Source organism: Ceratotherium simum, unplaced genomic scaffold, assembly GCF_057802395.1.
Source record: "Ceratotherium simum simum isolate JZ-2026a unplaced genomic scaffold, ASM5780239v1 HiC_scaffold_59, whole genome shotgun sequence".
Taxonomy (NCBI): domain Eukaryota; kingdom Metazoa; phylum Chordata; class Mammalia; order Perissodactyla; family Rhinocerotidae; genus Ceratotherium; species Ceratotherium simum.
The window spans coordinates 1-125,000 of NW_028261275.1; the positions used below are offsets into that span (position 1 = coordinate 1).

General features: G+C 45.4%; 4 protein-coding genes across 4 annotated transcripts; 3 read left to right on the forward strand and 1 right to left on the reverse strand.

Annotated features, from left to right (window-relative positions):
* Nucleotides 1-4,286: 4,286 nt before the first annotated feature.
* Nucleotides 4,287-49,921, forward strand: LOC101405656 (insulin receptor-like). Its single transcript, XM_087428498.1, is given in 18 exon segments — nt 4,287-4,432; nt 5,495-5,639; nt 8,398-8,612; nt 9,560-9,686; nt 10,554-10,804; nt 12,095-12,262; nt 15,944-16,145; nt 23,022-23,296; nt 24,261-24,400; nt 30,301-30,460; nt 34,240-34,339; nt 35,545-35,612; nt 38,208-38,452; nt 39,442-39,552; nt 39,641-39,800; nt 41,333-41,462; nt 41,779-41,913; nt 44,897-49,921. Coding segments are annotated over 18 exon segments (3,132 nt in total). The 5' UTR covers nt 4,287; the 3' UTR covers nt 45,252-49,921.
* Nucleotides 49,922-66,314: 16,393 nt separating this feature from the next.
* LOC147911143 (uncharacterized) lies at nt 66,315-75,722 on the reverse strand. The gene is given in 3 exon segments (XM_087428499.1): nt 66,315-66,703; nt 66,706-67,090; nt 75,300-75,722. Coding segments are annotated over 3 exon segments (1,197 nt in total).
* Nucleotides 75,723-101,894: 26,172 nt separating this feature from the next.
* On the forward strand, nt 101,895-106,098 carry LOC147911144 (ral guanine nucleotide dissociation stimulator-like). The gene is made up of 6 exons (XM_087428501.1): nt 101,895-102,021; nt 103,546-103,614; nt 104,038-104,112; nt 105,087-105,208; nt 105,410-105,510; nt 105,817-106,098. The coding sequence occupies exons 1-6, from the start codon at nt 102,016-102,018 to the stop codon at nt 105,939-105,941; spliced, it is 498 nt and encodes a 165-aa protein (XP_087284627.1). The 5' UTR covers nt 101,895-102,015; the 3' UTR covers nt 105,942-106,098.
* An 11,851-nt stretch (nt 106,099-117,949) lies between these two features.
* LOC147911145 (uncharacterized) lies at nt 117,950-123,671 on the forward strand. Its single transcript, XM_087428500.1, has 6 exons — nt 117,950-118,490; nt 120,996-121,031; nt 121,402-121,623; nt 122,556-122,696; nt 122,994-123,256; nt 123,595-123,671. Exons 1-6 carry the CDS (start codon nt 118,471-118,473, stop codon nt 123,669-123,671), a joined length of 759 nt encoding a protein of 252 aa, XP_087284626.1. The 5' UTR covers nt 117,950-118,470.
* Nucleotides 123,672-125,000: the final 1,329 nt, after the last annotated feature.

The following is a 125,000-nucleotide window of genomic DNA, read 5'->3' on the forward strand; positions in this document are numbered from 1 at the left end:
TTTGATGTTCTCTCTGATGGTGCAGTGGCCCCTAGAACTGAAACCCCAGGAAATTGACAGCAGGTCCTTGGATGCCTGGGACCTTTACTGAGTGGAAGAGGGCAATGTGAGGGATGCTAATTCCAACTTGTCATGGCAGTCTTTTACTTTGGAGGTTTAAAAGAAAAATTAATAGTTTTCCTTCTGAAGCTTTTATTTTATTTTATGGAAGACTCTAGTACTCTCACATTTTCGAATAGGACCAGATATGCTTTCTTCCATTCTTGTGGCTTATCTGGGAAATCATTCTTGATGTTTTCAGAGCAGAGGTCTGGAAATGCACGTGGATTCGTTCAAAGACCTCACCCTGTTTGGTCACTCTGAGGTACCTGGTGGGAGCAGTGGGGTACTCTTTACTGAGATGAGGAGGACTAGATATTTGGGGTGAATGTTAAGTGTGTGGGGCATCCCTATGCCCTCCCCCTAGAATGCTCTGCCCCTTGATCTTCTTCTTGTCATCCAGGTCACAGCTTACAAGTCACTTCCTCTGAGAATCTTTCCCTGTCTGACCACCCGTCCAGCTTTGCCTTGGCACATTATTCAGTTTTAGTTCTTTTCATGGCATTTACCACTAGCTCATATTTTAATCGTCAGTTTATTAATTTACCCCAACTAGACCATATACTTCACAAGCGTATCAGTTAGCTCTTGCTGCGTAACAAACCACCCCAGCTCTTAGCGGCTTAACATAGCACTCATTTATGATTTCTAAATGATTTTGTGCATTGACTGGTGGCTTGTCTGGCCTGGGTTGGGTCAGCTATGGCTGGATGGTATAGGATAGCCTCTCACATCTTAGATGGGCAGCTGGGGCCTCTTTCCATGTGATTGCCCATCCCAGTAGCCAGGAAGGGTATGCCCCAATGTGCAAGTCCTTTGCAGGCCTCTGTGCATCACATCTGCTGATGTCCCACTGGCCAAAGCAAGTTACATCCTAGCCCAGATTCAATGGATGAGGAGCCCATTTCCACTTCTTGGTGAAAAGCATTGGTGGCCATTTGTAACCCCCCATGGGGAAAGTAGATTGTCTGTTTTGTTCACTCCTGTGTGTGCCTGCAGCTTAGAACAGGCATTGGCAAGGGGCCAGATAGTAAATATTTTCAGCTCCGAGGGCCATATGGTCTCTGTTTCAGCTACTCAACTCTGCCCTTATAGTGTGAGCGCAGCCATAGATGATACCCGAGCCAAAGGGCGTGGTTGTGTGCTGATAAAACATTATTTACAAAAACAGATGGTCGGCTGGATTTGTTTGGACCTTAGGCTGTAGATTGCCGACTCCTGGCTTACATTCTCACCTGCTGCATCATAAGTGCTCGGTGGATACGTGTAGATCCAACAAAAGAACCCAGCCGTTTGGTCTCCATTCTGTCTCCGCCCCAGCTGTTCTGAACCAGCTGGGTGTCCAGCAGCACGATTTGACACTGGTCCCCCCGGGGTTAGCCTCAGACCCCATCATCTACAAGACTGCCCTCACTTCAGATGCCAGCCACACTTCAGGGGGCCTCAGGCCACCCACACTTCTGACCGACTCGCTGTACATTCGGGGGTTCCCACAAACCCTTTGGGTTCAATAATTTACTAGAATGACTCACAGAACTAAAAAAAAGCTATACTGTTTTGTTGTCTGAGCCTACTGATGGTAGCGCCCTCGGTTAGGAATGTCCACACCGCTGGCCCGGGCACACATCACTTATGTTGCGCTCTGTGGACATTTCTCCTGCCGAGGCCCCTATTTGTGGCTGGGCCAGCTCTCGTGGGTCTTATTACAATCACAGGACACTTCAGCAAGAAACCATCAGGGAACTTAAAGGAACAAGATTTATTACTCAGAGATCCTGGAAGGGACACCCGGGGCCACACAGTGAGGTGATAGGTAGAGAGAGAGGGATGGAGCATTGACCTGGGTCTATGTCTTTATTAGGGTCCGGGGGTGGAGTATCTAGGGTTTAAGTATAAGAGTGGAAATTAGGGTGCAGGAAGGGAGCAGTGGGGTCACTCAAGTGGTCAGTTATCTAGGTCACCCAGGGCTTTCAGAAAGGGGGGGCCTTCATGGGTGGGGGCTGCCTCATTCCTCATCTGGTTGTTTTGCTGATAGCTGTGTCTCACAGGCAAGATATTTATTCAAGATGGATGTCTTGGGCTGGTCCAGTGCATAATGTTTAAGTTCCCGAGCTCAGCTTCAGCAGCCTGGGGTTCACGGGTTTGGATTCCGGACGTGGACCTACACACCACTCATCAGCCATGCTGTGTCAGCGACCCACATACAAAATAGAGGAAGATGGGCACAGATGTTAGGTCAGGGCTGATCTTCCTCACCAAAAAAAAAAAAAATATGGATGTCTTTTGAAATGGATGCCTCAGCAGTCAAAATCTTAATGTCAGGCACTTACACTACGTACGCTTACATTTACAGCTTTATTATGAAGGATACAGGTAGGGCGAGGTCTGAGAGAGTCCCAGACACAGAGCTTCCATGTCCTCCTGGACTCAGGAATGTCACCCTCCCAGCACATCCACGTGTTTGCCAGCCAGGAAACTCCACTGAGTTGGTGTCCAGAATTTTTATTGGGGATTCGTTATGCAGTCGAGATCTATTGAATCATTAGCCACGTGATCTAACTTCATCTCCAGCCTCCCTCCCCTCTCTGGAGGTCAGGCGGCTGAAAGACCCAACCCTCTCATCACACATGTGTTCTTTCTGGTGACTAGCCCCCCATCCTGAAGCTATGTCAGACCACCACCGATCACCTCATTAGCATAACAAAGATGCTCCTATCACTCAGGAAATTCCAAGGGCTTTTGAAGCTCACCAGGAATGGGGACACAGACCAGATATGTTCTTTATTATACCACCATCAACAAGATCATTCTGAGCAAGTGCATACACAGAGGTGTGGAAATGACAGTAGCCACAAGGATACCACTAATGAAACGTGATCATCATAGTGATGACTAACAATTTTTCTTTTCTGTACGCTAAGTGCTTTAGGTGGTCTATATCATTTGGTCTTCATGCTGACTGTGGGAGTAGGTACTGTTATTATTTCCATTTCACAGATGAGGAAGCGGAGACTTGGAGAATGTAATAGTTGGGAATCTTGAGGTTTTGTGCAACAGAAACCCAATTCAAACTGGCGTAGCAAGATTGGAGTTTGTTGGTGCCTGTCACCAAGAAGTTCAAGGAATTGCTTTAGGTACAGCTGTATCCAGGAGCTCAAGTGATGTACACCATCAGTTTCTTTCCATCCTTGGCTTTCTTTCTCTTTCCATTGGTTTTGTTCTTTTACCTGCTCCCTTGCCCCATGCTAGCAATATAGCAATACCCTCTTAGATACTCTGGAAGGAAGACAATTTCTCCTCCCAGAAAGTTCTGGCAAAACCCTCACTGGATGAACTTGGATATGTGGCCACCTCTGAACCCCCAGGGGGATGGAAGATGGTGCCCAGACTGGCCTGGCTCCTGTGTCCTGCCTGGACCTGGAGGGCTGTGCCAGCCAAGAACTGACCTCAGAGACCCCATATTGGGGAGGGCTGATTCCCAAAGGACTCCTGGGGCCTGTAAATTTGAGGATATCAGGCTGCAGCCAGGTAAAGCCAAAGTCTGTGCTTAGTCATCCTTTATCCAACTTGAGGTCGTGTCATAGCTGTGGTGACATCAAACCCCACACAGAACAGCAAACATCCTGTCTCCTTGGAGTAGCCACGTGGGGGTGACAGCATCAGTTCTGCCACTTTGGCATCAGGGCAAAGTGAGTCCCACATCAGGCCCATCCTCTTGGTGTGATTCCCATCACCATGGCAACGCCATGAGTCCCATCACTTTGGTATAATGAGGTGGGTCCTGTCTCCATGGGATAGATGTGATCCTGTCTCCATGGGGTTCAGTGTGAATCTTATCGCTCTGGGGTATGGCAGGAGCCCTCTCATTTTGGAGTGAGAGCATGAGCCCGCTGATTTCACGGTAATGCTGTAGGATCCCCCCATCACAGAATAACGGCACAAGCCTATCACTTTGGGCAGTGGTTCTTTTGTGGGGGCGATTTGCCCTCTTCCCCCTAGGGGTGGGTGGAGCCACCCACAATGGAGAATTCTCCAGCCCCAAGTGTCAACAGGGCTGCGGTTGAAGCACCCTGCCTGATGGTCTTGGGGGAAGTCTCGTCACGAGGGACCCTGTCCAGCGTGCTGCCTGCCGTGTATGTGGCGTCCTGTGTGTCCTGACCCCTCTCTCTCTGCTCTTGCCTCAGCTTGATGTGTACTCCATGCCTGGGCCCCTGTCCCAAGGTCTGCCACCTCCTGGAAGGTGAGAAGACCATTGACTCGGTGACATCTGCCCAGGAGCTCCGAGGCTGCACGGTCATCAACGGGAGCCTGATCATCAACATTCGAGGGGGCAGTGAGTGCTGGGGGGAGGAGGGGGCAGCCTGCTGGGATCCACCTTCCCTGTGAGCGCAGAAGGAAAACAGCCCCAACACCCATCAGTGGAGTCACTCAAGTTTGCTGCCAAACCCCAAATTCACAGCTCGGTCCTGGCCCCGCTCCAGCGAGATTCTGACTTTCCAAGTTGGGAGTCAGGAATTTACATTTTTAACAAGCAGGCAACATGCCCCATTGCAGGTCTGGGACTGTGTTTCCAGAAATACCATTCCAGGCGAAAAGCAGCCTTTGTTTATTTATTCAGCAAACATTTGTTTGAATACTCACAGGGAAAAAGGCAAAGTCCATGCATGATGGATCTTACAAATAAACAAATCAACGTATCATGTAAACTTAGGCGGTGGTCCACGCTGTGAAGGGAAGCAAAGCAGAGTAACGCAGGGAGCAAGGGTCGGCAAACTTTTCCTATAAAGGGCCGTGTAATAAATCTCCTCAGCTGGGCAGACAGAGGGTCTTTGCCAGAACTACTCAGCTCTGCCAGTGTAGAGTGAAAGCAGCCCTAGAGAAAGTGTGAACTAATGGGTGTGGCTCTGTGCCGATAAAATGTTATTTACAAAGCCGGCTGGATTTGGCCAATGGGCTGTAGTGTGCCAATCTATGAAATAGAGAATAAAGGGAGTTGCTATTTTAGAAGAGTTTCCAATTTGAGAAAAGATGCTCTGAATTGGTCATGGAGCAAACCAAGCAGATAGATGGAAGAATAATATTCTGGGCAAAGGAGGCAGCCAGTGCAAATGTCCTGAGGCAGTTAGTATGTCTGGTCTGTTTAAGGGACTATGACGAGGCCCATGTGTCTGAAGTAGGGCGACCAAGGAAAAGATGAGAAAAAAGCAGTGGTCACTTATTTAGGGACTTGCAGACCCTGTGGTAGGGACATTGGATTGTGTCCTCTCTATGATGCATTTTGAGCAGGGTATGTCAAAGTCGTTTTCAACCTGTAGGTTAACTCCTCCTCATGGGACATTATGGGAAGATTAAAATATTTCTGTAGGAACTCACTGGATATTCTCCCTTCCCTTAGACAACCTGGCAGCTGAGCTAGAGGCCAACCTTGGACTCATTGAAGAAATTTCAGGATATCTGAAAATCCGCCGATCCTATGCTCTTGTGTCACTTTCCTTCTTCCGGAAGTTACGTCTGATTCGGGGAGAGACCTTGGAAATTGGGTAGGTGGGCCTGATTCTGTGTCTGTGGCCTGAATGCTCACTAGGAAGTCTGTGCATTAGAAAAACTCAGGGGTTTTTGCCAAGACATGGAAACAACCTAAGTGTCCATTGATGATTAATGGATAAAGAAAGTATGGTATATATACACAATGGAATATTATACAGCCATAAAAAAGGAGAAGGTCCTACTATTTGGGACAACATGGATGGACCTTGAGGGCATTATGCTAAGTAAAACAAGTCAGACAGTGAAAGACTAATACTGTACGATCTCACTTATATGTGGAATCTAAAAAACCCCAAACTTATAGACACAGAGAACAGATTGGTGGTTTCCAGAGGTGGGGAATAGGGGGTGGGGGAAATGGGTGAAGGGGGTCAAAAGGTACAAACTTCCAGTTATAAGATAAATAAGTTCTGAGGATGTAAATACAGCATGGTGGCTATAGTTAAGAATATTATATATTTGAAAGTTGCTAAGAGAGTAGATCTTAAAAGTTCTCATCACAAGAAAAAAAAAATTTAACCATATGAGGTGATGGACGTTAACTAAACTCAGTGTGGTAATTGTTTTGCAATATATACATATATCAAATCATGATGTAATACCCGTTAAACTCATACAATGTTATATGCCAATTATATGTCAATTAAACTTGGGGGAGGGAAGGAAAACGTAGGGATTTTTCAAGCCAAAAAAATCCGTTTGGAGAAAATGCCTGGAGAAACCTTGACAGGAGGAAGGAACTCATGTTAGAATGTGTCCAAAGTCCAGCCAAGGAAAATGGTACCCGTTTTATAGTTACTCTTGGAAATCTCAGGGGATACAGACCAAACTTTGTGTCCTCCAAAGGCGCTGGCTGGAATGGAATAGGGCGTCTGGCTATCTGTTCTTCATTGTGAGTTGGAGTGCAGGCCTGACCAGGACTCCGTAATTGCTGCATCTGGCACCTTCTCACTTCTTGGTCCTCTAGAAATTGACTGTATCTGAGATTCTCATGTCCTCTGGTCCATAGGATTCTAGCTCTTCAACATATTCTCCCAGCTGCCCTGGATTTCTTTCCTGCTTCCTCCACGTGCCTTTGAGAGTTGGCATCCTGGGCTACCAGCCTCTGCCTTCCCTCTAGTGATCTCCTCCTACCTGTGCTAAGACCTCCAGCCCTGGCTTCTCTCCTTACCCTTGAGCCTGTCTCCAGCCGGGTGACCCCTAGGAACCTCAAATGCAACATGTACAAAATGGAACTCACCTCCCTGCCTCAGTTTTCCATCCTCATTTCTTGGATCTCCTCCCCTTGAGATCCTGCCTACCCTATTTCAGTTAGTAAAGCAACAGATATCCAGGTACCACTTTCCTTGGCTGGACTGTGTATTTCACACAGATAGAGACGGAGTCATAGGAAGGAAGTCTGAAGAAGTCCATCCAGTAGTGCCATCAAAGATCAAAGTTCTTTCTATCTTTGTGCTCCTCGTGGCCACAAGACGGCTGCCTCATACCCAAACTCACATCTGTAGAACTGACAGGAAAAAGGGACAAAGGTACATGCCAATTGAGACTGTCTCTTTAAAAAAACTTGCCTGGAACCTCCCACACTCTCACCATCAATGTTGATTTCTGCTTATATCTCCTTGGTCAGAACTGGGTCACGTGGCTGCCTCTAGCTGCACGGGAGGCTGGGAGTGTGATTATTTACCTTTTCCAGTCTATACAGTAGAGGAAGGCAAGGGAAAAGGGAGGCTGTGAATGGCTTTTGAGAAGCCAAAACACAGAATTGTCTAGACTACCTTCTTGAATCCCTCACCAGCTCATGTTGATTTTTCTGCCATGAAACTGCCTTTTGCTGAAGCTCAGACCTTTCGTTCAAATTGTTGCAGTGATCTCCTAGCTAACTGTCCTGGAACTAGACCAGCACCGTCCAACAGAAATATAATACAAATCACATATGTGACTTGAAATGTTCTAGTAGCCACATTTTTAAAAAACTTTAAGAGAAATAGGTGAAATGAATTTTAATAATGCATTTTACTTAACCCATTACATCTAAAATGTTATTTCAGCATGGTATCAATATAAAAAACTATAAAGAAGATCTTTTGCATCCTTTTTTTGTGTGCTAAGTCTTCGAAATCTGTGCTGTTTGCTTCCAATACAGTCCAGAACGGCCACATTTCAGGTGCTCAATAGCCAGAGGTGGCTAGTGGTTTCTCTATTGGACAACACAGATCTAGATGCTTCTTCTCCCATCTGTCATGTGCCAGTGGTCCACTAATAGTTCTAAGGCACAGATCCAATCAAGTTACTGAGCTGTTATAAAACCTTTAGTGGCTCCCCTCTGCCTTTCAAGGAAAGTCGCATGTTCTTGGTCTTGGTCTGGCATGCAATATACTAGAGGATTTGTCCCATTGCAGCTCTCCAGTCTTGTTCCTTGTCAACTGGTGGCCAGAGCAGGCTGCTTTGCTCTTCCCTGGGCTCAGCTCAGTGCCTCGGTGTCTTCAGTCTTTTCCCTCTCTGAAACCCGTATCTCAATCCATCACGGTCTTCCCTTCCTCACAAGACTGAGCTCAGACACCTTCCTGGCCAGGAAGACTTCCTCAACTTCCCCTGTCCCTCCCACCTTCCATTCAACACTTATTGAGTATGTGCCAAGCAAGTGGTTAGGATGGGGGATGTAGTGCTGAACAAGAGGAACTCCAGCCCCGCCATCTTGGAGTTGGAGACACAAACCGTTGAATGACTAGGTGTGTATGTGTGTTTCCCTAGAAACTACTCTTTCTATGCCTTGGACAACCAGAACCTAAGGCAGCTATGGGACTGGAGCAAACACAACCTCACCATCACTCAGGGGAAGCTCTTCTTCCACTATAATCCCAAACTCTGCTTGTCTGAAATTCACAAGATGGAGGAGGTTTCGGGAACCAAGGGGCTCCAGGAGAGGAACGACATCGCCCTGAAGACCAATGGGGACCAGGCGTCCTGTAAGTGGTAGTGCCCTGGTCCTTCCAGCCCATGGACCAGATAACATGGCTGCCCTCCCCCTAGCCCCACCACACTGGCCCCCAGGGAGTCGTCTCTGCTCCCCAGTGAGCTAAACAACTAAGTGTGTGATGGGTTTTCTGAAATACTGAGGATAGGTGTTGTACTTATCATCTCTGTGCTTACTGCACCAAATACAGTGCCTGATACTGGAAGATGCCACATAAGCATTGAATGAATGAATGAATAACACCTCCTTATATATGGCTTTGCCTCAAATGCTATAGCACATCCTGCACTTGCTATAGCTGTGGACTGTCAGCTGACTGCATTCCTCTGACAGATTCTCTCTTGAAGGGATATCCGAGCATTGAGGTGCCAGAGCTTCCATAATACCCTCATGGGGAGTTGGTTTCTTATGGTGGAATGTGGTTCAAGCTGTGGCAATTCAAGGTCGGGGGGTAGCTTAAGGGCCAGCTTGCATTCCAGGCAGAGGGAATTGCTCTCTCCAAGGTGTTGTCTCTCCAAGGTATAATGATCTGCAAGCCCTCCAAACTCACTTGGCATGTGTTCATTTCCACTGGAGTTACGTCTTCTGACGTGTCAGGCTTGAAAGTCCATATGCAAGGCAAAATTGTGTCAGGACAAAGATTACTCTTGAAAGTCTCTTTTCCCAATAACTGCTGGCCAGTCATCCTTCTCGTGTGGGCACCAACTGCGATTATTCACTTGAGCATCTGGCCACGTAATTGACCTGCAGTAGGGGCCCGTTTGCATGACCAGTTCTTGCCTTCCAACAGCGGGAGAGGCACGTGGGTACAAGACCTGTCAAGGGAACAGCAGATTGACATCTCCCTTCTCATGGACGCTCTTGGAAATGTCGGATCACCTGCTTTGGGCTGACACAAATTATTTAATACTGATACTGATTTTTTTTTAACTTTCCTAGGTGAAAATGAATTACTTACATTTTCTCACATTCGGACATCTTCTGATAAGATCTTGCTGAAATGGGAGCCGTATTGGCCCCCTGACTTCCGAGACCTCTTGGGGTTCATGCTCTTCTATAAAGAGGCGTAAGTAGAAAGGTAGAGAAATGGTGCTGCAAGCTTCATGCTTGTGGTGTGAGTGCTCAGATCTTCCCCGCTGGGGTAATTCTCCCTGTCCCTCCTACTCGTGGAATAAATGTAGGCTCCTTTTACGATCTCACCAGTTGATGGGGTATGAAGTCAATTTCCTATAGCAGTATCCCATTTTGTTGCTTCTGTGTGTATCTCACCAGACATCCTCAAGAAAAAGCCATTCACTCTACCTAGTAGATTTTGTAAAATTTATTTTTTTCTATTTTGTATTTTTTCCGACATTGGAAAAATGGTGGTAAAACATACATAACATAAAACTGACTGTTTTAATTAGGCGTAGGTGTCCAGTTCAGTGGTATTAAGTACCTTCACGATGTTGTGCAACCATCACCATCATCTATCTCCAGAACTTTTTCTTCATCCCAAACTGAAACTCTATCCCCATTAAACAACACTTAGTCATTTTGAGTATACGGCTCTCCTGAAATTTGCAAGGAAGATAATGGAAGGGGTGATAGTATTAATGTCAGTAATAGTTCCATCTCTCGAGATTTATTATGTTCAGACTGTGTGCCAAGAAGTTGCATTCATTCCACCACGTAATCTTATCAATAACTCTTGAGGTAGTTGCTGTCATCATCATTCTCATCATCATCACTATTGTTATTACTGGGCAATTGAGATGTAAGGGAAGCAGTCTCTTTCTCTCTGGCTGTTCTGTGTCATTTTTCCTTGTGGCGTAAGATGGTTGGCGAAAAGGATACAACCCCATAAGATGTGACTTCCCCTGGCCGCGTCTCTGCCATCTTCAGAGCGATAGTCACAAAATGGTAACCACCTTCTCCTATTTCCTCTTGAAAGCCCTTATCAGAACGTGACAGAGTTTGATGGGCAGGACGCGTGTGGCTCCAACAGCTGGACGGTGGTGGACATTGACCCGTCTCTGAGGTCCAACGACCCCAAGTCACAGAACCACCCCGGGTGGCTGATGCGGGGTCTCAAGCCCTGGACCCAGTACGCCATCTTTGTCAAGACCTTGGTCACCTTTTCTGATGAACACCGGACATACGGGGCAAAGAGCGACATCATCTATGTCCAGACAAATGCCACGAGTAAGCGTTTCTTGTGGATATGTGTTTGTGCATGAATGGGATGTCCTGCCTTTAACAGGCTGACGTGGTGATGTTGTGTGAAATGCTCTTTTGCATAATCATTGGCTTCTCAAAGAGCCGAGTGTTGAGGTTTATAATCTCAGAAGATGAGGCAGTAACGAAAAGACACCTGAGGGGACTAGATATTTCCTCTTCCCATTATGGAAAATTTTCAAATATTCACAGAAGTCAAAAGAAAAAATGAGTCCCGTGAACCATTTCCCAGCTTCAACGCTGATCAATATTTTGCCATTTTTGTTTCACCTCTGTGTCCCTTCTCTCCTTCCCCGTTTTTTTTTGGCACGGGGAGCTGGAGTATTTCATAGCAATTGAATTATATTTTTATGAAGTCTAAGTCCTTCTCCTATAGCAATAGTTCTCAACTGGGGGTGATGCTGCTCCCAGGCGACATTTGAAGATGTCTGGAGACGTTTTGGTTGACTGAGGAGGTGGGGCTCCTGGCATCTGGAGGGTGGAGGCCAGGGTCCTACAAGCCCCAGGACGGCCCCCATGACAGAGAATTATCCGGCCCCAAGTGTCAGTAGTGCCGAGGGTGAGATACTCTGTCCTAGAGGATAGGGTCCAAACTTGATGAGCCAGCCTAGCTTTTTTGGCTAGTGCCCTCTCGTTTTGTATCCTCCAACAATACCAAAGGACTTATAGTTTCCAGAAACTTCCAGCATCTGGGCTTTTGTACACACTGTGTCCTCTGCCTTGAGGCCCCCAACCTCACGCCTCACCAACTCCCTCAGCCACCTCCATTCTTGAGGGGAAGGTTTTGTGGAGCCCAAAGTTGATGTGTTCTGGGGGGTTTTAGATGAGCTGCCATCTCAGTGATATGATTGAGTGGCATCCAATTTTTGAAATGTGCCCAGTGACTGGGCTCAATTTGGGGCAAATGTTAACTGGAAAACATGAGTTTATTTGTCTCTTCCACCATCCTTCCTTTCCCCAGTGTCTTTCCAGGGCCCAGGACAGAGAGAGCTTGACACATAGTTGGAGCTCCATAAATGATTGTTGCATAAATGGATGAATGAATGGCTGCATAATCTGTGGTAGGAATGGACTGTAATTTTGTAACTCATGCCCTTCCTGGGTGAGCGTTTCATGTGTCTCCAGTTTTCTCCGAGGTAAAATAACACTGCAGCGAACATCCTCATGATTTCTCTAACTGGTGTGTCCCCTCTCATGCCCACCCAACAGCTTGCACCATCCTCCTCACAGTGGACCTGTTTCCTTTCTCCTTTGCAGACCCTTCTGTCCCCCTGGATCCCATCTCCGTTTCTAACTCCTCATCCCAGATTGTTCTGAAGTGGAAGCCTCCCTCTGATCCCAATGGCAACATCACCCACTACCTGATTTTCTGGGAGAGGCAGGAGGAAGACAGTGAGCTGTACGAGTTGGATTATTGCCTCAAAGGTGAGTGCAGACAGATGTGTGGGAGCCGCCGGTTTTACGAGCACATCTGATCCACTTTGTTCCACTCCCAAGAAACATCTCTCCCCTCCCATTTCCCAGTGTGTGTACGCACGCACGCACACACACTCCGTTCCATCTCATATGAAAACACACACGTTTCTAAGCATCACATGAGTTCAGGTCTGAAGACACGTGTCAAAACCAAATACTTCTCATATCTTGGCACCATTTTCCTCTGGAATTTTCTCCTCCTCCTCCTCTCCCCTCCCCCTGGTGGGGATGAGCTGTATTAATCCATTGAAGGCTTCTGTGCTCGACTAGAAACACAAACGAGCCTGTTCAGAGGTTTGACAAAGTCAGAGAAGAATTTTAGCCCCTAAATTTAGACCCTTAAATTTTAAGGATCGGAGACAGCAAGGAGCGATAATCTATTCCCTCCTGTGCTTCTCATTAAAAATTTATACTAATGACCATGTTTTTCTTCAGTCTTTAGTCTTGTTTGTTTTATGGGCTTCCATCCATCTGCAGGAAAATGGAAAAATATTTGAAGCCTCGAACTAGTTTGTGTAAATTAGTTTAAAATTATTTAAAAACTGGGTTTTAAAAAACCCTATCAAACCAGAGAAACAGAAGTCATTTTTTTCTTTAGTTGTTTTCTTTGTTTGTCTGTATTTGTTTTTCTTTAGATTTTTTGAGTTAGTGATAACCTCAGCCTCTGGTCTTGGGGTTGCTGGCAAGGCGTCCATGAGGCCAGAAGCCCGAGGCCCCCTCTTGGCTGGACCTCTGACCTGCTGTAGGGCTTTGGGCAAGTCACCGGGGTTGTCCTCAGCCGCCTCCTTCTCGGGAGAAGGGGCGGGAGGCGAGATGATCTCTGGGAGCTGTCCCAGCTCTAGGATCATGTGCTATATGTATGCTGTGACCTCATCCCCTGCCTGAGCCGAGGGTTGCAAACGTGATTTATCTCCTCGGATGCTTTATATAACTCCAGAGCAAGCGCAGTCATCGGCTCAGCCTGGAGCTGTTGGCCCTGCCTTCGAGTCACCGAAACCACCAGCTAGAACCGCCACCAGCAGCGGGACAGTCAATGCCTGACTCTTTTTTTTTTTTAACTTAAAGAGCAATAACTTTTATTCTGGAAGTCTAAATCGATCATTACAACGTGACTATTTAAACATGGTTTTATTTGTAATGATCACAAAGGTTATGGAATTAAAAATATACTTACTAAGGACAGATGTCGTGTGATCTACTCACAGAAGGTCCCTAGAGGCGTCACATCCACAGAGACAGAAAGTAGATGGTGGGGGCCAGGGGCTGGGGGAGGGGGATAGGGAGTGTTTATGGGGACACAGTTTCAGTTTGGGAAGATGAGAAAGTTCCAGGGATGGTTGCATGATAATATGAATGCACTTAATGCCTCTGAACTGGACACATAAAAATGGTTAAGATGGCAAATTTTATGTTGTGTGTATTTTACCACAATTAAAATACACACACACACACACACACTAAATAAATTGACTAACCGTGACCAGTAGTAGCTTCCTTTGGTATGACTACTGCCTTTTTTTTCAGGTTTATTGAGGTACAATTGACCAGGAAAATTGTAAGATATTTAGAGTATATATTGTGATGATTTGATACATGTATTTGATACATGTATTCCTCCTATATAGTTAATTAACACATCCATCACCTCACTTATCTTTTTTTTTTTTTTGGTGAGGACATTTAAGTTCTCCTTAATGTTTCAATTATATTTCAATTATATATAATTTCAATTATATATATTTCAATTATACAAAATTTCAATTATACAGAATTTCAATTGTATATATTTCAATTATACAAAATTTCAATTGTATATATTTCAATTATACAACACAGTCTATCACCTATATGGCTTTTTTTATTGTGGTAAAATATACATAACATAATATTGACCATTTTAACCATTTTTGAGCGTCCAGTTCAGGGCATTAAGTACATTCACATGTTGTGCAACCATCCCCATGATCCATCTTCAGAACACTTCATCTTCTTAAACTGAAACTCTGTCCCCATTAAACACTAACTCCCCATCCCCCTCCCCCAGCCCCGGGCCCCCACCATCCTACTTTCTGTCTCTATGGATGTGACTGTCTTAGGTACCTCATTATGCTTTACTGTATAGTCACAGAAATACATGGGACACCAAGTGTCACACACTGGATGCTAGAAAGGTAACAGGGGTCAGGAACTATGTCTGTACCTGAGCAAAAGTCCCTTCATCTCTAGAAAATTGTCAGGAGCCCCCCTTACTAAGGAAATCCTAGTTTTTCTTCCATCCATAATGCCATCAGTATCCCCTCTAACAGTTAGCCAGCCAGGTTATTCCGTGTCTATTAATAGACTTTAAGAAGTATTTTTAAGAGTCTCTTGCAGGCTTTCAAAGCTGAATAAATACTTGGGCTTCCGAGTGGATACTCACCATTCACAGGAAGGTACTTAGAGCTCATTGTCTACCGAAGCCATCAAAGGGGAGAGGAAAAAGTGGAATTTCCTTTGCTCAATAGACACTAATAGGCACTGGGCACCGAGGGCTGGCGGCTGGAAAGGCGAATCAAGCGGCGTAAGGAGTAGTGTTGCATCCTTATGGTTGTACCAGAATTGTGGCTGTGCTCCTGCAACAGGTAGCAGGTGCTCCCAGGGGTTGGACCTCAGGGGTCAAGACACAGCCAGCTGTGGTAGTTAAAAAACACTTCGATATTTTTAAGATCGCTACCTTGAAAAGTTGGTGTTCTTTTTTCTTTCTTTTTAAATTCCCTTTTCTGTGCATATTTGAAAATTTTCTCCCTGCAATCTCCTGTCATGTCTTTAGTTAAGGGTTTCTCTACCTCAGCAGTGGTGTTCCGTGTGGAATTCTGCTCTGCCCTCCCGTCACTATATTTATGTGGTTGATTGATTGATGGATTCATTCATTCATTCATTCAACTGTGACTTGGCTCCCCCAGTCCTTTTCTAACCCCACCTCCCACCACTCTCTCCCTCAGCGGCTTCTAGCTACATGGGGTTCTTGGTGTTTTTTGACATGCCAAGGAAGTCCCTACCTCAGGGCCTTTGCACCTGCTTTGTGCTCTGTCTCAACTGCTTTACTCTGAGATATGTGCATGGCTCATTCCTTTACTTAATTTGCGACTGCTCAGTGGTCACTTTCTCCAAGACCACCCCATGAAAAATAGCACGCCCAGACACCCTCTGTCCTTTTATCCAGCCATCTGACCCATGGCGTATGTATTTATTAGTTTATTGTGTATTCCTTTCCCCTCCCCGCATCCACTAGAATGTAAATTCCATGAGGATAGGGCTATGCCTAGTTACCTTCCAATCTCCAGCTCCATGGGGTTATGGTGTCTGATGGTGCACTTTGACATGTACCTTCAAGTGACACTAACCGGACCCTCCAGTGAGAGGTCTTTTTTTTTTTTGATTGAGGTAACATTGGTTATAACATTGTGTAAATTTCAGGTGTACCTCATTCTATTTCTGTACAGGCTACACTGAGGTCTTATTTCTCTCAGTAGAACTTGCCTCGAGCTCTGCCCCTTGTGCCCAGCCCCTCTGAGAAGACCCCTTTGCTCTGTGTGGGGAGATGGGGTGGGACGGGGGAGATTTGAGCCTACTTGCTCTGCCTTTCTCCAGGGTTGAACCTGCCCTCCTGGACCTGGTCTCCACCCTTCGAGGCTGAGGGTTCCCAGAAGCACAATCAGAGTGAGTATGAGGAATCCACCAGCGAATGCTGCTCCTGCCCCAAGACCGACTCACAGATCCTGAAGGAGCTGGAGGAGTCCTCCTTCAGGAAGACGTTTGAGGACTACCTGCACAATGTGGTTTTCGTCCCCAGGTCAGGAGTTTTCACTGGCTTGGGGTTGGGGGTCATTACTCAGGGAACAAGACTCAGAGGGGACTCGGAGGGTGGGTGGGTGGAGGCAGAGATCTTGCGATTTCAACAAAAATCTTACCAGGAAGAAGAAATAATCACCAAAAAAAAAAAAAATGAGGGAAAAATTTAAAAAACTCAGCATTTGCTTTTGTACGTCTCTCAAACTCTTTACTGCAGCCTCTTGTCCCCATCCGTGTTCTGAAATGGACTCCGTTAGATTATTGAGGCACATCCTGAGAAATGCCTGCCTGGCCCCATCTTGATTTATCGCTGTCTCAAGCTCAGCGTGTTCTCTTTTTGTAATCTGTGTAACCTCATCTTTCCAGAACTTTCCATCGCATCTTCAAAACCTGGAAGCTTCTCCTATTTAAATATATTGAGTTTCCTTTATGAGTGAAGGGACTTGCTGATGTATGAAACCTTCTTCTCATCCTTCTGGAACTTTCCACCACATATTCAAAACTTGGAGCCTTCTCTTCTTTGAATATGTTGAGTTTCCTTTAGTGAGTGAAGGGACTTGCTGATGTATGAAACCTTCTCATCCTTCTGGAACTTTCCACCACATATTCAAAACTTGGAGCCTTCTCTTTTTTGAATATGTTGAATTTCCGTTAGTGTGTGAAGGGACTTGCTGAGGCATGAAACCTTCTCATCCTTCCAGAACTTTCCATCACATCTTCAAAACCCGGAGACTTCTCATATTTAAATACGTTGACTTTTCTTTAATGAGTGAAGGGACCTGCTGATGTACATCTGATCTACTGAGAGGGTTTGCAGTAAAAATTACTCTAGCCTTTTCATCCATCATTGCCTTTCTTGCAAGCAGAGACCCTTAGGTAAAAGGCAAGTTTCTGTACGTCCCAGGTGATATCACCTCTCTCGGTGTCTCAGTTTACTTCTTTGTAAAATGGAGATAAAAGTTCCTATCTTTTAGGATTATGAGATCACATGAGTCATACACTATCCACATTTGGAGCTAGATCCTTCTCTGTCGTGGGGGGCCGTCCTCTGCATTGTAGGATGTTGAGCAGTATCCTTGGCCTCCACCGACTCGATGCCAGTAGCCCTGTGTGCATCATATTAGTTCATGAATCTTTACAGTAACCCACTGAAGCAGTCGCCATCCGCTTTTACGGGTCCAGAGACTGTGCTTCCTAGCTGGCGAGAGACTTGCCTCAGGTTTTGGCAGCAAGTGTGCCCTGGGGGCTTTCAGCCGCCTCCTCCCTCTCTCCCCTTAAGATTTCAGCACTCGGCTACCCAGAAACATGTGATACAATTGGCCGTTTCCAAAGTGGATGGAAACCCCAAAAGGTTTACATTGGAATAAAACAACATTCTAAAGTGGGTCTCTTCAAATGCCCACCACCGCTCCTCATCTGGGTTGACATTTCCCCAGAACATCAATATGGAATGTTTCTTTTTTCCTTTTTTCTTGCGTTTTTCCGTCATGACTCTGAGTCCAAAAGAGCGCTAAACACTACAGCCCAGGTGTTGAGGCCGTTATTGTTTTATCCGTTAAAAACAAAACGTGCGGGATTTGGGGAAATGGCTGAGTTGGTTGTGATGTTTCAATGTCCTCAAGTCTGACATCCAAGAGGAACCCCAGATGGCCAGGTCTCTGGGGGGCATTTTCTCTGATATTTGCCCCCTCTCTTGCTGTGTTCTCCGCACCTCCTGGGGAAGATGTGGTTCAAGCAATTGGCAAAAAGTGGTCCATGGTGCTGGGCAGGGCGCCCTTGGGCTGCTCAGAAAGAATGTGGCTCCCAGGGTGTCAGAAGCCAGAGGTCTGTCTGAAGAAGTTCTGTCTGTCCTCAAAGTGGTTGGTTTTGTTTCCACAGAAAATCCTCTTCAGGCCCTGGTGCCGAGGACACTAGGTATGACTCACCTGTGGGACGGCCACGTGGCCCCTGGCGGCTGCTCAGCGCAGGGCCAGGGGGCCAGGCAGGGCAGGAAGCATGTCGTGTGCCTTCGAGACCCCAGGGGCTTCTGTGGCTGGATGCATGCAACGGGCTGCTCTGCCTAGAACGGGCGCTTCACATATTCACACGTTCACTGCCTTCACCCTGAAAGGGGATCTGGGCATGAACGCAGGGAAAAATCTTAACTAACGCACTCTTACTAAAACACAGAATCGAGGGAGTACTTTCTGGGCACCTCTGAGATGCTACACAGTTCCCTCCGTGCATCCAGTCACTAAACATTTGTTTATCAATGCCTACCGTGTGTGCAGGACTGTGCCCGGCGCCCAGAGGCTAAACCACGTGCGGCAGCTAGAGGGGAAGACTGATCTGGAAGCAGAACGTTTTTATTTGGGGTGACGTGTGCGGGACCACAGATGTGAGCAGAGATATGCCCCTGAATTCCACTTAGTACAGTCAGGCATGCTTCCCTTTGACTGGTGTCTTAAAGAATTAAGGAGCAGAGGACAGGAAAAGAGAGCTGGAGGACCAATCGTGGGCTCTTGGGAGGAAATAGAGGGGAGACTGGACAGGCGGCTCGGGGCCATGCAGAGGGACTTTATTCTTTAAACAGAGCGCTTATTTATTTTCAGGCGTTATGTGCGGCCCCGATCTGCCCTCTAGTGGCCGTTTGGAATATAATCTTGTAGTAAAGAAAACCCTGGAAATTTGAGGCGCTAGTCCAGACCAAGGTTGACATTTGGGGTCAGATCATTCTCAGTTGTGGGGACTGCCCTGTGTATTGTAGGATGTTTAGTAGCGTCCCTGGTCTCTTCTCACTGGATGCCAGTAGTACACCTGCCCCCCAAATAGGGACAACCAAAAATGACTCCAGACAGGCCAGATGTCCTCTTGGTGGCAGGGTGGGGGACAGACTCACTCCTGGTTGAGAACCACTGGTCTAATGTGAGGTCGTGCAGTGATGAAATGCTGTGTATGTAGAGAGTGGAAGAATCAGCTGATGCTTTGTTATCGGGGGGTGTTTCTCTTTGTGATCTTTTGGGATCTGATCCTTTTGGTATACACGTATTTGGCCTGTTTGATGAGACCATTAGAAGTTTCCAGTTGTTGATATCAATTTCTCAGAGTATTTCATGAGGCACCAGTGTCTCAGTCATTTTTGGAAGGTGCATTTGTGTCTCTACAGAAATGTTCTGAATCTTGCTTATGTGGATATATCTTTGGTTTCTATCCAAGAATGTCATTAGTCTTTTCATACAAAAAGACCACAAAGAAAATCTTAATGAGTACCCCCAAAGGAGAGTTTGTTTTCTGATTACAGTGCAAGAAAAACTAAAAGCAAACTTCACAAGTTTGAACAGACAGCTCTACTTCTCTGGGATTAAAAGTCAATCACTTAGATATCTATGTCTGTTGGGTCGAAGCAGAAATGGAGACTTTTGTTAAAGTCTATTTGGAAAAGAGTAAAAGTGTGAATATCATATACCTTAACTTGTAGAATGCTGCCAAAGCTGGGCTTTGATGCAAATTAGTAGACTTGAATGATTTCATACGTTAAGAAAAAACTTAAAAAGGTAAAAATATAAATGTATTAGGGAGGGAGGGAAAAATCAATATAGCTAAACTTGTAAATATCAAAGAAAAAACTATAAATAATGAGACGTAAAGAAGGTGATATAATAATAGGGTCTAAGGAAGATTTTTATATGTTGAATTTTCTGGATAGTCATGTGCTGTTCAGTTAGAAACGTTCACTGTGGTTGGAAATTTTAACTTGCCTGAGCTGAAGCAAGGAGCAGCAGAAAAATTAAATATTTTAGTAACCTTGGAAAAAGACAAAAAAAAAAAAGAAGTGTTAATTAATTTCCTCAAAAAAACGGCCCTGGGCCCAGCGAGGTTTGCAGGTGAGTTCTTTTGAACTCTGAAAGAGCAACTATTTCCTGTAATATAGAAGCTTTTCCAGAGTGTAAAAATCTATAGAAATCTTCCTAGTTCATTTTCTGAAACTAACATAACACCCCTTAGCAGAACCTGACAAAGATACTACACTGAAAGAAAACCCAGGACCAGCTAATATGGGACTTCAGATCCAAATGTCCTAAATGAAACACTGGGCTGGCAATACTGTTTATTTCAGAAGTGCAAGGATGGTTTAAGATCAGGAGATCTAATAATATAATCTAATTCATCAGTAAGGAAAATCATATAATAATCTCATTTGATCACATTAATTAAAAATTCCTAATTTAGAGAAACAGGAAAAAAAAAAGAGATGTTTATAAAACTAGGAATGGAATACTTCTGCCACAAGATAAATATTGCCTAGATGAAACCAATAGCCAAGGTAACATCATTCTTTATTTATTTATTTATTTATTTGTGAGGAAGATCAGCCCTGAGCTAACATCCGTGCTAATCCTCCTCCTTTTTTTTTCTGCAAAGCCCCAGTAGATGGTTGTATGTCATAGTTGCACATCCTTCTAGTTGCTGTATGTGGGATGCGGCCTCAGTGTGGCCGGAGAAGTGGTGTGTTGGTGCGCGCCCGGTATCCAAACCCCGGGCCGCCAGTAGCGGAGCACATGCACTTAACCGCTAAGCCATGGGGCCGGCCCCAAGCTAACATCATTCTTAAAACCATTCCAGTTAGAGTTGGAAGGAGCCCAGTCTCGTCATTACTAATTAACATTTCTCTGGTATCTAGCCAGATATTCTAGTGCAAGGGTGGGCAAACCATGGCAGCTGCCTGTTTTTGTCAATAAAGTTTTATTGGAATGTAACCACACTCATTTGTTTTTTACATTTTGTCTATGGCTGCTTTCAAGCTACAATGACTTGAAAGCCATTGAAAGTTGAGTAGCTGTGACAAAAGCCACATGTCCCACAAGACCCAAAATATTTACCATCTAGCACTTATGGGAAAAGTTTACTGACCCTTTTTCTAGTGTGTTCCTTGAAAATCCAAGAAAATCAACTATGAATGAATAAGAGTTCAGGAAAGTAGTTATAATATAAATAAACAAAAAAAATCAGTAGATATACTAGCAATAATTAAAATACAAAACAGAGGAAAAGATCCCTTTCATAATTGCCGTAAAACTTTAGTAACCCCATCTAGAGTTATCTGTAAAGGAACAAATTAAAAAATTTGCTGATGTATAAAATTTTGCAGATAAATAGGAAAGACTGTTTCAAATCATTTAAAGAAAACTCACTGGCCAACAACGAACCAGGGCAAACTGTGCAATACGGTTGATAAAGGGTTACTATCCTTAGTGAATAAAAAACACAAGAGTAAGAATGAGGAAAGCACAGAGCTTCACAGAAGAATAGGATAAGGATGGACAAGTTCCAAGAGGAACGCAAAAGAACCGGTGAAGGGAAGAAGAGTTCACACTCAGCGGTACATAGAGATGCAAATAAAACAGTAGAGTGGTGCCTTAAAAAAAAATCTCTCAGGGGGGCTGGCCCGGTGGCGTAGTGGTTAAGTCCAGCATGCTCCACTTCAGTGGCCCAGGTTCTTGGGTTCGGATCCCAGGCGCGGACCTAAACCACTTGTCAGCCATGCTGTGGCAGCATCCCACATACAAAATAGAGGAGGACTGGCACAGATGTTAGCTCAGGGCTAATCTTCCTCAAGTGGGGGGAAAAAAAAGGAAGATTGGCAACAGATGTTAGCTCAGAGCGAATCTTCCAGATAAAACAAAACAGCAACACCAAAATCCTTTTAATCCTCAGTGTTGCTGAAGTTATCCCGAGGGGCAGCTCCATGGGCTTCTGATGAGACTACAAGTGAATAAAAAGGTTCCATGTTGCAAGTTAGGCATATGTATCAAGAGTCATAACCTAGTGATTTCTCTCCTAAGAATCTACTTTTAAGAACTAATAGGACAATCAGACAATGATCAAAGCAATATTTATAATAGCAAAAAAAAAAAAAAGGAAAACTTACATTAAAAAAATAGGAGGATGACTTTGTACATTATGGCTGATTCATTAAATGGAATATTTGACAGTTTTCTGAGTTTTCTGTAATGAGCATGTACTACTTTCTTAACCAAGAGGGAAAACCCTCACACTGAAAAAGAAAAAATGTAAATTCTGCTCTACTTAGGACATTATGTTTTAAGGAAAATATTTGATGAATGCTTCCAATATAACAAGTGAACGAAGTGGGTTATAAAAATGGCTTGATCCTCATCATACCCATAGATAATGTTTCTAGAAAAAAAAAATGCCCACAGAACACAGTGGGCAGTGGAATGGCGAGTAATTTAAATTTTCTTTATACTTTTTTGGCATTTATAAATTTTTAGGCTATCAACATTTATTTCTTAAGGAGGGAAAAAGTGTGTGAGCTGCTTAGAGTTTTTTGGAGTTATTACCGTTACCAAGCTGAGTGATAAGATTCCTTTACCAGGAATTGGAGTTTAATTACTCAAATTACTTAAGCCCTAAGCGGTCTTAAGAATTGGAAAATGCGTTTCTCCTGTTTAAACTGATGATGTTGTCAGCAGCTTGGGTCATTGGGCAAATGCCATTTGGCAGGGCTTCCTGAAAAGCTAGACTCTTACACGCTTTTGGCATCTTATTTTTAACACTGACCCTGGGTGACTTCTTAATTTGCAAAATGAAAACCTGAAATCAAGCATGTTGAGGGGAAAATTGGTGCGTGTCTACTATAGATGGTCCTGGAGCCCCCTCCACACCTTCTTGGGGTGGGCCTGCCCTGATACTTACGATGCTTACAAGGGCGTCTTGAAAGCTGCTCTGGATCGTAATTCCTGGCAATTTGCGTTTTAATCTACATGCTCCCCTCAAATCTCACTGCACCAGTCTCATTTTAAGTCTTTTATTCTCCAGCATGCTGTTTTTTAAAGATGGTGATTGGGTGACCTTGTGTGTCCTACTGCTGTTACAGGCCATCTCGGAAACGCAGGGCCCTTGCTGACATCGGGAATGTGACAGTGGCCGTGCCCACGGTCCCTGGTCTCCCTAACACCTCCTCGACCAGCACGCCCACGAGCTCAGAGGAGCGCAGACCCTTCGAGAAAGTGGTCAACAAGGAGTCACTGGTCATCTCCGGCCTGCACCACTTTACCGGCTATCGCATCGAGCTGCAGGCTTGTAACCAAGATTCCCCCGAGGAGAGGTGCAGCGTGGCAGCCTATGTCAGTGCCAGGACCATGCCCGAAGGTGGGTTGGCACATCTTTGGGCCAGGAGATCCAGGCTGATCAAGGAGAAGCCCTCCACCCTGTAGGCAGCATATATGTGTACTTAAACTTATTTGCCTTTATCATTTTTAATTTTTTCCCAGCTTTATTGAGATGCAGTTGACATACAACATTGTGTAAGTTTAAGGTGTACCACGTGTTGATTTGATACCTTTATATATTGCAATATGATGACACCATAGCATTAGCTAATACCTCTATCACGTCACATAGTTACCATTTCTTTTTTATGGTGGGAACATTTAAGATCTACTCGCTAGCAACTTTCAAGTATATAATACAGTATGATTAACTGTAATCACCATGCTGTACATTTGATCCCCAGAACTTGTTCACCTTCTAACTGGAAGTTTGTGCCCTTTGACCAATATTTCCCCGTTTCCCCCACCCCCGGCCCCTGGCAACCACCATTCTACTCTCTGTTTCTATGAGTTGGGCGTTTTTAGATTCCACATATAAGCGAGATCATGCATTATTTGTTTTTCTCTATCTGACTTATTTCACATAGCATAATGGCTTCAAGGTCCATCTATGTTTGCCTTTATTATTTTTTAATTACAGAAGTCATACATAGCCATTACATAAACTTTAGAAAATACACACAAGCCATAAGAAAAATAAAGTAAAATTAAGAAATGCATATATATTGTGTATTAGGGTTCTCCAGAGCAACAGAGCCAACAAGATGTGAGATAGATAGATAAATAGATAGATAGATAGATAGATAGATAGATAGATAGATAGATAGATAGATGTGAGATAGGTAGGTAGATAGATAGACAGACAGACATAGATATGTAGACAGTTCGTGAGGTGGGTTTCATTTGTCCACTCTCTGACGAGGGAAATGGGGCACAAGAAAGTCATATAACCAGCTGAAGGTCCAGGGGTCAGGTCCCTGCCTCTAACCACTTGCTTCCTACAGCCAAGGCAGACGATATTGTTGGCCCCGTGACCCATGAAATCTTCGAGAACAACGTTGTTCACTTGATGTGGCAGGAGCCAAAAGAACCCAATGGTCTGATCGTGCTGTATGAAGTGAGTTATCGATGATATGGTGATGAGGTAAGCTCCTTGACGTGTGGGCATGCGCCTTCAATGCTGTCATTGGTATTTCCTTCCTCTTCTTCAATTCTGACCAAAATGCTTCTCTCATTAGATGCTTTGACTTTAGGGCCCAAAGCATCGATACATAACTTTCCAGGGAGATGGGTCAGAAATGTCAACCCACAAACTTATTTCTTTCTCCAGTGTCTCACGTTGCTTTTCAGCTCTGTCCTACAAGTTGGATGATGGTGGCCTGCCTTTGTGTCCCTCCTGACATGGGAGGAGACTCATTTCACTTTAGAGAGAGTTATCTGAGTCTGGGAATAAATCACTTCAAACCTTAATAAGTGACTTTTTGTTGGGTGCCTCTCTTTACTACCAGACACTGTGCAGGGTGAGGGGTGATTGCAGAGATGCACAAGAGTTGGAATCTAAGAAAACCAAAAAGTAGCTAAGCTACTCCGAGGGCTCACTGTGTGCCCCGTGCATGTTAAGCGCTTTACACACAGTATCTCATTTATTGTATTTTATCACGTCTAAGATGTGAAAGAGGCCCCGTTATTTTTATGCACTACTAAGAAAGAAAACGACACTGCCAATTCTAATTGTAAGATGGCATTGCTTGTAACATGCATTCCAATTGCAGAAATGTCAAAATGTGAAAATAATATGCCTCTTGGGACCGATGAAGTGCAATAAATCATCAGAATAACCCAATGAGCTTAGTACTGAGGCATCCAGAAGTTAAGTTGCATCCAAGATCCATAAGAATAGAGTCAGGAGTTAAGCCCAAGACTATCTGATGGTCTAATCCAGGGGTTGGCATCTTTTTTCTGTAAAGGGCTAGAGAGTAATCACGTTTGGTTTGCAGCTAGACGGTCTCTGTTGTTGCAAATACTCACCTCTGCCGTTGTAGTGTGAACGCCGTCATATAGATGATATATAAATGAGTGGGTGTGGTTGTGTGCCAATAAAGCTTTATTGATAAAAACAGGCACCAGGCTGGATTTGGCCCAAGGACTGTAGTTTGCCGGGCCCTGCTCTGAGCCACGCCTGTAACCATTGTGGGGAAGGTCTCCATCCCCAGAAGGGTTTGGGGTCTTCTCCTGCCAGGAGAGGCGCTGCTGGGACTTGGACCTGATTGGGGACAATTCTCCCCTCTACTGGGTGACGTCAGGCAGATAAATCAGTTCCTGTCTCTGGGTTTGACCCAGAAGGTGTACCATGCTTGACTGAACCCTTGTCCTTCCCCAGGCACTCCTCTGAGCCCTTTACAACAATCCATTTAAACTTCATCGTCATGCTCCCAGGTGGGACCTCGTTAGTGTGTCCATTGTGGCTGAGAGAATGGAAACTCGGGGAGCTGAGTGGACTTGCTCAGGGCCACACGCCCAGCACTCAAACCCCAAATGTTGGCTCCAGGGTCTACCATCTGCAGTTGAGGGTGATCATGTAGGTCATAGAAAATTTTCTATAAATAGCCAGAGAGTCAATATTTTCAGCTTTGGGAGCCATACAGTCAGGCTCAGGCGGAAGGATGAAATGTGAAATCATATGATATTTGTCTTCCTCTGTCTGACTTATTTTGCTTAGCATAATACTCTCAAGGTCTATCCATGTGGTCGCAAATGGCACGATTTTGTCTTTCTTATGGCTGAGTAGTATTCCATTGTATATATATACCACATCTTCTTTATACATTCATTCATTGATGGGCACTTAGGTTGCTTCCAAGTCTTGGCTATTGTGAGTAGTGCTGCAATGAACATGGGGTGCATATATCTTTTTGAATTAATGTTTTCATGTTCTTTGGATAAACACCCAGCAGTGGAATAGCTGGATCATATGGTATTTCTATTTTTAATGTTTTGAAAGATCTCCATACTGTTTTCCATAGAGGCTGTACCAGTTTGCACTCCCACCAGCAGTGTATGAGAGTTCCCTTTTTTCCACATCCTCTCCAACGCTTGTTATTTCTTGCCTTGTTGATTATAGCCATTCTGACGGGTGTGAGGTGATATCTCATTGTAGTTTTGGTTTGCGTTTCCCTAATAATTATGATGTTGAACATCTTTTCATGTGCCTGTTGGCCATCTGTATGTCTTCTTTGGAAAACTGTCTCTTCATATCCTCTGCCCATTGTTTGATTGGGTTGTTCAATTTTTGGTGTTCTTTATGTATTTTGGAAATTAACCCCTTATTGGATATATGATTTGCAAATATTTTCTCCCAGTTGGTGGGTTGTCTTTTCATTTTGTTGATGGTTTCCTTTGCCTTGCTGAAGCTTTTTAGTTTGATGTAGTCTCATTTGTTTATTTTTTCTTTTGTTTCCTTTGCCTAAGGAAACATGACATTCAGAAAGATGCTGCTAAGGCCGATGTCAGAGTTATTGCCTATATTTCCTTCTAGAAGTTTTATGGTTTCAGGTCTTAGATTCAAATCTTTAATCCATTTTGAGTTAATTTTTGTGTATGGTGTAAGATAATGGTCCACGTTCATTCTTTTGCATGTGGCTTGTCCAGTTTTCTCAACATCATTTATTGAAGAGACTTTCCTTTCTCTATTGTCTGTTCATTCTTGGCTCCTTTGTTGAAAATTAGCTGTCCATAGATGTGTGTTTTTATTTCTGGGCTCTCAATTCTGTTCCACTGATCTGTGTGTCTGTTTTTGTGCCAGTACCATGCTGTTTTGATTACTATTGCTTTGTAGTATATTTTGAATTCAGGGAGTGTGATGCCTCTAGCTTTGTTCTTTTTTCTCAGAATTGCTTTTGCTATTTGAGGTCTTTTGTTGTTCATACACATTTTAGGATTCTTTGTGCTACTTCTTTGAAGAATGTCATTGGGATTCTGATCGAGATTGCATTGAATCTGTAGATTGCTTTAGGTAATATGGACATTTTAACTGTGTTTATTCTTCCAATCCAGGAGCATGGAATATCTTTCCTTTTCTTTATGTCTTCTTCAGTTTCTTTCAATAATGTTTTATAGTTTTCAGTGTACACGTTTTTGTGTCAGCGTATGTTTTCAGTTCTCTTGGATCTCTTGGAATTCCTGGGTCATCTGGTAACTCTACCTGTAACCTTTTAGGGAAATGCCACTCTTTCCCAAAGTGGCTGCACCATTTTATATTTCCACCAGCAGTGTATGAGGATTCCAGTTTCTCCACATCCTTACCAACACTTGCTCTGGTTCGTCTTTCTTTTGGGGGTTCCAGTTTCTCCACATCCTCACCAACACTTGGTCTGGTTTGTCTTTTTTTTTTTTTTTTTTTTTGTGAGGAAATCAGCCCTGTGCTAACATCTGCCAATCCTCCTCTTTTTTTTTTGCTGAGGAAGACTGGCCCTGAGCTAACATCCATGCCCATCTTCCTCCACTTAATATGGGATGCCGCCACAGCATGGCTTGCCAAGCAGTGCGTCGGTGTGCGCCTGGGATCCGAACTGGTGAACCCTGGGCTGCTGCAGCGGAGCACGCGCACTTAACCGCTTGTGCCACGGGGCCAGCCCCTGGTTCATCTTTTTGATTATAACCATGCTCGTGGGTGTAAAGTGGTATCCCATTGTGGTCTTCGTTTGCATTTCCATGGTGGCTCATTTGAGCCTGAGTTTTCTGTCCTTTCCCAAACCAATGGGACTCTTAAGCTTCAGGCAGTCAAGGTCAGCCTTGGAACGGGTATTGTTGAGGATGGGAGGCAAGAGCCACTCAAGCGGAAGCCACTGCAGACCCTCCTTGATTTTATCCTTGCTGCTGTGACCAACATGTCCCCATTTGCCAGGAACTTCCCAGGTTTGAGCACTGAAGTCCTACCTACATCCTAGGAACCCCTGGGTCCCGGGTAAACCGCGACAGTTGGTTACCCAGTTGGCATTGGTCCTAACCCTAACTTCTCCCAGCTGCCTTCGATTGGCCTGCCTCTCCTGATCCTGGAGCCGGGGGTCACCAGTAGGAATCCCACCACGAATCCCCACCATAGCCTCTGCCCTGCACAGCCCGACCCCCATCCCAGACAGACCAGCCCTGTTCACCTTTTAGAGGAGCAGAGAGATGGGGGGAAATGAGGAGAGAATGAGAGGTTACAGTCACCTTTTAAAAAACCTTTTTATAGACAAGACTGGTCGGTTGTCTTTACCATTTTCCTTAATTGCCTAGCGTCACTTTGATAAAGTAAAAAGTAACGTCAAACTTTTTTTTTACACCATTTGTACTGTTGATTTTACAAAATTCTCTCCAGCATTTGGTGGGAGGTCATTTTTTTTTTATTTGCTAGTTTAATAGACAAAATCACCTCTGGCTGCACTGCTTTTGAATCTCCCTCTCCTTGAACCTTGCGTTAGAGTCCTTTGTCCCCTCGCCACATCGCTCCCTGCCCTGGGAGAGACCCTGGCCCCAGGGGCCACGGCCTCTCCAGAAAGAGCATCGGTTTTCAATTTTCATGTGCTCATATCCTTTGCCTCAGTGTCTTTTGCAGTTTTCAGCTTTTTTTCCCCATTTGCACAAGCGTTTATGTAATTGGCTTCTTCACTCTTGATCAGGTTCTTCTTCTTGTTTCACTTTTCCTTTTGGCGTTTTTGGTATGTCTGGAGAGAGATGCATCAGGTTCTAGTTCCTTCCATCATGTTCTCTTCTCGGTCCCTACCCTTGGAGGCATCTGGGGTAAATGACTGGCGTTGGAGGGTGCATTTCCCCTTTGTCCCCGATAGCAGCTACCTTTGGTTTCTATATTTGCTTATTTATCCCTTTCGACTTGGTGACTCATTCTACTTGGAAGGACCTTTGGACTAGAGTTCCCGCCCCCGCCGCCAGCCCGGTTTGTTTTCTTGCTGTTATTGTCACATGATAAGCACGGGAGTTTTTACATTTCTTTCTCTCCCCACTCCCCCCTCAAGTTTTCCAGCCCGGTTCTCTGCATGCACTATTAGCTTGGAGCTGTTTTGGAAAGTTTTCAACAGTGGCCCGAAGCTTGCAGCTTCCCTGGTCTTATTTTCCACTGAGGCTCACGCCTCTCCTAACAAGCTCTGGGTTTATCTCTTTTTACATGTTTATTACTGGGGTGTGTCTGTTTTCTTTCTCCCCTCTCGTTTATCACTTAGGCAGATCCCCACTTGCTAATGATGGTGAAAGAAAACAAATCAAATCAAAAGGCTGCCCCAGGGGAAGGAAGGAGTTTTTTTCATTAGTCCTTAAGATGTGAAGCCGGTGTATCTCTTTGGTTCTGACCAGGCAGACGCCAGGTGTGAGGGCAAAGCCTGAAATGCAATTTAGGCAATGTCTTGTTTCTTTCCCACCCTCCTGGGACTTTCCGGAAGCCTGGTGAAAATATCCCATGTGATTTCAAGAAGAGTAGTATTTCACAATGCGTGTAAATTATATGAAGTCCAACTTCCAGGGCCCACAATGTTTCGTGGGCTCAGAGCCCCACCGTGCATTTACAGATGTTAACGGATTCAGGATCCGTCTCTGGCTGCTTTTGCACTATGATGGCAGAGTTGAGTTGGCGACAGCGACCATCTGGGCCCTTGAAGCTGAAAATATTTACTCTCTGGCCCTTTACAGCAAAAGTTTGCCGACCTCCGCCCTAAGCCTCAGTTTCCTCGTCTCTAAAATGAGGCTGAGCCACGGGGTTGCTGTAGGAATTCAATGAAATGATCCAGGTCAACTGCCTGGCTTGTGGTTTAGGAAGAGTTGGCTGTTGTCAATAATGATAATCTCTGAGTCTGTTTCCTGTCGGTAGAGCTAAGTTTCTAGAATTCCGAGAGTCTCTAAGTTGCCGGCGCGTCGCACTCTGATTGTGCCATACTCCCTCTGTTTCATTTCTGAGCGGGATCCTGTCTTTGACATTCCTGCCCGGGATGGATGCTCCAGAATGTACGAAGCACAGCACCCCCTCCTCCTCTCTCTCTGCCCCTTGTCTTCCAGGAGCTGCACCTCTGTGTCTCTCGCAGGCATTTTGCCCTGGAGCGGGGCTGCAGGCTGCGCGGGCTGCCACCGGGGAATTACAGCGTGCGAGTGTGGGCCACCTCCCTGGCAGGCAACGGCTCCTGGACGGAAGCCACCTATTTCTACGTGACAGACTATTGTAAGTCTCCACGGCGGCCTTGACTCATTGGGTCTGTGATTGGGGCCGGGCATGGCAGAATATTTCAAAGGATGGTCGGGGAAGCTTGGAGGCTGTGCGTGCTGGCCCTGGACTTCACGTCTAGGTCCCCTGGATGCCACTGTGTGACCAGGGCAAGGTGCATGCCCTCTCTGAGCCTACACTTCCTCATCTCATCAGTCCATGGGGATAATAACAGGATCCACCTCTGGAGGTGGAAGTTTCAATGACATCATAAATTTGAGGTGGCCAGCACAGGGCACAACTGATAGGCACATTATTAGCTCCTGTTACTAGTGTTTCGATCTTTGGTATTAGATGGGCCGTGCCCTCTATGGGAGGAGGTGAGAGCTTCTCTACTCAGCCTTGGATATGCTCTCGACGTGCAGGCAGTAAGTGCTGCCATTGGGTGAGCTGGACACACTGTGGACAGTAGGGTGGGGAAAGGTGAGGAAGGCTGAGCTGGTCAGGGAGTGCTTCCTGGAGGTGGTGACATCTTGGCCAAGACCTGGAAGAATGTATAAGTGGGAGCAAAAGAGATAGTCAGCCTGGGACGTGGTAGGAACTTAGACACTCGAATGAGAGAACACACAAATGACTTGGAAGGAGGGGAGATTCTAGACCAGGAAGAGCCTGAGCTTGGGAAGGAGGGGTGAGATGGGCCTTCTGCTTGGCTGGCTGGATTTTCATGTACCTCATGTGGTGGGGGTGCAGAAAGTGGGAAATGATTCTTGCTGGGATGGTCTTGCGAGGGTCAGGACTTGGATGAGTATTCTGACACCAACTGTGTGTACCAGGCCACAATTCTGATAACTACCCACCCATTGGAGTTTGCAGATCCCGCAAATTTAAGAGCACAGTTCCCAATAAGACTGCCCTCGCTTAAGAAGCCAGACACAAGTTTGGGGGTTCTCCTGGCCACACACACTTCTGACCAACTGGCAACAAATTTGGTGGTTCCCATGACCCCCTCAGATTCAATCATTTGCTACAATGGCTCACAGAACTCAGGAAAGTGCTATATTACAATGACAGTTTTATTATAAAGGATAGAAGTCAAGACCACCCAAATGAAGAGAGATGTAGGGTGAGGGCCAGGGCGGTGCTGGACACAGAGCTCCTCTGTCTTCTCCCCGTGGAATCAGGACATGTCACGTCACCCTCATATTGATGTGTTCATCAACCAGGAAGCTCCTCTGAGCTTTGGTCTCCAGAGTTTTTATTGGAGTTTCATTACATAGGTGTGATTGATTGAACCACGCTCGGTCTTCCAGTGACCAGCCCCCATCCTAAGTCATCTCATCTCTTAGTATAAACTCAGGTGTGTTCCAAAGGACTCATCAATGACAAAGACACTCCTATTACTCAAGATATTTCAAGAATTTGGAGTCTCTCTCTTGAGAACCAGGAACACCATGAATAAAATTCGAAGGAAAATATCAAAGTGGGAAAATATGTGTAACATCATTGACAAAGAGTTAATATCCTTAATACAAAATGAATATATGTGTTATATGAGTAAAAGATATACGTCTTAACACAAAAATAAGCAAAGGACATAAATAGCCAATTTAAAAAGAAATATGAGGGGGCCAGCCCGGTGGTGCAAGTGGTTAAGTGCGCGCGCTCCACTGCGGCGGCCCGGGGTTCGTCAGTTCGGATTCCGGGCACACACCGACGCACTACTTGTCGAGCCATGCTGTGGCGGCGTCCCATATGGAGTGGAGGAAGATGGGCATGGATGTTGGCTCAGGGCCGGTCTTCCTTGGAAAAAGGAGGAGGATTGGCATCAGATGTAGGCTCGGGGCTGATCTTCCTCACACACACACACAAAAAAAGTATGAAAAATAGAAAACATAAGAAAAAATGTCCAACCTCACTCAAAACTACACCAAAAAAAAAAAAAGGGAAATTAAAGCAGTATATAATTTTTAACTTATCAAATTAGCAAGGTTTTTGTTTCTGTTTTTTAATTACAGTACGGAGTGTTGTACAAGACTCGTGCAGACACTGCACATTCTTTTTCATGGTTGGCGAGTGGTAAAATATAGTTATTTGATAATATGTATCAAAAAATCTCATAAAGGCTCCTACTATTCGAGCCAATAATTCTGGCTCTAGAAACTTATTCTAAGGAAAGGAACAGAAATGTACGAAAAAGATACATGCTCAAGGAAATCTAGCACAGCATTACTAACAATAGCAAGAAATCTGGAGAATTAAATGTTGCACACATTAGATGACTTAAAAAACATTCCTTGTTATGTAACAGGGAGGCAAGCATGCACCCCAGGTGTAAAATTTAAGGAGGTGTTCACCCTCAGGGGCTGAACCGGCCCTTGCAGGACCCAGAGCAAGAGTTCCTCTCAAATTCTGCACCCCGGATGCTTCACTTCCCTCACCCTAGTTCTGGCAGCCACTGGAATCTGAGGAATGAGCGGGAGTGTGGGGTCTGGGAAGCAGAGATGGGCGGTGCATCGTGGCTCTCAGATTCTGCCCTGAGACATGCTGAGTCCTGACCTCTTGGTGGCCTCCAGCTTCCCCACTCTTGTGGAAGAAGGCAGGGGGAGGGGGACACGCAGACAGCCGCACCTGACCAGATGGTTTCCATTTCTCGTGTCCAATTCGGTCACTGAGTATTTGTGGAGACTTTCAGTGTGCCAGGAGCCACCGGAGATGGGATGAGGCAGTTTGCTGTCAATTCGGGGAGGTGCAGGAGGTCGACGAGATATCTCAGGATAGAACTGGCCACCGGAGGCAGCATGGGGCAGTGGTCAAGAACTCGCTCAGATTGCCTGTGTTCAAATCCCTGCTCCACCGTGAAACAGCTCGGGGACTTTGGGCAAGACGCCTCACCTCTCTGAGCCTCTGTGTCCCAATCTGTTAACTGGCGTTAGCCACAGTACCTCCCACCTTGGCTTGTGTGATGATTAAGTAAGATCACCCATGCAAAGCACTTCAAATACTGCCTGGTGTTTAGTCAGTGTTCAGTAAACTGCTATTTATTAAAGACCCAAAGGACCAGGTTCCTTCTCAGACTTCAGAATCCATTTTCTTCCTTGGCTTGGAAGAGTCTGAATACATGGGCGTGTTAATGATTACAGACAACTCAGCTTTGCATGTGACTTTTAAAAAATAAGAGGCTGCGTGACATTTCTTCAGTGGGTTTAAAAGGGTATTTTTGGAGAGGACCCCCTAGCACACACAGGGCACTTGCCAGTGAATTTTTCATCTGCCGGAGGTGCTGTTGAAATTAAGATAGGCAGGGCCTATTCATTATTATTTTAATTAATAATTATTAATTATTTTATCATTAATTATTTTAATTAATAATTATTATTTTAAAAATAATATTAATTTGCAGGGCCCAGTGCAAAATGAAAATGCAGGGCCCCTTGTTTAAAAATTAGTAAGACTTTCAAGACAGTGACAGAGGAGCATTAAACCAAGAGCAGGACCCTTCTGAGTGTGGGGACCTGGGTGATGGCCTGGGTTGCATGCCTATGAAGCTGGCCCTGGGTGGGTAAGGGAGAACGCTGGCAGCCAGCAGTGGTCTGGGAGTCAGGAGGGTGCTTCCAGAATACAGACCTCTGAGCCCACTGCCCAGCCCTGTGGAGACCAGCAGAGAGAGGCTCAGGACAAGCGAGCAGGGACCAGTGTATGTGGCCCACTGTTATAGACATAGATGTGACTTTTGATGCAAACTTGGATGTGAACACATTTTAATGTGAAACATGTATTTTCTTATTCTATTTTAGTAGACGTCCCATCAAATATTGCAAAAATTATCATTGGCCCCCTCATCTTCGTCTTTCTCTTCAGTGTCGTAATTGGAAGTATTTATCTCTTCCTGAGAAAGAGGTGAGTGTGGTGGTGTGCTGGTAAATGGTTAACAACTGGCTCTCCGGAAAAAAATATGCCTGGATATAGATAGAGCTACTTCTAAGTTTATTATAAATTTTACTGATATAAAGGATGTGTAGCATGCAATTTACAGATAACAATTGTAGTACACTATACAATACTCTTTATTGTCAGTTCCCTCTAGCCAGTTGATTTTCACCAAATGCTTTCATTGATTTTTTTCTCCTGAAACTTTGTATGTATAGCCAACCGATGGTTGCAAATTGACGAGCGAGTGTAGTTCCAACATGAATGTTGATTGATATTGTGTTTACATTAAAGAGTAAGACAAAAATGAAATAAGACATAAATGACAGGAATGACTTTGCTGAGTCAGGCAATAATTCTTAAATACTGAAAGAACATTTTCCCAGTTTTTTGTGCCATTTGCAATGCTGTGGCTACAGAGATGACACACGTTTAAGTTTAATCTGCCTTGTTAACATTTTTTCCATCACTTTCTCAAGCCTGGATAAACAACAGAACAGTAAGTCAATTCTTGGTTGGTAGTGCTTGCCTAATTCCATGGTGTAAATATTCCCACCATGGCCAGTTTTTAGCTACAGACATGATGTCACTGAGCGCAGAGTTGGGAAGAGGTGTAAAATCATTCTCTTGCTCTGAGTCATTTCTGCCACATGGATACAATAATATAAATAAATGAGGTAATGTAGATAGCCTCAAGAGCGTTGATCTTAGTGAAATGTAGTACCATGCTTAGGAAGTAGTGAATGTTGAATATCTGTTACCTTTGCTTTTAATTTAATTTAATTGTAAGCCTATATAATCTAATTTTGAATGATGGTTGTTTTTAACAACTGGCTTGCAAGTTTCCAGGAAATTTAACAGTTGTTTCTCACAAGCTGGGTCCAGATGGCTCCAGAATAGCACTGGGTGAGTGGCTTTTAGGTGTTGCATGGACAATCATCAATTACAGTTTATGGGGTGAGCGGTCCAATGTTGATGCACTTAAGTAGCCATCTGATGGTTTTCCACTCAAAACATAAGGGTCCCCCCATCCTCACCCCCAGTCTGTATCTAGGGTTATGTGGATGCTGCTGATAAGGGCTGCCATTTGCCTTGGGGAGGTCTGTAGCCTCCTGTAGAGACCCATGAAGTCCTTTGAGAATCTCAAGCTGGAACCCCTCATTTTTCTCATCCAGGCAGCCAGATGGGCCGCTGGGACCTCTGTATGCTTCTTCAAACCCTGAGTACCTCAGTGCCAGCGATGGTGAGTACCATCCTCCTCCCCGTGGGCAGTCAGAATCCTCTGTTTGGTTTCCTTTGCCATCACTGTCCAGTGAAAGTCAAGGGTTGACACCCCGGGAGGCTGAGACCAGCCTTCTTGTTCATTTGAGTTTGCAGACCTGCCCCTTGCTGCAGAAACCCTGTTACTGGGAGCAGTTGGATACCTGCTGTCTGGCATCTGTTTGGAAGGGCTGATCTAGCTGGTCTGGGACCTGTGGGCTGGGCTGGGAGGCAGAGAAACTGGTGCCCCAGCTGTGGGGGTGTGGAGCTGGGGGCCTGTGCCAGAGAGAGTGCTGAGGGTCAGAGCCAGAAAGCCGTGTCCAGGGTGGGACACAGCAGGTGGGACTCAGAAGCCAAAAGGAGAGACCGGGGATAGCGGGTGGGGAAGACAAGAACAGGGACAAGTCGGGGTGGGCAGGAGACTGGGTGCATCCCAGCGACACATCTGCTGTTGGTGGTAGCTGAACATGGATGGGATGCTGATGCTGGCAGCAGGAGTGTAGGACAGACGCCCATATTTCCCTTGATTGTACCAACGGGCAGTGAGAGACCCCTGTAGATAAGGCTTGGCTGTTCCTTCAGAGGGGGAGGCTTCTGTTGCATACAAGTTTCTAAAGTGCTTCATGCAGCAAAAATGAAAAAGTGACTTTCAAGGCATGAACACCATTGCCCAGCGGGATGCTGCCTTGGGATACAGGGATGGTGTTTTTAAGGGTGCTCGGGATTTGTTTTAATCAGGTGTGATAAGATATGCAGACAGGGAAGTGACTGTCATGAAGGTAGAAGTTCGTTATATTCACAGATCCCCAGAAGCAGGAGACCAGGCACAGCACGCAGGGCCACACGGGGAAGCACCAAGGTGTGTCAGGAGGCAGAGAGAAGGGGAGAAATGAACAAGAGCCTTTATTGTGGTTTCTATGGGAAGGAACAGGTGGGGCAGGGTAAGCAGGCTTGGGATTGGCTAGTCTGAATAATTGCATCGGGCTCTGGGATGTAGGAGCTTTCCCTGGTCGTCTGGTCCCTGGCCCTGGGGTGATCAGGTCAGGGGATAGTGGCCCAGGAGGTGGTTGGGGTGTGGGCTCTGGATTGGTTGGTTTGAAAGGAACACTCACAGGCAAGACCTTTGCTGTCTCTAGGAACTGGCCACCCTGGGAGGGACAGTCCTTCCAGGGGCTTTGACGTTAAAGCATCAAAATAGAGAAACTCAGAAAGGTGGTTATTCCAGGTGGGAATGTCTGGAGGGAACAGGAATGGAGGGAATGAATATTGATCAAGGAGCCTCCTCTCTCCGTTTGGGAATGGCGTTGTTGCTGCACATTAGAGATGGGGAAGCCCACTCAGGGCTTCTGTTGGGTCCTGTGTTAAGGGACGAGGCCAAGGATGGCTGCTCATGGCTGCCTCTCCACCCTACCATCCTGCTTCCTTTTGGTAATGTATCCATGGCTGAGGGCACAAGCGTGCCCAGTGAAAGCTGGAAATTGTAGCTCATAGGTCACTGAGCATCTGTGAGTTCATGTGGGTGCAGAGCTCTTGTCTGATCCAGTGTACTTGCATCAGCCATTGCTGACTGCATGGTCTGCTAGAGCTGCTGTCACAAAGTACCACAGACTGGGTGGCTTAGAAAACAGAATTTTATTTTCTCACAGTCCATGGAGGCTGGAGTCTGAGATCAAGGGGGTCAGCAGGGTTGGTTTCTCTTGAGGCCTCTTTCCTTGGCTTGTAGATGGCTGCCTTCTCCCTGTGTCCTCATATGGTTTCCCGTCTGCGTGGGTCTGTGTCCTAAACTCTTCTTATAAGGACACCAGTGAGATTGGATTAGGACCTTCCCTAATGACCTCATTTTAACTTGATTTCCTCTGTTAAGACCCTTTCTCCAAATACAGGCACCTTCTGAGGTTCAGGGGTTAGGACTTCAACGTATGAATTGGTGGGGGTGGAGGGGAACCAATTCAGCCCCAAACAGTTGCAGAGGAAGGCAGGAACCATTTTGGCGTTTCTTACGAGGGCTTCATGCATCTGTCTGCGAATCATTTACTATGTAACAAACCACCCCAAACCTAGTGGCTTAAAACAACTAACCATTTACTAGCTCATAATTTGGTGGGTCCACTACCTGGGCTGTGCTCGGCTGGGCAGTTCTTCTGGTCTCACTCACACCTGCCGATCAGCTAATGCTAGGTGGTCTTGGATGGGCTCACTCACATGTCTGGTGGTTGGCAGGCTGGGCGGTCCCCCCAACCGCTTGGCACTTTGCAGAAGCAACAGCCTCAGATGGAAAGTAGCATGATTTGGTAGTGGGGCTCTGAAATCAGACGGAAAGGATGAGGATGCAGGCTCAGCTGACCACTTACCAGCCAGGACCCTGGACCAATTGTGGCTCCTTCCTGAACCTCTGTTGTCCCCTCCATGAGAGCAGAGACCCACGCCTGTCCTGTTCTCGGCTATGTGCCCAGTGCCCAGCACAGGTGCTGGATCACAGAAGTCACTTAATGAACATTTGTTGGGGGGCTGGGTGGGAGGTGGCCGGGGACCCCCCGAGGGATCCGTGGAAGATGCTGTGTAGATAAGTGAGGAGTAGTGTTTCCCTGCTCGGTGTATGTGCCGGACGAGTGGGAGGTGCCTCGGGAGAAGATCACCCTCCTGCGGGAGCTGGGGCAGGGCTCCTTCAGCATGGTGTATGAGGGCAACGCCAGGGACATCGTCAAGGGCGAGGCGGAGACCCGCGTGGCGGTGAAGACGGTCAACGAGTCCGCCAGTCTGCGAGAGAGGATCGAGTTTCTCAACGAGGCCTCGGTCATGAAGGGCTTCACCTGCCATCATGTGGTGAGTCCTGCATTGGCCCCAGGAGCAGACAAAGGCTTCCTTGCATGTCCATTCCCCCGTCCCGCCTCCTCCATCCTTCATCCTCCTATTGCACAGAGCGTGAGGACAGCGGGTGTGGACTCCCTGCCCATCCCTACCCTGCTAAACATCCTAAAGGTGTGGGGGAGGGTCCCTCCCTTCTTCCTTCTCCAATCCCATCCTCTCCCACCTCGCCTGGAGCCAGACGTGCTGTCCCATTGCTTTCCAGAATCTTCTGTGTCTTCCTTTTTCCTGCCTCCTTTGTCCACCCCGTCCCTGCTCCCGCTCAAGTCAGCACAGACTCTTCCTGCCCTTCTGCTCCCACAGTGCTCCCTTAGGTTCTCTGAGCCTCGTGTCCCTTCATCCTTGCCCCACACATATTAACGGAGCACTTGCTCTGTGCTAAGTCCCCTCCTCATCTCTGTGACGCAGCAGTTTCCTGTCCTCGTGGAGCAGGTGGAGACAGACTCCGAACCCAACGGGCTAATTATGTAGTTCATTAGGAGAGGCTGCTATAGCAAGATGGAAAAGGGGAGCAGAGTGGAGGGATTGGGAATTCAGGAGTGGGGAAGGTGTATTTGAGCAAAGACTTATGATGTAAGAACTGAGCCTTGCGTACATGTGAGGGAACAGAATTAGGCAGAGGGAACAGTTAAGGCAAAGGCCTGGAGGTGGGAATGTGCCTTGTGTGCTCGGAGACATCGAGGAGATATCTAAGGATTTGCCTTGGTGTGTTGCTGTATGTGGGCCAGTCTGTCTGCTGTCCCCCCGCCACACTGTGAATCTTGAATTCTCCTTCCTTTCTGGCAAGGTGTTGACGCTGGCTTTTGAGTTGGACGACAGACCAGGGCTTATCACCCTCCACCCAGAACCAGGGTGCTGTGTGTGATGTAGACACCAGCCAGGGAGACCTCGGTGAGTCAACATCTTCCCGCAGAGGCTCACCCAAGAACCCCATGCTTGCTCTGCAGGTCCGCCTCCTGGGGGTGGTATCTAAAGGCCAGCCAACGTTGGTGGTGATGGAATTGATGGCTCATGGAGACCTGAAGAGCTACCTCCGTTCCCTGCGGCCGGAGGCTGAGGTGAGCTGCCTCGAGGTACCCGGCAGGGCATCCGCTCCCGGCTGTGGGCACTGGTGTTGCTGAACACGACCCCATGTTTCGACTTTAGAATAACCCCGGTCGCCCTCCCCCTACCCTGCAAGAGATGATCCAGATGGCTGCGGAGATTGCCGACGGGATGGCATACCTGAATGCCAAGAAGTTTGTGCACCGGGACCTGGCAGCTCGAAACTGCATGGTCGCCCACGATTTTACCGTCAAAATTGGAGGTTCGTCTGGCTTTCTGCTTTGAAATGGATGGCCTGGGCCAAGTTTAATGTCTTTGATGTCGTTAAATCCTTTCCAGTAGTGTAAAGGGGCGGGATTTTGGATGGAGGCCGGATCCTCACATTGTAATAATTGCATTTGCTCATTAACTCACTCATTCACTTCTTTAAGGAATATTTGTGAACCCTCTGTGTGCAAGCCTCTGTAGTAGGTGCTACAGGTGCACTGACGAATAAGTCGCCACCATTTTTCTGCCCTTATGCGGCTTGCAGCCTTTATCTGCACCGTCCAGCACAGTTACCACTAGCCACTGGTCACATGTGGCCATTTACATTTAAATTAATTTAAATTAACTGAAATAAAATAAAATACTCAGTCCGTCAGTCGTACTGGCCACATTTGAGGTGTTCAGTAGCCATCTTGAGCCATATGGGACAGTGCGGATATAAGCCGTGTTCATTATCACAGAAAGTTCTACTGGACAGAGCTGTTTCAGATGAACAGTAGAAGAGTTAACCCTTATAGAAACAAGATAATGAAGACTGGGAAAAGAGCGTTGAAGAAAGCAAAGAGTTCTATGATAGAGAGGAGAGGCCTCCCTCTGCAAGGAGGCAACATTTCAGCCAAGATGTGCAGGATTAGGAGTTGACCTGAGTGACAGCATCCTAGGAGGAGTTACAGCACATGCAAAGGTCCTGAGGCTGGAAGGATGGCTGATGTATTGTGAATATAATGAGTGTAAAGGGGAGCAGAGCAGCATGAGATGTGAGATTAGGGAGAGAGAGACAGGAACCAGACTCGGAAAGGCCTTGCAAGTCCTGGTAAGTCATCCAGACGTTATCTACACAGCCAGGGCGCAGCAGGAAGTGACGTGATTCTATTTATGATCCAGAAAGACCTTATCCTACATTAGCAATGGGAAACAGGAAGTGACATGATCCTATTTATGTAGCTTCTCTTGGGCAGTGGGCTGTCAGGGTCAGCATGGAGGGAGGGTCCTGTGGGTGAGAGACGGCGGTGGGCCTTCATGGGGCTAGGGTGATGGACAGGAATAGATGGATTAGAGAGGGATGTGGAGAGAGAGTGGGCAGGACTTGCAACTGTCTTGGATGTAGAGTTTGAGGAAAGGGGTTGTTCAAAGGAGGACCTAACCCTGGGAGGCTGGGTGGCTGGGTGGTTGATGGGGCCGTTTCCAATGGGCAACAGTAGGTTGGCTGCAGAGTCAGAAGTTTGGTTTGGGATGCCTGTGAGGTCATGGGTGGGAAGGAAACCTTTCCAAGAATGGGATTCCCAAGCTGCAGGTTGGAACGTCGCTTCTTTGCCACTTGATGGTTCCTTTTCCTTCCCTTTAAATGGTGGCCCATCCTCTCCCTCCACATCCCCACGAGTACCCTCAGAATCCATTCTTACTGGATTTGCTGGCCACCCAGGTGAACATACACCTGGGGCAGGCGAGCCCATCTGAGGGCTCTGTGAGGGATGGACACTGGGCCACAGGCTCAAGGCTAAGAGCACGTGAACTGTTTGTTGTCAGACTTTGGAATGACCAGAGACATCTACGAAACGGATTACTACCGGAAAGGAGGCAAGGGTCTGCTCCCCGTGCGGTGGATGGCACCGGAATCCCTGAAGGACGGGGTCTTTACCACTTCTTCCGACATGTGGTGAGTCGTGCGTGGGCTGGCAGACGGGACGCTGGGCTTGAATTCCAGGTTGCTCTATGAGTATGACCAGCAAGAGGGGGCAGTTAAAACCTGCCTTCCTCGTGGCTTCTCCGTCAAGACAATGAAGAGGATGTCACGTGTGAGGACCCTCACACAGCTGCCATTACATTCCTATCGAGACTAATCTTACAGGCATTTCTGAACCGCACCATGAATTGTTTAATGCACTGGCCAATCAGGTTCTAGTAAACCAAGAAGGGGTGTGTGTGTGTGTTTTAACGGCTTCTTTGTTATTACTCTCAACTGTCATTGGCAGGTCCTTCGGTGTGGTCCTTTGGGAAATCACCAGCTTGGCGGAACAGCCTTACCAAGGCCTGTCTAATGAGCAGGTGTTGAAATTTGTCATGGATGGAGGGTATCTGGATCAACCTGACAATTGTCCTGAGAGAGTGTAAGTATAGAAAGGGTGTGCAGTGTGTCAGGTGTTCGTTAAAAAGGGATTGCCCTCTAGAAGGATGTGCAGCTATGACATACAACTATCTACTGGGGCTTTGGGGGAAAAATAAATAAATTAAAACAAAATTAAAAAAAAAAGGGATTGCCCTTTGTATGAATACTGGTGTTTGCATATCATGCCTATATGTGGGCACGTGTTTGCATATTATATCTTTACATGCATGCTTGTATCTTTGCATGCACACTTGGGTTTGCATATCATGTCTACATACGTACTTGTGTTTGCATATCCTATCTTTACATGCATGCTTTATTACCTATCATATCTTTGGAAGGTTGTACAATAAACCCGACAGAAGTGGTTACCATGGGAGAAGGGAACTGGGGAGCTGGGGTGGGAGACTTATGTGGAACTGTCTATTCTTTATACACTTAACATTTTGTCAGGAAACTAATACAATGTTACATGTCAATCATATCTCAATAAAAGTGGAAAAAAATAAATCAGTAAGCATAACTACTAAAAAATGTTTTTCAGAGATATGTATTACATATCCCCTCCCAATATTTGTTTTAAATTTTTGTGATAGCAGCAAATAGACAACACACACATGCATGCTATTAAACTTCGTGCAAAATTGTCCAGCCTCATAATAGTCCAATAAATATAAAGCAAAATAAAGGAAAGTACTATCTTCCTAAATTAGCAATAAAAGAAAGGAAGGAGGGAGGGAGGGAAAAGAGAGAGAGAGAGAAAGAAAGGAAGGAAGAAAGGAGGGACAGAGTGAGGGGGGAAGGAGGAATGAAAGAGAAAGAAAGGTAGGAAGGAAGGAAGGAAAAACGAAACAGAGAGTTTTAATACCCAGTGCTTGCAATGGTACAGCTAGATAACGACTTATCGCCCTGTTGTAATAGCTACTCAGAGCAAAGTTATTTAATGTCTCAAAAAAATTGAAACGATCCAAACATCCAATAATGTGAGAATTGCCAAGTAAATTGATAAATTGATATGATGTAGCAATTGAAATTTCAAATGATGCTTATAAAAATATTTTATAATTCAGTGGATAAGCTTATGTTAAAATATTAAGTGTAGGGGTCGGCCCCGTGGCTTAGCGGTTAAGTGCGTGCGCTCTGCTACTGGCGGCCCGGGTTCGGATCCTGGGCGCGCACCGACGAACCGCTAGTCTGGCCATGCTGAAGTGGCATCCCATATACAGCAACTAGAAGGTTGTGCAACTATGACATACAACTATCTACTGGGGCTTTGGGGGAAGAAAAGGAGGAAGGATTGGAAATAGATGTTAGCTCAGAGCCAGTCTTCCTCAGCAAAAAGAGGAGGATTGGCATGGATGTTAGCTCAGGGCTGATCTTCCTCACAAAAAAAAAAAAATTAAGTGTACAAAGTGTGGGGGCTGGCCAGGTGGCACAACAGTTAAGTGTGCGCCCTCTGCTTTGGCGGCCCAGGGTTCGCAGGTTCAGATCCTGGGCGCACACAGATGCACCACTCGTCAAGCCATGCTGTGGCAGTGTCCCATATAAAGTGGAGGACAATGGGCATGGATGTTAGCCCAGGGCCAGTCTTCCTCAGCAAAAAGAGGAGGAATGACATCGGATGTTAGCTCAGGGCTGGTTGTCCTCACCATAAAAAAGAAAAAAAAATGTGTATATATTACATTTGCAAATGTATCCAGGTAGAAAGGACAAGAGGTTATATCTGAGAGTTGTGTGCAAGCTGTATTTTCTCTATATTTTTTGGGTGTTTTCTAACTTTCTACAGTGGACATTTATTACATATAAAGTCCTTTATCATGGTTTCTTAAGAAAAACGTTTACCCTCCTGAAAAGTCCATAGGGAGAGACCATTTTGATGTTTGATCCTCAAAAGAATAAGACATCAATTTAGAAAACCTAGTTCGAAGAGATTTCACAGGAAAAAAGGTATGAAGCAGAGTTATTTGGAAACTCTGAGTCAACTATTTCTAAACATTGCTCCATGCAGGTCCCTTCCTAGCCATGCCAATTAGCAGCCAGCTCTAGTTCCAGGACCAAGGAAATTAAGTAGGCCCTAGGACAGGGGTCCACAAACTTTTTCCGTAAAGGGCCATATCGTACCAACAGGGACGTGTTCTGAGAAATGCTTCGTTAGGCGATTTCATCATTGTGCGAACATCATAGAGTGTACTGACACAAACCTAGATGGTACAGCCTTCTACACACCTAGGCTATGTGGTACTAATCTTATGGGACCACCATCGTATGTGTGGTCTGTCGTTGACCGAAACGTCGTTATGGGGCACATGACTGTAAGTATTTTCAGCTTTGTGGGCCATGTGGCTCTGTGTCACAGTTCCTTAACTCTGCTGTGTAGCTCAAAGGCAGCCATGGACAATACATAAATGAATGGGTATGACTGTATGCCAATAAAACTTTATTTACAAAAACACTCAGGGGGCCAGATTTGGTCCATGGGCTGAAATTTGCCAACCCCTGCCCTAGAAGAAATTACAATGGGGAAAGGAAGAGGTAAAATGGAAATCCTAAGCCCTCAGCGAGTGTCTTGTGTGCTCTTGGCTGAGTAAAGTCGTAACCCCCTCCTGCCGCCCTCGAGAGAGTGAGGGCTGGTTCTGCAGGATGGCCACTCAGAGCTGGCCCTCTAGGTTCAGTCCACACAGCTGCAGCTGTCAGGTGCAGGGATATATAAAATGATGACCCATGGTCTTCAACATGTGGTAACATCAAGAGAGACCCTTCTTGATCTGGCTTTGCAACGAGGCCACCTCTTTGGTGCTCTTTTCAAAACCAGCTTTCAGCACCCATAGAATTGCTATTTCTGCTTGACTGCTGCCTGCACACATGGCTACCGTCTGATGTGAGCCCCTGTCACCTCTGGGTGTGGGCCACAAGGGTGGGGTGGGGTGGGGGCCGCTTGGCTGGACCCCTGGGACTCATCCCCGACCTGTCCCTCTGTCCCACAGCACCGACCTGATGCGTATGTGCTGGCAGTTCAATCCCAAGATGCGGCCGACCTTCCTGGAGATCATTGACCTGCTCAAGGATGACCTGCACCCCAGCTTTCCAGAAGTTTCCTTCTTCCACAGCGAGGAGAACAAGGCGCCCGAGAGCGAGGAGTTGGAGATGGAGTTTGAGGACATGGAGAGCGTCCCCCTGGATCGGTCCTCACACCCCCAGAGGGAGGAGGCCGGGGGCCGGGATGGAGGGTCCTCGCTGGGTCTAAAGCGGAACTACGAGGAACACATCCCCTACACTCACATGAATGGGGGCAAGAAAAACGGGCGGATTCTGACTCTGCCGCGGTCGAATCCTTCCTAACGGCGCCTGTTTTGGAGAAGGGTTCCAAGTCTTCACTTTCCTCTGGTTTGAAGGCCTCCAGAAACCTCAGGATTCGCATGCGAATCTGCCATAGTGTCAAATGGAGCTCAGAGATCATGACTATCCATTTCTGCTCATCTTGTGACTTAAAACACTTGGGTTTGATTGCCAATTGACTAGTCGTCAGAGAATTTAACTGTGAACGTAGAGAGGAGGGGGTTTCCGTGGCTGCCGTCTTTTCGGGCTGTTTCAAGCCAGGATGTTGTTATTTTTTTTTCTAGTAGCTTGAAAGAAAACAGAATTTTTACAAACATTTTTTTTTTTTTTGCTGGTGTCTGAGCTACAGTATAAAATGTAAAACTTGTTTGTGGAACAAAACTTTGAAAGAAAGAAAGAAGAAAAACCGGTTCCAGTGGAGTTCCAAGCTTCACGGAGTGGGCTTCAAGGTTTTTCTCATCTGGGCTGAAGGATTTTTTAATTTTCCTTCACAAAATCAGTTCCTCAAATTGACCAATAGCTGCTGATTTTGTTCTTTTGATAAGTATCTGCAGTCCCCGCCTGTGGTTCACGTGTGTGGCGTGCATGTGTGTCCAGGTTAGACATGGCTGGTGTGCGTGTGTGTGCAGAGCATTCGTGCTGAGTTGACGCTTCGGGGATCGGCTCATGAAGGTTTCGCTCTTCTCGAGTGTGTGAGTTCTTGATCCCCACCTCTCCTTCCTTCTTATTTACTGGGAGACTGTGCCCTCGACAGATTCTTCTCGTGTCCCAAATCTTAGCCTCAGGAGTCTTCTCTCCCTTAACTTTGGTGAAAAATGTTTTTCGGGAGCCAAGGGAGTAGTTTGGAGTGATAATGGATCTTTTCAAGACCAAACAAAGCCAGGACATAAAAAAGAAAAAAGAAAAAAAAAAAAGAACTGAAATGATGAAGAGTTTTGAGAATATATTTGTAACATATTTAATTTTTAAAAAATCTCCAGCATCAGCCTCCTAAGTTATTAACTGTTTCCCGGGGTGGGGGGAGGGCTCGTCTGCTTGTGCATGGTAGGGAGCAAGGCACCGGTGGCCAATTTGTTTGGTCTTAAAGGCATCCATTTTTCTGGGAATAAAGCCACGTTAGCTGCTAACCCTTTTGGATGTTGTGAAGCCACGCTGAGGGTGTGGGCGACTGGGTTTGATGGACGGTTTGGTTTCTGCTGGGGAAAGCTGGCAGCCACCTGGAGCTGAGCCCTGCCTTCAGACACACTTGTGGCTCTCTGATCATCTGGTTCCCTGTGTGTACCTCGCGTGCTTCCTCAACTGGGTGTGCACGTCCTGCAGTTATTGTGCAAACACAACAAAATCAGATCCTAAAGTGCGACAGCACGGAAGGACTTTGAGAACACTAAGCAATATGAAGTGAGAGGCACCTGTCGGGTCCCTCCGCCCTCGGAGTCCAACTGTCCTCAGAACTGATATCCCAGAAAGCTGCTCTGCGCCCAGTGACCTCAGCTGGGCCAGCTGTGGGGCCTGAGCAGAACTGTCAGGTGCTTATGCTGTTGCAATCCCCAAGAGACTCGAGTCTGGAGGAGAAACCGCCCAAGACCTTCACGCTACCGAGAACTTCCGTATGGGCGTGCATCCGTAGTTTCTTCCTTTTGGGGAAAGAACCACAGCTGCTCAAATAAAGGACACGGTGAACTCATTACTTTGGTTTGTCAAAATCATCACCCACGGGTTATCTCTGAGTGCATTTTCTCGAAAGTTTTTGATTGCTTCCTTCTCTTCTCTTACGAGTTGTGGGCTTCAGAATGGGATAGAGATGTAATGGTGACCTCCGAGCCTTCTCAATTCTTGATTAAGAACACAGGTAGACACAAATCCCAATGGCCTATTGCTATCTTATTTATATGATTTGAGAAATTACAGCGTGTAAAATATTTCTGGGGAACCTCAGTGATTGGGTACAAGGAGTGAGAGTACAGAAGTTATTTTCGCCAAATTTATTTTGTACATAGAAGAGGGTCTGTACGTAAATTAAAAAACACGTAGAGCTAGATATTTTGTTCTTTTCATAGGAAATTTGTAGCGGCTGTATACCACACTAGCAGCAATTTTCACATTTTTCTAATTCAGAAAGGCTTTCTTATATTAGGGGAAAAATTATTTATTTTAATATATAAAAATCACTGTAAAAATCACTTTCGTACAAAATGGAGCGCATGTAAATTTTTATCAAAGAAAAATAAACAGGTGATGTGGGGTAATGATTTTTTTTTTTCCAGCACAGTCTACCTCAGTGTATCGTTAGGATGTGATTCAATAACGGACATCTTCGAGACTTCAGAATTCTGCCTGGATCCGATCTGAATCAGGGAAAATCTGTATGAGCTGATTCCGAATGCCAGGGACCAGTAAGAATTTTGAGGGAGGGAGTGGGGATAAAATGTGGCCTTCGTGTGTGAGCATAGATCCTTTTTCTGGCTGATTATATTCTTCTCTGAATTTAATCTTCTTTTTGTTTTTTTCTTTTATTGATCCTCCATCCATTGGCACCATGCTTCCCAAACATGACCCTAGTTCCAGGCCATCATGATGTATCTGATGTGGGGGGCATTCAGACCTGAATTTCTCTTCTTTGGTGAGAAGTGGATGCTCCATCTCTCACTGGGGCAAAGACAGGCTTTGGTGCAGAGCCAGCATCCCCACTGTTCACTGCATCCCCCCGAAGTGAGCACCGTGGTGCCCTGGGCTCTCCATGGCTTATTCCCACTCCTTTCAGCCTGAGATCCTTTTTGGAGGTGGAATAAATCACACTCATGGGAACCTCACACACAAACACCCCATGCAGTGTCTTCTTTTATTCTTCAAGTGGGAAGGGGGCACGTTGAGAAATCCCAATCCAAAATCGACCAGCGTGCTGAATGCACTTTTTAGCAACAAAACCTTAGACCCCAGTGTTGTGGTTTGGTTGACCTTAAGCTAATACTGTTTGACCTCGTGGGGCTTTGAGAACCCATGTGTAAGTCTGGGCAGGGTGAGCAGGGCTGTTGTCATATTCAGCAAACTTTGTCATCCTTTTAGGCACTGCTCCTGCAGACTCTCCTTTCTCCGCTTGCTCTGGAGAGGTACTGTAGAGTGCTGGACTGCCTTGTGTAAATGGGATTTCACTGACTTCATTCAGCTGTCTCTGCTGCTGCAGTGAAAAGGGAAAGCAGCCATTGGGTCACAAGACTCCTTTTGCATCAGATAACGTTTACTGTGTAACAACAGGACTTTGGTCTGAGAAAGTCATGGTTGTCCTGGGGGTTGTAGTGATGGGTTACATAAAAAGCAACAAAGCCAGCTTAGGTTGATGCTTTTTGTTGTTTGTTTTTAAAGATGTCTCACTATTATTAAAACCCTTTTCATTAATGTGGTGAAATCCATGTAGTAGTTTCTTCTTCTGGGAGGAGAATACCAAACGTGTTACTTTTTCCCTGGACCAGTGATGTCAAACACACGTGTGGAAATGTTCATATTCTGAGAGCTGTCCTGGGTGCTCTTCTGTCATTTTAAGCTAGTAGAAAGAGAGAAATGCTGCTGGTTCTCTGGATAGACATTAAGCACAACTGAGAGAAAATGTAGGAATTGATGCAAGGGTCTGCACATATAGTCCATGGCCATTGGAGACTGTCACCCACTGATGGACAGATCTTCCACTATCTCCCACCAGAGCAGATGGTCCGCCATAAATGCGCTTCTTGGGTGGGGAGGTATTTATCTGTAGCTTTCATAACATTGGTCAATGGGCAGGAATGCCATCAGAGCACGGCCCATGCTAGCCATCTGAGTGACTGAATGTGCTGTAGTCCCACCGAAAATCATTTTTCTACTTTGTGGTGGGTGGAATTTTGGGGTTCAATATCTTTTGGATGCCTCTTGGTGAGTCCTTGATACCTTAGGCTATTCAGAAATTATGGTTTTGTTGGGGGTGGGGAACAGGGAAGTGCTGATCTTATATAAATGGTATGTGTAGAATGATGCCCCATTCAGAAAACCTTCTGGAATGTTCTTCAGGATATTGATTTACACCAGAGGTGAGGTTGGGAATGGAAAGGGCAAATCGGCGTTTGTTCTCTCAAAATGCACGAAAGAATGTGATGGACTATTCAGGGGCTGCAGTTGAAGGTGAATGTTTTCTTAGGGTTCTCCCAGGAACAGAGGGAAACAATGACTTTTTGATCTCCAGTCAAGGTCCAGAACCAGCCTCCAGCCGAATTTTTATTTGGGTACGGGCCGTAAAAGTCCTTGTTAAAAACCAGATCAGGAATCTGAGGCTCTTGGTCCCATTTGAGAAGGAAGGAATAACCCTCCAAATGAGTGTGCGTCCATGTACACGTTCAGGAATGGCTTGCTCAGACTTTCTACTTTGTGTGCCTGGGTGGGCTCGGCCCCGCGTGTCAGCAGCAGACTCCTCCCATCCTCCGTCAGCCGTGCAGGATCAAAAGTGCCTCGGCTTATGCGGAAAACAACTCGGAAACACAAAACCCACCAAAAGCTCGATTATAATTTTTTCAATGTTTTCCTACAAGAGCCAAGTAGCGCCATGTACAGAATATGCCTTTTTTTTTGAATATCGTAATTGCTCTGCATGTAAAATATGGGATAATTACCTGTTTATATTAAAATTCTGAATAAATTATCTGAGAATACTCTTGTCTCTGTGTGGTGTCCAAGCAAGAATCTATGAACTGTGTAGGGTTGTGGCTATAGGGTGGGCTGTGTTAACGGAAACCTCTTGGGAAGTTGTGGGTACCTGTTTTGAGAGGGGACAAACCCCTAGGTTTCTTCAAAACAATGAAGCAGGATGTTAAATATTGTTACCAGCATGGCCAACAATCCGCTGGTACATACCTGTACAGTTGAACCAGCTGTTTAAATATTGAACTCTTTCTATACCAGTTGGCAACTAACTGCTACCTCAAGGACCCAGACCTCTCCATGATCTAGACACTAAAGGGTTCACTCTAAGAATACCAGAGGACCTCCAGCGCCTTGCTCTATTCCAAGATGCTGGAGACTTCCATGCTAAATATTTTTAACATCATCCTGGGAGCGTGGACCTGTCCCCAGGGTGCGTGGCCAGCAGGAGACCAGAGACTGAAAGAAGGTTTTAAACAGCTGTCCTTGAGCTGAATACTGAATGTAGTGGGTAAGGGGACAGACTCCCCACCTTCAGCAACCTGTGTGACTTTGAGCAAGACACACACTTCATGTGTTAGCTCTTGCTGTGTAACAAACAGCCCCCAAACTTAGTGGCTTCAGCAGCGAACATTTATTTCTCATAGTTCTGTGTGTTGGCTGGATGGTTCTCCTGGTCACAGCCTCACTGCTGTGTCCGGGGCCTCTGCTGGGGTAGCTGGGAAGGCTCATCTTCCAGGAGGCTGGCTGGGGCCTGTTCATCAGGGGGTGGTTGCAACATACCCAGTAAGATGAGGGATCAAGCTCCAGTATGCGAGCGCTTTCCAGATCTGCTTGTGTGGTGTTTGCTACTGTTCCATTGCCCAAAGTAAGTCACATGGATGAGCCCAGAGTCAGCATGGCATGTGGGGGACCCCCTGAGAGTCTGGATACAGGGAGATGCGCAGCAACTGGGAGCCAATTCTGCAACAGTCACCCACACTTCTCACTTTACCCTTCTCTTATTGAAGGTGATAGACCCTACCTCATATGGCCGTAGTGAGGGTCAATTGAGGTTAACATTTATCCTTCATGCTTCCTCCAGGATGTCCCTCCCATACCCACACACCCCTCTAGTTCCCCATTCTCCAAGAAATCGACCTCACTGCTAATTGGAAGTGGTGGTAGCCTGAATCGTGCCTCTGTTGGTTTGTGAAATTCAATAGGAGCCCTTTGGAAAATGGAAAATGCTTTTCTCCCCAGGAAAGAGTCTTAAGGGATTCTTCAAGCTCAGAGTGAGCAGGTGGGTGGGTGGTCTGTTTGCCCAGAGGGGCCACTCAGGCTCCTCAAACTCCTGGCCAGGTGACATCAGTGCAGCTTAGCGGGGTTCCGGGAGCCCCAGCCTGGAGTTCTGGCCCAGGCTCTGCCCCAAGTGTGTGCTGCATGACAAATGAGACCCTTGTCACCAGTGTAGTGCACAGGCGAGAGGAAGCACGTGAAAGCTTTGGTGTCTCCAAAGTACTGCACAGAAAAGGGAAGTCACACTCTTAACAGAGCTGACAGGGTTGGCGGGTGGTCTTGACTACATGTGATGAGGTCCAAGTTCTCCAGCTGCTGATCTCCAGCCTTCTTGGATGCTGCTGACCCATCTCCTGGGGCACGGTTTCATCCCCATGAAGCTGACTGTGCTGGCTGCGATTGTGCCCTCAAGGTCACTCACCCAGATTCTTACACCCCAAGCACCTCTAGAAGCCCTTGTCATACTCAGAGCCTCACAGGACACCACTGCAGGGTGCTGCTGTGGAGGCTCTGGTGGATCCACTGCGGTCAACGCTGTGGTGCCCCACCCAGTTCACCTCTTCAGAACTCAGGGGCTCACTCTTCCAGCTGCCAGGGGGGTCGTCTTCTGGGGGCTCACGACTGCAGCCCTCTCCTGGAACTTCCTAGGCTTAAGGGAGCTTCTTTGTCCAAGGTTATGCCCCCTCCCTAGGAGCAGCCACATCTGAAGACTGGCCAGTGTCTGGCACTAAGCCCTGGCCCCTGTGCCTAAATGCATGTTATGGGTTCAATCATGTCTTCCCCTGCTTCCCCCACCAAAGATATATTCAAGTCCTAACCTCCAGTACATCAGAATGTGACTTTATTTCGAAACAGCGTCATTGTCGATGTAATGAGTTCAGTTAAGGTGAGGTCATAATGGAGCAGGATGGGCCCCTAATCCAGTATGACTGGTGTCCTTATAAAAAGGGGGAATTTGGACCCAGACTCGCACACAGGGAGAAGGCCATGTGAAGAGGAAGGCAGAGATCAGGGTTATGGTTCTGTAAGCCAAGGAACACCAAAGATGGCCAACGACCACCAAAAGCTAGGAGAGAAGCAAGGAACAGATTCTCCCTCACAGCCTCAGAAGGCACCCACCCTGCCAACACCTTGATCTCAGACTTCCAGCCTCCAGAACTGTGAGATGTTGGGACCCCAGGGAGCCTGTCACTGACAGATTTAGAAATTGAATCAGAGAGGGACAGTGAGCTCCCAAAGGTCACACAGCAAGTTGCTTCATCTCAAGATGTTTGCTAGACCTATGGGTACATCTGGCATTCCAGCTTTAGGGAGAGACGAGGAACAGCCCCTGTGAGGTTTCTGAGCACAGCCCCTGCATGGCTGCCCTGAGAAATCTGGAGTGCTGAACAGTAAGTCAAAGAGGAAGGGGAAGGCAGGGTTCCCATGGTTAAGGGTATCACAGAGATCTGAGCTAGTTCACAACAAGGCTTCAAAGTTAGAGATCTGTGAATTGGTCTGTTGTTCACCAGGCAATCTTAAACAACTCCTTAAACCACCCTAAACATCAGTTTCCCTATTTTTTAAAGGAGATAATCACAAAACCTCTACTGTAGGGTTGTTGTGAGATTAGATTAAGACTGGAAAGACATTAAGCACAGAGCCTGGCACCCAGTATAAGCTCAATACACGTAAATGGCTCTATTATTATTTTTACTATTGATAAATACACATTTTCAAGCCTCAGGGAACGAGTGCCATGGTGCATGGGGTCATTCATGAACCTCACATTGTGGAATGCTTGAGATAACACTGTGTCCCACAGATGTGGGACCTGAGCCTCGGGGATGGAAGGAACATCACCAGATCCCCCTTTCTGACCTGTCACATTGGGGATAATAGGTGTGGTGGACACACTTTAGGGTGACCCCCCCCGTCAATAATTCCCACTTCCTGATGCCTACATCTTTGTATAACCCCCTCCCCTTAAGTATGGGGAGGATATGTGACTTACTTGTAACTAATCAACTGTAGAAAAGATGATCGATGCCACTGCCATGATTATGGAACACTATGTAAGAGGCCGTCTTAGCAGGCTGGAGTGAGAGATTTTACTGGTGGCCTTGGAGAGCAAACAATCCTACTGTGAACTGCCTATGAAAATGGCTACACGCAGGGAATCGTGGCAGGCCCCAGGACCTGAGGGCGGCCTCCAGCCAACAGCCAGTAAAAAGCTGCTATCATCAAGTCCTGTGATCACGAGGAAATGAATTCTGCCAACAGCCTGAATGAGCTTGGAAGCACATTCTTCCCCAGTTGAGCTTCCATATGAGAACACAGCCCGGCAGATGCCTTGATTGCAGTCTTGAGAGACCCCGAGACCTAGCTAAGTGGTGCCCAGACTCGTGGTCACAGAAATTGTGAGATAATAAATGTGTGCGTTGTTTTAAGTTGTTAAATTGGTTACACAGGAATAGAAAACTAATAAAGTAGCATAGTGACCTGATTCCCGGTATTTTGCAGATTAAGTTATTTTACATATGGCACATAGAGTGTCATTGCTAAGTGGTAGCTAATATTCATCATAGGCATCAACATCATCATGATGCTCCTGGTAGAAGGCATCCTCATATGCCAGTCTTTTTTTTTTTTTTTGATATGGATTCCAGTTTTCTTTTATTTTCTAAATTGAAGTATAGGGCCAGCCTGGTGGCACAGGGGTTAAGTGGGTGTGCTCCGCTGTGGCGGCCCGGGGTTCGCCGGTTCGGATCCCGGGCGCACACCAATGCACCGCTTGTGAAGCCATGCTGTGGCGGCATCCCATATAAAGTGGAGGAAGATGGGCACGGATGTTAGCCCAGGACCAATCTTCCTCAGCAAAAAGAGGAGGATTGGCATTGGATGTTAACTCAGGGCTGATCTTCCTCACAAATAAATAAATAAATAAATAAATTGAAGTATAATTGACATATAACATTATATTAGCTTCAGGTGTACAACATAATGATTCGATATTTGTATATATTGCAAAATTATCACTACAATAAGTCTAGTTAACATCTGTCACCATACACAGTTAAATATACAATATGGTATCATTCACTATAGTCACCATGCTGTACATTACATCCCCATGACTTATTTATTTTATAACTGGCAGTTTGTACCTTTTGACTCCATTCACCCATTTCACCCACCCTTCCCCTGACCTCTGGCAACCACTAATCTGTTCTCTGTACCTTTAAGCTTGGTTTTTGTTTTGTGTGTTTTTTAGATTCCACATATAAGTGAGATCATACGGGGCACTTATCTTTCTCTGTCTGACTTATTTCATTCAGCATAATGCCCTCAGGGTCCCTCCATGTTGTTCCAAATGGCAAGATTTCATTCTTTTTATGGCTGAGATAAATATATATATCTCACGTTATCTTTATCCATTCACCCATCGATGGATACTTAGATTGTTCCCATATCTTGGCTATTGTGAATAATGTTGCAATAAACATGGGGGTGCATGTGCCAGTCTTGCTCTTTCTTCTGTCCCCCGTCCCCCTGAGAGTGACCCAAAGGTGCAGGATGACACGTGCAAACCCCAGATCCTCTGCCTTGGGCCGTCCTAGCCCATACTCCTTAAAGATTCAGAAACAAAGCCCTGGCTAGACTTGGAAGGCCCCAATACCAACCTTTCCAGTGCCACCTTGTGGATCTGGTCTCATTTGGCAAGTTGTGTTTGTCTAGGAATTGGTTCTTGCTGTGTAACTTCTCCAAATTTGGGAGCTAAGAGTCAAACTAATCTCTCATCCTCTTTTTAATCTCTGCAGTTATCTCCCACTTTCCATTTCTTTTTTTTTCCTTCTTTTTTTTTTTTTGTGTGTGTGTGAGGAAGATCGGCCCTGAGCTAACATCTGCCAATCTTCCTCTTTTTTTTTGCCGAGGAAGACTGGCCCTGAGCTAACATCCATGCCCATCTTCCTCTACTTTATATGGGACACCACCACAGCATGGCTTGACAAGCGATGCGTCTGTGCACGCCCAGGATCCGAACCCATAGACCCCAGGCTGCCGCAGCAGAGCGCGTGCACTTAACCGCTTGTGTCACCGGGCCGGCCCGCCACTTTCCATTTCTAATTTATTTTGGTCATTTTTTCTTCCCTCATCAGTCATGTTAGAAGTGGGATCAATTTCCTTAGTTTTTTTTTCAGAGTCAAATTTCATCTTTGATAATCCTCTCAATTGTAGCCTTTAAACTTTTTTGCTTTATGCTCTTTATTATTGCCTTCATTCTACTTGTTTATTGTATTGTTCTGTTTGTAATTTCTTAAGATGGATATTGACCTCATTTGTTTCAGGGTTTTTTTTTCTTCAGTTGTAGGCATCTAAGTTTCTACATTTCTTACTGTGAAAAAATAATTAGGTAAACTATATAGTGTGTTAGAAATGATCTGTGCTAGGAGAAAAACAGAGGAAAAGTGGATAAGGTGTGTATTAGTCTGCTTGGGCCACCATAACAAAATACCACAGAGTGTGTTGTTTAGACAACAGAAACTTATTTTCTCACAGTTCTGGAGGCTGGAGGTCCCAGACTCAGATGCTGGTGAGGGCTCTCTTCCTGGCATGCAGATGGCCGCCTTCCTCTGTGGCACCTGGTGAGAGAGAGACAGCGAGTGAGAGAGCTCTCCAGTGTCTTCCTTTTAAGGATACTAATCATATCAGATCAAGGCTCCACCATTACGACCTCGTGTAACCTTAATTACTTCCCTAGAGGCCCCACCTCCAAATACAGCCACACTAGGGGGTTAGGGCTTCAACATATGAATTTGGGGGGACAGAAACATTCAGTCCATTACAGGGAGGATTGAGGGGGTACACTTTTAAATAAGATAATCACTTGGGGCCGGCCTGGTGGTGTAAGTGGTTAAGTGCATGTGCTCCGCTGGGCGGCCTGGGGTTCGCCGGTTCAGGTCCTGGGCACGCACAGACGCACCACTTGGCAAGCCACGCTGTGGTGGCGTCCTATATAAAGTGGAGGAAGATGGGCATGGATGTTAGCCCAGGGCCAGTCCTCCTCGGCAAAAAGAGGAGGATTGGCAGATGTTAGCTCAGGGCTGACCTTCCTCACAAAAAAAAAAAGATAATCACAGAAACAGTAACCATTATGATTTTCCATTGCTCAGTATGACGATCAGTGGTCACAGATGTAGTGGCTGTCATGTCTGTGATGTTTAAGAGATTTCCCTTGTTCAGAGAGAATACTTTTGTAGTTGGATTCTAGGAGATCAATTTCTTGTACTTAATGGGAGGATGAAAGAAATCAAATGCTAATTGGCTGAAATGTCTAATTGGTTATCATTGGTTTCAGAAGATGGACATACATTAGCCACCAGGGGAATCATTTTAAAAAGGGCTTGAAGGGGCCGGCCCCGTGGCTTGGCGGTTAAGTGTGCGCACTCCATTACCAGCATCCCGGGTTCAGATCTGGGCGCCCACAGACGCACCGCTTCTCCGGCCATGCTGAGGCAGCGTCCCACATACAGCAACTAGAAGGATGTGCAACTATGACATACAACTATCTACTGGGGCTTTGGGGAGAAAAAAGGAAAAAAAAGGAGGAGGATTGGCAATAGATGTTAGCTTAGGGCTGGTCTTCCTCAGCAAAAAGAGGAGGATTGGCATGGATGTTAGCTCAGGGCTGATCTTCCTCACACACAAAAAAAGGGGGGGGCTTGAAAAGCCCATGGAGGGATGAAAAGGAGATGATTCTGTGGGCCAGCGCCAACAGAGAGTTCACTGCAATCACTAACTGTCTTTGCTTTGTTGTCTGGGTTGTGAGCAATGAAAGAGGCCTGAAATGTAGGGGCTTCCCATACACTGTAACCAGTTTTCAAGGCTCCTTCCTTGACGCCATACTACGATCCGTTTCTTTTTAGGCACCCATGTCCGTTAGGACCGCCTGTTATCAGAAAAAATGCAAATTCACATTCTGCATACTGACGACTATACAGAGCAGTCTCATTTTTTGCTTTTGTTTTGTACCTATTTTGTGAAAGTCACAAGGGGAATTCTAGTACATTATCTTGGTGCACAGGGTGATAAGGGGGATGGGAATTTATTTGGCATTTTGCAGCTCTGGGTATGTGTCCTCTGGTTAGCTGACACGTATGTTAAAAGAGAAAGAAACTCCTTCCTGGGTCAGCAAACCAATTTGTACCCTAAGAAGGATCAGTGTCTACAGGTTACAAATAGAAAGTACCGCCTCACTGGTTGCTACCCTTGGTTTTAAGGGAAAAGGAACCATTTTGGTTTGTGGATTTAGGGGGGTGAAACACTACCGTCTTCAGTGCGTATTGTGGAATTAAAAATAAGGGCACTTGAGATGTTTTTACTGTTGTTAGCCTTTGGGAAAATGGATCAAAGCAGCAGAAAATCTTAATCCAAATAAACTAGAGGGACTAAAAAATCATGATGATGAGAATCCTTTCGGATTTTGTTTTGGTTCCCTCATGCTCTCTCTCTCTTTCCACAGCAGAATGGTTAAGAGTTCTGATCCTGGAGTGAGACTGTCAGATTTTGAATCCCTTACAAGCTGTGTGACCTTGGGTAAATCACTGAACCCCTTTGCGCCTTCATGTCTCAATTTCCTCATCTGTAAACAGCGTCATAGCTCAGGTCCTCCAAAAAGCAGACACCAAAACAGAATCAGAGGTGCGGATAAAAGGGAGAGGGGGCAGAGGTTGTTCTCAGTGCGGGTCTGAGAAAGTCTCTGCCAGGCTGAGGGGTGCCCCAGAGCAAATATTGCCTGATGGAGGAGTCCTGCGTTGGGCAGAAATGGCCTGGCTCTGGTACTCCCGCCAGGCTCTGTCATCCGCTGGGAAGAGCCGAGGGATGATGCGGCTTTTGGCATGAATGCTGCAGCAGGTCTGAAGATGCGGCAGGTGGAGGCTGTCAGTTTGCTGATACACAACAGGTTCTCCTGAGGGGAGATCTGAGCAGTGCCCTCCCATGACGGCCGCAAACAGGAGTAACAATATCTTCTTCACAGAGACGCTGTGAAGGTTAAATGCATTAATATCTGAAAGCCCTTAGCACAGTGCCTGGCTCTTGAAGTGTGAGTTTATATGATTTTCTATCACATTGGGGAAGTCATACATATGCCTATTTTATTCACTGTTGATCGGAAAGGAAGTTTGGATTCGGATCAAATGCTGAGCTGATGTCTTCTATTTGTTTCTCCAGGACCACTATCCATGCTTCTTCACCCTGTTCTCTGCCCCGGGAAGGCTGACCCATGTGGATTTCAACAGGCACCCCTGCCCCCTGGCTTCCAGTGGGTTCTGACAATGCTGTTTCTCCTCATCATCGGGGTGGAGACCCGGCAGGGGGGAGGGTGGAGAGAGGGAGGAGAGGGAGGGCGAAGACGTTATTCCCCCTGGCTCACTTCTTGCCCCACATTCTGTGGCTTGCAACAACAATTGCTTCTTTTCTTGCTCACGCTGCATGGCCATCGCAGGTTGGCTGTAGCTCTGCTCCATGTCGTATTCAGTCCAGGATCCAGGCTTGTGGAGAAGTTGAGGAATCGAGGGATCTTGTGGAGAAGACACAGGGGGTACTTGAAGGGACGTGTTCCATTCTGGAATACTGACCTCTGGAATTCTTTCACGTTTCTTTGTTTTTAGGAGGAAGGAGTGTAGGGTGAACTTCTTTTATATGACCCCCAACTTTTTATAGATGTTTAAATCAGGTGCTGGTAGCTTGCCTCTTCCATGCAGAAACGGTTGCTGCAGGGACAGCTGGAACAAGAGACAGGTAAGGCTGAGAGGCTCTGAAGTGGTGTAGGAAGGGTCTGTTTATATTAATCATGTTTCTTTGTTTTCTGTATTTGATGATGCTTTGACATCTTGGGGCCTTGCTGACTTGGAAGAGACGGGCCCTCCCAGGGCTAGCTAATTCCTAGCCTGCCTATGCCTTTCACATCAATCCAGAGCCCATACCCCCAGCCACCTCCTGTATCTAACTCTCACACACCACGCCAATATTCTTCTGCCCCAAATTGTCCCAGGACAACTAGGGACCACCTCTATAGCCCAGAGCCCCTGAAATTACTCAAACTAGCCAATCTGAAGACTGCTTACCCTGCCTTGCCTTTCTGATGGAAACCACAATAAAGGCTCCTGCCCTGCTTTCCCCCTCACTCTTCTCTACCTCCTGACCGACCCTGGCGCTTCCCCGTGTGGCCCTGCACAGTGGGCGTGCCCTCTCCTCTTGGGAACTCTGAGTAATAAACTCTCCTTTCAAAAGTAGTTGTCTCCGTGTCTATCATCTTACCAGACCTGATTAAACAAAACCCGGGTACATTTTAAAACACTATTACAGGCCACCACCCAGATATAGCCATTGGTCTCCTTCCAGAAAAGCCATCTGTCAGTTCTATGAGGAACTGGTGTTTTCTTTCTGGTCCTCCTACCATTTAGAGCATCAGTGCCAATTCCCAGTTTATCCTTAGAGCACAGACCCTCAGGGCCACCCACCAAATTTGGGGTAATGGCTGTAAGTGTGTAGTATTCTCTCTCTGGATTCAGTCTCAGAGATTCCAGCCTGAGGTCTATGAGTCCAGGATTGTACCAGCGAGAGAAGAGAAACCGGAGAATTGCCCAGTCTTCTGCTTATATTTCACTGGCTAGAATAAGTGACACAGCCACATCCATTGCTGGGGGCCTGGGGAGTTTCATCTCCTATAGTTGTAGGAAGGATAGGACTAGTGACTGGTGACCAATGCCTAGCACTGAGACACTTAATGTGTGACACCTATCTCCTGGAAGCCAGCAGGTGGTTCCTGAGAATAATTCTACACTTCAGAGCTAGGCTGGATCTGAGCACCTTTGTGCCTACAACCTTCCTTCCTGATTAATAAAACCTGTCCTAGCAAATGTATTTTTTTCTGGCCCATTTTTTTCTTTGTATTTATTTATTTATTTATTTATTTATTTATTTATTTATTTGTTTGTTTATTTATTTATTTATTTAGTGAGTAAGATTAGCCCTGAGCTAACATCCGTTGTTAATCCTCCTCTTTTTGCCGAGGAAGATTAGCCCTGAGCTAACATCCATTGCTAATCCTCCTCTCTTTGCCAAGGAAGATTGGCCCTGGGCTAATATCTGTGCCCATCTTCCTCTACTTTATATCGGACGCAACCACAGCATGGCCTGACAGGCTGTGTGTCAGTGCGCGCCCAGGATCTGAACCTGTGAACCCCAGGCCGCCGAAGCTGAGTGCATGCACTTAACCACTGCACCGGCCAGCCTCACTTTGTATTTAATTTTTAAGATAGCTTTAAGAGATATAATTCACATATGATACAGTTCACTCATTTAAAGTGTACAGTTCAATGATTTTCAGTATATTGATAGAGATGAGCTGCCATCACCACAGTCAAGTGTAGAATATTTTCATCATCTCAAAAAGAAGCCCCGAATCCTTTAGCTATCACCAAATAAACTATCACATTTTTTTTTCTTTTAGGTGAGGAAGATTAGCCCTGAGCTACCATCTGTTGCCAATCCTCCTCCTTTTGCTGAGGAAGATTGGCCCTGGGCTAACATCCATCTTCCCATCTTCCTTTACTTTATATGTGAGACGCTGCCACAGCATGGCCTCATGAGCCGTGTGTAGGTCCTCACCCAGGCTCTGGACCTGCGAACCCCAGGCCGCAGAAGAGGAACAGGTGAACTTAACCACTACGCCACCAGGGCTGGCCCCTAAACTACCACATTTTTGCAGGCTGACTTTTAAGTACCAACTAAATTTACCTTACATCTTCAATTAATTTATTGCTTTACATTTCTTTTGGCTTTTACAACGACCCTTAGGCATTCAAATGCACAAATACATAAATATGAATAATACCTCAGATTAATTTTCTTCTAAAATTATGTGTGGTAGATTGCAAAAATGGCTACACGTCAGTCCTCTCCCTCCATCTGTGTGTTTTGGTAGTACCATCCCACTTTGCCACTAGGTGGGCTTGGCCTTGTAACTTGCTTTGGGCAAGGGGACATTAGGAAGTGTCCTCACTCTCAGCCCCTGGCGACCACTCCTTTACTGTCTGCACAGATTTGCTTATTCTGACCATTTCGCATACATGGAATCCTACAATATGTGGTCTTCTGTGATCAGCTTCTTTCACTCTGCCTGATGTTTTCAAGATTCATCCCCACTGTAGCAGGCATGAGTACTTGATTCCTTCTTAAGGCTGAACGAGTCTCCAATGTATGGAGATGCCACATCTTGTTTATCCAGTCATCAACCGATAGGCATTGGGGTTGTTCTGGTTCATCTTTTGCTGGTCCCGCTGTCACCTTCGGTGGCCAACAATCAATATCTCCTGTCACCCTTCCTATTCATGAATGCGAATATGTAGGGTCAGAGGCTGCACCCCCAGGGGTCAGTCCCCACCGCGGACATCGGCGCCAGACTCCACGCGGCCATCACGTCCGGAGGATCCAGCCGCGGGGACACGCGCGTCCTCGTCGTGGGCGGAGGACACGCCGCTGTCCCGGCGTCCACGGCCCTTCGTGCGGGGCGCTTGGGGCAGCTCGGAAGCCTGGAAGGTCGCCCTTGTTCTCCGCCATCCTCGCTTCCGCCTCAGCAGGACCCTCTCTCCACCACCAGGGTCCCCAGTCCTCCCCAGCAGGGGCTTGGCTCGGCTCTCTCCGCCGATTCTCGCCGCTTTTCGGCTCACTCGGCTCTCCCTGCAGGCCTCGGCTCTTTCCATCCAACCTCGCCTCCCTCCGCCCAGTCTCGGCTCCCAGTTCCCTGCCCTCCCATCTTCGGTTCTTTCCGCCCAGTCTCGGCTCCCTCCGCCTCTCCCCGCCGCTCCTCGGCTCAGTTTGTTTCGTTAGGCTCTCTCCGCCTGGGCTCGGCTTTCTCCGCTTTCGCAGCCACAGTTTGCCACTTTCTGCCTCTACCCGCCAAACTCCCGGGTCCCCTGGGCTCTCTCTGTCCCACCAGGTCCCTGGAAGACTAATCAGCAGTGACTCATGTGACCAATAACAATGCTGCAGAAATGACAGTGTGTCACATCTGAGGCTACGTCATAAAACACACTGAAGCTTCCTCCTTCATCTCTTAGATTGCTCCCTCTCTAGGGGAAGCCATCCACCATGCCATGAGGATGCTCCAGCTTGTCATGGTAGGCAGTTATGGGACTAATGGACCATCTTGAGCCCAGGAAGACTAGGTTTTAAATTTTATAAGGCCAGGTCTATTTCACGTTTATACTTATTCATTAGGTGTATCCCTTATTATTAGGGTATGGTACTTATCGGGGTGTGGCATTTCTAGGGTCTTAGTTGAAACTCAGGGTTTTTTCCCAAGGTCACTCCACTCCGATGAGTCCACAAACCAACCTCCAATTCCCAGCGTGTGTGTCCTCTGAAATTTCTGCACAATCTTCAGCTTTCAGTAGCTATTCTCTGCTAAGCCTCCCAGCGTCTGCACGTGCACAGCTTAGATCCATTATTCAAAGACCTGACGGGAATTTTTAGGCAGATGTTTGGTGCTTCTTCTCTCTGGCTCTTTCTTCTCCATTAGAAGATCCTTTGGGTTGGCACCTGTGTTCTTTCAACCAGGACCCGCCACTTTTTGAGCATTTCCTGACTTTACGGCACCACCAGATATTCCTGGACAATCTCGTATTTTCTCTGTCATAACCCTGGAATCAATCACTTCGCCAAGGAACCCTGGTACCCTTGACACAATTTTTTTTTTTTTTTAGAGAATGGCATTTAGAAAGCAACATCTGGGAGCCACGTGTACTCATGGCTACTGGAGTGTCACTGCCTCTATGTCTTTTCTGCTGACAGAGCTTGGAAATATATGTATTACCTCATCTCATGCATACACACACATCTATGCCTGTCTGTCTGTCTATCTATCTATCTATCTATCTATCTATCTATCTATCTATCAATCATCGTCATCGTCATCTAACCATCAAAAAACCACATGTCCAAACTGATACCTCCAATTCCAATCCAACACCCAGTGTTCATTCAAGCCTTCTCTCTTTTCCTGTTGGTAACGTCTTTCTTTGACAACGAGAAACTGGCTCTCACGATCTACAGTATATTTTTTTAGTTGTTCAACCCTAGTATACACATAAACTGGTTTCAGAATTGCTAACCCATACCTTTCTGAGAAACAAATTTATGAACCAGAGCACAAGATTTCTAGACAGTTCTTTTGTTTTCAGCCTTATAGTATCTGGTCAAAATACAGTTTTCCAAAGTAAATTGGCTTTTCTCCATGCACATCAGTGTGGTTATGTCATTCATTTGTAATACAGTCAGGTTCATTTGTTATAGTCTGTAATCCCTCTGCCACCTGGTGGATTAAGTCTTTTTTCTAACCTGTAGTAATATTCATTCTTTGGCGTGTTCCGTTCTACAGGATTTGAAAGATGCATAGAGATGTGTATCCACCATCACAGCCACGACATAGAACAGTTCCATCACTTCCAAATTCCTTTGTGCTGCTCCTTTGCATACCCCACCTTTTACCCCTGGCTACCACTGATTTGTTGTCCTTCCCTACAGTTTTGCCTTTTCCAGAATGTCATACAATGGAATCATGCAACATATGGCTTTCTGTCTCTTTCGCTTAGCAAAATGAGTTTGATGCAAATTGAGGTATAATTTACATGCAGTTTAACGTACAGATCTTAAGTGTACAGTTTAATGCATTTTGAGAAATGCATACACCTGTGTAACCTATTCCTCTATCAAGATATAGAACATTTTTCTCACCCCATAAAGTTCCTTCTTGTCCCTTCCCTGTCAATCCCAGCTACTGCCTCACCTCCCTCACCTCACACTTTGATGCAACCACTGTTCTGATTTTTTCCCTCAACAGAGATTATTTTCTGCCTGTTCTAGAAACCTATATAAATAGAATCATATAGTATTTACTCCTTTCTGTCTGGCTTCTTTTGCTTGGCATATTCCTACAAAAAATTTTAATTAATTCACAATAGAAGATGAAATATATATACAGTGTTTCCTATATACCAGGAAGTTTCATAAGTGCTTTACATATATCAACCAATTGAATCCTTAATACAAGTCTACGAAGTAGGCACTCTCATGTTCCCATTTTACAGATGAAGAAACTGGGGCACAAAACATGTTACTTGCCTGAGGTGAGCAGGTTATTAAGTGGTAGAGTCTAGACTTGAAACCAAATGGTCTCTCTCCAGAGTCCATACTCTTAAACTCTATGCTACAGAGCACTGCCTCAGTACCAGGTATGGTTTGTGGCACAAGATCTACAGTAATGGATCAGACACACAGTTGTTGCCATCATGGTGCTTACAACCTAGTGGGAGTTGGGATGGAATAAATATTAGTCAAATAAATAAGTATATATAGAGTTGATTGGATGGTGATATGTGCTATTGAGACGATATCTCCCAATAATGATAAGAAATGTGGGAATTGGAGACTTGCTCACGTATCTGGAGTGAGAAGGAAAGCCTCTCCGTTCAGGGGACACTTGAGCAGAGACCTAAGTGAACTGAGAGTGAGCCATGTGGCTGCATTGGGGGATATCAGTCTAGGCAGTACAGAGACCCTGACATTGAACTGTGCTGGGGTGAGGGAGCTACAGCAAGACCAGTATGGCTACAGTGGATGGAGCAAATAGGAGAGAGGTGGAAGGTGAGGTCAGCAATGTGATGAATTCTGATTATTTGGGGGCCCTGTAGGAAATGATACAGACTTTTCATTATGCTCTCCGTGCACTGATGTGTCACTAGGCCAGAATGATTCATGTTAACAGGACTAGTGTGTAGGGAAACCAAAGAGGGATACTGCATATTCAGTCACTGGAAGAGCAAGGAAGAAAAGGTGAGGGGAGGGGGTGAGTCTGGGGTCATAGTGGGCAAAGGGGAGACAGCTGCACCACAGGGGCTGAGAAGAGCTCAAGGGTAACATCCGGTCCCCAGTTCTCCTGCAGGGATATAGTCATGGCATGGAGTCACTCTCCTCCAGCCCTCTGAAGTCCTAACTGGGCTCCCCACTGACCAACCCAAACAGAAGCCTAAGGCAAATGAGCTCTTTGATATGGTCCATCAACCTCCCCAAGCACAGAGCAGTGTAGACTAGAGGGGAGAGTGCCAGTGTTTGCCATTCCATATTCCTTATATACAGGGTGTTCCTCTGCAGTGTGTTTCTCATGTGTGTCTTAAGGGATGAGGGTGCTCTGAAGGGTTTTCCACTTTGATGATATTCAAAGAGTTTTCCCTTAGTGTAAATTGTCACATGACTCCCTAGGGCTATCACCGAAGGCTCTCCTATAGCCATTGCATTCTTTAGGTTTCTCCCCAGTAGGTCATCTTATGGCACACAGTAGGGTCAGAGTTTGTGTTGAAGGTTTTACCACATAGAGTGCACTTAGAAGGCTTCTCTCCAGAGTGAGTTAACGTGTGGGTTATTGAATGCTACTCCATATTGATCAGATTAGAAGGATGAGGGTGTGCTGAAGGCTTTTCTTCACTGAAGGCCAGACTCCAAGAGGATTCCCAGTGATCTCTGTCTCCTGGTATTCATATCCTGTGTAGTTCCCTCCCACTGTGTGGCAGGATCAGTCTGGGTGACCAACACAATCCAGATGAAGAGAGAATATGGCTTTCTGAGGCTAGGTCATAAAAGACTTATGGCTTCTGCATGGGCTCTTTTGGATCACTTCCTTTGGAGGGAACCTGCTGCCACATTGTGACGATACTCAGCACCATGGAGAGACCTACATAAGGAGAAACTGAAGGACCCCTGCCAACAACCAGCACTAATTTGCCAGGGATGTGAGTAAGCTACCTTGGAAGTGGACCCTGCAGTCCCAAAGACTTTACATGACTGCATTTCTGGTTGACGTCTTGTTTCTCATGAGAAATCCTGAGCTAGAAGTACATAGCTAATCCATTCCTGAACTCTTGACCTACAGAAATTGTGAGAAAATAAATGCTTGTTGTTTTGAACCACTAAATTTTAGGGATAATTTATTACACAACAAATAATTTATACATCCAATGTGAGTCCCGAAGATGTCCGAGGCATGGAAGATCAATGGATGCTTTCCCACAGTTACTATATTCATATCTACCTATTACGAATTCTCTTATGCACAGAAAGGTAAGAGTTAGTGGTGAAAGATTTCCCACAGTGATTGCATTCATAGGGTTTTTCTCCAGTGTGAGTTCTCTCATGTTTCTTAACAGATGAGAGATTATTTAAAGCTTTCCCACAGTCACTGCATTCGTCGGGTTTCTCTCCATAATGTATTCTCTTGTGGACAGTAAGAGAAAAGCTACTGCTGAAGGATTTCCCACACTCATTACACTCATAGGGTTTTTCTCCAGTATGAGTTCTCACATGCTGTGTCAGATGTGAGCTCTTCCTAAAGGCTCTACAACAATCATGACATTCATAAGGTTTCTCCCCTGTATGCATTCTATTGTGGACAGTAAGGGAGGAGCTCGTGCTGAAGCCTTTCCACAGTGATTACATTCGGAACGATTCTCCCCAGTATGAACTCTCTTGTGCCTTTTGAGGATACATCTAGTGGGGAAGACCTGAAAACACTGGTTACATTCATAGGGCATTTCTCCAGTGTGAATTCTCACATGCAGTCTAAGGGATGAGGGATTACTGAAGGCTTTCCCACAGTCACTGCATTCATAGGGTTTCTCCCCATTATGTATTCTCTTATGAACAGTGAGGTAAGAACTGCTGCTGAAGGATTTGCCACATTGATTGCAATCACAGTGTTTTTCTCCAGTATGAATTCTCTTGTGCTGAATAAGATTAGATTTTGTGCTAAAGACTTTAAAACACTGATTACATTCATTGAGTTTCACTCCAAGATGACTTCTCTCCTGTTGATTAAGAAATGAATGCTAACTATAATTTATAATATTTTTAATATTCAATGCTATCATAGGAATTTTTCTTCCAGGAATTCTTCTATGTATAACATCATTATAATTGGTGTTTTTGCCACTTTGAGTGCCTGTATATGATTTCTGCTAGTTTGAGTTCTTAGAAGTTAAAAAAGATGGATGCTTTGCCATAAGACCTTATCAGATTCACAGAGAATCTTCTGATAAGTTTAAGACAAATTTATGTTTGAAACACTCAATATCTAAGTCACATTTACGGAAACATTTACTTGTGTGAACACCCAGGGAAGAAACAATTTTGGAGATAACTTATGCTTTTCTCCAAATTCACAAGAGTTTCAGGGTATCTCTCCAGAGGGACAACTTTTTCTTGGGAAAATGAATCTCTTGGTAACTTTGTGGCTTTTCTAATTTATGGCATTTTCCTACTGTGGAAAATCAGAAATCTTACCATTTTTACACCTTCAGATTGTTCTTCTCTAAAAACATGCTGCTTAGAAGTTAACCCTTGGACTTTAAGTAGAGTCTCCAAATCTGAAACAAATTGAAAAGAAATTTAAGTTGATGAAGGAAAGAAAAGGTAAAATGCACACATTAGTGAAGGTAGACCTGAAGGGGTTAGAGATTTTCAGGAGGTTTGCAATGAAAGGGACACGAGTGTGAAAATTTTAGGTTTGTATTAAAGAAGACTCTAGAAAGATTGAGATTGATGCTGATGGAAAGAAGGAATTATCAGGAATGTAAAGTGAGAAGGAACTAGACAAAGAGCTCATATGAGACTTAAATTTAAGAAGGAAGAGAGAGATCTTTTTTCCCCCTCTGAGGCCAAAATAAAGTATGAGATAATGAACAGAAAGTTAAAGAAAAAGAAAAGGAAGTCCACGAGGAGGCTCATACTAAACGTTTTTGGCCTTCTTGTCAGAAAAAAGGGCATTTTACAAATGTCTCTGATTGACATTTCCTAATGTAATACTCCAAACTGTCAAGCCACAGGCCAGAGAGGTTCCTGACAAAGACTCATATATACCTGGTGCTCACCTGGACAGGTGCCTGGGAGAATTCCTCTTTCCTCTGTCATCGCTTTATCTTCTTGCTCCAATTTGGAGAGCAGACTAGGTTTATCAACTTGATTCCCTATACATGGAGAAAAGACACATGATGTAGGGGACTCTGCATGCGACAAGAAGCCTCACCATGGAACTGAAGCCCACACTTCTATAGATGAGCAGGTGTGACTTTAGGAGCAGAGGTACAATTATCCCTAAATTCTAACAAATATAGTAAAACTATCTTTCACCAAGAAAAAAAATGCAAGCATCCTCAGTCAATATCCAGGGTGACGGGGGATAACTGGTCCCAGAAGTTCATGCCCAGTTTCAAATACAGACTTAAAAGCCCCAAGGCTTTTATCCATGGAGAACATGAAGTCAGGGCAAGGAGTAGATCTTCAGTTGATAGGGAAGGCATTAGACCACAAGCTCCAGGATGGAAGGGACCTAATTCCCTAATTCCTGATTCCTAGCACAGACCTCATTCACCACCATATTCCTAATTCCTAGCACAGACCCAGGAACATAAAGGTGCTTAAGAAAGACTTGTGAGAAGTGATGTCAGTGACAATAGTGGAGTAGGTAACTCTCAAAGTCCAACACTCTACAAAACACCAGCAAATAAACTGGTAAAAACTGTCAGAATCAACTTGATTGGAACATTGGAGAGTTATAAAAAGTTTACAGCAACCAGAAGAATGCTTAATCAAAACAAAGAAGTGAATTTGGTAAGAGAGCTCTGTGACACTTTAACTGACCCTGGCCCATCACCTGTTCCCTGCCACAGCAGTCACCTTGAAGACAGCAGCCTGTGTTCCTACCACTGGAGGGAGCAGAACGGATTTTCTTCTCAAAGAGCTGTGGTTGCTTGTTTTGACCTGTCTGGTGGCTCACTGAATGACTGGCTCAAAGGGCTTGCTTTTATTTTGTCTAGCTCCAAACTCTCTCAGTGCTGAGGTGGCTATGAAGGGTGGAGGGCTGGGGCATGTGCCAAACACATTTAAATGTATTAGCCACTGCTGCCTGGGGCAAGGGAAAACCATTGAACCAAACAAAAGACTAACCAAAAAGTCTAAGAGGAAAGCAGGGAATAAGATGTTTCAGACAAAAAAAGCTTTGAAAAGCTCCCACATATTCCTAGGTACACGTAAGACCATGCACATACCCAGGGCTGGGTGCGTGCTCAGAAAAGACCTGAGAAGGCACTAAGCCCTCACCTTTGATCGACCTTCCTGTTCTGCACAAGCAGGAAGTGAAGGCTAAGACAGAGTTGTCAATCGCCTGATTGAGTTTTGAAGGCACGCTCCAAGATATACAAAGAGACCATCTGCAAAGACTGTGAGTTTTTGGGTTCTAGGTATTTAAGGAAATCTCTGACAAATCACTAGCTGGCCATTAAGCTAACAAAACAGAGACTTCAGTGGCCACACGTGACTAATACAGACATTGCAAAATTAGTTCAGAAATGTCACCAAACAAACAACACCAACTACAACAAGCAACAACAACAAAACTTAGGGATGGGGGGAAATCTGATGTACAGAATTGCCAGACTATAATGCCAAACGTCCAGTTTTCAACAACAAAAAAAATGAGTCATGCAAAGAAGCAAAAGTGCTTGGCCCATTACAGGAAAAGGAAATTAACAGAAATTGTCCCCAAAGAAGGGACTTTCCAGACAAAGACTTCAAATCAACTATTTTAAGTATGCTCAAAGAGATAAAGGAATCCATGTACAAAGAACTAAAGGAAATGGAACTCTTACCAAATAGAGACCATCAAAAAGATAGAAATTATTGGGGCTTGCCCGGTGGTGTAGCAGTTAAGTGTGCGTGCTCCATTTTGGTGGCCCAGGGTTCGCAAGTTCGGATGGTCGGAGCTGCTGTCAGCAGAGACAAGTTCCAGGGGCGGGGCTGTGAATGGGTACCAGGTTTGGTGGGCGAATACATGGGAGGGATAAGGCTAGGGTGTGGTGTGCGGTGGACTGGGACTTAGCGGCTCTAAGGGGAGGGCTGTGGGAGGAAGTCAATAAATACAAGAAAGCAAGAAAAGAGAAATGAGAAATGGAATAAAAACAAGTAATAAAAGTAGGAGACTTAAACCTTAACATATTAACAGTTACTTTAAATGTAAATGATCTAGATACACCAATTAAAAGGCAGAGTTTAAAGGCCGGCGGGTGGCACAAGGGATTAAGTGCTGGGCTTCGGATCCCGGGTGCTCACTGACACACCACTTGTTAAACCATGCTGTGGCGGTGTCCCATATAAAGTAGAGGAAGATGGGCATGAATGTTAGCCCAGGTCTAGTCTTCCTCAGCAAAAAGAGGAGGATTGGCAGATGTTAGCTCGCGGCTGATCTTCCTCACAAAAAAAAAAAAAGGCAGAGTTTAGTAAAGTAGGTAAAAGACCATGACCCAAACTATATGCTGTCTACAAGAAGCTCAGTTCAAATATATCAACTTGGGTAGGTTGAAAGTAAAAGGATGGAAAGTTATACTGTGCAAACATTAATAAAAAAAGCCAAGTGTCTACACTAATATCATAAGGTGGATATCAGCCCAAAGAAAATTACTAGTGACAAACAAGGACGTTGCATAATGATGAAAAGGTCAATCTACCAAGAAGATAGTAATTAGAGCATCAATATACATGAATTAAGAAATGATAACTGAAAGAAAGAAATCCAAAGTTACAGTTAGGGACTTCCACGGCCCTCTCAACACCTCCCTTAGCAATTGATAGTACTGCTAGACAGAAAGCAAGAATAGAGAAGAACTGAACAATGCCACCGAACAACAGTATCCAGTTGACACGTACAAACCACTCAGTTGACGTTTATAGGATGCTCCACCCAACATCACCAGAATGCACATTCTAATCAAGCACCCATAGAACTTTCACCAAGATGGGTCATAAAACAAGCTTCAAAAAATTTAAAATAGTTGAAATCATACGAAGTATGTTCTCTGACCATATCCCAAATCAATTTTGTTTGGAAAAGCTCCAAATGATTGGAAATGAACACATTTATAAATAAACATGCTTCAGAGAGGAACTCTCCAAGGAAATAAAAATAAATAGAACTGAATGAAAATGAAAATACATCAAAATTTGTGAGATGCAGCTAAAGCGATGACAAGATGGAAATTTATAACACTAAATGCTTACATTAGAAAACAGGAAAGTCCTTAAACCAATAATCAAAGCTCCAATCTCAAGAAATTAGAAAAAGAAGTGCAGTGTAAACCCAAAGCAAGCAGAAGTAAGGGAATAATAAAAATAGGAACAAAAATCAATGACTTTGAAAATAAATACAATCGAGGAAATAAAATAAAAGTGATAAAGCATTATGAAAGGAAATAAAATCCTTGATTAAGTAGAGAAATAGTGTATTTATCAATATCTACTGTTGTAGAGAGGTCATTTCCACTCACAGTATTTGATTCAACATAATAAAGTTACAAGCATAATATAATTTTTACAAAATGAAAATGTTGGGTCTCAAATTCACATGAATTAGAAATTTTACAAGGAGAAATAAGAACTTTTTAGACAAATAAATAAGCACGAGAGGGAATATGGAAAAAGTGACATACCAACGCATTCTCTAACGTTTGTTATTGGAGAAAAAAATCCAACAAAAATGACAAATTGAAGGAGGCATATAGAGGGTCCAGAAACAATTCATTGTGTGTATGGACTTAGTCTGTGATAATGTTAGCATTTTGTATAAGTTGGAAAATGATGTTTTAATAAATAGTTTGAGGAAAATATTGTCTACGTTAAAAAATTAAGTAACTTTTGATTTGGGAAAAAATTCCAAATATATTTGTTTTTTTTTCTTTTTTTTTTTTTTTTTTTTCCCCCCTTCCCCTCTGGTAACCACCAATCCAATCTCTGTCCCTATGTGTTTGTTTATTGTTGTTATTATCTACTACTTAATGAGGGAAATCATACAGTATTTGACCTTCTCCCTCTGACTTATTTCACTTTGCATTATACCCTCAATGTCCATCCATGTTGTCACAAATGGCTGGATTTCGTCGTTTCTTATGGCTGAGTAGTATTCCATTGTGTATATATACCACAGCTTCTTTATCCATTCGTCCCTTGATGGGCACTTAGGTTGCTTCCAAGTCTTGGCTATTGTGAATAAGGCTGCAATGAACACAGGGGTGCATGTACCTTTGCAAATTGGTGTTTTCAAGTTCTTTGGATAAATACCAAACAGTGGAATAGCTGGATCATATGGTAGTTCTATCGTTGATTTTTTGAGGAATCTCCATACTGTTTTCCATAGTGGCTGCACCAGTTTGCACTCCCACCAGCAGTGTATGAGAGTTCCCTTCTCTCCACATCCTCTCCAACACATGTTGTTTCCTGTCTTGTTAATTATAGCCATTCTGACAGGCGTGAGGTGATATCTCATTGTAGTTTTGATTTGCATTTCCCTGATAGTTAGTGATTTTGAACATCTTTTCATGTGTCTGTTGGCCATCTGTATATCTTCTTTGGAGAAATGTCTGTTCAGGTCTTTTGCCCATTTTTAATTGGGTTGGTAGTTTTTGTTGTTGAGATGCATGAGTTCTTTATATATTTTGGAGATTAAGCCCTTATCAGATGTATGGTTTGCAAATATCTTCTCCCAATTGTTAGGTTGTCTTTTCGTTTTGTTGATGGTTTCCTTTGCTGTGCAGAAGCTTTTTAGTTTGATGTAGTCCCATTTGTTTATTTTTTCTATTGTTTCTCTTGCCCGGTCAGATGTGGTGTTTGAAAAGATGTTGCTAAGACCGATGTCGAAGAGCGTACTGCCTATGTTTTCTTCTAGAACTTTCACAGTTTCAGGTCTTACATTCAAGTCTTTAATCCATTTGGAGTTAATTTTTGTGTATGGTGTAAGGTAAGGATCTACTTTCATTTTTGCATATGGCTATCCAGTTTTCCCAACACCATTTGTTGAAGAGACTTTCTTTTCCCCATTGTATGTTCTTGGCTCCTTTGTCAAAGATTAGCTGTCCATAGATGTGTGGGTTTATTTCTGGGCTTTCGATTCTATTCCATTGATCTGTGTGTCTGTTTTTGTGCCAGTACCATGCTGTTTTGGTTACTATAGCTTTGTAGTATATTTTGATATCAGGGAGTGTGATACCTCCAGCTTTGTTCTTTTTTCTCAGGATTCCTTTAGCTATTCGGGGTCTTTTGTTGTTCCATATGAATTTTAGGATTCTTTGTTCTATTTCTGTGAAAAATGTTGTTGGAACTTTGATAGGGATGGCATTGAATCTATAGATGGCTTTAGGAAGTATGGACATCTTAACTATGTTAATTCTTCCAATCCAAGAGCACGGAATATCTTTCTACGAAGCTGACATTACCCTGATACCAAAACCAGACAAGGACAACACAAAAAAAGAAAATTACAGGCCAATATCACTGATGAACATCGATGCGAAAATCCTCAACAAAATACTAGCAAATCGCATACAACAATACGTTAAAAAGATTATACACCATGATCAAGTGGGATTTATTCCAGGGATGCAGGGATGGTTTAACATTCGCAAATCAATCAACGTAATACACCACATTAATAAAATGAAGAACAAAAATCACATGATCATCTCAATAGATGCAGAGAAAGCATTTGACAAGATACAGCATCCATTTATGATAAAAACTCTGAATAAAATGGGTATAGAAGGAAAGTACCTCAACATAATAAAGACCATATATGAGAAACCCACAGCTAATATCATCCTCAATGGTGAAAAACTGAAAGCTATCCCTCTAAGAACAGGAACCAGACAAGGATGCCCACTGTCACCACTCCTATTTAACATAGTATTGGAAGTCCTAGCCAGAGCAATCAGGCAAGAGAAAGAAATAAAAGGGATCCAAATTGGAAAGGAAGAAGTGAAACTGTCACTATTTGCAGATGACATGATTTTATATATAGAAAACCCTAAAGAATCCACCAGAAAACTTTTAGAAGTAATAAACGAATATGGTAAAGTTGCAGGATACAAAATCAACATACAAAAATCAGTTGCATTTCTGTACACTAACAACGAAGTAGCAGAAAGAGAAATTAAGAATACCATCCCATTTACAATTGCAACAAAAAGAATAAAATACCTAGGAATAAATTTAACCAAAGAGGTGAAAGATCTGTACACCGAAAACTATAAAACATTTCTGAAAGAAATTGAAGAAGACACAAAGAAATGGAAAGATATTCCGTGCTCTTGGATTGGAAGAATTAACATAGTTAAGATGTCCATACTTCCAAATATATTTGAAAGCTAAAATGTAAAACTCTGAAGAAGTCAGAAGAAAACAAAAGGAAATATGTATAACCTAGATATTCTACCCAACTATGAATCTTTGTAGTAACTATCAGTTGATGAAACAAAACAGAGAGGGTACAAGGGAGGATGGCCTGAAAATTTCTAAGTTACGAAATGAGTTTTTGAGGTTAGAGAGGTGGAAGAAGAAATACAGAATGTGCTTACTGTATACATAAAAATGGAAGAAATAGCTAGAGTCAACAGCAAAATCTTTGAGGATAGCCATTAATCCAATCCTATTTGTGAGGCTTGATGGCTGAAGGGAGTTGTAAAAATAGAGGAACTCTTAAAAATAGAGGAGAGGGGCCAGCCTGATGGCGAGTGGTTAATTTCGCGTGCTCCACTTCTGTGGCCCAGGGTCTGCAGCCGCAGGTTCAGATCCCGGGCATGGACCTGCATACCGCTCATTCAGCTATGCTGTGGGGATGTTCCACATATAAAAAATAGAGAAACATTGGTATAGATGTTAGCTCAAGGCCAGTCTTCCTCAAACAAAAAATAAAGGAGGATTGGCAACAGATGTTAGCTCACGGCCAATCTTACCAAAAAAAAAAAAAAAAAAAAAAGAAAGAAAAAATAGAGGACGCTTTGATAAACAGATATAGCAATTTCAATTGTTTTATAATATCTGAATGAAAAACCAGAGTGGTTTATTGGTTAAAGACCTAAAAATGGGATAGAGATTTATGAGATAAAACCTCAGAATGCCTGTTGCCCCTGAAACTTATTCTGCTCCTTAAACCTTTCAAAGACTTTCTTATTGGGTCTCATTAGAATAATGTAGCACTTTGGGGACAAAGATGCCTAATAGCCCCTCACTGGAGGCCAAGATGGAGAAGACCTCCACGGCCACCATGACCTTGCCCTTGGTGCTGTGGTAGACGGGCAGGAAGGTGACCCAGACACTGCAGAACACCAGCATGCTGAACGTCAGGAACTTGGCTTCATTAAAGGTGTCAGGCAGGTTCCAGGCCAGGAAAGTCACAGTGAAGCTGCCCAGGGCCAAGGAACCCAAGTGTCCCAGGACAGAGTAGAAGGCAGTGACCGAGCCCTTGTTGCACACGATGATGATGTGGCCGTTTTCAGAGTGTGCGTCTATGTCAATGATGGGAGGAGAGGTTCCCAACCAGTTTCCACAGATAATCAGTTGAGTCAGGGAGCCGATGGGAATAACAGAGTTAGAAGCCCCTGATACCAGTAACCACCTCATTGCTCCTCCTGGTTTCATAGCCTTGAGTGCCAGAAGCATGGTAATGGTTTTGGCCAAAACAGTAGAAGCAGCCACAGTGGACACAGCTCCACATGTGATTTGTTGGAGGATGGAGGTGGCTGTGTTGGGATAGCCAATGAAGAGTAAGGAGCAGAGGAAGCACAAGAGGAGGGAGGTGAGAAGGACAGAGCTGAGAGCACAGAGCTGTGAAGCACATGGCAGAGAAGCACAGAGCTGTGCAGATCAGAGCCTTTCTAAGTAATCCTCAAAGGCCAGGAAGGTCACAACCTTGGGGAGACAGTCATTTCTCTCACTGTTTGGATACTCATGAGCTGGTCATCAGATACAGTGCTCTGCATCTGGGGAAATAGTAAAGACTCATTGTTTCAGTTTCACAAATTCTTCATTTTGGCCATGATTAAGAAAATGGTCAGGGGCCAGCCCAGTGGCATAGTGGTTAAGTTCATGTGCTCCACTTCAGCAGCCTGGGGTTCATGGGTTTGGACCCCGGGCGCAGACCTACACACCGCTCATCAAGCCATGCTGTGGCGGCATCCCACATACAAAATAGAAGATGGGCACAGATGTTAGCTCAGCGACAATCTTCCTCACCAAAAAAAAAAAAAAAGTCACTTTTGCTGTCACTGTGTGTACAGATCGCCTGTGATACAATACTCAGACACAGCTGATGAAGCATCTCCATTCCTGACTTAGGGAGAATGTTTTCAGCTGCAGTTAAGACCAAACCCAGTCAAAGGATCTTCAGCATATGGTGGGTCTGTGTTGGCTCCTCCTGTGGCTCAGTGATGTCATCAGTGACACAGATCTTCATAACTTTTTTCTCTACTATTCCCAATGGTTGTGACTTTTTTTGTGTGTGTGAGAAGATCGGCACTGAGCTAACATCTGCCAATCCTCCTCTTTTTCTTTTCTTTTTTTTTTTTTGCTGAGGAAGACTGGTCCAGGGCTAACATCCATGCCCATCTTCCTCTACTTTATATAGGATGCCGCCACAGCATGGCTTGACAAGCAGTGCATTGGTGCCCGCCCGGGATCCGAACCGGCGAACCCCGGGCCGCCACAGTGGAGCGCGCGCACTTAACCACTTGCGCCACTGGGTCAGCCCCTGGTTATGACATATTTTTTGTTGTTCTTCTAGAATCACCAATTTATTTTTCTGAAATAAACCTATAAAAAGAAATCCAAGACAAAAAGCCTTAAAGGTTTCTGACTAAAAATTTGGTTTATGCATTTGTATAGAAATGGAGTCATGGAATAAAGTTAGTGAGGTCATTAACAGTGCTGGTAGGCACACACATTTTAGATACATATGTCCAATCTCCTACCCAGACATATTCTAATGAGTACAATTTCTTATAACAGACATGTAGTGAATAAATGCAATTCACCATAACATGTATGCAAAATAAGTTCTGCAGTAACTATAGTCTCAGGGTTAAATTATATTCCACAGCTGATTAAATAAACCTCTGTAGTAAAGAAGAGAAATATCCCAGGAGGTTTTTTCCCTATCTGTCTAGTTATTTATTTATTATTTCAGCTTTATATTGCGATACGATTGACATATATCAGTGGTAGGTTTAAGGTGTACAACATGATATTTGACACATGTATATATTGTGAAATGATTACCACAATAGAATTAGTTAATATCTCCATCACCTCACATGATTACCATTTTTGTGTGTGTGTGTGTGGTGAGAATATTTAAGATTTACCATCTTAGCAACTTTCAACTATATATAATATAGTCATCATGCTGTACATTGGAAACCCAGACCTTATTCATTTTATAACCAGAAGTTTGTACCCTTTGACTAATATCTCCTCATTTCCCCCACCTCCCAGCTCTTGGCAACTACCATCTTACTCTGTTTCTATGAGTTTGGCTTTTTTAGATTCCACATATAAGTGAGATCATACAGTATTTGTCTTTTTCTGTTTGACTTATTTCACTTAGCATAATTTCCTCAAGGTCCATCCGTGCTGTTGCAAATGACAGGATTTCCTTCTTTCTCATGACTGAATAGTATTCCATTGTATATATATACATACCATATCTTCTTTATCCATTCATCTGTTAGGTTGTTTCTACATCTTGGCAATTGTAAATAATGCTGCAATGAACACGGGAGTGTATATATCCAAGATATTCAACTGTAGATATCCAAGTGTAGATATTCAAGATCCTGATTTCATTTCCTTTAGATATATACCCAGAAGTGGAATTGCTGGATCATGTTATAGTTCTATTTCTAATTTCCTGAGGAACCTCCATACTGTTTTCCAGAGTGGCTGCACCAATTTATATTCTCACCAAAAGTGCACAAGGTTTCCCTTTTCTCCACATGCTCGTCGATGCCTATCTGGAGATTTTGATAATAGCCATTCTAACAGGTGTGATATGGTATCTCATTGTTGATTTGATTTGCATTTCCCTGATGATTAGCGATGTTGGCCACCTCTAGATCTTCTTTGGAAAAATGTCTATTCAGATCCTCTGCTCATATTTTAATTGCTTTTTTTTTTTTTACTATTGAGTTATGAGTGCAGGTGCAGCAAGATGGCTGGATGGGCTACACAGCTGCTTGGGATCTCTGGCCAGGCTTCCTGGGCTGGCAGAACTGGAAGCTATGCTCAGCAGTTGGGTGGGGCTTCCACTTTGCTTCCCTGCCTGGGCAGGGCTGTAGAACAGGCTCCATGGCCAGTGCAGCTCATTGGCTGAGACCTGAATGAGGTAGAACTGAGCACAGAGCTCCCTGACCAGACGGGGCCACCTACTCAGCTGTGTAGATGGGCAGAGGTGCTGGCTGGGATCTCTGCTTGGGTGCTGCTGTAAGGAGGAATGTGGTCTGCCAAGCCCTGAGCGTTGGTTGCTGTCAGCCCCGCTACCTTCTCTGTTTCTATCTGATCCCCAGTGCTCAAGACCTGCAGATTCCCCAGTGATCCCTGTGAGGTGAAAACCAAGTGTGCCTCCCAGGAAGGGTTCTGCAATACTGGTGGTGGGGGGGCGGTGCTGGATGTCCACCTTGGACTCTCTTTTTCCCACTAGAGGAACTTAGGCTCAGGGGGTCCTCTCAGTGTGGCACTATGTCAGCTTGGGGGAAGGATGATTTAATCAGAGTGTATCCGCTCCTCTTATCCTTCTAATGGGGTCCTTCTCTGTAGTCCAGAGGGGTGCTGCAGCCTCACTCTCAGGCTCTGGGATTTTCTCAAGGGTGTCTTGTCTATGGACAGTTGCTAGTTGGTCTTCTTGTGAGGGTAACAGAAGTCATGAATGTCCTATGATGCCATCTTGATCTGCACCAGGATTTTAGGTTAAAATCCCATAGACTCAAGGTGGAACTAGAGGCAGAGGTTGAAGAGTACAGTCCACAACCCAGCACAGTCCCCAGTCAGATTAGAGTGATGAGTCACAACTCTCTCACCTGTGTGTAAGAAAGGGTTAACTCTCTATGATTCGATACTATCATCTGGGCTCCTACAATATTTTATAGCACATGACAGCATTCAACAAAGCATGGCGAGATATGCCAAATGCAAAACTACATAATTGAACCAAGAGAAAAAATGGTAATAGAAACAGCCACAGATGAGATGTTGGAGTTACCTGACAAGGAGTTTTAAATAACTATGATTAATATGTATAAGAAATGGAGAAAATGGGGAAGATGGAGAATTCCACCAGGGAATTGGGATCTATAAAAAGGCTTACATGGCATACTAGAAGTAGAAAAATACAATATACAAAATTATAAATATATTAGATGGATTTAATATTAGATGAGAGGCCAAAAAATTCAGGAAATAAAAAAAATCCAAAATTGAAGCAGAAAGAAAAACAAATGGAATTTACAGAAAAAAGAGAATTAGAGACGTGTCATACAATGACAAGATCTGGATCAAAAACATTTAATACTATGAAAAAGAATTAAATCTAATGAGAGATGTGCGAGGCCTTGTCCAAATAAAAGTACAAAATATTACTGAGATATTAAAATATAAATAAATGGAGAGATAACCAACTTCATGCATTATTGGAATCACTTATTTAAAGATATCAATTCTCTTCCATTGATCTATAAATTCCAAATAATCGCAATCACAATCTTGGCAGATGATAGGTGGAAACTGATAATCTGATATTAAAATTTATATGGAAATGAAGAGGATCAAGAATACCCAAAGTGTTTTTATTCCTAGATATTTTATTCTTTTTTATGAGATTATAAGTGGGATTATATTCTTGAGTTCTCTTTCTGTTAGTTCGTTATTAGAGTAGAAATGCAACTGATTTTTGTACATTGATTTCATACCCTGCAACTTTGCTGTAGTTGATTATTTCTAATAGTTTTCTGATAGATTCTTTAGGGTTTTCTATATGTAAAATCATGTCATCTTCTAACAGCCAGAGTTTCACTTCTTCCTTGCCAGTTTGGATTTCTTTTATTTTTTTTCTTGCCTACCTGCTCTGGCCAAAACCTCCAGTACTCTATTGAATAGGAGTGGCGAGAGCGGACACCCTTGTCTTGTTCCTGAATTCAGAGGGATGGCTTTCAGTTTTTCCCCATTGAGTATGATGTTGGCTGTGGGTTTGTCATATATGGACTTTATTATATTGAGGTACTTTCCTTCTATACCCATTTTATTGAGAGGTTTTTTAAATTTATTTATTATAAATGGATATTGGATCTTGTCAAATGCTTTCCCAGCATCTATTGAGATGATCAGGTGGTTTTTATTCCTCATTTCCTTATTGTGGGGTATCACATTGACTGATTTGTGGATGTTGAACCATCCCCGTATCCCTGATATAAATCCCATTTGATCATGGTGTATGATCCTTTTTAAGTATTGCTGTATTCGATTTGCCAATATTTTGGTGAGGATTTTTGCATCTATGTTCAGCACCGATATTGGCCTATAGTTTTCCTACTTTGTGTTGTCCTGGTCTGGCTTTGGGATCAGGGTGGTGTTGGCCTCGTAAAATGGGTTAGGAAGTCTTCCATCTTCTTCAGTTTTTTGGAATAGTTTGAGAAGGATAGGTACTAAATCTTCTTTGAATGTCTGGTAGAATTCTCCAGAGAAGCCATCTGGTCCTGGACTTTATTTTTTGGGAGGTTTTTGATTACTGTGTCAATCTCTTTACTTGTGATTGGTCTATTCAGATTTTCTATTTCTTCTTGATTCAGTTTTTTTTTTTAAATGTCAACAGGTTTTTATGTTTTTATTCTTTTCATTCCATCTTTTTTTTTAAGATTTTATTTATTTTTATTTTTTCCCCCCAAAGCCCCAGTGGATAGTTGTATGTCGTAGCTGCACATCCTTCTAGTTGCTGTATGTGGGACTCGGCCTCAGGATGAACGGAGAAGTGGTGCCTCGATGCGCACCCGGGATCCAAACCCGGGCCACCAGCATCGCAGCGCGCGCACTTAACCACCAAGCCACAGGGCCGGCCCTTGATTCAGTTTTGGGAGGTTGTATGAGTCTAAGAATTTATCCATTTCTTCTAGATTGTCCAATGTGTTGGCATATAGTTTTTCATAGTATTCTCTTATGATCCTTTGTATTTCTGTGGTATCTGTTGTAATTTCTCCTCTTTCATTTCTGATTTTATTTATTTGAGCCTTCTCTCTGTTTTGTTTTGTTTTGTTTTTTAGTGAGTCTGGCTAAGAGTTGTCAGTTTTGTTAATATACTCAAAGAACCAGATCTTAGTTTTGTTGAGCCTTTCTACCATTTGTTTGTTGTTGTTTTTTCAATTTCATTTATTTCTGCTCTACTTTTTATTATTTCCCTCATTCTGTTGACTTTGGGATTTGTTTGTTCTTCTATTTCTAGTTCTGTTAGGTGTAGTTTAAGATTGCTTATTTGCGATTTTTCATGGTTGTTAAGGTGGGCCTGTATTGCTATGAATTTCCCTCTTAAGACCACTTTTGTTGCATCCCATATGAGTTGGTATGGTGTACTTTCATTTTAATTTGTCCTCAGATTTTTTTGATTTCTTCTGTAGCTTCTTCAATGATCCATTGCTTGTTCAGTAGCATGTTCTTTAGTCTCCACGCGTTTGTCACTTCCTAGATTTTTCTCGTAGTTGATTTCTAGTTTCATAGCATAATGGTCAGAAAAGATGCTTTCTGTGATTTCAATCTTCTTAAATTTATTAAGGCTTGTCTTGTTTCCCAACATATGGTCTATCTTTGAGAATGTTCCATGTGCACTTGAGAAGAATGTGTATTCTGCTGATTTTTGATGGAGTGTTCTATGTATATCTGTTAAGTCCATCTGGTCTGGTTTTTCATTTAGTTCCATTATCTCCTTGCTGACATTCTGTCTGTTTGATCTATCCATTGATGAAAGAGGGGTGTTAAGGTCCCCTATTATTATTGTGTTGCTGTTAATATCTTCTTTTAGGTCAATTAATAATTGCCTTATCTCCTTTGGTGCTCCTGTGTTAGGTGCATATATACTTATAAGTGTTATTTCCTCTTGGTGGAGTGTCCCTATTATCATTACAGACCGATCCTCTTTGTCTCTCTTTGTGTTCTTTATCTTGAAGTCTACATTGTCTGACATAAGTATGGCAACACCTGCTTTCTTTTGTTTGCCATTAGCTTGGAGTATCATCTTCCATCCCATTGCTCTAAGCTTGCATTTGTTTTTAGAGCTCAGAAATGTTTCCTGGAGGCAGCGTATTGTTGGATCTTGTTTTTTAATCCATCCAGCCATTCTGTGTCTTTCCACTGGGGAATTCAATCCATTTACATTTAGAGTGATTATTCATATATGAGGGCTTAATGCTGCCATTTTATCACTTGTTTTCCAGCTGTTTTGTATTTCCGTTGTTTTTCGTCCTGTGTATTTCAGAATACCAATTCAGTTTGGTGTTTCTCTATGATGGTTTTCTCTTTATTTATCGTTTGTGTCTCTGTCTGATTTTTGTTTAGTGGTTACCGTGAGGTTTGTGTAAAAGTTCTCGTAGATGAGTCGCTCCATTTTCTGATAGCCTCTTATTCCATTAGTCTAATCAGGTTCCACCCATTCCCTCTTCCCCTTCTAAGTTATTGTTGTCACAACTTATTCCATTTTGTATTGTGAGTTTGTGGTTAAAATGAAGTGATTATATTTATTTTTGATGTTTTTCTTCCCTTTATCTTTAAAGTTATAATTAATTATTTGCTGATCTGTTCTGATAGAGAGTTGCAGTTTTCTGATTTTGTCTGCCTATTTATCTCCTTGCTCAAGGCTTTGTAAACCCTTTCTTTTTTTTTTTCAGGTATGAGGACCTTCTTGATCATATCTTGCAGGGGATTTTGTGGCAATGAATGCCCTCAGCTTTTGTTTATCTGGAAAAGTTTTTATTTCTCCATCATATTGGAAGGATATTTTTGCAGGATATAGTATTCTTGGCTGAAAGCTTTTGTCTTTCAGAATTTTGAATATGTCATTCCATGCTCTCCTAGCCTGTAAGGTTTCTGCTGAGAAATCCACTGAAAGCCTGATAGCAATTCCTTTGTAGGTTATTTTCTTCTGCCTTACTGCCCTTAATATTTTTTCTTTGTCATTGGATTTTGCCAGTTTTACTAATGGAGAAGGTCTTTTTACATAGATGTAATTAGGTGTTCTATTAGCTTCTTTTACTTGTAATTCCAGCTCCTTCCCCAGGTTTAGGAAGTTCTCAGCTAGTATTTCTTTGAACAATCTCTCTGGTCCTTTCTCCCTCACTTCTCCCTCTGCAATATCTATAATCCTTATGTTGCATTTCCTAATTGAGTTGGATATTTCCCAGAGAATTTCTTCATTTCTTTTTATTCTTAGTTCTCTTTCCTCCTACATCTGAAGATTTCTATATTCCTATCCTATAGATTGCTAATTCTATCCTCCAAATTATCAGCTCTGTTACTTAAGGACTCCAGATTTTTCTGTATCTCATTCACTGTGTTTTTGATCTCCAACATTTCTGATTGATTTTTGTTTATAGTTTCATTCTCTTTTGTGAAGAATTCCCTCTGGTCATTAATTTTGTTCCTGATTTCATTGAACCGTCATTCTGAGTTCTCTTGTAACTCGAGGTTTTATTTATTTATTTTTTTTGGTAGCTATTTTGAATTCTCTGTCATTTCGATTGTAGATTTCTGTGCCTTCAGGATTGATTTGCGGGTGTTTGTCTTTTTCCTTCTGATCTGGAGTATTAATATATTTCTTCATACTCTTTGATGGGGTGGATTTGTGCCTTCGCATAGTGATAGTGTCTGGTCACAGATTCCACCTGCTGCCCGTGGGGGAAGCTATGTATTCTGAGCTTGTTGTAACCCCTGGAAGTTGTGCCTGTCCGAGTCTGGGCCACTCCTTGAGATTGTAGCAGCCGTGTGGGCTCTCCCACCAAATGGCAAAGTGATCTCATGGGGGCTCAGGGCTGCTGCTGGCTGCTCCCGCAGTCCTGCCAAGATGAACTCCCCACTTCAGGGCTGCAGCAGTACTATGGGCATTTGTGGCAGCTGGGAGCTCATTCACCCAGGTGCACAAATCTGCCGCCATCTCCTCCTAGGTTGCACCAGCTGTTGGGGTTGGCAGGCAGGGCCTCCCCACTGGGTCTGAGCCTGGGCTACTCCCTGGGACCACAGCAGCACTGTGGGCTCTCCCACTGGATGGGAAAGCAGCAATCACTTGGGGGCTCACGGATGCTGTCAGGTGTTCCCGCAGTCACGCTGAGGTGTGAGCCCACCCTCAGGGCTGCAGCAGTGCTATGGGTGCTCCAGCTGGGAGATCAGTTGCATGCATGTACAGGGATGCTGGGGGGGGCGTAGAGTGCTCACCTATCTCCACCACCTCCCTGGGGGTAGTCCATCCCTCTTCTGATGTATAGCTGTGTAGGTCTCTCAGGCAACCTGATGTGCTGTGTCCATATCCTCCACTGATCAATGAATGTCTATTTAATTGCAGTTTGGAGGGAGAGAGACAAAGGGAACAGCTTACTCTGCCACATTGCTGATGTCACTCTCCAGGTGTTTTTAAACAAGAAATTTGGAGGCTATACACTGCCAGATATCAAGACTTACAATAAAGCTACAGCAATTAAGACTGTATGGCATTGTGCAAAGATAGAAATGTGGAACAGAGTATAGAGTCCATAAAGAGACACGCTGACATATGGAACTCTGATTTATGTCAAAGATGCCACTGCAGAGAAGTAGACAGAGGACAGTCTTTTTAATCAGTAGTGCTCCACCAACTAGATGTTTCTATTAAAAATGAAGCTTAATTCCTACTTCACAAGGTAGATAAAATCATTTCACACTGGATTTTAGATCTAAGAGTAGAAGGTAAAACAACAAAACTTCAGAAGACAGCAAATATCTTCATTGTTTGAGGCATATTAAAAAATATTCTTAAACAGAGAACAAAAGAAGATCCATGAAAGAAAAGAACCAAGAATTTAAAGGTGAATAAAGTAAAGAGGCTACCATACAGGAGATCAAGTGAGAGATACACACAAAGTAGGAACAACAGAGAGAAATTAGAAAAAGTAAAACACTTAGAAATGAGTGTCCTAAGGATCAAGCCATCAGCTGGGTCAAATGCTGCTGTGTGGTGAAATAAAATAAGGATAAAAAATGACAATTGTATTAGGCTTCATGTAAGTTGCTGATTGTCCTTAACGAGAATAGATTGAGTGACATAGTGGGCAAAACCCGATTAAAGTGAGTTGAGAAAAGAACGTCATTTGAAGGAGAGGAATATTTAAATACTAAGAACCCTTGCAAATGTTTGCCTTAATGATTAGCAGAGAAATAGGAAAACAGTGCCAGAGTCCACTGAGTAATAAACTGGTCATTGAGTGTGGCACAGGACATAGGTCTAAGGAATAGGTTGGGGTAAATTTATGTGAATTTAGGCTTTATTTTATCACTTGCCAAACTGATATGAACTGGGATAATGGATATCCATTTCCTGGACTGTAAGTGAGACCAGTTCTTCAGACAATGGTCAAATAGACCTAAGGGTGAGGCTGGAGATGTGCGCCATAAAGTACCCTTGAGGGTTACCCAAGGCCTGGTCAGTGACCTCCTCCCTGGGCATCACAGGAATCCTGCTGGGCTGTTTTTGCTGATCGCAGTACTGACTCTTTCTGATGCTGTGTTCTGATGGATGCAACATCTCTCAGTTAATTGCAAGAAACAGAATATTTGCCTGGGGAAGAAAGAATCCAGTCTCAGGATGGGGTAGTTCCCAGAGCCTTGCTGACTCCCAGCCCTGATGAAATCACTGGCAACTGTGATGGAAGATGTTGCTCAAACATGCTTTTAACTTTTGTTTTTACCAGGGCACAAGGTGCCAGATGCAGAGCCCCAGGGCAGGAAAGACCCCTGAGCTCCTTACTGAGAGCAGTGACCAGGTGGGCTTGGACTCAGAGTGACAGAAAGAGGAGACCAGAAGCAACTCTGATCCATAGCAACTCTGAGGGGAGATCTGAGCCGACATATATTGCTTCTGACAATGCCCTAGTTCTGATGAATAACAAATCTTTCTATGGGCTTGAATGGCCGAGCAATTTTAGATGCAACATGTACCCTGCACAGGGGTAAACTTTCCCTGCAGAGGGCTACACTGCAGGTCTCCTTCCAGCTCTGCTCCTCCGCCCACCACTGACTAGGGGCTTTGCCTCAAACTGGCGAGTCACAGCTGGGATGTTCTTTCTGCTTCTTCTGCCCCTCCTCAGGCAATTTCCGCATTCCATGTGCGCAATGAGTTATTCTAACTGTTTTGAGTACATAAAGCCTAGTGTCTACAAGGAAGCAGACTTGGTGATCAGTGGGTTTTTCCCCCTCTATATATTGAACCAGGATTCAGAAATGCAATGGAAAATTTTTGTGGTCCGTCTAAGTAAAGAAGTGACTTTTGTATGTAAGTTCATGTGTGTATGTGGGAATTTCTTTCACAGTTATGAAAGTTGAGTATGAAAGCTGCATTGAGATTCTCCCATGAACTATGAATCATCAGCTCCTTTCTTTTCCTTTATTTATTTATTTTTATTGTGGTAAAATTGGTTTATAACATTGTATAAACCCCTCTTGCTCCTCCATATTGCCCACCCCCTGGAGCTCTGACAGTCTCAGGTTCCCCTTTTCTGCTTCATCTTCTGAAGTTCAGATTCACCGGGACTTCCAGATCAATCTCCCTCGTTGGCTCCTCTCACACTCATGGGTCCTCCATGATGGGAAACAGGCCAAGATGGGAGGAGTGGGTCAGACAATACTCTGCAGTCACCTTGGGACAGTTTAGTGGAGTTATCTTACTTAATCATTGAAGCAGGCCTCTTCGTACAGTAACTCTTTTTTTTTTTTTTGAGGAAGTTCAGCCCTGAGCTAACATCCATGCTAATCGTCCTCTTTTTGCTGAGGAAGACCAGCTCTGAGCTAACATCTATTTCCAATCCTTCCTCCTTTTCTTCCCCCAAAGCCCCAGTAGATAGTTGTATGTCATAGTAGCACATCCTTCTAGTTGCTGTATGCGGGTCACGGCCTCAGCATGGCTGGACAAGCGGTGCGTTGGTGTGCGCCGGGATCCGAACCCCAGCCGCCAGTAGTGGAGCGCACACACTCAACGGCTAAGCCACAGGGCCGGCCCTCATACAGTAACTCTTAAGGCCATTTTACTGACCAGGAAAATGAGATTCAAAGAAGAGAAGTCACTTGCCCGTGGTCTCCCAGCTAGAAGATTGCAGGACGGATAGAGTCTGGCATACTAGGGAAATATATTCACAGGGGCTATTACAGCACACAGCTTCAATGTGCACGCGCATCATTGTGGACACACAACAGCAGTTATAATGGGGTATCATTTTAGGTTTTCCCAGGAGAAACTACTGATGGATAATTCTGGTCTTTAGATTCCATGTAATTTTCAAATTATGTACAAATATTTTGTACCCTCTTATCTTCCTTAACAGCTATAAATCCATATCCTTTCTGAATCTAAATCAGCTTCCATTTTAGCGAGTAATGTAATACTCAAATGCAAATATCGTAGATTTACATTCCAATGAAAACCTATACATGCTCATTTGATTAAGGTGTTATTTTTAGGGAAAAAAAGAAGTATATTCAAGTAGACAAAAGAGCCATATATATTCTGCAAAATATTGCAAAAATTTTACCTATTGTAGCTTCACCTCTATGGCCCCAGGAAGTGAGGAAACAATGAGATTCCTCTCTTATGGTTATAAAGAATGAGTATCAGAAGCACTTGAAGGGTCATTATTTTTACATAATGGAAACAATTGACAATGCCATTTTGCATTATTTTCTAAGAAAGTTATTTATTAACAAGGAAGTGAATCATTTTGCCTTATCTCATTTTGCAATTAAGAATCTAGTTAAATGTAGCTTTGATTAAAATAACGTCTATCATTACTAAGCATTTATCACACATAAGGCATCCCACGACATGTTGTGCAGATGTTCTATTTATTTTATTGCATTTCCTCAAAATAGTCGTATCCTCTAAAGATTATCATTCCCATTTCAAGTTGAGGAAGAAGCAACCTAGAGAGGTTCCATACTCCCCCAAGGTCATCTGTTGTGATCTATGGGAGCAGAGGTTCAAATACATTTGTCTAACTGTAGATCAAATAGCATTGGCCTCCATTCTCTGTGTGATATTCTCTTCATTACTTAAGAAGTTCACTTACCATTTCTGTGCCACACTTTCTCCATCGGAAAGAGGTTGAGGACAATGTTTGTCTTTCTTACCTCCAAATGGTTGTAGGATAACACAAAATCACACACAGGGACTGTGTTGAAAACCCAGTGCTGTAGAAATGCAAGAGGTACTAACCACTTCCTTCACCATCAACAAACCTTGGGTTGAAAACTTTTGAATCTCAATGAAAGCAAGAAAGCAGTAGAGTCCTGAGAGGGAACAAAGATAATTTAGGTTAATAGCTGGCATCCACAAATGCCCTCTGGGTCTTGGAGTTGGCCTGGGGCTGACCTTTTTTGCCATCCTGCACATTGCAGACTTCAGTACTGTCTCTTAGTTTCCGCCAAACCAGGTGCAGAAGTTCAATTAGGGAAATACAGTGTGCCACTGGCATAACTCCAAGACTTCCATTCTAGCCAATGGCCTTTCACATTTTTGATGGTGGAGAGACCATTATAAGAGTGGATAATTGGCCCTTGGGAATCAGATTTGATGTTTATTAAGGGACTGTTTCCTAGGAGATTTATTCTTTAAAAACTAAAGTATTGCCACAAAAAAAAAAGCAAAACACAAAAGTTGGACAGAAACTCAAGAGTGAAACAGAATCAACAGTTAGAGGTGTATTCTTATTTAGTTGGGATTGTCACCAGTGTCACATTTTAATGACATAGAATTTTAAGGTGCATGTAAGATTAAGACTGGTGGCTAGTACTTGTGAAGTCTCAATTTTATGATGCAATCTTTGCCATTATTATTTCCTTGACCTTTTCCCTCCCCTCACCTTTACCTTGACACAAACACGTACACACACACACAACCACCACCACTAACATCAACAACAAGGGTGCATGGATGACATAGGATGGATAAAGCGATGCTACGGCTTAGCAGATTAAAAGAAGATGGAGATTATAACAGTGATCTGAAGACAACTGTTTTTAGGTTCAGCAGTTTATCTGCAGGCTTGAACTACACGTTAGATCATTTTCTCATTGGAGAGGGAATAAGCTGTTTAAGCCCTTACCCTAGAAAAGCAGCACTCCTCTTGTAGCCAGAGATTTGAGCACTGTTTCCTGACAAAAGTCAGAGACACACCTGATCCCTTATTTCTCCCACCTGTTTCATTAGAATCTTCAGCGATTATGGTCTAGTCATGTAAAACAATACACAATTTTCCTTATTACCAAAATTGCATGATCATTTTAGTAGAAAATCAGGTAAGCAAAGAGAGACAAAAATGAAAACTGAGTCAACTGTAAGTTCATCTTTCAAAGATATTCCCTATTAATATTTTGGTGCTTTGTCTTCCAGCCAATATTCCTCTTATGTATATAAACATAAAAATTTCATTTCACAACGTTGGTATCCTATAATAGCTAAACTTAGTTTTTGCTCCAAAATAGACTCTGATTTGATTTTTAATGACTATATTACTTAATTGAAATTTATTATAATATCTTTAACCAGCATCCTATCAATAGACACTTAAGAGTTTGGAAAATTTTCAATATTATAAATAAGGTTACATGGAAGGTCTTCTTTGGTTCATCATGAATTGGACAAGGTCCCATTGTTCTCAGACATCAGTGGGGAGGGACAAGTCGGACCTGATTCCAATCACCTTGTGACGGCCTTTTCCCCAGTTAAGGACTCTTGAATCACAAATATCTCCAAAATTTCCAGCATAATAGTTAGGGCTCTGCATACCATTATCTCTGTCTCCTCAAAGAAGCCCAACAGCTTCACCAGCTCCTGTGGCCCCAGAAAAACCACAGTGACACCAGGGACCTCTGCTACAGCAACCAGTTTGTCTAGAAATCACTCCAACCTGGAAGGAAGAGAATAAATCCCCCTTTTTCTGCCTCTGTTTTATGTTTCCTGTGTGACATGAGCTCTGCCATTTATACTTGTATGACTTTCCAGGGCTGCTGTAACAAAATACCCACAAAGTGGGTGACTTAAAACAAAGGAAATTCATTCTCTCCCAGTTCTGAAGCCTAGAAATCTGATATCAAAGTATCAGCAGGCCCTTCCTTGACTCCCCCAGCTTGCGGTGGTGGCCGCTAATCATCCGTGTTCATTGGCTGCAGCTGAATCAGTCCAATCTCTGCCTCTGTCATCAAATGCTGTTTCCTCTCCAACCAGTCATATTGGATTACGGTCCACACTAATGACCTCATCTTAACTTGATCACATCTGCAAAGACCCTATTTCCAAATAAGGTCACATTCATAGGTTCCAGGGATTAGAACATCAACATATCTTTTGGGAGACACAATTCAACCCATAGCAATAGCCTTGCTCCAAGTCAGGAGAGGAGGGTTTGAGTGTGGGAGGCCATAAATTTATGAGGTGCTTGCAAAATCTAGAACCCCCTGCCTCAGCCAGAGTCTCGTGTGTGTGTGTGGTGGTGCATCTTGCAATTCCCAAGTCAGTAGCCATGTAAGCCTTTCATTTTTTTATCTTAATATATTTGATTTAACCCAACATCTCCAGAGAATTATTATCTCAACATGTAGTTAATATGTAATTATGACTGAGGTATTATACATTCATATTTTTATATAAAATCCTTGAAACCCATAGTGTATTTTACATTTACAGCACATCTCAATTTAGACTAGCCACATTTTAAATTCTCAATGGTGAGGTGTAGCTAGAGGCTACCAGATAGGAAAATATGGTTTAAAAAATAGATTTTATTTCTTATAACGGTTTACAGTTATAGGTTTACAGAAAAATTAAGTGGAAATTATAGAGAGTTCCTATATATCCCCTCATCCCTCCCAGCATAGTTTTCCTATTATTAACATCTCATTAGTAATCTATATAACTTATATAACATTATTACTGTAACGTTATTAACTACAAATTATTAACTTTAGTGTGGTACATTTGTTATAATTCCTCAACCAGTCCAGATACATTATAATTAATGAAAGTCCATAGCTAGAATTAGGGTCACTCTTTGTGTTGTACATTCTATGGGTTTTGACAAATGCATAGTAATATGTATCCGCCATTACAGAATCATATAGAACTATGGTTTCACTGCCCTAAAATCCCCTTTGCTCCAGGGCCATAGAAGTGTGTGTGACCTTTGTCTTAGTCATAGATGTTTGGGGTGATGGCGAATACAGGGGCTCCTTCCAGCTAGTATCCTCTGCTTTAGGGTGAGGAAAGGGAGGAATTTCTCACAACAGCATTAATAATGGAGGAAACCAATGTTGAGGGTGCAGAAGTGGATCATCACAACATATTGATCCCGGAATTAGCATGGTTAAAAGAACTGAGGAAAAGGAAAGGAGGTCAATTTTTAGAAAATCAAAAATGCAACTTTATTTCTGCATTGATCTTGAGTTACTGATTTGGAATCTTATAAATTCAGCATGACTTTTGCTTCCTCAGGCAGGGCCTCATGGGCTTGTGGTGTTTCTGCACTCATGATTGGTGTGCAGCCCTGCATGGGTCACACATAGAATGTCCTGTGGCTGCCCTGGGCCCTGGGTGTGTGAGGCTGTCCCTCCCTATCTTGCACTTTGGAGGCTGTGATGCTAGAATGTTCTTGTCTGAGCCCTGAGTGACATGGGCCCTTTCTGACACTTGCACCTTACACCTGACATTGCCTCCTCTGATGCAGTTCATTTGCATCGTTGCAAATGATGTTCATGCAAATGACTTGTTGACTCAGGCTTGGGACCCAATCTGGCCAAGAGCAGATGGTCCCTGGAATCTTGTTATCAATGGACATGGATGAAATCATAGTGCTTAGGGCTGCCACATAAAGGAAATGTGCATACCTCACTAAGACTCTATACACTCGTCCTTGGAGATTACATCCTGTGAGAGATGCATAAACACCGTCTCCTCCTTTCTTCCTTTTCAGGCACCTGAGAATGGCATTAAAGTAGACATGATTTCATGTCTCCCCATACCACACAGCCTTACCTGTGGAAACTTGTACAGTTCCAGCAGTGTTCCATCTGGGCAGAAATTGCACATGTTGTGTCAGTAAGTACTGCTAGAGACTTGCTCTCTCTCCTACAGGTGTAATTTGGGTTGTCTTTGCCCAGCCATGAGACCCAAATGAGGGAACTCTCCAGTGCCTTCTGTTCAGTGTGCAGGACATTATAGAGATCAACTCCCAGAGATATGTTGGGTAAAAGATGGGATTTTCTGTTGATTTTCTCAATGGCAAAAACCAAGGCCAGAACATACTGCTAGTTCTTGTACTGAAACCTGCTGAGAGGGATGGGGCTCCTTAGGGAAAAGACTCAAATCACAATTATCTTCAAATCCAATGCAACCACTTAATTAAGTAATAATGCCCAGCCAACTCATTCCATCTGTGGCAACAGCTCTCTTGAAGCCTTAGAATTTATATCTAAATCAAGTAACATCACCTTGGCTCTGGAATATCCTTACTGAATTCCACACACATGGAGAAAAGTGATTAAGTTTATGAGAAAAGTTTAATGAATGGAAAAGCAGATCACATTCAGAGTGCGTTTTGTAAATGCTTCTTTGGTTCAGGATCCAAAATGCTTGTTCATTTGAACACATCATCAAATGCTTCAGAGAACAGTAATAATATCAACATGAGATTGTAGATAGCCCTGCGGAGGAAGAGTAATTACAACTGGAGGCTCTGGGACAAGCAGAGAAGCTCGGCGTCTGTGGGCTGAGAAAGGTGCAGCAGAAGGCTGGCAATCAAACTGCCTAAACTTCTGCCCCATGAAACTCGTGTATATGCCACCATCAACAACCAGGGAGCTAGGAAGGGCTTCAGAGCTCCGATGAAGAAGGAATCACCATAAGGCAGAAACATCAGGGAGAAGTTTCAAGGAGTTAAAACTGCAAACACTTAGGAGTCTAAGAGACACAGCCTTGTACAGTTTAAAAATTGAAAATGTGATTACCAAAACTGATTCAAATAGAAAATAAAGAGAGAATATTATACAAATGTGTCCATGTGGTTTCAAGAGAACATCTGAGAAAAATATTTCCAAATATCCACCAGGCCTGGAAGAATTTACATGGGGCGTTGCCTGCACGCCAACTTGCCCAGGAACAAGGTCTCCTGAGCTGGTGTGAATGGAGAGCAGAGGGCAAAGGAAAAGCATTCAGCCTCTCGTCCTGCAATGAGAACAAGCTCTCCCTCCAGCATCCAGGTGCCTGAAGCTGCGGGGACCCGTGAGTTGAGCTTGACTTCTGCCCCCAGAAGATTCACCCCAGACCTTCCCTGACAACACACGTGTCATTATAAATAACATGTCAATACATTTGAACATTTAGATGAAATTCACAAATTGCCAGGAAAATGAAAGTTACCAAATCTGTCTCAAGAAGAAATGAGAAATCTGAATAGTCCCATATCTAAAGAAGAAACTGAATCCATAGTGTAAAACACTGCCATATTTCATCATGGCTAACACCTCTGCTGGCAAATTCCACCAAACATTCAGGAGAGAAATAATACACATTGACTCTAGCTCTTCCACAGAACAGGAAAAATGGGAAAAACTTTTTGATTCATTTTATGAGAATAGCTTAACTTTGCTACAAAAATCTTACAAGGTCATTACAGGAAAGGAAATTTACAAGCCTCTTTTTCTCTGGAACTAAACTCATGTATTCCTAAAAAAAAATTAACCTTCCAAATCCAGCTATAATTTTGAAGGAGGCCACATAATGTCCAAATTTGCTTTATGCATTGCAATTCAGTGTACTACTTCCTGAAAAGGAGAAATAATAATCTGGGTTACTGCGGTTATTATCTATTATATATATCATGTATAATCTACTATAAATAGAACTGGTCATGTTCTGTTTGTTGGCCTGGGTGGTGTTAACACATGTGTACACTTTTTGATAACTTATCAATCTTTACACTTGGATTTGTGCTCTATTCTGATTGTATGTCATATTTCAACAAATATGTTTATTAAAAAGAGAAAATGAAAGCACAACAACGAATGAAACACATAACAGTTATCCAATTGAGAAGTGCCCAGAGGACTAACCAGAAAGTTTGGGGAAAACAAACCGAAACAGACCTAACAAGTTAAAATGCAGAGTTATTTAGAGTCAATACAAACCGGAAATTTACCTTATTGAAGGTGAAATTGTAGAGATATACACATGTGCATGTGAGTATTCTATCATGTATACATACATGTATATGATATACATAGGTACATGCATTATATATATGTATGAGTGTTTGTGGACACACATGCACATATGCTTCTCTCTATATATAACTTATAGGGTGTATATATATGTGTGTGTGTGTGTATCTATACATATACATACGGCTGCTCTGGAGAGGGAGGGAGGGACAGATGTTTACTGACCACCTACAAGGTTTCTCAAACTTAATCTTTGCAACATTTGAAATGTCATTTTTTTAAACTTCATATATGTTTCAATAATACATTTGTATTTTAATGTGTTATACCAGTATAACCTCAGCATTTGTAATTTGTTCATTAATGGCAGAATTCTCCAGCCTGTATGCATTCTCTTGATGCTGTGATGTAATAGGCTGGGCGCTGACAGCCTCCCTTTTGTATTCCAGAGGTTGTGTGAAACCTCAAGTTTGTGGTCTCTCTCTGGCCTGAGGATTTGGACCAAGTTTCTGCACGTGCTCACTAGCTGTCCTCCAAAATTCACTCTAACCACCACTGTTGGGAGCATACACAAGGAAGAAGCCCTAGGGTGGAGGTGTGTGTATGTGAGGCACGCAGAGCACTGGGGGTGCCTAAGGGCCAGCTGGGGAGATCCATGGGTGAGGCATACCCCACAAGTCATGGGAGACTTCTTGATGGAGTGCTCAGTGCAGTTACAGGATCCACATCCTTTAAAGCCCTCTAAGAGTACCTATCTGCCAATGCCTCCAAACTCTTCAACCCATCCAGACTCATATTTTTGTGCTCCAACAGAGGGCTGGAACTTCTCTTCTTGAAACCTGGACTTCCACAAAGGCCCTCTCCTCTGTGTGTCATGATCTAAGACAGTGTTTTCAGGGGTTTCCATGCAGCAGCTGAAAGGAGCTTGAGCTGGTTCATGGGCCACTGCAGGGTCCAGAGCTGGGACCGAGGTCTGTCTGCCTATTACCAGATGCATGGCTGGGTGAGACTCCCTCTGGGTCCCTTGGCATATGGTGCTGTATCACACTTCTCCCACAAAGGCACTTTTGTCTATGGATGGATGCCAAAGCATTGTTAGTGCAGGAGTAGAAAAACAGGAGGTGTCTTATTCCACCATGATGCTGATATCACTCTCCTTCTTTGAATTACAGAGATTCAAATTTGACTCAGTTTTTCAGGAGCCTGCTATTTGCCTACAATTCTCTACAACCTCAGACCCTCCCAGACCCACTCTATGAAGGACATAGAAAGAATGTTCTCAGATCTACTTACAAGGGCCAGGCAAATAAAAGCCAACAAATTGGTTCTGGTCATTCTGCTGGGAACAGAGGGCAGTGGACGTCTCATACATTCTGGTTTGGAAGCAAGACTTCTTGTTCTCTGTGGATGAATAAACAACAAGAAAAGAGAGCCTGTGGTAGGTAAATACATGCTTGATTCATCTGAAAAGATCATCTCCTCCCCTTCAACTTGAAGGTTAGTGTAGGGAGAGAGCATGGGTAGTTTCCACTGTTCACCTTCTCCCTTAATATTCAGAACAGAGAATCAGTTTTATTTTGGGTGGCAATTCAACAAACTAAAAGATAAAATTCCTAACCCCTCTTGCAGATAAGAGTGACCAGACCAAATTCAGGCCAATGATGTGTGACAAGAAGTATGGAGTGGGGGTTTGTGGAGGCTGCACAGATGGAACTGACATAGATGGGAGGTTCAGCATTAGACACATGTGACACCAGCCCACAGGTGTTGTAGGTATTATCTCATATACACCTGACGATGTTCCTAGAAAGCTGTTTTTAGCACCATCCCCATTGTGCAGGTTGGGAGACTGGGGAGATCTTGAGAGGCACAGTGGCTTTTCCAGGACACAGAACTGGTAGGATAAAAGAGGTGTGACTTCAGCTCTGTCTCCTCAAAGCTGGCCACTGGTTCCACTCCCAAGGAGCTGTGGGGAGGGTGGTGATGGATATTTGTGTACAGTGATGGAGATGACATGGGCAAGGAGGGAGAGCAGCCAACAGCCTAGCGGGGGCTTTGGGTGGGTCTGATTGAAGGAAGGGGCCAAGTAATAGAACCTTGAAGAAGTGACCTCACTTCCTTGGTGACAGCCCCCAACAGAACTTAGAACTCTGGTTACCAGGCACCCACATTGTAACCACAGCCTCCTGTCCAGTTCATTTGAGTGGAGACACTCGACACAGCAGGATGTTCTCGTGTTGTCCCGTGACTTTCCGAGGCTCTGGCCCCCGGAAAGCCAAGAATGAGAGCATGTTAAGTCGCTTTAGACATTGGCTCAGCCCTCACCTCGAATGTCTGTGGCCTTTTGGCAGGAGGAACCATCAGGTAACAGCGTAGCCCAGGGTAGGCCACTCTAGGTCAGGCCACAACTGTGATCTCAAACGGACAGCCCCACACCCCTTGACCCTCATTGTGTGTGTGTGTGTGTGTGTGTATGCGGGAGGTGGAGTTAGAGAAGGTAGTATGAGGAGGAACCACCCTGAGCAGGAGCAGGTAGCTAAATGGTGGAGATCTGGTGGTGTGTCATGTTCATACTGAAGATCTTGGCTGCAGGAGAGGATGGTGAGTGCTGGAGAGCAAGCTCTTCTACCCACATGTGAATCCCAGGCCGTCGAGGTGTCATCACATTCCTTCCCTGATGGAGACTATGCAGATGCCCCTCTGTGCCTGAACTGTGGTGGGGTTTCCCTCTGTGGCAAAGTCCAGGCAGGCCCCTGATGCCTCCTGGCCTGACTTCTGGGCACTGTCACTGCAGAGCTGCACCCAAGTGATGGCTGAGGAGCTGGTAGATGGTTTCCAGTTCGCCATCTCCCTGGAGAGGACACAGGTGCACCAGTCCATCAATGAAGAGGGCTGGTCTGAGGTGAGTGTGGGTGCAGAGGGGTCTTCATACCCAGGACTCTGAGATGACCAAGGCACTACTAGAATGCAGACTCAAATCTGAGTCTCCCCTGGAACCCCCCAGGGTTTTCTCATTAGAGTGCTCCACAGTCCCACTCCCAAAGGAATCTGGACCTCCACTCCTTCCCACCAGCTACACAGGAGGGTAGAAAGTCACCTCAATCCTCTCGGTGGTTCACCATGATGTCATTGAGTGTATGTACCTCCTCCTCTCCCTCAGTGTGAGGATGAGTCCACCGTGAATTTAAATGAGGCCTGCAGGATGCGGGCCCTCCAGACAGGCATGATGGAGAAGCTGACAGAGTCCATCGCACCAGCTTTCCTGAGGAGGAACATCTCTAGCTTCACCACCTTCATGGTCAACTACTGGGCCTTAGACACATCCTACCAGGTCCTGGACCAGCTGTTTACTAGGTGAGTGGCCACTCCCTCCTCAGCACAGTGGTGACTCTGTCCCCTGCCAGCTGTGTGTCCTGGGAGTGTCACCAAATCTCTCTGAGCCTCAGTTTGCTCCTCTGAAAAGTAGGGTGGGAGAGGATAAATTTCAAGGGGATCTTGCAGGAACTAATGGGATCAGCCATGGCGGGTGCTTACCTGGTGCCTGGCTCTGCAGAGAGGGCTGTGGACGTGCTGTGGTTGTTCATGGTGTTATTTCTCTCTTCCCCGTGAAAAGTAGTCTGCCTCACCCATCTCTGAGATGCGGCCTTTCTGAGTTTGGAAAAGCACATGGAAACCACCCTGTCAAGGAGTTGGAGATTCCATCCAGCTGGTCCTGGTCCTTTTCCTTGGGGTAGCCAATCAAGGATCTCTGGGGCAGCAGAGAGGCCCTAGGCCCACTCAGGTGTCTGGGATGGTTCTGGGTGGACTACATTCATTCAACCATGTAGATTAAGCACCTACTGCATGCAGGACATTTGGAGACAGTAAACTCAGTGAATGAAGGAGACACAATGCGTGGCCTCAATTTCTGTCTGAGAGTCAGACATTGACATTAGACATCATTCGCAGGTCTTGTCATCCACCGTCCATCCCAAGGGATGCCCTCATAGCCTCCTTTACATCTGGAGGCATCTCCCCTTATTCCAGCCACGAGGGCAGAGCGCAGGACCATCTAAAAAAGTGAGTGGTCTTTGGGTCCAGAAGGACGGCCTCCTGTCTCTAAGGAACAAGCTGTGGGGGGAGAGATGGAGGCTGTGGCTGAGGGGAGCCTGTCAGAAGCCGCATCTCACGCATCTTTTGGTTCCCATGGGAAGGCAGATGTCTGGTGGCTTCCACTCCAGGAGGACAGGAGTCAAAGAGCTATGGATGGGTGCCAGGACCCCTGGGAACCAGAGGGGTGGCTGGGCTGAGTTCTCCCCTAGAAACCCATTCCCACCACAGACCCATTTTAATCTGCCTCCCCTTCTCCACATCTACCTCTTCTGACCACCGCCTCCAGGCCCAGAACAGGAGGTGTGTGAGCAACCTGGTCACAAATCTGTCTCAGTGCTCAATCCAGTTGCACAAGTGCATGGAGGGCTGGGGTGGGCTGTGTCCCAGACCTTCAGGAGAAGAGTGTCAGTGGGAAGAGTGTCACAACAGACTCTGTGTCAACCTGCTGGATAAGCAGGCCTGCCACTGCCAGGACAGCCTCACAGGGGTCAGGGCTGCCATGTGGCTCTCACCTGGATGGAGAGGGGCAGGCATAGGGCCCAGTCCCAAGCCAGGGTGCCTTGGGTGAGAAGTGCGGAGGGAAAGGCCAGGCCTCTGACTCTGTCGCCCGATTGCCTCCCCCAGTGCCATCTCTTCTCTGCTGGGAACCTGCCTGGACCCAGGGCAGGATTTCTGGGAGCTCCTGCACTATCCCTGCTTCAGCATGAAGCTGGCCTCTCTGCATCTCAGCTTGCCTGGCTCGGGGCTGCAGGGCCACGCCTACCTTCTCCAGGTCCAGCTGGAGCATCCACGGCCCATTGAGGCAGAGCTGGAAGGTGAGGCAACTGCGGTCTGGGAAGACAATTTGCAGAGTGTTCAGAGGCTTGGTTTACTTCAAGGCAGTGGGGTCTTTCCTGGCTTTGACAGGCACAGGGGAAGTCAGCTACTTGAGTGACACTGTTTCTTTCTCCTGCTGCAGTACCATCTCCAGAGCTCCCTCCAGCTCCAGCGCCAGAGCAAGGGCCGGCTCCACGGCTAGATCAAGCTCCAGCTCTAGTTCCACCACCTGTGCTAGAGCTGGAGCCAGTGTCACCTCCATCAGTCCCTCCAGGGCCAGAGCCGCCACCAACATCAGCTCCAGCCCCAGTGCCAGCTCCTGAGCTGGAGCCAGCTGGACCACTGGCTCCAGGGAGAATCCTCCCTCCACCTGGAGAGATAACAGCAGAGCCAGATCCAGCCCCGGAGCCCGCCTGCCCCTGGGACGTGACCACCAAGAAGCTGCTGAGGGAGGAGAAGCCTGACTTCTTGGAGTTCCCTCCCCGGCTGGTGGCAGAGCAGTTGACACTGATGGATGTGGTGAGCAGCGGGGCTCTCAGGGCAGGTGGGGGTGGCCTTCCCTGTGCCATCAGCTGCCCCAGGCCTGCCATTTCCTGATCCAGAATCCCATGATCTCGGTCCAACCTCTTGCTTCCCGACTTACCCTCATGTGACCTGAGCAGTCCTCTTAACTCTCGAGCCTTTGCTGTCCTCATGTGGACGGGAGAGATGGACACTGAGAGCATCTGCCATGCAGAGTGGCTGTGCAGATGGATGAGGTGGAGCAGAGAGGAAGTTGGGCAGGGTCTGCTCTTTGGTGGGGGTGGGGAGCTCACTGAAGTGCTATCAGGTCCTCGGGTAGAATACTCATTTGCCCGAGAGGCGTCAAGAGCCTCAACACTTATTGGGCACCTCATATGTCCATGACTACATGGCCGACAAACAAAGCCCGTGGTTGTTGCTGCCTTGGGGGAATGTGCATCTGAAAGAGGAGTCAGACCCCAGGATAATCAGAATGGTTGGAAGATGCCCCTTGAGATGGTCAAGCAGGAGCCGAGTTCTGGTGTTTGGAGGAAGTGAGACTGGGCTGGGAGCAAATGTCACTATCCCGCGCCATAGTATCGGGTCCTGGGTCATCCTGAGCTGGGTGCCCTCAGGGGACACAGGCAACACCCAGGGACTCCCACAAGCCTCAGGCCACATTCTCAGCTTCCTGAGCTCCAGCTCTCACCACTGACCCAGCCTGGGACTGGGGGCTGTGGACACTGAGCTGGGCTGTGGCAGGGCTGGGTAACACTCCCTGTCCTCCCCAGCATCTGTTCAAGAAAGTGATGCCCCGCCACTTCCTGGACTCCATCTGGTCCCAGTGGGACAACAGGGCCAATGAGTTCCTGGCACCCACCATACATGCCACCATGACCCACTTTATCAGAGTGGTCAAATGTGTCATCACCACCTGCCTCGGGGACCCGACCATGACAGCCCAGGACAGGGCCAGGTTGGTGGAGCTCTGGATCCAGGTGGCCAAGGTAAGATGTGGGAGGCCCTGGGAGCCCCTCTCTGGAGTCGTGGGAACTGCCCCTTCTCCTTTTCCAGCTCTCAGGATTGAAGTTTGTGGTCTGAGCCTTTGCACAATCCTTAGGCCCCTCTTGCCAATGTCTCAATGACCGGACTCCTGGTCCCAATGGTGGGAAGCTCACCCCTTCCTGGGCTCCTTCCTTGGCTTGAGCTAAAATCCTCCTCCCTGGGAGTGTTCCTCATCAGGGTCTAGCTGTGCTCTTCCCAGGTTTCCAGAGCTTCTGTCTCATCCAGGACAGGGGACGTCCATGAGGTGACAGAAGCCAGAGGAAGCAGGGCTCAAGCTCCCCTCACAGCTCATTCCTTTCCCTTCCCCAGGAGTGCAAAGGCCTGAGGAACCTTTCATCACTTCATGCCATCCTCTGGGCTCTGCAGAGCCCCTCCATCCAGCGTTTAAAAAATACATGGCGACGGGTGTCCAGGTGCGTAGGCCTCTCTCCATGCGTCACCACCTGGGTGAACCAGACACTCCCCACAGGGCTGCCACTGCCCTTCAGTAAGCTGGGACCTCCTGGGAGACAGTGAACCCTGGGGACAGGGTCTGACCTGGTTGGGGGGCATGGAGTCTTTCTGTAAACTTAGGCTAGTGGTTCTGCTTTAGGAATCAGTTTCCCTAAGTGCCAGAACCTGGCTCGAACTAAATTGAACGTTTTCAAGGGTTTGCTTTGCAGCAACAGAACTCTCTGTCCTCCTGAAATCAAGACTGTTTAAAACAGATTTGTTCAGTAGATAAGAGAACGACGGCCCCAGGTGACAACAGGAGAGCTCCCTCCCCAGTCCCAGAGACCTCAGGGCTCAGAGGACACGTTGAAAACGCTCATCCAGGCTGTCTGGATAATTCTGGGTTTTCAAACAAAAGGGATTTACCCTTAAACCACCCCACAGTGTTTCTTTCCTTTTTTCCCTCCTCAGGAGGAACTGCCAAAAATTTAAAACCTTGTGCAAAACGGACCAGCGGGAGAGCAGGAAGCTGCTCATGGAGGTGCGTGGAGGCTCGAGATCTGGAAGGAGGGGAGGTGAGGGGGGAGGAGGGACCAGGCAGAGTGTGCTTTGGTTAGTTTTTCCCTGAAAGTTTCTCTGAGACATAACGGTCTGTCTTGTCCATATTGACAGGAAGCGGGGGGTGTGAGCTGCAGGGGCAGGTGGGGACTGTTTGGGGCAGGAGGCCTTGGTCACGGGATAGAGTGGTGTTGGTTGGACTGTTCCAGGAGGTGAGGAGCCGGCACAATGAGCAGGTGTCTAGCTTCCATGCGGGCCCATCAGCTGGCTCTCATCTTCCTCCAGGCTGGCGGGTGGATGGAGTGGGTGGGGGTTCCTTTCCTCCTAAAGCAGCCCGGTCTGTCCTCAGGAAGCCAGGTCCCTGCTGCTCCTTCTATCTGTACTGCACCTCGCAGGGAAGGGCACCCTGCCTGCCCCAGGGACGGGCACTGTGTGATCACACAGACCAGGTGGACACAGGGGCTGCCCAGCCTTGGAACGAATGGTGGATCTGGCACAGCACTGTGTGCTCTCTGGGACTCTGCACTCTATCCCGATAGTGGTTACTGCTGAAAACTCAGTGAGAGTCTCCCCAGGTGCCTTGTTGACAAGGATACACCCCAGATGGCAATGAGAATTATCGGGGAACCTACAGATTCTTAATGGACTTTCCTGGCAGGACATTAGAAGGTTCCAAGTAAAAAAGGATGCAAATGTCACCATCACCCAGTGCTCTGGTCGCCCCCTACACTGTCACTCAGATGTGGCACAAGGGGGTCCCCTTCCTGAGTGAATGAAGGAGGAGTTCTGTGCAGGGACCATCCTGAGGGGATCCTAGGGAGCTGAGGCCTTTGGCATGGCCTCAGGTCCAGCTGGAGTCAGAAAACCCCAGGGGTTGGGACAGGCAGAAGCCAGTTGGATATGCCCCCTGAGAGACCTTGTGCCTCCCGATCCATGGCTCAGGCTGACTGAGGGCCTCAACACACCCCGAGAGTCCAGAGGACAGGACATTGGTCCGAGGTGTGTCTGGAGGAGGAGTGAAGGCCAGGGGCCAGGGCCTCTGGCTGGGAGTGGGAGCGGTCTCTCCTCTGTGGGCCCCTCAGCAAGTCACCACCCCTCTGTGGGCCTCGGTCTCCTCATCTGGGAAATGGAGGGAGATGATCTGTGGTGCAGGCCTCACAGAGGTGATGAGGTACTAGGGGGAGAGGAATGTGCAGGAGCTTTGTGCTCCTCCTCCTCGAGGGGGGAGGGGACAGCACTGGTGACAGTCAGATGACACCGAGTCCTCAGGGGACCCTGGGAGGCATGGGAGTCCTCCTCACACTTTCTTGATGAGGAGAGAGGCTTAGGGGCCTGGGCAGGCCTGAGGGCACAGAGGAGGGAGTGTTGGAGCTGGGAGTGATCTAGAATCAGATCACTCTGGAATGGGAGCCGCCATAGACATCAGATGTCCAGGGTCCAGGATCAGGGGCCTGGGAGACACGGGGAAGGTAGCATGGCCTCCCTGAGCCTGTCCTTGACCCTGCAGGAGGTGAACTCTGTGTGGGCCACCCTGCAGATGGACCCCCAGGGAGCCCAGGAGAGGCAGCAGCAGCAGGTGAGGGGGCCTGAGGGGGAGGGTCCAGGTGTCAGAGGCGGGGGTCTCCCCCCTCACGGCTGGAGGGCTCCCCAAGAGAGGGGTCCCTCCTCCTCCAGCCCAGCTCCTGGAGCCCCAGAGCCTGAAATGCCTGCACTGGAAGTGACCAGGAGGAGGCCTGGAATGGCTGGGTGCAAGATGGATTTGCGGGGGGAGTGGCAGGGACCGGACACCCTGGGATTTGCCAAAAGCCGCCCCTGGTAGCTGACGGGGGACGTTGGGTGGTCCTGGAGGGTGCAACAGGGGGGAGGCTGCTGAGGGTCCTAGGCTGCTCTCTGTGGGAGTCTGTGGTGGGCAGGAGGCTGGGGTGAAGGGATTTGGGGGAGGATCCATGGGGGCACCTGAGAGCTGGGACTCATCACCACTCCCACCCTGATTTCACAGGGTGTCGTCCCCTTCCTGGGCACGTTCCTCAATCACCTGAAACTGCTGGACATTGGGATGGAGGATGATCTACAAGTGAGTGAGCCTGGAGGTGGGGCCAGGGAGCAGGATCCTGTGGTTTGGGAGGCGAGAGCATTGCACTGGGCCCTGAGCTCTCTGTACCTGGCAAACCTCCTCTCATGAGAGCCTCATGGCCACCCCTGGGAGCTAGGGAGTCAGAGTCAGGCCCGTCTTAGCGATGCGTGAATGGAGGCTCCGCGTAAGCCCCCCACCAGGTTCTCAGGACTGGGGAAGCTCAGAGCTGCCTGCCTGCAGAGCTGCAGGAGGCTGTGTCTGAGCTGGACTCAGCCTCCCCCTTGGGCCCTGTCCCTGGGGGAGAGCCATCAGCCCCTGCAAGTCAGGAAGCACATCTGTGGTCCAGCTGTCCCTTCTTGCCTGAGGCCTCAGTCTTCCCGTCTGTCATCAGAAATGGGTGGGCTACAAGGTCTCTGGCCTCAGCTCCCCTGTCCCTCCTGCTCTTGAGCCCAGAGCCTGGCCCAGTGTCAAGTTCTCTTTGTGGAAGGTCTGCCCTCTGCTGGGCACTGACAGTCCTGCAGCCTGAGAAGGGATGGGGTGGGGCTGGTTATGGACTTAGGGGGCGGTTACTGATGGACATTGGCTGTCTCCCTTCCAGGGAAATCTGGTGAACTTCCAGAAATGGTGTGAGGTGAGCAGCTGTGGGGAGGGTGGGGAAGTGGAAATCACAGACCTCCCGTGGCAAGAGGTTACGTGTCCTCATCCCTCGGGTCTTACATTTGTTGGGACAGTTAGACGCCACAAAGCTGGGGATCCCATCACGTTGGCAGGTGTGGGAGGGGCTGGCATCAAGGACACCTTCCTGGATGAGGAACTAATTCAAGGCAACTGTGAGGACAGGCAAGTCCTGAATGGAGTAGGAAGGAAGGAGGGTTCCCATGTGAGCACAGACCCCAGAGCAGATCCTCACTCCCCACCATACCCTGGCAGGGTTCCCCACCCGGGGCCTGTCTGCATCCTGTCCTTCCTCCCAGAAATACAAAGTCATTAGGAAGATCCAGCTGCTCCAGCAGGCTGCAAGTGCATATGACCTGAATCCCGAGGAGCGATTTGGGGCCTGGTTCCAGGCCATGGAGCCCCTCAGTGTTGATGAGAGGTGAGGGGCACAGGAGTTGGGTGAGGGCAGGCCAGACTCTCTCGACCGGCCGGCTGCAGAGCGTGCAGCCTGGCTCCCTGATCAGCCCCAGACCTCATTGGGTGGTGACCCATAGGGCACCGGGACTCAGCTGCTGGCAGGCTCTGGGAGGGACACCTCAGATGCGGCTCCTGGTAGCTCACAGGCCACTCTGTCCTGTAGCTACTGCCTCTCCTGCCGGCTGGAGCCTGCACACCAGAAGGCGAGCAAAGTGCGGCTCTTCAGGAGAAAGAGGAACCGGACATCCTCCAGTTCAGGGCCGAGTGAGTGTCAGGAGGAGCAGCGACTGAATCCAGGCGCTCAGTACAGCTTCGGGCTAAGCATGGGCCTGGATCCCAGCTCCAGTGCTGACCAGGCCTGGGACAGGCCGCTCCCCTCTCCTCTCTGGGACTCGGTTGCCTCCTCTTAAATGGGTGATGCTAAATGATGCCTCCCCCATCAGGGACAAACGGGGTGCTGTTGATGGACTGAGCACTCGGCACAGGGTTTGGATAAGAGTGAAGGGGGGCAGGGAGGTGTGCCGTGAATCTCAGGGAGGCACCCCAAAATAGTCTGTTTCTTCTCTTCAGCCACCGTGCCCTTGGCAAGGAGCCATAACCCTCTGGAGACCACAAGTGCAGCTCGTCCTGAGCAGCAGGGCCACTGGGACCCTCGGGGTGCACCGGGTCAGCTCTTCCCCCCCCACCCCAAGTGAAGGAGGACATCTGAAGACTTTCCCTGGTTTCCCCTAAAGCCCCAGACAGAGGGCACGACCCCCCTCCAAGTCCCTGACATCTCCACCCCAGGGACTGTTTATCCATTGAGGAGGAGCATTAGTATATGTTTAAGAGTAAATATCAGATTTGAATGTTTCAGTAAGTTCTGTTTCTGTCACAGCCTGGGTGTTGTGGTGTGGTTCTTTCACTTCTTATGCTCATGTAAATGAGACACAGAATCTCACATTCCGCCTTGAATTAAGAACTCATGTATGGTCAGAGCTTATGGTATGTGGGAGAAGGGAGGATGGCCAGTCCCCTCCCTGGCTACTGAATGACACTCTCAAGTCCCCCTTCCTCAGAGGACAGGTGGATTTCAGTGTGGTTCCCCTGGGCCAGGAGCAGAGACAGCCCCTCAGATCTCCCTGGATGTAGAGGTTGGAGGGACTTTCCCAGGCAGAGCAACAACCACTGAAATGTGGGTGTCTTTCAAATACCACTTGCCAGGACCATGTCCTTCCCCAGGGCAGCGGCTGTCTTTCTACAGCTTTCCAGGAAGAAGGAATGTTTTCTGCTTCTCCCATTGAGGTTTCTTTTGACCAAATATTGGAAGTTACCGTTTTCTAATCAGTCTCTGGATTTGCATCAACACTAAATGAGGAAAAAATGTAAAAAGATAAAAGTTTGCATGTGGAAAAGACAAGGCCAGAGGAAGACCATGTGCTGATGGAATAAGGGCCGACAGGACATCCCCATCAGGCCGCCTCTAGGGCTCCCTGTTCACCCTTCGCCTAGATTGGAATCCTCCTGGGATCGTGGCCCATGCCATGGAAGTCCTTTTCCCACTTGTTTCATATCCAGAGGAAAAGATTCATGATGCAGCTTTTAAACCTACAACAGGACTTTCTTCCATAAACCTCACCACTCCCTGTGAACTAGGATTTCCAGCATCCCCGCACTTCCTTATATGATTCTTTTTGGGCAGAAATTCCCTAGAAGGCCCCCAGCCTCTCTGTCAGGTACATCGTGGCCATTCCCCCCTGGCTGGGCCTGATGGATCAGGGGTGAGCTCTGGTTTGCCAAGATAATAGACCTTAATCCTGGCCACTGAATGACCCACACTGTCCATTGCTGCCTAGGGTGACATCTGGGACCCTGGTGTTCTGAGGTCCATGGTCTCAGACAATCACTAGTTTACACACTCAGTCGTGTTGTTACTGACTTGTCCCAAAGGGGCAGCTGGGCCTGAGCGCACAGAGCACGTAGCCCCTGGGATGACTGTGTTCTTTTCCCCAGTCTGTGCTGTGGTTATGTGGATGTGTGTTACAGGGCTGTGAAACTTGCCTGTTGGGAGTTTTTAAAGATGAGGCACGAGAGCGGCAGGTATAGGAGTGGGTCCAGCAGGGGAATGCAACCCATCTTAGACAACACAGACACAACAGACACAAACTTACCAATTAAAATACTGAAACGCTTCCCACATGGGTGGTAAACAGACACTACTCTGAGCTCACCCCGAGAACCCACCCTACGACTAGGAGCTAAAGGGTTACCACCCGGCATTTTGAACATCATGCCCTGGAAACACCCTGTAAGACAAGGGCCATTGTCTTGAATTCCTTGGTACTTCTTCCCCCTCCTTTCTGAAGGCTGCAAGTGTCACCCAGGGACGCCTTTTCAGTTCAGCCAGATGCAGAGTAGAAATCCTGGTTCCCACAGCACAGGCCCTTCCTGCCAGGGCACTGCCATCCAGGAAAGAAAGAATTCACACCTCGGTGTACACAGGCATATCCCACCCAAACATCAAGATGCATGAACTAGTAAGAGAGTAAAAGCCACTTCAGAAACACATCAACCAATTGCAAAAAAAAGGGTTTTTTAAAGATCCTGACTCAAATAAAATGCAAAACCAGGAAATCACCTTGAGAAAACTGGGGGACTTTGGATACTGACCAGATAGTTGATTATAGGAACGACACTTTTATTTTTGTGTGTGATAACATTATTGTGTTTGTGTTCAAAAAATCCCTCATCTGTAAGAGAAACTGAAAATATTTACAGCTGAAATGATGTGCTCTCAGCCATCTCAGCTGGTTAACTCTAGCGGGGTGGGTGTGAGGATAAACGAAGCCAGATGGTATACGAGTTGACAATTTTTGAAGCAAGTGACAGGTTCACAGAGGTTGATTTTCCTCTACTCTGAGATTTAGAGATTTTTGAAAACTTTCAGAACACAATTTTGATACAAATAGTATACTCAGTGTTCACGTTACAATGTTACAAATTAAAACATTAATTGAAAATATAAAGGAATGCTTCTCCTTCCTGACCTAAGGAAGCTCTCTCTCAGTCTCGTTCTGTGAATGACCTGATGATGCCACCAACTGTTCACTTACCACATGTTTGTGGAGTAATTCCTATGTGCTCTGTGCTGTGTGCAAGGTGAACACATTTCCACGACTCTGGATCTAGTGTGGGAAGGAAGGCAATGAGCCTGCTGCCAAGGTTCTCTACGTGGAAAATAATGCCTCCAGGGGGTATGCTCATTTTTAAGATTCCAAAATCAAAGCTACACAGGTTTGCCAGGTAACAAACAAGAGATACTTAATTCATGATATAGAAATGACCTATGTCTGAATTAACATGTGACAAAGAAGAGAAAGATTGATGGATTTTATGTTAAAATTAGATGCAAAATCATAGTTCTGGCCCCTGGCCTAGTGGTTAAGTTTGGCAAGCTCTGCTTTGGCAGCCCACGTTCTGTTCACAGGTGTGGACCTACAACACTCAGCAGCCATGCTGTGGCGGTGACCCACATACAAAGTAGAGGAAGATTTGCAACAAATGTTAGCTCAGGGTGAATCTCCATCAGCTAAAAAAAAAAAAAAATTACATGCAAAATCAGAATAATTTATGGAATCAGATTTAATATATATTAAAAGATAAATCTCATTCAAGTAGGTATCATCTCTTCATTGAGTTAACACTCAATGAAAAAACAGATATAAGTTCAAAACACTAATTCCTCAGCATCGATTATCCTATCAATTTTAATATAAAAAGGAAGAAAAATCATGGTAAATAAAAATTGATGTTATCATGAAAGGTAAAGATCACGGTGGACGTTACAAAGAGATGGTGTGATAGTCAAGCCTGTCTCATGGGGAATTTCTCAACCACATCACTCTCTTTTTCTTCAATACCGATGTTGCTTTCCTCACTGTGTTTTCAGGATGCCTTTCTTGGCTCCTTGCTCTCTCTGCCTCCCGGGCAATCTCGTCTGTCCTCAAGGCCACGGTCACTCCCTCCCATGCTTTTCTTCACTTTCTGTGTCTGTCTCCTGATATCTCCAAAAGATGCTCGTTGCCTGCAGAGGGGCTATGAGAGACCCAGACCCAAACCAGGACTCACCTCTGCCCAATATGGACACTGGCCAGGGGTGGGCTCAGGGCTGGTGTGCAGACCCCTCAGCTCCAGCCACAGCCCAGGGATTCACCTGGACCCCCCAGTGCAACTGTTTTTAAGGTATTTGTGAATCCAAAGGACTTAAGAGTTCTCCTTCACTGCTGCAGGCCTGGAGTCCCTGCAGTCTCCTGTATCCACAGACTTGGTCTCCTCCCATTGACTGCACATGACCTCACTGCCAGGATGGGAAGTGATTCTAGTAACTGACCTCTGGAATATACAGCTGCTCAGCCTTCAGACTGTATAGAACTTCAGTTTTCTACTTGGTTTTGTTTCATGGTCTCCTTGTTTCTACTATGAAGTTAGGACATATTTTTTGAGCTTTCTCTTTAAAAACAGAATAAAATGCAAAATTTAAACGAAGAGGAGGATGAAGACTACCATCCATGGAGAATGTTCGCAGCTCATTTGGATATTGCACCCTCTTTCTCTCCCTGGAGAAATGTGTCTCAAATCATACTGTCCATTACAATCATTGCAGAGTTTTTATAACTCAGATTGCTGGAACTCAACCCAAGTAGGTCTGGGGAGGCAACAGAGAATTTTCATTTCTAAGACGTTCCCAGCTGATGTTGATGCTGCTGATATAGGCATCACACGTTGAGACCGGGATTCTGGGACACTATCAAGCTGATGTGTCACTATCACTGCAAATCCAGACCAACTTGCCTCCTCCATCTTGCTTAAGGATGTTATTCTCTTCCCTTCTCTATCATTGTCAACTATACACAGGCTGGTACCCTGTAACCTACGTTATTGGGACACAGAGGTCCAAGGACTCCATAACTCCTTTGAGTGTCCCATCTCTAATGAAATCACGCACTCTTCCACCCTTAGATACTCACTTCCACACCCAGAGCCTGTTTTCAACCAAAATTCTCCTGCTTGCAAATCAGTAACTCAGAAACACCACATTCCCACCACAAATTTCCACATTTCTAGTTTTTACACAAAGAACTCTACTGTATATAACCATTCTTTAAGAAAATAGTTTACTCCAGTTAGAGTATCTTAACAAGGCTCTCTTCCTTCTCTCTTCCTACTCCTCCCTATTAATCTTGGATTCTGTGGTCCATCATTTCAATAACCCACTGACCACGCTCCCTAATTCTTTACTCTCATCATATCTGCCCTGCAAGCCTCTGACTTTGGATGATTCCAAATACCTGCCATGCCATGTTGACACCTGCACTGAGGATCACCGCTGAAGAGAGAGCACACGAGGAGCCTGGGGGTCCCAACAGAGAATCAACAGCAACCAGTGGGCCTCCATGCATTCTCTAATGCTTCCTGAACGCTCTGTTAATTTCTTTCCATTTCTTGAGTTCCGTAAAACTATTTTCTCTTGACCTACTTCATATCTCACAGACAAATTGTTAACCACCACACAAGAACTATTTCACTCTCTAGTCATCAGATCTAGAAATTTTCCTCATAAGCAATTCATTCATCACACCATTTCTGTTGTTTTATACAGATATATTTCTTTCTTAGCTAAAACCATTCTGATTTTCATCTCATCTTTCCATTTCAATGACCTTATGCTTTCAATATTCGCAGTACTTTCAATCACCTCCCTACTGGGATCATGCCTCATGTTTCAAATATGCACAAATCTCTACCATCTACAAACCAATCCCTCATCCATTGTTCCTAATGCCCCTCACCCTCGATGTCCTCCCTCTCCTCCTCCTGCCAGGGACTCACTGTGAAAAGTTCACTTACATCCCAATGCCTCTGTTTCCACACTGGCAACCGATCCCATGTCCCCCTTCTGTGGATGCTTCTCTTGCCAAACTCACAGGTCACGGCTCTTACTATTCCAATGTGGCCTTTTCATTATTTGTCTGACATGTCCTGCAGTAGCATGTGACTTTGTGGCCTTCAATTTCCTTTAGAAAGCTCATTTGTCCTTGGGATCCACCAGTGCTACACTGTCCTTCTCCTGCTCCAAAATTCCTGAGTCACTTCTTGGCTTCTCTTTATAACCAACCCACAATGCCTGATGCTTCCCAGACGTCAGCCCTGCTCTGACATCTGCTGTCCACCTGCACCCTCCTACTAGGCAATCATATCCATTTCCCTGGCTTCAAATACCACTAATGAGCTAAAAATGTTCAAAGAATCAGCACAGATCTGACTCTGCCCCCCAGACCCAAATATCTACCTGCCCACTCAGCCCATCAGTGATGACTCGACTCACAGTGTCCAGGTTCCAAATTGAAAAAAAACACTTTCCCAAATAATTCACTTCTCTCTCAGTGTTCCCAAATTCACTTGTTTGTGCTAATATCCTGTCTGTCCCTGAGTGTCATTCTGGACACTCTGCCACCCCACATTCATATCAACGAACCATCCATCCACCCTCCTGAATCCTCCTACAGATTCTTCACTTTTGAATTATTTCTAATCACCTTTCAGAAATGACACAAAATACCATTCCCACACAGTGAACTCTCCTGCTCTAGCAACCTAAATTACAAAACTCCATTTTTCCTCTTTGTTGATATTTTTTTCTACTTTACTTATATGTGCATCATCTCTTTCTTTCAATATTCAGTTCTCACTAAATGGGATGCTCCATATAGACACGACTAATGTAGATTTTCTAGATGTTTCCCTCAACAGTGTTCTCATATGGCTTGGCACACAAAAAGAGCTCATATATTATATCTGTCTATCTATCTACCTACCTACCTACCTACCTAACTACCTACCTACCTATCTAATTCAAATACCATAAGTTCACTTCCTGAAATATTTTAAACCCATCCACTTAACTACATTTATGCAAAGATATCAAGTTTTTTTGGTATACTGCAATAAATTGGCAATTACAGCTTAAGATTTCCAAATCCTCTCTCCCTGTAATCAGCCAACGAGATTCTAGTTACAGTGATCTGTTTAAAATGTAAAACTGATCAGTACACCTTACCTTTTAAATCCTCAATTTATGTCTTCAGCAGATATTTTTCCTGTTGTCCTATCATAATTATTAATACTACCCTTTTCATTCCTCAATATGTTCCAGTTTGGAGAGAAAACTATTTGGTCGTTCTATTTATAGAGCACCTACTACATGCAAAACTCTGGTGTAAAACCTGTGTTCTACAAAAAAGCTAAACAGACTCACCGCCCCTGTTTGACCTAGTCTTAACGCGAGGAAAGACATAATAAACTGCAAAGAATTTATAACATGCCATGTGGAAATAACCACTGTGATGAACAATAGGGCAGAGAGAGAGAGTTTGAGCTTGAGTACATTTTCAAGGCTAGCTGTGTTTGTGTGTGTGTGTGTGTGCGCGCGCGTGCATGTGCTGATGCATGCTGCCAGGATAGGATGAGTTGTTTTCTGCTGTGGGGTGGGGGAGCCTCCTTTGCTTTGGGAAAGTTCCTCTCTGTGCACCTACTATGGACTTTGTCATCCACGTGTATTAGTCACGGTTGTCTAGAGAAACAGAAATAGAATATATATAAACATAGAGATGTGGAGATGTATTACAGGAATTGGTTCACGAGGTTATGGAGGCAGAGAAGTCCCACAATCTGCCATCTGCAAGCTGGAGAACCAGAAAAGCTGGTGGTATAACTCAGCTGAAGTCTGAAGGCCTGAGAACCAGCACCTCTAATGCCCAAGGGCAGGAAACAGTGGGCGTCCCAGGTCAGGAGGAGAGAGTGGACTCACCCTTTCTTTTCCTTTTTGTTTAAACTAATTCTTGCTCATATAACAGTATTTTTGATGTTTCATATAGAAATCTAGCTTCCTTTCACATTACTCAACTTACTTACCAGTTGTAAACTTTATAAGTTATGTCCCACTCAAATAATAGATTTTCTCTTCTTCTCTAATGTTACTTACCTCTTATTCTTTTGATTCTCATTTTTTCATGACTGTGCTCTCCAGTGCCACACTGAATCACAATAATGTTTGCCAGGAGCATTTTCCTCTTCTTAAGTGTAGCGTAAACACCAGATAAATTCCTTGTCAGGGCAGAGCAGGCATCTAAGAGAGAGAAAGTAAAAACGTGCAGGGGAATCACTTCTACCTGGAAGTCAACAGACTTGCTTCTCTTGGCTGTTTGGAGCTAGAGATGCTATGACAATGTGGCCAGCTGAGAATCAGAGGATCTCTCTCTAGTCCCAGGAATTAGTCCTGGTCAAATCTCTCAACCTCTTTAGACCTCATTTTCTTCACCTGTAGCATGAAGAGTTGGACGAGTCTTTTTGAGTTCTGAAATCCAGTGATTCCAAGATACCCTTCACCCAGATACACTTAACAAAGATCAGAGAGAATTTTTAGTTGTCTTCTTCTGCATCAACATTATTATCCATATCACCACTTAAAGACATATCAAATGTCTACTTTTGCATGACACTGATAAAACAGGTTCCATACCAAATCGCTGTTCACTGGGATAACAAATCTATAGTTAATTATTTAGAGGTAAGTATAGAGATGGGCCCTGCTGGAACCAGCAATCAATGGGCCACAAAGTCTTGCTTTATTTTACAGCAAGGCTGTGGAAACATTCCCTAATACACCAAAATTCTTCTGTACTTCGAAAGTATGAAATAAATGGGAGCCTTGAATCCATGGTTACGAGTTAATAAGGATATGATTTTTAAAATTTTACTAATGATGCCATTTGCCTAGTATGGGGCTGTTCTCTGGTGAGTCAAGAGCAGATGTATTCAAGGCCACTTTCATTCCTTTAATAAATATTTACTCAGCGCCTACCACTTGCTGCAAGATAGCAGTGATCTACCCTAAGAGCATTTATATTCTAGTAGGGTGACACAGACCATAAACAAAAAGAGAATCTTGAGGTGATCAATAAAGTTACATACACATCAAACATTTTTCATTCTGGACTATTTTTCACCCTTTGCCTTCTTTTACTCTTTCCCAGAACTCTTAAGCATGGACTTGAAAACCCAGAAAGCATGGGTCCCATGTTTCTTCTCACAACACCCCTGTTTCGAAGACATAGTGTTTATCATCTGAGAGTATGTCTCTTTAAGACTAAGTTCCTATGAATCAGCATTATTTCATCACTTTCTTGAGAGGACGGATGATATTATGAAGGGAAAACAAAATATCATGTGGGATTTATACTCGAAATGATGTTTCCACTCTAATTGTGTTATTTAATGTGGTGTGATTTGGGGCAAGTCAGTTACTCCTTCAGAGTCAGTGGTAATAATACCCTGAAAAGCATTCTATAGAGATTAAATGAAACAAAGTATGAGAAACTGCTTTGTAAATTGCAAAGCCATCTTTTTCAGCTTATTTTTCCTAATAATATTTTCATTTATCCAATCCTTTTTGACTCTACACAACCTGCCTAGACTGAGTTTTATCATTTATTCAACCATAATAATGGGTCAAAATGGGTGAATATTAGAAATTTCATATGGTTCAACTTAATTAATAGGCCATCACAATATTTAATTTGGTTATAATTACAGTGAAATTTTTCATGTTGCCTTACCATGTGCCAGGCACATTCTAGGCATCTGACATGTATTCACTCATTTAATCCTCACAACAATGCTATGGAGATAATACTATTAACCCCTATTGTATGGATGAGGAACATTAGAGGTTATATAAATGTCCAAGGTCACACAGCTGGTACCCAAGCAGCCTACCTCCAAAGTCTCTTTTAGGGATACATTAGAGGTTGTGGCACTTACATTGTAAAAGGATCCCCTGGTTTCTGGTTGGCGAATGGACCAGAGGAGACTAAGCAAGAAAGCACGTGACTGCTGAAATGATCCGGGCAAGCAATTCTGAATACAGGATTTCTTTCCTTTTTAAGGCTGAATAATATTCCATTGTACAGATGCCCCAGATTTTCTTCATCCTTTCACCCACAGATGTACAATTAGGTAGTTTCCATCTCTTAGCTATTGTGAATAATATTGCAGTGCATTTTGTCAAACGTTTTCCCGGCAATTAGTGAGTTTGAAAAAATTCTCCTTCTACACATTACTTACTGTAATGAACTACTTTCTAAATGTCTAAAGTTTAAATATTTGTCATTCTACAGAAATACCTTGCCTAATCATGATTTGTGTTGTTATCAGTTCATGAATGATCTAAGATTTTTGTACAAAAACTCGTTATAATGGCTTTTTTTGCATGTATTCAGGAAACTTGCATAATATGGGTATTCCCTGATACTTGATTTTTAGTAGAGTTTTCTAGTAAGCCTTTAGGATAGGAAGTATATTCCTAGATGTGAGGCAGAGAGCAGAAAAATACTAAAGTGATTGCTATATTTAATTACATCAAAAGAAAACTGTCGTTTTGCTAAATTGTTTTTACACACTCTTTGCTTCTTTGTAAGAATGGCATATATTGTTTTATTAATGAAAAGAAAACTCAATAAACAATTTTAACATAAAACAACATCTATTGAGAAATTATATGAAAATTTTAGCAGTATGCTGTCATCAATTTCCTCATCTGCAAAATGGAGACAGATAATACCATCTTCCTATGGGTTGCTGTGAAAATACTCAAGAGTAATGTATGTAAAATGCTTATCACCATGTCGGTTGGAAAGTGATGCCCCATTCATTTTTCTACCTGGATGATGAGAGCTTTTTTTATGCTTGAAGTCTGTAGTTTACAAAATATGTTCTACTGTTGTAAAGTGAATCCTTTTTACAAATTATTTGTAGAGTTCGATGATCCCTTTGGAATGCAAATTCAGGCTCCCGTGTGTGCGTGTGTGTGTGTCTATACGCACATCTCTCAAATAATACTTCAAGCCTTATAATGAAATCTACCTTCCCCACTCTTGACTCTGGTTCCAAAAACAACTTTTTAAATTTTCTGGTTGAAAATCTGTATTTCTATATTAGCTACTCATACACTTTTTCATTTTTCATCTTTTGACTATTTATAGTTTCTTTCTTCTCTGAAAAAATCAGCATGAAGAGTACTTACATACATTAAAAACATAATTCCCCTTGCCCAATATAACTATTTAATGAATTAGGAGAAATCAAAATTCAATGTCTACTATTTTATGACATAAGTGTTTACCATTTTATAGCATAACGAATCTTATCCAGAGATGTGCTACATCAGATATTATGAACACATTTTCTTTCTCACTTTTTCCTTTGACCTTTTAAATGGTAAAATTCCCTTATTTCTTTGTTGTCTTCCTGTGGATTCATCACTGGTTCATCTCCTTCCACCAGAAATTTAAATCTCTTTTCAGTAACATCTGACGCATGAGACAATTCATGGGCTTCAGGTTTTGCTTGGGGACCCCCCTCTTGGGCTTGAACATATACACAGGCCCACATATACACAGTATGTCTAGAAGGATAGAGGAGAAAAGGATGTTTATCTCTGTGCAAAAGGACTGGGAGACAGTGGTAGAGTGAGAATATTTTACTGACTTTGCACCACTCTTTGAAGTTTTCCTAACGTGCATCTACGACATAGTGGCCTCCCTCCCCCCACATTTTTAAATTAAAATTAAAATAGCGTTATATCCTTATCTACTGGCTTGGGACAGTAAGTTGTAGAGAAATGTGAATATATGATCCAATTTTTTAATGAAATTAAGAACAGCAAACACGCACAAAAAATTTATAATTCTAAATATGGGCACATCATTCTACGAGGCTGTATAAACGTGAGGAAAGGAATGAAGAAAAGCTGTTCAACATCCAGCTACCTGTACAGTCTAGGGGTCCACGGAAAGCCCCGCCTCCAGCCCCGCCCCTGGAGCTGATTTCCTCCCACTGTGAAGTCGGCCAGACTTATTCCAGCCCCACCCCCGCCTCTTCCCGCCCCTGGAACTGGTCTCCGCCCACAACCTTCGGGCCTGGCTCCGCCCACATCCTGGTCCCCGCCCCTTGCCCCGCCCGCACCCTGGTCCCCGCCCACAGCCCCGCCCCTAGAACTGGTTTCCACCCACAGCCCCGCCCCTAGACCTGGTCCCTGTCCCTGGTGCTGACCCAGCCCGCGGCCAGGCCTCGCACTCACTCTAGAAACTAGACACCTCCCCCGAGGCTGGGGTGCGCGGCCCCGCCCCGCCCCCCCCACGCCGCCTCAACCCGGAGCCCCCAAACGCCCCTCCTCCCCGAACTTCCGTCCTCCCAGAACGCCCGCCCGAGACCGGAAGCGGAAGCGCGGGCGGCGCCGTGGATGGAGCGGGAGGTCTGCGCGGTGTGTCCAGTCTTCTCGGCGCGGACGGGATTCCCGTGGACCTTCGGCGGAAGGGTCGGGGCTCGGTGAGCGGCGGGCGGTCCCGGCTCCGGTCGCGGTCCAGGGAGGGGCCTGGGCCGCGGGCAGCCCCGTCACGGCCCGGCGTCCCCCCGGAGCCCCGTTTCCCCCCGGGCTGTTGGGTCAGGGCGCCCGAGGCTGCTGTTCCTCCCGGCTCCGGGCGCCGCCGGCCCCTCCTCAGAGTCCCCGTCACCGTCCTCCGTGTGATTTTGTCCCCAGGGGGCTTATCCGCGTCTGGAGGCGGTGTTTGGGTCGTTACAAATGGGGGCGCTCCTGGCGTCTAGAGGGGGAGGCAGGGATGCTGCTCAGCGTCCTCCAGGGCCCAGGACGGCCCGACAGAGAATCATCCGGCCCCAGATGTCAGTGGTGCGGAGGTTGGGAGACCTGCTCCAGGGCCTGAAAATCTCCCCAGCCCTGAATGAAGTGTGGGAATTGTTTACAAGTCAGCGAGTCACTTACAGGGTCCCTAAAAGACAAGCTTGTTTAAAGAGTCCAGAGTCACCAAAAAGTCTCTGTCCAGCCAAGTGAGTTGAGTGACTCAAGTGCACACAGCACGAAGCTGCTTCCTCCCATCTTGGGGAGCAGGTGACTGCATAGGAATCGGGAAAATCCAGTCACAGCCAACAGTTACAGTTAAATCAGTAAATACAAAAAAGAAAAGTGAATGGGGTGAACTTTCCATCCAACACCCTATAAAAGGCCTCAAAAGCTTGTTTGTGCTTTTTTTCCCCCCCTCAGACACGAAAACATCCGTGGGGCTCAAGTTTGAGGTGAAACCAGGCTCAGGGTCCACCTGTCCTCGCTGATCCATGGATTTCTGTGTGACCAGGTGAGTACCCTGTGGACCTGGTATCAACAGGTTCCAGCAGCCTCCGCTGTGCAGAAGACCTGCTAGTGGGCTTTCCTGGGCTCAGGTTGTCACCACATGGACACTGAGAGTGAGGGTATCTTGAGAAAAATTATTGATGTTTGATGGATTATATTCAAGTGAAAGATGGTAAGCTGTGTGTGGTTCTGTGTGGTAAATATTTCAGTAAGTACAGTTATATGCAAATAAGAACACATAAAACAAGTGCAAATAACTGCAAATGTGTATTATAGTAGAAAATATAGATTTACTTGCATTGCATAATACTCAAAAGTCAGGATTTATATATAATATAAATACAGAAATGTTTTGCGTGTGTATGTAGTATTAGAAGACATCCCATTAAATATTAGCAGGGATACTCAGCAACATTCCTTAGACCCATTCAACTTGACTTCTAAAGTCCTATAAATCCTCTACAAAAATTTGAAATATAGGAGCATTGAGGGAAAAAGATGATTGGAACTTCTTTGTATTAATAACAAATTTAACATTGAATTTGCCAGTAGCCAGATTTATTTTGAGCATTTTTTTCTTTATGACATTTCAAATCATTTGGAGGAGTACTAAGCAACACTGTAGATTGCAGGGCAGGGCACTAGTCTCTAAAATGACTGTCCTCGCCACCTTGCCTTGTAAAGGGAATTAACTTTGTTTCTTGAAACTTTTCTGAAATAACGGTCTGGTGATTCACGTTGCAGAGAATCGTGTTAAGTAATTTTGTACTTAGTTGTTGGCCTCTACTAATTGTGTGTGTGTGTGTGTGTGTGTGTGTGTGCACGCCTTTTTCATTCTAGCTTTCCTGTGATGTTCTTGAGGGGAATGTGTGCTTGTCATGCAATAGTCTTTGAGTGTATAATTTATGGTGACCAACCATCCTCGTTTATTCAGGACAGAGGGGTTTTCCAGGACACAGGACGTTTAGTGTTCAAACCAGGGCAGTCCTAGACAAACCGGGATGGTTCCTCATCTGATGAGCTAGGCCCTGGGCCACATACATGGGGACCTGGAGAACCAGAGAGACCTTGTCCCACCTCCGTGGAATTTATATTGTATTTGGGAATTTGGATTTTAGACAGTTCATGATGAGAGTGATGTGGGAGTTTGGCACAAGGTGACTCAACCTGAGGGGACAGGGAAGCCCTCTTGAGAAGGACTGATATTTAGCTTGAGAGCTAGAGATGGGACTGGATTTAGCTAGTTGGAGGGTTAGACTGGAGTGAGGGTGTGGGAGTGTGTTCAAGAGAGTGTTTCAGACAGAGGGACCCGCATGAGGACACCCCTGAAGCAGAGAGCCTGGTGTGTCCATGAACTGAGAAGAGGGATGGCTGAGCCGAGTCAACACGGGGAGGGGTGTGAGCCACACCGGCGAGGGGGGACAGGCAGGACCAGATCAGGGGTGACTTGGAACTCTGTTCTAAGGCCAGTGGGAAGACTCTGGAGAGATGCAAGTAGAAGGAGGATGTGATTAGCGTTTGGTCTAAGCACGTGCGTTCAGATGGACTTCATGGTTAAGAATGTAGACTTAAGAGGCGAGATGGGAGGTGCTGGGAATAAGATGAGGAATAAGGTGACTGTTCCCTAGGCCTGGGTGATGGCTGTGGAGCAGGAACGAAGTAGAAAGAAAAGACCTTGGAGTGTGGAACTGAGAGAACGTAACGGTACTTTCTTGCCTGCATGTGTCAGATGGCACAGGGCAGTGACTGTTCTCCTCGCTGCTGTCCGTGCAGACCTGCAGGCGCCCCCTCACCCAGGTCTGTGTGTTCACCCCTCTTTGTCACTCACAGGCCCCCCTCCACATCCTAAAGGAAGTCAGGCCTTACTTGTGAGGGGGTTGTCTCACATGGGAGACACCGAGGAGGGCCTCTCCAGACATCAGAGCAGCCCCTTCAGCCTCTCCCTCAGCCTCCTCCCTTCCCCTCTCTCACTTTCCACACCCAGAAGGACCCCTGCTCAGTATTCCATGTCCCCAGGTTCTCCCTCCCCCAGGCTTGAGAAGGGTGGGGCAGCCACTGGGTTGGACATCATCTGCACCTTCCACTCTGACCCCCGCAGGTCCCGGGCTGGACAGAGAGTGACTCTACTGGGAGCCGCGCCATGAGACCCAGGGCGTCACCCACCTGGGCTCCCTCACCCTGGACAGGGACAGCCTCTACGTCAGTGGTGAGGGGCTGTGCTACAGCCACACTCTCTCTCCCAGTCAGAGTTCTGTGTGGCCTCCGTTGCTCTAAAGTGAGCTATGATCCATCTCTCTATGCTCCTGGTCTGGGATCAGTCTTCTCATCACTGTGTGATCACTGGCTCCAGCCACCTTCCATCTCGTTGCCTCCCCCCTGAACACCACTCCCCTCTTCCCCTCTGCTTTCCCCTCTGCTTTCCCCACAAAGCTCCCTACATCCTCCCTCTCCCTTAATCCTTTATGTTCACCCCAACTCTTGCTCAGCTCCTCTCGCCTTCTCTCCACAGATTACACCTATGGAGCTGCAGCCCCGACTACCACCAGTGAGTATTCCTGGTCCTGATCTCTTGGGTCCCGTCCACATTTGGGGTTGGGGAGCACTTGTTCTCCTTCACCTGCTGTCCTTGGTGAGGGAAGCACCTGGAAGGGCCCTAATTCATCCCTTCTCTCCCTCCCGGGTTCTGGTGGAGAGTCCCAGCCCAGGGTGAGAAAGCCTTAGACACAGACATGTTCTCCACCACATTCTGACCCCACATGGTTTTCACTTTAATTCTCCTGAAGCCCCGCCCTTGATCCTCCTTTTCCAGGTATCCCATCCGTCTGTCCAGTTTTCTGCCCGTCCATCTGTCTCTCCTCCGAGTTCACTCTCTCTTGTTCACATATCTCTCTCTCTTGGGCTCCTCTCATCCACAGGCTTGCTCATCCCTCTACTCACACAGTCACCCGTCCCCTCACTCTCATTTATGCTTCACCTGTGAATGGTGGTCCTGGGAAAGCCACTGCTGGAGCCCGGGTGAGCCTGGGGGCTCCTCCCACTCTGGCCCTCCCTGATGACAGCCCTCGCCACAGCTCCCGAGCCAGACACCACGTCCCTGCATACTTCATCATCACCTGTGCCACCAGAAGCCACCACAGGTATCTGTGGGCCCCTTTTCCTTCCCAAGAGAAGCTCTCCGGCCCCACTCCTCCACCAGCCAGTTGTGATCCAGGAGCTGGGAAGCCAGGGTGTGAAATTTTGGTTTTAGGGCAATCATGCTGATCACAAAGATTATACCGACGATTCAGTCTAAGGCCAGCCCTCAGAGAGCCCCTAATCTTGTGAAATTAACACACCATTATAGTACAATGTGGGATGTTTCGGGGAGAGGGCCTGGCGTAATTTGGAGGGGAAGAGCTTGCTAGAGAAAGTTTCACCAAAATGGAGTCTTTAAGAATAAGTAGGAGGGACCCTGGCAACTAGAGGATGAAGGGTTTTCCTGGCAGAGAGGATTCCATGATCAAAGGCTCCGGCCAGAAACAACATGCCCTCTGGGGAGAATTGAAATGAATTTGGGTGCGTGAAGCATAATGTTTAACCTGCAGTAGATGGATAAAATGAGACTGAAAGGTCAGCAGGAGCCAGATTGAGTAGAGCCTTGAGTGCCAGGTCAAGAAGGTTGCACTAAACACTGAAGGCCATAGGGAGCCATGGGTGGTACTAGAGCAGTGGTGGCCCTAGTGAGGTATTCATTTCAGAAAGATTCTTCTAGTGGTCCATGTAGAACATCCTTTAGACAGAGCATCCAGTGAGCCTGCTAGGGTGTTGGTCTGGGTGAAGGAAGTTAAGACCTGAGCTGGGACAGGGATGGAGAGAGGGAGTGTATGTGAGGACCAGTGCGCAACTGGAATTGGTGTTACTGGGAGGGAGGAGGAGCTGAGCAGATGTGCTGGTTCTGACTTGGGTGACCACACGGGTGGGTGGTGGTGCCACTGGGCGAGAAGACGACAGATGATAATGAGTGCAGGACTCTGGTGTGGTCTCAGGCCAGCTCTCAGTGATGGCCATCGCTCTCCCTCTTGTCTTGCAGCTTTGGGGCACAACCTGAAGACCCTCACAGTCACCTTCCCCATCTCCACCCTCCAGTATTCATCAGACAGGAGCAGCCACGTTCAACTCCACTGAGAGGGTCCTGCAGAACCTGGGGAGACCCTGGTCCCAGCAGCTCCTGGTGGGTTAAATCCCACCCAGCCCCTCCCCCAACCCCTGTCCCTCCTGCTCCTCCTCCTCCTCCTTCCTCCCCAGCTGGGTCCTTGTTCAAGAAGAGCAGCCTGGGCCTCTTCTCCTTGAGTTGCAGACTGGTCTCCCTCAGGCGAGACCCTCCCCTGAGCATTTGCCCCTAATGACCACTTTTGTCACCACCCCTCTCTGTCTCCCCCCGTCCTCCCATTTCCTTCTTCCTGTTCTGGCCCCCACCCCAGAGGTTTCAGGACCTCTCTCTAGAGTCCCCACATCCCTCTCTCCCCAGGCCTGAGAAGGATAGGGGAGCCAGCAGTGTGAACGCCGTCTGCACCTACCATCCTGACCCCGTGGGCCACCATGCCTCTGTGCTGGGAGCGGAGAGTCTCCACGTGTCTGCTCTTCCTCTCGGTGGCTCCAGGCTCTGCAGCCCAGAGTTTATCCATCCAGAGAGAGCACCAGCTACATTTCCACATCATCAGCTGGAACCTCAGCAACCCGGAGCCCACATCCTCGGAGTACACCGCCCTGCTGAGGGACACCCAGGACCAGGTGGGGTCTCCCCTCTCGCATCGCTCCTTGCCCTCAGGGCACCGTCATTCCTCTGTCTGACTTACATCTGTTACGTGATTGTTTCAACCCTTCACTTTCCCTGCGTGCCTGGGTTCTCTCAGTGTCTGGAGGTGATGTCCTAGCTGCCTTCCCCATTTCTCACATGGGTAAACTGAAGCTCAGAACGGGGATTTCTCACACAGTGAGTTAGGGGCAGAGCCAGGATTTGAAGTCATGTCTCCCTTGCCCCAAGGTCTGTGATCTTTCACTGGCTCCAGTGGCCCCCTGCGTCTCCAGGAGACCTCCATCTCACCCGCTCTCCCTCGCGTTTGTTCTAGGTCACCAAGCTCTACAGAGGCAGCCAGCTGTGAGACATATTCCACTCCTGCCTGGTCACCGACTTGGTGTGGGTTGAGGAGATTGGAAGCATTGGCTGAGCTTGTGGCTGATGGCTCTGAGCTCCCGTGACACATCCTTGATCTGGAAGTCACTGACATGGTGCCCATTCTGCCCCACATCCCTGTCAGCTAATCCTGCCATCTCCTTCCATAGGTTTTCAGGGGTTGAGAAAAGCATTAACATTTGGGGCCACCAACCTCCAGCATCCTCCTCCTCCTCCCCTTCTGGAAACGTTCAACAAATATTAGCAGTCTAACTGTGCTCTCCAATATTGGAGCCACTAACCAGATGGGGCAATTTAAATTTTTTATACACCTATTGGGATACAATGCACATATTGTGGGCGGGGGGGGGGTGTATTTTTTAGGTTTTTCTAGATACAATATCTTCTCATCTGCAAAACAAATAGTTTTACCTCTTCCCTTCCAATCTGGGTTTCTTTTATTCCTTTTTCTTGCCTAATTGCCCTCATTAGAACCACTGGTACCTGTGATTAACATAAGAGATAAGGGAATACATCAATGTCTTGTCCCTGGTCTTAGGGGGAAATTTTCAGTCTTTCACCATTGAATATGATGTTAGCCGTGGGTTTTTCATCGATGCTGTTTATAGGTTGAGAAAGTTTTTTTCTATTCCTAATTTGTTGAGTGTTTTCTTTTTTAGACATGAAGGGCGTTGTATTTTGTGAAATTATTTTCTGTATATGGGGTCGAGATTGCGTGGTATTGGCCCTTATTCTATTAATATGGTGTATTACATAATCAAGTTTTCAGATATTAAGCCAACCCTTCAACTAGAGGTGAGAGATTAAGATGTTCTCAAGTCTTTCCTGGGCGTGCCACACGCCTGAGCCCTTGTGGCCTTCTAGATGCCCGCAAATACCCTGGAGCTTTTCACAGCCCCCTGTGGACATCTCATTCCCCCGATTTTTCTTCTAAGTTTTTGGCTCACCTCTTGCCTGCCTCAGCTGGTATCACTCCCTCAGGCAACTGCAATATAAAACAATAGCCCTGATTGATTTTAGCAAGTGCCCTGGGGACAGACTTTCCTCCCTGGGCAAGCTCTGAGTCTAGTAACAACAAGCCCTGAACATGGGGCGTTTTTGGGGATCTGCCAGGCAGGTCAGCTAGTTGCAGTTCAGCGGGGGTGGGTCTTTTCAGAGCTCCAAACCTGTTATGGCTGCTGGGCTGCTGGTTGTCTCAGCTACCATGGTTCTGAGACTGATGGTTTTCAAAGTTATGGAGGCTATTGTGAGAGCAGGATGGGAATAGTTCAAGTTATAATGCCACAAAGTTGGCTCCCTTTATCAAGATTCCACCGTGTGTCTTCACTAAACCCTCCTCAG

Excerpts from the sequence above, each read along its gene's own strand:
- LOC147911144 (XM_087428501.1), top strand. Across the intron at positions 104,113-105,086 it reads GGATGGAGGATGATCTACAA|AAATACAAAGTCATTAGGAA; the intron begins GTGAGTGAGCCT and ends CCTTCCTCCCAG. Across the intron at positions 105,511-105,816 it reads ATCCTCCAGTTCAGGGCCGA|CCACCGTGCCCTTGGCAAGG; the intron begins GTGAGTGTCAGG and ends TCTTCTCTTCAG.
- LOC147911145 (XM_087428500.1), top strand. The coding sequence starts at position 118,471 with ATGGATTTCTGTGTGACCAG. Across the intron at positions 122,697-122,993 it reads CCTGGTCCCAGCAGCTCCTG|GCCTGAGAAGGATAGGGGAG; the intron begins GTGGGTTAAATC and ends CTCTCTCCCCAG. Across the intron at positions 123,257-123,594 it reads TGAGGGACACCCAGGACCAG|GTCACCAAGCTCTACAGAGG; the intron begins GTGGGGTCTCCC and ends CGTTTGTTCTAG.